General features: G+C 38.7%; 5 protein-coding genes across 5 annotated transcripts; 2 read left to right on the forward strand and 3 right to left on the reverse strand.

Moving 5' to 3' along the window:
* Nucleotides 1–9,876: 9,876 nt before the first annotated feature.
* LOC139732463 (uncharacterized) lies at nucleotides 9,877–35,286 on the reverse strand. Its single transcript, XM_071643326.1, has 7 exons — nucleotides 35,177–35,286; nucleotides 18,966–19,056; nucleotides 17,741–17,934; nucleotides 16,227–16,380; nucleotides 12,621–12,755; nucleotides 11,523–11,720; nucleotides 9,877–10,034 (listed from the first exon to the last, which is right to left on the reverse strand). Exons 2-7 carry the CDS (start codon nucleotides 19,012–19,014, stop codon nucleotides 9,877–9,879), a joined length of 888 nt encoding a protein of 295 aa, XP_071499427.1. The 5' UTR covers nucleotides 19,015–19,056; nucleotides 35,177–35,286.
* A 3,573-nt stretch (nucleotides 35,287–38,859) lies between these two features.
* On the forward strand, nucleotides 38,860–50,879 carry LOC139732429 (pre-mRNA-splicing factor 18-like). Its single transcript, XM_071643290.1, has 10 exons — nucleotides 38,860–38,994; nucleotides 42,215–42,289; nucleotides 43,124–43,231; nucleotides 44,131–44,244; nucleotides 45,056–45,271; nucleotides 45,829–45,969; nucleotides 46,839–46,910; nucleotides 48,141–48,258; nucleotides 49,475–49,512; nucleotides 50,172–50,879. Exons 1-10 carry the CDS (start codon nucleotides 38,926–38,928, stop codon nucleotides 50,259–50,261), a joined length of 1,041 nt encoding a protein of 346 aa, XP_071499391.1. The 5' UTR covers nucleotides 38,860–38,925; the 3' UTR covers nucleotides 50,262–50,879.
* Nucleotides 50,880–56,539: 5,660 nt separating this feature from the next.
* Nucleotides 56,540–73,427, reverse strand: LOC139732464 (uncharacterized). Its single transcript, XM_071643327.1, has 13 exons — nucleotides 73,368–73,427; nucleotides 71,533–71,614; nucleotides 70,336–70,468; nucleotides 69,569–69,800; nucleotides 68,484–68,847; nucleotides 67,909–68,008; nucleotides 65,999–66,107; nucleotides 64,747–64,893; nucleotides 61,887–61,947; nucleotides 60,019–60,678; nucleotides 58,503–58,636; nucleotides 57,103–57,173; nucleotides 56,540–56,690 (listed from the first exon to the last, which is right to left on the reverse strand). The coding sequence occupies exons 1-13, from the start codon at nucleotides 73,425–73,427 to the stop codon at nucleotides 56,540–56,542; spliced, it is 2,304 nt and encodes a 767-aa protein (XP_071499428.1).
* A 6,904-nt stretch (nucleotides 73,428–80,331) lies between these two features.
* Nucleotides 80,332–84,781, reverse strand: LOC139732430 (chloroquine resistance transporter-like). The gene is made up of 4 exons (XM_071643291.1): nucleotides 84,225–84,781; nucleotides 83,366–83,610; nucleotides 81,825–81,920; nucleotides 80,332–80,737 (listed from the first exon to the last, which is right to left on the reverse strand). Exons 1-4 carry the CDS (start codon nucleotides 84,751–84,753, stop codon nucleotides 80,339–80,341), a joined length of 1,269 nt encoding a protein of 422 aa, XP_071499392.1. The 5' UTR covers nucleotides 84,754–84,781; the 3' UTR covers nucleotides 80,332–80,338.
* Nucleotides 84,782–96,042: 11,261 nt separating this feature from the next.
* LOC139732465 (uncharacterized) lies at nucleotides 96,043–107,441 on the forward strand. Its single transcript, XM_071643328.1, has 5 exons — nucleotides 96,043–96,207; nucleotides 100,344–101,315; nucleotides 102,455–102,568; nucleotides 106,358–106,435; nucleotides 107,146–107,441. Exons 2-5 carry the CDS (start codon nucleotides 100,463–100,465, stop codon nucleotides 107,439–107,441), a joined length of 1,341 nt encoding a protein of 446 aa, XP_071499429.1. The 5' UTR covers nucleotides 96,043–96,207; nucleotides 100,344–100,462.
* Nucleotides 107,442–144,179: the final 36,738 nt, after the last annotated feature.

A 144,179-nucleotide genomic window follows, 5' to 3' on the forward strand; every position in this document is an offset into this window, starting at 1 on the left:
CCTGTGCACTTTCTCCCTCTTGTTATTTATCAACTTCCACTCTAATGTGAGGTGGGTTTTGAGTGCACGATGGCTTGTTTTCCTTGTGGATATTTCTCTGGTAACTTTATGATGGTGAATCATGAGGGATACGTCAAGAAATAGCATTCATGTTCAGCAGATCTTCCATTGAGAAGTGAAAAGTGACAGCCATATTGTACAGATACTGACTGGTAATTGGAAAGCATACGTACTGAATGTGAAAGAGGTTTAAATACCAAGTAAGCTAGCTTGATGGCTGGAGTAATCTTATGGAATTTGCATTTTCCAGTATATCAACCCAAAGATGAAAACATTTGAATATTCACACACCATCAGTCTTGCTCAAGGGTAAAGTGTAGGTATGATTATGGTAAATGGCTTGATGTCATATAGTTTTCTTCCATGCTGGCATAGTGGAGATGGAGAACTACATCTGTATTCATACCTGCTTAGGCCAGGGTAGTTGCAGTGCAATATTATGATTAGAAACTTGCTTTTCACGAGTCTATATATTGCCTTGACTGTTCAGGTATGAGTTGTCATCTTAACTGTACGGTTGTGAAGGAACACAACACTATGCATCAATATCATTAATACACATTGTGAATCAATCATTTGTAGTTTATTGTGGCCTAAAGTTATCATTATGATGAATATTATCAGCTAGAAAGATAAAAATGAACCATTTTTTACTGCTTTTTTTGCCAATTGATCATGATTTCCTTAAACAGGTAAACTGTCTTGTGAAGTATAGCTTGTTTCACTTTATAGATTTTCAATATTCAAAACTGAGATGACTCGTCTTGACTGATATTGACTTCTTAATAGTAATTTTACATTGTGCCATAATTGGTTCTATTCTTCTATATTTGCGGAAATATACATGTAAGGATGAAATCTACAACATTGATTGTTATCTCCTGAGTAAGTGATTGTCTTCCGGATGTATGACTGACAATATTAAAAGCAATACCTAAAGGGATGGTATACCATTGGTTGAGGTGAAAATTCAGCTTTTAAATTTTTGTAAGATACTCAGAAACCACTTTAAAAAAAGTTAAAAAGCATACAATTCTAAGAGGAATTCAAAGTGCATTTGATGAAAATCTGTTTTGAAATGGCTATTCAAGACATCCAAAACAAGGTAAAACAAAGCACTCCTGATAGAAGATGGGTCCCACCTCTTAAATTATTAGGATCATTTTATTTTGAATATCTCAGTCATTTCAAAACCAATTTTCATCAAATAAAATTTGAATTCCTCTTAGAATTATATACTCTTTTCATGTTCCAAAAGAAGTTCCTCATTATCTGAAAAATTCATCATCAAAAAATGTTGGAAACCTCAATCCCCATCTCAACCAAATCTGTACCATTATCATTTGTAGGGGCATTTTTAGTCAAGTTATCATTTGTTGACCACCTATTGCACATTAATTTGGGTTATTTCTGCCATTTTATTTGTTTTGTGGTGAAACCTACCTCATCACCTAAAAAATTGAGTATGATAGATGGGCTATGACAATGTATGATCCAAATTTGTTGTGATTCACTGAAAAATACTTAAATGTTATTTTACTGTAATGCTAGACTCGACACACTATTCTTAGATAACATTATGCATACTGTTGGAAGTCTTGGATAAATATGTTCTATTAGTTTAATGATTTCATATTGCTGTGTCTATAACATTGATGTTCAATTCTGATACACCTGTGTGGCAATTTACATATGTGCAAAGTCAAACAAATCCAAGCATCATGAGTTGTGGAATTGAAATTATGATGGGGGATGACTTCAGAAGACTTATGGAATCCATGATAGTTGAGGTTGAATGGATTTTGTGGTAGAGTCGAGCCTACAAAACAGAGTGTAGATGCCACACCAATGTCATTTATCAGTGAGATCCAGAAATTAGAATCACTTGCCTTCTCTATCCAAAATCCTACACATCCAATGCTGTGTGATTATTCACTTTTAAAAGGTATTTGATTGAGTGTGAAGAAAGTGGCAGAGACACCATTGACCACGGGTCTACAAGAATAAATTCTTTCCTTTTTCACTGTTTTTACCCTGAAAGTTTATGCTCTTTACTCTGGACCTGAATAAGTACATCGAATTCTTGATCAAATATTGTCAGTCTTGATAAAGGCCTCTGGAAAGCAGCCGTATGTCGTGGACAGTCATGCTTCAGTCATTTGTACCCCCTTTTCTCTACATGCTTTGAGTAGAAAATGACTTGTTTCCACAATATCAAAGGCCATTAATTACATTAATTGATTAATTATTTTGCAATTGTGAGGATAAAGCAGTACATATCTAATTTCTTTCTACAATTGTATTATTGAAACAAAGTATGTGATATTTATGTGTGTGTAATAGAGAATGATTTTGAACACAAATTTTGATAATTGCATCATGATTGGAGTAGATGTATTTCATATATATGTGTGTGTGTGTGTGTGTGTGTGTGTGTGTGTGTGTGTGTGTGTGTAGCCTACAAAAATGGGTCATGCACTTATTACATACTTAATACGCTCAGTACTGTGGCCAACCAATGCAGTACTGTACTCTCAAAACATACACACTTCTCCATAACTCCTCTTCACTCGTTCCACTCATCATATCTTATAATGGTATCTGTATTAAGGAAAACTGAGGACCACGTGTCATGAGTTGAACAAAATGAATTTTATTTGTAAGACAAGAAACAGTTACTGAAAAAAAGGATATTGCATTTATGATAAAATAAACAGAACATACTATTTGATATTTACTATGCCTGATTTCTATGTATCAAATCCTACAATATATTCTACTTTATGTACAGGTCAACAGTAACAATATACATGTATTGTAGAAACTGAATATTTCATGAGATTCTATTTTCACAAATTTCACAAGTAAAAAATATCTCTTATTCTGCGAATTTAACAACTCGCCAATATATCCCGCTCAGGCTACTCAAGTGCAAAGTGTGAGAGCGATGTAAACGCCATATATTTAGCGAGTCTATTTATTTATATATTTATTTTTTGTGAATCAGGACTTCCCGACGATTTCGCGAGTGGTTAAGTTCGCGATCATGGAGTACAGTACTGAGTGGAGAAATGTATGCATGCACATCGGGATCACAGTCAATATTTTCATGTGTCTTTGAATTTGAGAATAGCACCCGACTGGCAAAATTCGTGAAAATAAAAACCTTACGAAATATTCAGTGTATTCAGTAACATGGGTACAATTGTAGGTAGCAGCTGCCTGTTTTGTACATGCAGTTGTGTTCAATGCAAACAAATGAGGTTCAAATGTTTTGATCCTCAAGAATTTTATTGAACAATGACTGATAGATTATATATTAGTAACAAAACTGCCTACCCATATGAATAACCCCAACCCATACAATTTCTGTTAGCTGTTACAAAAAGTAGATATAAAAATGATTTGTAAAAGTCAAGTCTTAACACTAATCAACAGCTACTGAAATAATATGATTCCTTTGAACATGGTTGCTGTTTACTTGCATTGCTCCGTGACAATGCAATTAATTTTGAATATAGTCTGTGAACATCTGGACCCCATTTTACAAAAAGTTGCTATGATGGCAACACTTGCTGGAATGGCAATCACAGTGTCACCATGGTAACAAGAATCCAGCCTCCTGATTGGCTGTTACTATGGGAAGTTGCTATCCTAACATCTGTGATTACATGGGACCATGTTCGTGTAAAGTTGCATGCTTCTTGCAGAAAGTATATTACCTGCTGGGTTTTATTGCCATCCATTATTCTTTATGCTGAATATCACCACACTTGACTTGATTTCTGTACAGAGGAAATTGCACTACCCATATCAGAGCAAAGCTGGCTGAATTGCTTAAAAAAAACCACCTGTTTGGTTGGTTACTTATTCTATATAAAAAAAAACACACATAATTGCACATACAATTATTTGTAATTATTGACACTTTCATGAGAGTTGATTTCCACCAAATTCAAACTACTGCTACTGTAACATGGAGGAATTGTTTTGTCTAACATTATGTGGTGTTTTTGTGCTATATTTCAATGCCTGAAATAATTTTCCCAGTGTAATGGGTGAACATTTGAAGTGAACAGCACAAGGTCTTCTCAGTGGGAACAGAATATAACCTCTAATTGTAGACAACAGAACTCATGCACAAATACCAATTGATGTGGCATGCTGTTCTACGACAAAGGAGTTTACATTTAACCATCTGTGCAATGCTTAACGTGGAGCCATTATTTGTCCTCATTAGATGCTGTGCTTGTACCCTGCTGTGTGTATTAAAGATAATCCTTGTGAGCTATCTGTGGAGAATCACATGCAGAGTAGAGGGACCAGTGAAGCAGAAAATGCTTCGATCAACCCTTTGCAGACTGCTTGATAGTCTTTTTAACTCTTTGTGTGCAATGCCTCACTCAATCGACGGCTTGCCAACTTCGCATATTTTGCTCAAACACACAACTACGCACAAACCAATCAATAGATTGCAATATGCCACAGTGCAGGTACATTTGAAAGGTCATGTGCGATTCCATTCCTCAAACATATAGCTCACACTGCCAGGCAACTGAAAAGCAGTGTTCTGTACAGATTTTTCAAGTAGATTCTGATTGCATGAGGTTGTGTCCTCAAGAAGTCATGCCTCCCAGATGTACTCATGAAAGTATGCATGACCAGAATTCAATTTTGCAGTCTGTTTGGGGGCTATCTTTCTGAATACTGGCCATTTGCAAAAATCAAAAAAAAAAATATTAAATTAAAAATGAAAAATAGCTAGGCCTATAGCTTTGTCATAAAATTTACATCTCAGCAAAGCCTGCAATTTTCTTTACAAATTTGCTGTATGTACTGCACTTCCAGCTTATGTGTATCCATAAAAAGTTAAACGGCTTTGAGAAACAGAATGTTTTCTACAGTATTTGTGCGTTGCAGCCTCAGAATAATGTGGCGCACAGCGAATTTACACTGTGGCATACAAAGAATTAACAAGCTTTTTTCCATAGACACCAGCATTACTGGTGGATGTCTTGGATGCAGTCTGTAACAGGTGGCTAGTTGGTTAAATGCTTCACCAATCAACCCGACTCACATGGACCCAAGTCAACCTGGGCAAGAGGTAATCAGCCATGGCAAATCCAGATGGCATCCTGAATCAATATTGGACTTGACATTTTATGCAGAACCATGTACGTGGTCCATACGATACTTGACATCCATACACAAGGTTACCCATTCTTTGTTATGTCCTACACTTGGAGATGTCTGAAACCACAGAATTCAACTGCTACCCATGTTAGCAGCAACATCAGGACTGATAATATAATCACGGATGTGCATACATTCTGGGGATGGGGGAAAACAGACTGAAAAAGAGGGACTCCAGGCAATGATATTTTCAGTCAATGAGATAGAATGAGCAAAAGACTCTACATTGAATCTGTGGTAGCTATTTATCACAGAAACGTTCCACTACCCTCATTTGTTCACTTAAATAGTGAACCTCATTGGTGTACCACGGAACTTTATAGATACAAGATCGAGATTTCACAAGTAGAGAAACTTGTCCCTTCAGAGAACTGAATATTCCTTGTCTAATGTTACCAAAGTATTACATAAATATATGCATGTATACATGATATTAAGGTACCTACAGTCCCAGTGATAAAGATGCACTATGAACAATTCATAGTTATTTCACCTACAACACATCTAGTAAATGATATACCTGTATACATGTCCAATGAAGATAGGTACTTATGAAACAGAATTTTCATGCTGAGCACAACATGCATGATATAGCAATGATACATATTGTTAATAATGGAACATCTGCTCGTTGTAATGACGATGACACGACAAATACACAAATATGGGTTGTCCGCTTGACTCATGAGATGATCTATGCAAAATTTCATAGGCACTAAATGTAGCAAATATTGAAACAAAAAAAAAAGAAAGTTTGATCATACAATATGGCATGTGCTCAATTTCTACTACCAGTAGTACCAAACAGCCTGTCGACAGAGAAAAGATGAAGTACTTAAATTCTTTGAGGTGACTGAGTTTTCACTGCTCTAGCCTTTTGTGCTTCTTGGAATGGCTTTGCACACTTTTGCAACTGTTGTGCGTAGATCGGGATATTTCTGACAAGCCTCTGTTGGTTTTAAATTGTCAGACTGAACACTTTTTAGTACATTAGAAACTGTTTACATACGTTCAGCCACTATCTATTCATGCAAATGTCAGGTTCCATTCATGCAAAGCTATGAACGCCAAATTCTGTTGAAATTAAGTCACTCATTGTTACCCTCTTTACACACTGATGAAATTCGATGCAAATCACATAAATGCGAGAAACAGATCACTCAGGGCAAGCATCTGGCGGGTTATACGTCTGTCAAGAATAGTTCCATTCCAGATAAATACATGGAAGAATTTATGCAGTACCAAGGAATTTATCCACCAGTTTTCATGTAACAACACCAGCATACTTGCCTGAGTTAACAGACCAGAGTTTTACATACAATGTACATGTAGTATCGATCTTAAAACAGATATTCTTTCCCTTTCCTCCAGCTACAAAATTTGTGCGTTTGACAATACCGTAACATGAAAATTGATGAATGTTTTGTGACACCTACGACAATTCTTTTTTTGTGCGAACAGCTTTGCAGGAATGTATATGCATATTAAAGATACCTCCAAAAGAGATATTGAACCTATGCTACTTATAAGAGTTGTGCAGATATAACAAGGTGTGACATATGGCATAATACATGAACTCCAAAATGGATTCAGTGTGCCTGTTTTTACCAAGTCCATAATGAAGTCAATACAAAATACAAGCACATTTTACTATGATAAATGTACAGATGATATACAGGTATTAATGAAATGTACATAAATTTACTATGAAACAAAAATAACTATGTGTTATGGCTTACCAATATTATGATGACTGGCATGGGTGTGCATTTACAAGATAATCTATCTGAAGATTTTGAAATGCTTCTGAATAATGTCATATGTTTAAACTTATGGCTTCCTAGAAATAGCATTTCTTACAAGAAGGTCTGAACATTATTATGTATATATTCCCCACAACAAAAGTCACCAAATGTTACATACTTATTGAATTATTACAATACCTTGCTTGCTCGAATTTAATATTACTGCACTTTATACCATTTTCTGTCAGTTGTGCGGTTCATGAAATACTGCATATAACTCCATAAGATCATATGACAAAATTCAATACAACTAGCAATGTGAGTTGAGCAAATTGGCATAATGCCAATGTGAAGCATTTAATTTCATCAATTTTCGTAAAAACCAGTGAAATAACAACTGCTGCCATTCCCTTGGCACGACATATTGAAATAAAAGGCACTGCTTATAAAGATTGATCAGGCACTATGCACACACACACACTCTATATTCAAAAGACATAGGCAGAGTGAAAGACTTGTGTGCTAGTAAGACAGTGTGCCTATCACAATATGTCGACTCCTATCTTTTTTCTCTTCGATGGTACTTAGCTACATTTCTATCCATGTATCAAATCCATGTGCGTTTCAGCTGCATTATCCAAGGTGCCATCGATTCAAGAGCAAAAGACATTTCTCATTACACTAAAATCTGCCTACAATATACCCACATTAAGTTGGAAGATTGGTCAAATGACACCTAGAAGTTGTTTCTTTTTTTATACATATATTCACACCCTGTTGACTATTGAGTACTGCAGGTCATGCATAGAAGACACAAACACTAAAGAGATACAAAATTCAGTCTTCAGTCAGTTCGCTGTGGCATTTACAACATACATTTTTGTCATATTCATGATCCATTTTACTACACTACAGAAAGTCACTGAGAATGATAGTATTTCAAAAGCATCAACGGACCAAAGTCTCGAGGGTGAGAATGAGAGAGGAAATTTTTTACCATCTTTTACTTTTTTGATCATTCTCATTTCAGATTCAAAATGTATCGTCTATACCCAACTAAGAGACTGCTGTGAGGAACGCATGTAAGGATGCATTTATGCCTAATTCTTTAGGCCATAATCAGCATTTTGAAATGTGATATGTGCAAAACATGGTTCCATCCCGACTCACTTTGACATTAATGTCATTTTCAAAACGCTGATTAAATAAGCACAAAAGGGTGTCTTTACAATCAGCGATTCTCTCTAGTAAATCACCTTTACAGGGGAAATATAAAAGCAAAATCAGGTGTGCTGATCAACAGCCCGCCACAATGGGGGTTTCTAGTTTTTCAACAATGCGTAGTGCATGGTGGTGAAATCAGCTCTTTCTCGTGCTCAAAAAATTGAGCATTAACAATATCCCAGTGAAGCGCATTTTGGATCAGAGTTTCAAACGCTGATTCTGGCTTCGCAAACCTGAAATGATGTACATGTACATAAATTGTCAGAAATCCTAACTAATCATCCAAAGAAAGCATGACTCAGCTGCTTTTCTTCCTAATTCTCTACAAAAATGATTTGTATATCTCACTGGCACATGATTTACCATGCAAGCAGAATACTGGCACAGATTTTGAGTTGCTTTAAAGTAAGACTTGTCACACACATTAAAATATTGACGAACTGGAAGACCAAAAAAAAAAAAAAAAAAAATCCAGTGCCAGAGCCTTACTGTAAAAGTGGAAATTTTCATACATTTTGTGCGACACGAAACTCGCGCGAAAATAAAAACACAGGATTTATTTTTGTTTGCTGGATGTAATACTACTTTATGGTTTGATTCCACAGACTTCAAATCACACAGAATACACTTTCATCTTCAATACTCGACAGAGTGTGAAAAATTATTCAGGCGAATATTTCCAATTTTACAGTATATTATGTTGGAGCCTTTTTCAAAGACCCTGATGCTGTTGTTAGTGCCAGCGATCACAAGCACATAGAGCCAAAGCTGAGCACATCAGAGCAAGGGCCTTCTTGAGATCTACAAATGTGAGCATTACATCAACGGGTCCTCCACTTGTCTACACTGAATTATTCTGTCACTGCACAAGTCAGTTAGTCACTTCGACCAACGGAGTCACTGGATTAGTATATCTGCCCTTGGTGTGAAATTTATATGCACAAGCTTTTTCAAAAAGAACTCTACTGATTGGTGATGATCTTCACTACCAAACAATACTAACAAACATGTCAAAGGCTTGTCTTAGGGAATTCAGATGGGTCTCCACAGGTGCTCTTGCTACGACTTGGCTCTCGCTGGCTAGCTTCTCTTGAATTTAATGCAACTAGAAAGCATTTGAAAAATGGTATATATATGCTCCAAAATCGGCAGAAAGACACGAGTGTTGGTCCAATCCTCTCAACTAAAATAATATTTGGCAAGCGAGTGGAGCTTCTTTCGTGAGCAGACAGCTTCCTCTAATGATTAGTGTCCTGATTCTTTTTAAGGTGGAACACTCATTACATTGTGTAACGGAAAAAAAAATGGACGGGCTATCAAGGTGTAATTCATGGATAACTTTTTTTGTCGGCATACTCAAGTTGAACATTTACGCAAAATTAGCGGAGAAAAAACAGTAAGTTTTACAGAGCTGAGCATGATCAATGGAAAAATACATTTTACCTCTTCATAATTGCAGATTAGCAGCTGTGCTATGGCACAGTAAACTGAATGTTTGTTCACTTTGTGGCGGTTCTCTTGTAAAAGTCGTAAAGCAACTGGTATCAGCCCAGTTTTGTGTTTCAAGGGCTGTCACAGCAGCAGTCATTACCAGACACAGTCCCCTACGGCTCAGGGTAGTGTCACCCAGTGGCAAACCTGAGTTGGTAGAAATTCACAAACTGCCGTCTGAAGGGACTTTCTCCGTGTACATGATGAATTCTTGCAACGGCTGAGGAATTTCCAGCTGCTTGATATGGCTTTCTCGCACCGACCGACCGAGACTGGCACGAATCTGATTCCTGCATAGGCTTGTCAAGCTCTCCGGATTGGCTGTACAGACAGTAAAGCATGCGTACGAATTGGTGTAGATATGACAGGGTAATTTTGCGACACGATATGTACATATGGTCATTGAGATTAGACATACATTAGGTTACACATGTGTGCCAGTGAGACAAACCACAGTGACTGCGTTATTATCATCCTGCAAGGATAAATCTTGACTCTGTCATGTTTTCGAAATCAATCCCGCATAAAAATGATACACATAACATGAAGTTTTGCTGTATCAGGAATCTCCCGCCCCCCCCCCCCCAACCCAAACAATTCAAGGTGTTTATGATACCTACTGTAAAATTGGTTTCTTTCGCGGTGGTTTTATTTTCGCGCTTTGAGGTTGAACCGCGAATTTAACATCACGCGAAAATGTTTTGAACTCGTCGCTTGTTACAATGCTATCATTACCGACCGCGAATTTAAACACACGCGAAAAAGTCGGCACCGATGGAAACCGCGAAAGTTTCTGTACGCGAAAGAAACCACTTTTACAGTACTCATTCCTTCCTTATGATCCTTGAGCATACAGATGCAAATATTGTCTCCATAGCCCATTCAGAGAGTGGTGTTGTTTGGGCCAATATCTTTTGAAAAATCAATCAAAATTGAAGTCACATGGCCAGAGCTTCAGGTAAACTTTGACAGATTTCTGAGCTAATAGTGAAAACTGAATAGATGAAATAGCACCAAAATTAGTGTCCAGACCAAAATGAGTCTGACCTTTTCTCACATAGTACTTTGTCTTCTAAGGGTTTCATGAAACCAACTAGTACTAAACCCCTCAAAAAAAGTCCTGCAATTCCAATTTGATGTCTCATATTTCTCTTAAAACTACAATATTTTATTCAAACATGACATCATAAGAAAGCCTGATTAATTTTCTTTACAATGACAACTCACTTGTTTGTATTATGCATTCCTGGAATGCACAGTACGACTGAGTATGAGGAAAGGTCAAATGTGAAATGTTGCAAAATAGAGCAATTGTGTTATGTCAAACAGTATTCAATTCCCATTTGCTTTATCATTTCAGGGAAGGAATGTGCTTGAAAAGAATGCATTGTGAGATTATCATTAGATCCCAGGCTTCATCCATGAATTAAAAACTGCAGTAGTATCTGCAGATTAAAATTAAACATAAGGGTTGACCAAACAGTCATCTAATGTCTAGGAAATGGGAGTTTTTGAAAGTGCTCTCATTCCAGCATTGCTTAATCAAGTGGCCTTTTTTTCATCAAAACTGTACATTATCAATAGCAGAATTGTTGCGACTTTTCACTTTTGATCTGTCCCTATACTCAGCTGTTTTGCACATTCCAGGAACACCCAATCATAGCAATAGATGTGTCATTTTAAAGATAATTAATCAGGCTTTCTTATGTCATATTTAATGGAGATAATGCGAATATGAGAGAAATATGATACATCAAACTTTAATTGCAGAACTTATTTTGAGGAGTTTAGTAAGTCATGAAAACTTACTCATAAAAGTTAGGAGCAGACCATGGGTGATAGAGTCCCCTGGAGCCAGGTCAACAGGCTTCCTGCCCTGCTTGTCCCGGGCATGGATGTCGGCCCCATTACACACCAGTAGCTGGACAAGGCCTTCACTGTTCACCTCGGCGGCCACATGCAGTGGGGTTTGAAGGTCTCTCCTCCGCACACTCCTCACGTCTGCTCCTGCATTGACATCGACAAGACGGACGGAAGGAATACTACAGTAGTATCAAATGTGCAACAGTGTGATATGAAAGAATGCACAAAAATGGGTTAGCATGCAAGACAGCCAAAGATCCCTTGTCTATGGGTAGAATTGACACATTGTCTTTTGTGTAATTTGAGCAGAATGTCTTGTGTAAAAACATTCTTGTAAACAAATTTAGCAGACAACACACACACTGAAGTGTTGATATTTTGTTTTCATGATCAGAAGTCAGTGAATACCCTTTGAAATTTCATGGACTCGGATACTTGATTATGTTTCGATTCCAGTGAATGATGGAAAATAAATGAACAATGTCAACTGTCACTGTCTTTACAGGAGTGAAGTTAAATAACAGGAAAAAAGCAATTACATGATTAGAGAAAAGGAAGTATATGGGCAGAAATGGACCTTCACCCACTGGAAGGTCTGAAAGTATTTTCAATGGGCCAAGAAAAGATACAAATTACTGACTGCAATGAAATGAGCAAACTTCTTTTTCATAAAAACACTACTCTGTATACAAACACACCTTCACAAAAAGCACAGAACTATACGCTTTGATTCAATAGAGAAAACCATCTTTGCAGCAAAACTTTTAAATCCATCAAACGAGTGACATTGAACATTTGATACTAGATTAGTCCGTTGCTTGAAGAAACCTTTTGAAGAATTTCTGCCATCCTAAGCAATTTTGAGGAAACAGCCCTTTAAAGAAATACAACCTGCAATTTGTCATAAAGACTACCACTGATAAGCTATAGAAGAAAGCAGAAATCATATTAAAGATTACCATCAAATTAAAGGTCAAAACTTGCGTGAGTTCAAGAGTGTTTTTAGTTCACATAGCTACTGTCCCCTGATCCTCTTCCACTGACCTGAGGAAATCAAGAGTGAGGCACACTCGACGCTAGGCCCACCACAAGCCGCGTGAAGTGGAGTACCGTAGTAGGGATTTGTGCTGTCCAGACTTCCATCAGATGCAAGCAGTAACTCCAGACACTCAGTGCGACCTGATGAACAATTGTTGGAAGTGGAAGTATGCATTCAGACGGCTTCTCCTTTTTCATACAAAAACAAAATACACTATACACACCTGTTTATAACATAGCTAAGATATGATTGGTAGCACATATCTGTGCAGCAAGTATTGGACGTCACTGTGCCTCTCTCCCTCAGATAGACTTGGTCTCATTGCAATCCAGAAGGTATGCACCACGCAATCATTTGATCACTTCCAAAGCTCCATCACAGCATATGTTCGTGCAAGCTTTGATTTAGTTCTTTTTTGTTTCGTTTTGTTTCTCTTCCTTTTTTGGCAGGGGGATGAACAGAAATCAAGACTATAAAAATTGAGCAAGGAAAAACGATACTGTCAATTGACTGGGCGATCTGTCTCATCAATTCCTGCCAGCTCTAAAGCAATACTGTGAACATTATAAAAACTAATATCAACTATCAAAATAGTAAAATGATCCACTATTCAAATCAATTGCCCTAGTGCTTTCCACTTTATTCCCTGTGTTGCACAGTGTATGTAATTCCACTGCTTGTTCCTGGCACAGTGCCTAGTTGTGAATCCTGACTCAGTGACCGATTAACAAAGAAAAGAAAATATGAAAGAAGTCTCACTTTCAGACTTGACTGCAAACATGCAAACTACATCCATTTCAGCACTTCACAGACATCACTTTTATCACTTTAATACATTATGTAGCTATGGTATATGAGATTGATATGCTGAGTGAATAAGCCTGTCCTGTTGAGGTCAAATGGAAAGCAGCCAATACAGTAAAAGTTCCACTAGTAAACTTGTGAAAATTGTCTACAATCACTTCAGCACAGGTAATAGCAAACTAAGCTAAACTAAAGGCAACATGCTCTTGCATTCATAGATCATTAGGACAGGGCATTTGTATAAGTTTTTGTTTTTGTTTTGTTTTGTTTTTTTCATTAACATATGACAGGATGATATCAATAATCCAGCTTGGTTTGTTGCCAATTTGTAAAGGAACAACCCAATGAATTGATATTTTCCTGTAGAGGGTAAATATTGCAAAGAGCATAACTTTTCTACTAAGGAATCAAAACATCCACAGGTAATAAGGTACAACAAGATGAATACAGTTTGTTTGTTTTTACACTATGCATGGGCAACAGGTTAAATGGAAACTCCCACATCCCACTTCAGGAGAAAAGCCTCTACAATCTAGAGACACAAAGCATGTGCAGATGAAATTCATTACCCTCTTTTCATTTCCAACCCTGTATGCCATATACCACACTATCTCCATCCAGGGCATGCAATTATACACCATAAAAAGAATTACCATAAAACTGCAGGCTGCTGCAGGCTACAGAGATTATACTGGTACGTCCATACAAGTTCTAATCTCACTATATCTCTTCAGTGTACATAAATATGGTGCATTAAACTGCACAAACCACACACTTCAGAAGCATAATATGCAGCAAGTCGGGATGTGTAAAAGAATTTTGCCAGAGGTTGGGATATATGTGTATGGTATGTTCAACAATTTTGCCCAAGGTCAAATTCACATCGAAGAACAATGAGATGACGGATTGAGAAATAGAGCCCATTATTTCAAGGAGAAAAGTTAACAATTTCTCACCTTGGAGATGATACATAGCAATTAAATGTGTTACAGAAGGCACTGCAGTGTTGGTGGTTGTTGTGTTTTTTATCTAATGATAATTTGCTTCTCTTAATTTCTCAAATGTCAAACAACTCTTGAAATTCAACAACAATAATAAAACTATCTAAACAAGAGACCCGCGGGTCTAGCGCTCACCTGAGTATCGCAAGTTCACCTTTCACGCAGTCACTAATATAAATTATTCACAGCTCTACCAAAATTTGACCAGGCATTCTCAAGTAGAAGATAAAAATGTACAATAAGGGCCCAATTTTTTTAAGATTCCTTAATTTGGGGGGATTGGGGCCCCCTGGGGCCCTCTGGGTGGGGCATGGTGCCCATTTTGATAAATTGAGATCCTGACCCCCTAGGGATGCTACCTGCCAAGTTTGACAAAAATCCATCATGAGGTTTTCAGGAAGAAGATGAAAATGTACAATTCAGGCCCCCATTTGGACCCTTCCAACCACCCCCCCCCCCCCTACCCAAGAGGGGCACCCCTGGATCTCCTATGAACAAACTTGAAACTACAGTCATTAATGTACTCACTCATAATATTATCTCAGCTCTACAACTTCTGATTCTAGAGAAGATTTATAAAGATTCCTTCATTTGGGGGGTTTGGGACCCCTGGGGGCCCCCTGGGTTGGGCATGGTGCCCATTTTAACAAATTGAGATCCTAACCCCCTAGGGATGCTACCTGCCAAGTTTGGTGAAAATGGGTCATGGGGTTTTCAAGAAGAAGATAAAAATGTACAATTTAGGCCCCATTAGGACCCCTCCTCACCCCCTCCCCTGGGTCCCAAGGGGGGCACCCCTGATTCTGCCATGAACAAACTTGAAACTACAGTCATGAATGTACTAACTCATAGTATTAACTTAGCTCTATCACTTCTGGTTCTAGAGAAGAAGATTTTTGCGGATTCCTTAATTTGGGGGGGTTTGGGCCCCCTGGGGGCCCCCTAGGTGGGGCATGGTGCCCATTTTAAGAAATTGAGTTCCTAACCCCCTAGGGATGCTACCTGCCAAGTTTGGTGAAAATGGGTCATGGGGTTTTCAAGAAGAAGATGAAAATGTACAATTTAGGCCCCATTAGAACCCTTCCCCACCCCCCTCCCCTGGGTCCCAAGGGGGGCACCCCTGATTCTGCCATGAACAAACTTGAAACTACAGTCATCAATGTACTAACTCATAGTATTAACTTAGCTCTATCACTTCTGGTTCTAGAGAAGAAGATTTTTACAGATTCCTTAATTTTGGGGGGTTTGGGCCCCCCTGGGGGCCCCCTGGGTGGGGCATGGTGCCCAATTTAAGAAATTGAGTTCCTAACCCCCTAGGGATGCTACCTGCCAAGTTTGATGAAAATCGGTCTTGGGGTTTTCAAGAAGAAGATGAAAATGTAAAAAGTTTACGCACGACGCACGACGCACGACGGACGACGGACGACGCACGACGCACGACGCACGACGGACGCCGGACGAAGGGCGATCGCAATAGCTCACTTGAGCCTTTGGCTCAGGTGAGCTAAAAATAGATAGCACAAACATTAATCAGAAATGCTGACTGCTACATTTCTTGCAGTATTTTGTACTGTTTTTCTTTGCCAAAATACTAAAGGTTTCATGGAAACTACTGTTTTTCTGCAAATTGTATTACTACACATGTTTATTGATGGTAAAGCAAAAATGTTCACTTGTTTTTCAACAGCAACAACAAAAATGTGTCTATCATCCCTCGAATTACTGCAATGCTTTTCACAAGGTCTGCATCCCTGATTAATAAGGTCATAAATCCTACCCAGACCTGTTCGGATGCTCGCAGCTCACCTGCTACTGCTGCAGCGTGCACCGGGGACGAGCAAGAGTCATCCTCAACGTTGACCTCTGCCCCCAGGTCCAGCAGCAACTTCACGCAGTCCTTACTCCCAACACTACTCGCCAATGCCAGCGGTGTATGCCCATCCGTGCTCATTGCATTTATCTTGAGTACAGGGTCAAAGACATTGATTTAAAATCAGTTGCTTACAGCAACAAGACGTCACATGTAAACATGCCATCTGAAAATTTTGTACATAATATGGAAGCAGCTCTGTAAATATTAAACAACGAGGGTATGAGTTTCCAGGGTATCGGGAGCTATCGTATTACCGGTAGTACCTCCATACTCTAATTCTGACCACAGTATAGGTCACCGCTGCGTGGTCAGTCCATTGCTATCCCTTTCAGTATCAGGATATTGATATTGCATAATCAATAATTGCAACCTGATTTTTTCCCCTTTATATCACTTCTTAATATGCCCAATTCTGATTTGAAATGCTGTTGTCTTTTCTCTTATTCTATTCTACTTTTTCCCCCGCCAAAGCAACACCTCTGGGCTGTGTGAGACACAATAGTGTCTAAAAAACTTTAAAAGGCAAGACAACATGCCATGTGATATCTAAGAATTAGACTCACAAGTATCTGGACCCCTCTCTTCCTACACTATACATATTACGTGTTACAAAAAAAAAAACATTTCCCACTTTTGATCCTAAATTGTTCAAAAACTATATAGCAGATAACACTGACATTTGTATGAGCAATAGCTGAATAGTGTACAATTTTGTTGGCGGTGATTTGAAAATGAAAGCATTTGTTTAATTTAATTTGAGATTTATTAAAGGTTTCAGATTTTGCTCGATTTTCAACCCACTATACAAAACTTTTATTTTGCACAGGAGTCAATTGTTATGTATGGGAGTGTGTGTTTAACACCCAGACAATGGTCCTGAACAATGGCCAGGATTAGAATGGTCTACTACACACGTTCATGAGAAATTCCACTGTCACATCTAGTCTTTATTCCAGTCAGTCTGAAATGTAGTGTATGCAAGCACATGAAAATATGTGCTTACTTTCTTCATGTGCATGCATTTCACCCTTTACCATGAATTCAGACAAGTAGTGCCCAGGGCAATCCATCATGAATTATTTATAAAGAATTTTTCATGGTATTCATATCTATTGTTCAGGGTTATTGTAAGCACACACTCATATACACATCATCGGTTCCTGTGTAAAGTTCAATTTTGTACAGAGGGTTCAAATTTGACCAAAATCTGGAACATAACTTTAAAATTAATCACGGATATAATGAAACTGATTCATGCTCTCATATTCAAATCGCCTCCAACTAAATTGTACACTAGTGTTATCTGATATATAGTTTTCAAACTATTAAGGATCAAAGGTGGGAAATGTTTTTTGTAACACCTAGTACAATTGATACAAGTCAAGGGCAAATCCATGGGTATAGATTTGTTTTTCCCTGCAATCCAAAGAATGACTTGTGTTTTTACCTCTGCCCCTGCCCTGATCAGATGGTTTGCACAGTAGGGGTGATTGGTCCAGCACGCGTCGTGAAGGGGCGTGTACCCCATGCTTGTGCAGGCATTGACTGGGGCCTTCTCTCGGATGAGGCTGTGCAGTACCATCAGCTGGCCCCTGCTGGCAGCAAAGTGCATGGAAGACCTCTCCCTTGCCACATACCTGTCTGAGGGACCGGGAAAGAGCAAACAAGTTTTGATTGTGAGATTTGGATTTCTCTGACGTGGCTGCTACGGAAGCAATCCAATGCTGATCAGCAAGCAACCACAGGACCAATGGCTCCCATCCCCTCCGAAACACTAGCCAACGAGGACAAGGCACCTCGAGCATGGGCACAACCACGGCTGCCCATGGATTTGAATAAAGGACCACAAGGTGACAATCTGTGGTCTTCACCCCTGGTTAACAACTCCTCAAGTAAAATATTATCAACCACAAAACTTTGACTTGGCAGCAGGTCTTAGAAGATTTAGATCAATGTTTTTGTCTCAAGTAGGATAACTTATCATGTCATTTTTTCTGATTTTGTGCAGACTTAACAACCACAACAAGTTGAAATCTTTCTCCGATATTGGAGAATTGCAAGTTTACTGAGAACACGGTGATAATTTCTGCAGCAGAATTATTCCCGGGACAGTCATAGCATTGACAAGCAACATTAGCAGCTTAACAAGATGCCATACACTGATGCCTCATCTGCAAGGGATGTGCATTTTCCATTTCAAATATACAACCCAGCCATTACATAATAGTTACCATCTCAAGATGAATATGATGGATTAAATGCATAAAGCATGACACTGACAATCCCGCAATGTAAAATCCATGGGTACCTGCAACCTTGCATTAGGGAAAACTTGCCTTCCAGTACTGGGGAAAGTTCCACTTGAACACTAGGATATAAACTTGAACTGCCATGGTGAAATCCATGGTTCAAAAGTCAAATACAAATGTAGATCCAGGCCAAACAACATTTACACACACACACACACACACACACAAAATCTAATGCAATGAATCACATATTATATATGTAAGAATATTTCCATTTCAAAGGGTAATTCAAGTTTAAATTCATCACGGAATATCAAATTTTACCATCCTTTACAACAACAACAAAATCACACACACACATTCATACATGTACGTACAAAATAACAAAGAAAACACGAGAAACAAAATATCTTTCAAGCTTACCACTGCACTTCTCATCCAGCCCAGAGTAGGTAACTTTGTACATAGCCATTGTGCATGTGATATGTCATTCCAGAATGCCAGCTATGGTGGTCTGGTAGGAGAGAGAAAAATCAATTTGTTGTGACATATGAATGTCATGACATATAATGATATCAATGAAGCAATAACACATAAACCCACAACTATGTTGCCTCCTCTATCCCCTTTCATTTCCAGTATTTGAGCAACAAAATTGAAATCACAAATCAAAATAATTTAATAAAGCAAATGTGCTCATTCATGCTACAATGTATGGTTTACCACACAAGGTGCCTGGCCAGAGCAAACAGCACTTACAGTTACAGTATAAATACAGCATTACTGTAAATTTGCAATTTTAAGATTGACAGTCAAAATAACACAACAATCATACATGATGTGGTGTACTCATACTAAACAAAATGAAGCATTCTACATGTCTTTTTACACTGTAAAACACAATATTTTTGCGGCATGAAATTTTCACAAATTTAAAATGCACGCACAAACATTCCTAGTTTTACAGTATGTCCCAGTTTACAGTGAACCGTACATGCAGGCAGATCTATATAAAGAAGATGACTGACATAAAGGTCATAACAGGTTATACCAATCGAAGACAACCAAAAAAAAAAAAGTTGTGCACTTGAAATAGGAAATTGAAATTCCAGCTTTACCCTAGATAATGCTTCTAGACTTCCTACCACAGCTACAGTTATTTTCATGCTAGTCAAAACAGACCTGCCAGGGAGTATACAATTCATGTGTTATCTCTGGTATGCTCTTTTAAGAATCACTTGCTATTGTTGGAATCGCTTTATCATAGCAATGTTTCAGACTCCACAGGTAGTGTCCCTTTGTCTGAGCAAGACAGAAAGGAAACCAAACATGCCATCAACTACTCTGGAAGCATTGGTTTTTATTTGTAGGAAATGACACACAGCAAAACAAAACAAGAACAAAAAATACAGGTAACTTTCTTATTCTTTCTATTGAATTTTCAAAGACCCATTGTTCTTAAAGTTTTGCTTTATTGAGAAATAGCTCACTGACAACAAAAACATCTGATGGATCCAAGCTTTTCAGAGCATGATGCCAGGACTTTTCTTTTTTCTTAAAATCTACATTTTGAAATTATGGCACAGAATTTAACTGGATGGTAATTTATCACAGTCTTTCCTAAAACCATTTACCTTTATCAGTTTTTGTTATGTCATTAGCCTTTGGTTCAAGCCCTGACGTAAAATGAAACCATGCCATGTTTAAAAAAAGATAGTCTTTACTCTCTGGCAAATGGGTCATAGTAGATGTCTAACAAACAGTTAGTATGAGTACTATGTTGGAGCTGGGCTGACATTAGTGGCCAGGTGATTAGTTTTACAACATATTAACTAACTCATTCTGATCAGAGAGGATCACATGGTAAACTTATAAGAGACAATACTGAGACATGAAAATTTCTGCAACAATGATGCAGAAGCAGGGTGTAATTACTCATACAAAAGATGCAATAACGAAAAGAAGGAGATGTGGGTAACAGTGGTGATGAACCTACGTCAGATACAAAGATCACACACAGAGATTTTATGGTGTCAAGCTTCTTGAACTGTGAGCATCCATTCACTTGACACTTAGACCATACATTGTAGAAGAGCATGATTTTTACTACTTATAAGTAATAAAGACTGCATGAATACATCAGTTAAACATACAGAAATATGAACATGACATACAACCTACTCATATGAATTTTAACACTTTTCTGTGGGTCTAACCATGTTCATGATTGCATCATTATGACAGTAAAAGTGCAGCATGCATAGTAGCAGGCCAGCGCAGACAAATCGAACAGAAATAATCATTTTAAAGGCTTTCTGACAGATGGCATGATACAACTACATTAGAACGATGCAGCTGGCTGTAAAACATTTTCTTTTTTTCCTTGCGTTTGATTAATCTTGAGTGTATATTTTTGGGAACTCTCAAAACAAAATGTTCATTCTTTTTTTTAATTCTTGGAGCATTCCACTGAGAAAGGTCTCCTGCAAAACAAATAATGCATGATACACGCGTGTACTACCCATTCTCTGAAAGACCACGTGTTATATAGTCTTCCAAGCCACCATTACAAATTTTTATACCGAAAATGAAAATTCTTCCACCTCCCTGGTCCTACAGCAAGCAGGGCAAGTGGCAGTCAATAAAAATTATCATCACCCAAGGTCAACTCTTTTTAACGAGTCAAACCTCGCTTGCTCTGTGGCAAATGCACGGTTCCTAATAAAGCCTGATGCACGGTTCCCTTGTTTGCTGCTTCAGATTCAGTAGCGCTACACTGCAAAGCTGCACCAGAGCGGACAGACAAAAGAGCAGAATTAGATCTATAAAAGATTCAAAACAGAAGCCATCCAATGCCAGAAGAGATAACAATCAGCCTGATACATTTTTAATTAAAAAAGATTCAGATGACCTTGGACAAAGGTCCAAGTCATCTACGTTTTCATACTGCGCAAGACTTTCTACAAGGTAATACATGGATTTAAAGGCAGGTGAGGCATGATTAATTGATAACATATCATGGAAATGAGGACACAGGGTCTAGAATAGTAAACTACTCACTTGAATTTCCTGTAAACAAGCATCCCCTCCCATTTCAATGACACTGGACAGGTTATTGCTAATTTTCCTGTGAATAGCTACATCTTATCTATAATTAATTGCCCTCCAGGGAGTGAAGTGCCTCTGAAAAGGGTCAATTTCGATATCAGTATGTATATATCCTACCTATCATTGATCATTATCCTATCTATCATCATTTCAAGTAGTATAAATGTGATGGAAGTCAACATATCTCAGCCAGATCTGACAGAAAAGAATTTGCTCATACAGAGAAAGCAATCACATAACTTCTTCATGGAAAATCCACTTGATGTTCTTGTTGATTTTGATGGAAACCACACAAACAGAACTATGAGATTTTCATAGAAATTGCACAAAATATAAGAAAGTCTTAGAATTTCAAAATTTTGCTGCTTATTCAAGGGGAATGATGCTCAATTGTAGGTGAAGTTTGGAGAAGATAGAACAGTCCCTTCAAAAGTTATGAATGATTACATTTTCTATGATGTCCCCCTCCATAGGTCAGTTTACCACTTGTACCTCAGAACAATATAATCCTGTTCTTCTCCTAGGACCTTGTAATGAGCAGTATATTCAACTGTTCCTATAGTGACAATTACATTTTATCTTATTCTAAAGTAGTAGTCTATGAAAACACTGTTTTGGGAATGCCATGGAATTGTGTGACTTACAATGTACACATTAGTAGATAAACACATTAAAGTTTTATGGATAGAACAATGTAAAAGCGGGCTATACAAACTCAAAGTTGTGAAATCTGTAACTTGTATACAAATGTATGGAAAAGTAACATACAGCTACAGCTACACGGTATGCATCTAGACTGTATCTCTCATTTTCACAATCCATAACCACAGTCACACTGGCAAAAGACTGAGAATTAAGATTGCTATCTTAAAGATCCTTAAGTTTTGCCGGTGTGATTGCAAACTTTCCATGAAACTTCTCACAAACCTTTCTGCTAAACTTCCCACTGAAACCAGGGATATTTCGACACCCCCGCCAAACTTCTTCTAGTGTAAACCCTAAAAGCTGAAACTTTGAAAACTTTGTCATGTGACCAGTCCACTAACTGTTTCCGGACATGGCCTCAGAAGCAAATGATACGTTCTGTCTTCTTTCTTGCGCACACGCACGCACTGATGACCCAAACTTCTTGCTCCAAAGATCAAGAAGTTTCACTGCCAGTTTGAACGGATGATCAAAGATCACAAAGACTTGATCTTTTGCCAGTCTGACCACGCCTATTTACTACTGTACAAACATGTACAATGTATGTGTGACAAGAAAGACAGAAATTGAGAATATGCATAGTATACTCATATGGATGCTGTGGAACGTAAATATGTTCATAAGTCTGTGACTCTGACCTTGAATTTAACACCTGTGTGTAGCAAAGTATTCTACATTATCACATTGCCAATACCCTAAAATCAATTAGTGTGTGAATCACTTTGATTAAGGTTATACAATGTTGACTATTTGTACTGGTGGCATGGGCACAAGGAGAAACCATGACTGACACAAAACCTAAATCAATGGGTTTTTTTTTGGGGGGGGGGATGGTAGGGGAGGAGGGGGGGGGGGGCTTAAAGACTGGACTTTTATTTCTTCATCGTCTCGGTGCATTATTTCTGAACTGGCATGAACAAGGAATTTTTGAGCAAACAATCCTTGGCAAGCAAACAAATTTTGAATAATGAGAACAACCCTGTGCATAGCGTATTCATGATTGTCCTGAGAGCACCATATTCCCCACTATAATTATGTGACCTTGCACCATAAAACTAACAAAAAGTTGCCAGACATGGATTTTTAGTTAAGGACAGAATAATTTTGAAAGAGTAGACCTTAAGCTTTAAAATGAAGTGTAACTCAATTCAAGTGAACTCTCCTCATCTATCTAAATGCGAGTAGTGAAAAGAAAACATATGCTCTGGAAAAGTGTATTACTGAGAAAGAAGCTCCAAAGTACAATTGCATAAACTCGTATTGGACCCTGCATCACAATAGTCAAAACCAACAAAGAGTCGCCAGACACTGACACCTAGTAAAGAGCAGTTTCTGAAAGAGCAGACTTTAAAGGGATGGTACTGTATTGATGGAGATGAGAATTGGGCTTTTAACTTTTTTGCGAGACACCAAGAAAACACTTATAAATGAAATAGTACAGAGCATACCATTTTAAGAGGAATTCGAAGTTTATTTGATGAAAATCGGGTTTGGAATGACTGAAACATTCAAAAACAAAGTAAAACAAAGCGATCATAATAAAAGGTGGGTCCTACACTTTATTTGAATCGCTCTGTTTTGGATATCTCAGCCAATCTAAACTAAATATCATCAAATAAACGTTGAATTCCTCATGGAATTACAAATGCTCTTTCATATTTCATAAGAGGTTTCTCATTATCTCACAATAAATTAATGAGAAACCAGAAATTAGGTCTAAACCCAAACCATAAATGATGTATAACTTAATTCAAATGGACTCTCCTAACCTTTCGTAATATTGTAAAATTTCTAAAAAAAGCACACACTCCAGAAAAGTGTGAACTGAGAAAAGAGGCTCTGAAGTACAGGGACAGGATGTAAAATGCTGAAGCAACAACGATGAAGGGACTACAGTGTATCCGATTAAGCTTAAATTGAGCATGCTTCATTAACACGTTCTGTCCATGATTAAAGGGATGGTACAGTATTGGTGGAGATGAGAATTGTGACTGGGCTTTTAACTTTTTGCGAGATACCAAGAAAACACTTATGAAATAGTACAGAGCATACCATTTTAAGAGGAATTCAAAGTTTATTTGATGAAATTCGGGTTTGGAATCACTGAAACATCCAAAAACAAAGCAAAACAAAGCGATCGTAATAAAGTGTGGGTCCCACACTTTATCAGAATTGCTCTTTTTTGGATATCTCAGCTGTTTCAAAACCAATTTTCATCAAATAAACATTGAATTCCTCATAGAATTACACGTTCTTTCATATTTCATACGAGGTTTCACATTATCTCACCAAAAAATGTTGGAAACCTGAAATTATGTCTCAACCCAAAACTATACAATCCCTTTAATGCCAACTTTTAAAACTCAGTAGTATCATTGTTTCTAAAGTTATTAAAGTTGAAAGTGAAGAGTTTATATACAGGGTTTTTAAGAAATGAAAATGGGATTCTGTACAGCACACCAAATCACCCTATTCTTTTAAATAAATATGTTCAAGAAAAACTGCTAAAAACCTAATTTTCTGTTCGTTTTATGATCCCATAATTTAGCATAATGTAGAAGAAGACTTGCTCAATATTTCAGAAAATATAAAAAAACTCAAGATTGGATGGGTTGACCCATTTCACCTAATTTGAGTCATGACACAAAATCAGTGCACGTGACTTTTTGTTGGTTTTGTGGTGCACGGACTAGGTCACATTTATTTAAACCTGCTAAAAATAGAACAATGATAAAAACAAAACTGCATAGTGCTGTTGTCAACGAATGAAAATGATACACATTTACTGCATAATGCACATCATATACAGTACACACAAAAGACAAATCTAGAAACTGGCGTGCAGGCATTTGATAGTAACTTGGGTTTTGATTCTCTTTTCCGAATTAAATTTCACATCAGATCTTCTCTTAAGATTTCAATTTTTTTTCTTTGTAGTCTATTTGTTACTTTATATCTCAGGACGAATCTTGAATTTAAACTTTAACTGCCACTGCAATGAATAATATGCTTGTATACCGCTACACTGTAAATGGTAAATCTGACATGGTATTCTGATAAGAGGCTGAACATGAAAGTGAGACTAAAGTAACACCTACAGTTAGTGCAAGAAAGGCAAGTTGAACACAATACATTGTACATGAAATTGTTTTATATATTATTAGTTAAGATCAATGCACTTCTAATCTCTTGCGAACAGTGCTACATAAGCTTAATAGGAGCATTTTTTCATAAGTCTGCCATGTCAGAGCAATAATTCTGCTTTTAAACCCATTTGCAACTGAAATGCCCGAAGCTGCCTGTCCGTTTTGTTTTATAAATGTTTTATGCTCTACCATTTTTGTTTTCATATTTTATAGAATGAATAATTTTCTAATTCTAAAGAGGTCAAATGTCAACAAAAGTACTGTATGTCATGATTATTCTGTGAAACACGTACCATTCTCTTGGTAAAGTCTCAATAAGCTTTCAAATAAACATATCTTTATAATAGACAAAAATAAACTTGCACTGAGCTATTTTACATCATTTTGAAAGTTGATGAAATAAGAGCAATATTGCTATTACCTTCCAGGGAACCCCAGGCCATTATATACAAAATCTTCAGTTGCTAATGGGTTAAATGTGAAGATATGTGTGCAGTTAGTTTTGTGAGGCCATGACAATGTCATCATTGACACTTCCTGGGTTGGGTTCAACATCACTGCTCAGTAATAGACCATGCGACATTCTGTGATTCTGTACCTCTCTTACTTTTCATGCAATTTTGTGTTACTTGTACTATTTGAATATCCTTTCATATCTCATTTATTTACAGCTATTTTAACTTGAAAAAAAAATGGCATGGATTGCCACTTCTAACAAATTCCATGTGGAATGAAAAAGAAAATAGCATGATTGCACTTCGAGTATCGTAGGGGAAAAAAAATCAATTTTCGATCTGCGCAACAGTCCTACCCTTAGAGAGAGAAAAAAAAAACAAACAAAACTAGTACAAACAGATTGTTGAAAGTGCTATTTTATCTAATAATGGCAGTTCCTCCCCAAAGAGGGAAAAAGCTACTAAGGTAGAATACCCTTAAATCTCCCAAGAAGATTATTGTTATATAATAGGTTTAAGAGGATTGACTCTCAAAGTCAGAGCCAGCTGGTAAATAAAAGAAGCAGACTTATCTATAGATAGACAAACTTGTTTTGATCAAAGTGCAGTTTAATGCCAGAATGGGGAGAAACGTATTGTTTAAATTGCAAGCTTTACCCATTTTCCAACAGAGTTTACTCAAAAAACAACCTTTCACGCAAAATCAGGTATTCCTACGCCCCTGGAAATTGCTACAATTAGCATCAGACATATATACATTAACATCATTTTGAGCATGGAAATTTCCTTTTCATGCCACAAATGCCTTTTTTTAAGCTTTCAAAATAGAATTTGTGGATTTGAATGGGATGGTTGAGTAGGAAACCCCCCCCCCTAAAAAAAAAAAAAGATAAATAAATCATTTGAAATCTACTAGCAGCATGCAGGATTGATATTGAACTTAATCAAATCCTAGCACAGACTAGTGTCTTGGAATCTTAAGTTAGAATCTAACTGCCACGTTACAAACTAGGGAAGCACTCTGAGAGCTGTGCCAAGCAGCTCATCTCCACCCATACACGCATGCTGAAAACTGGCCAATTTCCCTTCCCAAGAAGCCTCTCGTTTATCATCAGCTTCCAGCTGCGCGGTGCTTCGCCCAAGCAGAGCACATGCTTTAGTGTGCATAGGTGCATGCAAACCTCATGCAGCTTGAACATCCAATTTCATTGATCTTTTTTGCCAAATGATAAACAAATTTTCAAAAATTCACAAAAATTCCTGGATTACTACCAAAATCTAATTATCTGCTCCTTACAAGTGTCATTATCAACTTTTCCTGCAAGTTTCGTACAAATCTGTACACAACTTGAGTTATTTTGCACACAAACAAACCAATGCCAACAAAAAGATAACCTCCTTTCCTGACAAAGGTAATAATTTCAAGCTTTACAGAGCTAATATTTGTGAGAGATTGCTCTACAAAAGCATATTTACAATGGCAGCAAGATGCTTCAGTTTTTAATAGGCATTTACCAAATACAGTGGCCAATGCAGGCGGGGGCGCACTGGGCGTGCAACCCCTCCCATTTTTTGTTAAAATAAAAGAACTAAAAAGAAAAAAAATGGAGGGGGTGTGTGCACTCCCCTTTAATTTTGTAAAGATGCCCCCCCCCCCCCCCATTTTACAGAATTCCTGGATCTGCCCCTGAAATACCCTGTGAAATACCCTGTGAAATACCCACACAAAAATCCACCTCCGAAAGCATTTTTTTTATAACCTCTGTCTTTTATTACCCGATTTGGGGGGTTTTATCATCTTTGTCTTGGGGGGGGGGGGGAGGGGAGGGGAGGGAGGGACAATGCAATGCTCGTTCTCTACTCATCATTATCTGGCCATGTGACTTTCCCCACCCCAGTATTATGCAGGCACAAAGGCTATGACTAGCCTTCATTTCTTCAACCATGGACCTACAAGGATTCTACCTGCCCCACAATACGGAACAGAACAGGCAGACTGCTTTTCAAATGACTTTATCATGTTAAAGGGATGGCACAGTTTCAGTTGAGGTGCAGCTTTAGGTTTCCTACGTTTTTTGATGGTGGTTTGGTTTTTTTTTTAGACAATGAGAAACCTCTCATGAAATATGAAATAGCATATAATTCTAAGAGGAATTCAAAGTTTATTTGATGAAAATTGGTTTTGAAATGGCTGAGATATCCAAAACAAAGCAATCCTAATAAAATGTGAAACCCACCTTTTATTCGGATCACTTCGTTTTACTTTGTTTTTGGATATCTCAGCTATTTCAAAACCAAGTTTCATCAAATAAACATTGAATTCCTCGTAGAATTATACATGTGCATGCTCTGGAGAACATTTCATAAAGTGGTTTCAAGTATCTCGCAAAAAGTTAAAAGCTGAATCCTCACCGCCACCGATACTATACCATCCCTTTGATGAATAACATGCCAGCTACGCTATGCGTTGTTGTTGTTGTTATTGTTGTTTTCTGCCATTGTAAAGGGTAGCTCAAACTACCTATAGGGCTTCTGTTGTTGTCGTTGTTTTACAAAGTAGAATTTTCTTTGTTGCCCATGCATGTATGAAAAAAAAAAACAACTCAAACAGTCACTGAATGAAAAATACCAATGGAGGATTTCAAATTTCCTCATAAATCTGAACAACAAAATTGAATACAACCTTTTCACTCTTTTGACAAGGAAACGGTGTTTCTAGCCTGTCCTGTTGTGTTGCACTTCTCATTAAATCCAAAACATGGAATATTACACTTTTGCAGGATCAATTCTTTTCACTGCATTTTCCCTTATGAATCAACTTCATATAAATGCTTTCAAAACGAGTGAAGTGCTGTAAACCGTTAGGAACTTCCCTCATTTTGACAGTAAGCCAACTGAGAAAAAAAGAAAGGTTATTTGTACTATGTGCATGAGTTAACTCCAAACTGGCTCAGAGTAAATTCCTCGTGCTTGCTACCGGTACTCTATGCCAGCTTATTAGACAATGCAACAACACAATGAATGCATATCACGTACACTCCTTGCATTCAAACTTCCTAAACTCCAACAAAGAAACAAACCCAGCACCATGTCTCAGACAGAATAGCATATTACTGAATAGGGTGGTCTCTCTCCCCCTCTCCCTTTCTGTCTAGCAATGCTCTGTGCAAGCAATCCTCTGTAAAGCTGATATTGTCTAACAACCTTTAAAGGGATGGTAGTTTCAGTTGAGATGGGGGCTTCAGGTTTCTAACGTTTTTTGATGATTTTTTTTTTTTTTGGAGATAGCAAGAAACCTCATACGAAATATGGAAGAGCATAATTATAATTCTGAAAGGAATTCAAAGTTTATTTGATGAAAATTGGTTTTGAAATAGCTGAGATATAAAAAAAAATTCTAATAAAAGGTGGGACCCACCTTATGTTAAGATCACTTTGTTTTACTTTGTTTTTTGGATATCTCAGCCATTTCTAAATCAATTTTCATCAAATAAACCTTGAATTCCCCTTTGTATGCTCATTACCATTACATGAAGCGGTTTCTAAGAATCTCACAAAAAAGTCAAAAGCTGAATCCTCACCTCAACCAATACCATACAACCCCTTTAACCCATTGAGGAAGGACTGATTTTGCCACTACACACATTTCCCATAGACACCTGGCCGAGTATACTCGGGACTCATCCTCAATGGGTTAATAGTTCAGAGTACCTCAGTTAAGTGTGACAAGTGTTAGATTTCATGGAGAGGGACAGTCAAAACAACTTGAGCAATGTGACTGTTACATACAGTCAACTAGGATATCTCCACTTTTCATGCAATCACTGAATATGCCGCAAGAACACGGTCCTCAGCGTGGGGATATGGAGTGGTAAGGCTGGCCTGGCTCATATATTCAATAATCCCTGTAACGAATTGTGTACAGCTTTATCAATAATCTCTGTGTGAGTACACATATACAGCCAAAGAATCTCTATGGGAGTCTTCTATTAGCGATGAGCGCACACCTATGTACATGGGCACTATTCATGGCTTTTTGAATGTACCCTGGTGGGCAGCCAATGAAGGCCAATTCAATTGGGCCACACATGTTTTCCCATGCCACTGTGACAGATCTTTAACCTTCTGCACAAAGGAAATGTAATGCTGTAAACATGGATATTTTTGCCTGATTAGTTTTTTGTCTTTTTGTTTTTTGTGCTGAGTGGCTCAAAAACATATTTGCGGATTCTTGAATTCACAGTGCGCAACTGTCAACCCATTCAGCAAAATGTACAGAGAAAATTGTGAAGATATTTTCAAAGGTTTTAGAATTTGTAATAAAGCAGAAGTATCCCAAAATACACAAAAATTCAACTATCGGAAAATTTCTGCATTTACAAATTATTTCTTTTCATCATAGTAAATACCCTGGTACCATACATTAACTCAGAAGACTCAGAAGACTCAACCTTACCACTCTGGAAGTCAGAAGGAAGAGGGGCGACCTCATTCAAGCGTACCGCATCATAACACAGTTAGACAACATCGACCCAAATTCCATCTTCCAGAAAACAATATATCAAGGTACCCGAGGACATTCCCAGAAACTTGCAAAGACACGTCCTAGACTGGACGTAAGAAAACACTTCTACAGCCAACGAGTGGTAGACAGCTGGAATAAACTCCCAGAAGATGTCATCCAGTCACAGACACTCCTCACCTTCAAAATGAAATTGTCTAAATTGGGTTATTAATGGGCTAAAAAGCTCCCTAAACCCTGCCACATTTGCAATCTATCTACGTGAAGATGGACGTGTGGCATTTCAAGGTAAATTCAAGGTAACCACACAACATTTCCAGCACAAGTTACGGCTGGATTCTGTGTGCTTGTTTGTTTGTTTGTTTGTTTTATAATAAGTACAGTGACCTTTGACCTTAACCTTCTACCTCCTGTGCGACCACCATTGTAAACATCATTGTCCATTTTTTCTACCTTGATTGTCCACAACCTTTACCACCACTGGTCATTCCACACAGTCCAGCTGGTACATTACGCCTAGACTTTCCTATAGATGAACATAATGAAGTTTATTTGATTGAGAACTACAAACTTTGGCTATTTTAGTCAAATTGCAGTCTAACCTTTGACCTTTGAACCCAAGAGATTCTTTCCCCCTAAAATAATAATCAGCTCATCCACAAGTTCTGCAGAAAATCCACAGAACTTTTTGGGGTAACCTCAGTGACTAGATGTGGAACAGATGGACAGACAGAAAAACCAGCCACGAGCACTCTTCATTCAGATAGGCAGAGGCATGAAAACATTACTTACTATTTAAAGGGTACATTCTTTTTTAACAAGTTTCTGGCTTTCTCAGAATTGTACCTGCTACATTTTGTAAACATTCTATATATATCCAAACAATTTTTATTACTGAATAAATGTATGAATTGAATTGAATTGAATTGAATTGAATTGAATTGAATTGAATTGAATTGAATTGAATTGAATTGAATTGAAATGAATTGAATTGAATTGAAATGAATTGAACTGAACTGAATTGAATTGAATTGAATTGAATTGAATTGAATTGAACTGAATTGAATTGAATTGAATTGAATTGAATTGAATTGAATTGAACTGAATTACTTAGCTTAGTTCATGGCTTGCTTATCTTGTGAAAAAGAGAACAGACCTTCCACTTACCATGGACCTACAGTAGGTCCATGCACTTACCATGCAATCCAATCCCCCAGTATTCAACATTGACTAGACAACACAAGACCTTGTTTGTTGTGTAAACAAATTACAGTGTCCATTCCCACTATCTGTCTGCTGATAAAGTCCCAATGCATGCAACAGGTACCTGGGGATATATGGTGTGTATGTGTTTAAGCTGCATTCCCACTATCACGATTGGCACCACAACTGAAATCATGGACTTCAATGTGAAACAATCGTGGTGATCTTATAAATTCAGATCATATTAGATCTTGGGGTCAATTGTGGTAACTGCACTAAAGGTAAACAATTTTAGGACCATGCAATTTCTTCTCTTTTTTTTTCTACCATCAACACAATAGTACAGTGTAGTCATCAATCGTGATCTTCACATCAGATCGTCTTGGATTGCAACAAAATGCAACGAATCCCATCTAATATCATGCTTCTTAATCACGTTGCTCGGGATCAACCTAAATGTTTCACCCTCCTTCCGCTTATTCTTTGCACGTTTGCCTTTATCATTAAACTCAAGGACTATATAATACATTTTCTTTTCCCCAAGGCAGTCACCTGCATCTTTAGTGAGGTACATTTGTATATAGTGTTTATCATTTCATGAAATCATCTTGTATCATACCATCATTACATTGTAATTATACATGCACGTATACATACACACACACATACACAAAGTAACTCCCCTCTTCTCAAAATGACATAAGTTTTAAAAAGAATGTTTTGGGCAAAAATTTGCCAGTGGCATTTCTATACTACTGTAAAAGTGGATATTTTCGCGCGACTAATTTTTCACGCTTGGCCGGGTCAGAGGAGTTTCACGCATTTTTAATTCTGCGGAATCAAGACATCATGCACAGGAACATATGGCAGGCAAAAATATTCACGTGCTTTTATTTTCGCACTAGATTCTGGTAGCACGAAATGCGCGAAAATTTCAACACTGCGAAAATTTCCACTTTTACAGTAAATGACAAACTCCTGTGTGAAAATGAAAATCACTCGTTGAGTCATGCACGGGTAAGAGCACATCAAAGGCAAATAATCACTTTTCAAAATTTACAAAACATTCTGTTTCTTGTTATAATTTGTTGATATCAAACAATCCAGCATATCTCTTTCTTTTTTTAAACGTCTGATAGTCTTTTTTTTTTCTTTAATGAAGCGCTTTGTACTCATTGGAAAAGGCACTATTGGTATTTACAAATGTCTTCTATGCTATTGCTGCATGTTCTCAAGCCTTGTATTACTATTATACGAAGGACCTGTCCTTCCCTATATCATTGACCTATAAATTTTACACTCATTTAGACTGCTAGAAGAGCAATGTTACTTTGAGTACACACACATTCAGTAAACTTCTGCACTGCTCAGCATTTCAAGGTATTTAATTCTACCAAATAGATAATTAAACATTGGTTTTTCTCAGTAAGAAGGAAAACCTTGAAATGTAAAGTTAAACTGGATGAAAATGCCCTCTTTCTCATTTCTACACAAATCCCCATAGCTATGATCAGTCACCTCTTTCACTCTGAAGAAGCGCTATGATGACCTTGGTCCTGATAAGTTTTTACACTTTTCCAAGGTTTTCACTGAACCTTTTAACTTAAAAAGGGCTATTTCTAGGGCCAAATAATAAAATCCACTAGCTCTATTAGTAATACATTGACCTGACATTTCAACCGTTACAGGATTGCAGAGACTCCAACCCCAAGCACCTTCTGATCTGGAGATTCTCCCGCCCGAGACCCCTAGCAAACGGGAGGCTCCAAGTTGATGTGTACGAAGTGCGAAGTTCCTGGGGTTCTAGATGCTCTCTGGTGCTATCTAAGGCTTATTTTTTCAACATACGATAGTAATAACTAAGAAATCCTTTCCAACGGGAGACACAGAGCCAGGGCGGGAGAAATCAAATTTCAAACGGGAGAACGGGAGATTTTGCAAAAAATGGGTTTTCGGCGGGAGATCTCCCGTCGAAAACGGGAGAGTTGGAGTCTCTGGGATTGAAACTGGCCAAGCATTACTGATCATGCATGTTCCATGTCAATATGATTAAAACAACAACTGACTAGAGTCTAGCCCTACAGAAAAAGTCCTGCACAAAATGTAAGTTTATAGATTCACTGTCCTTTTCAATTCTTTTTTTCCCTTCTAGCGGTTATTAAAGGAAGATATTTGAGCTCTCCCACTTCTCTTGTAAGTTGTGGTCTTAGTCAACAGCTGCTCAGTCTTACACCGACTAGAATCTATAAGAAGATTTTTTTTTTTTTATATAGTCAAACACAAAGAAACACAAAGGCACAGATGTCACACCACTCACCTACACACCCACAAGTTTAGACAGAAAGATCCGTCTGTCCGGAGGACTCTTTTATATTTTGCCATTAACGCTGTCCTCCGTAGACAGACGGAAGGTTGCAGTACCCATTGCTGTGTGGATGTTCTTAACCACTGTCTCTATGGAAAATTGGGTGAGGTACCTCACCCTTCTCGATTGCGTCTAATTCACGGCCCTAGGTCGGCAAATTTAAGCTTGAATAGTTAAATCAACTATTCAAGAATAGACTACACTCACCAGATTAATGAATAATCCAATATTTCGGTAGAATTTTCAACGCAAAACACATATCAACCAGCCCGTCGCGTCGTCACGTTCAAACTGTAGAAACATACAGTATGAATCTATTAGCCAATCACATGCGAGGTAGTTTCTACGTATTTTTTTTACTAAAACACGTACCTCGCATGTGATTGGTTTACAGATTCAAAATGGCGACCTACAGCTAGCGAACGGCGATGTTGCGATATGGATAAAATTTCTGCATCATAACCGAGTTACTGTGAGTATTTCGATTGCACAATGTGAGAAATTAACCCCAAATATTGCTGCATAATGTGTCATGTCATGTCAAACTTGTTTGAATGTAAAAAAGCTGTCAGCAATTTGGTTTATCGTAACGTTTGATCTGTGCGCGTTGCTCCACACAGGAGCTGGGATCATTGACTTCGGTCTGTATACGGAGGGGATCCGTGAAGCCAGACGAAGTCTCCGCGGAACATTCTCCGACGGACAGATACAGACCGATCTTTCGGTCAACCACAAGTTCTAAATGAGGGAAGTTTTGTTGCCCTGCCTCGATCAATCAGAAGTCAATGTCGAGTTACTAAAGCGGAACGTACCGTTATCAATCCGTAACTCGTTAGAACGTGCATAGCCAGAGCTTGCGGCTTTAGAAACTGAAGTATAAACGGAAACAGCAAAGCACACAATAGTATACTAAAAAAGAGCCAAGGGGCCTGTGTGAGATAATGCCACAAGGGTCACAGCAATATTTCACGACTACGATACCCCGTGCCTTGGGATACTACTCTTGCTCAGCAACCTGTAGCTGGAGGTGGGGGAAAATGGAAAATAAAAACTTTCGTTGCATTTCATTGTTAATGCTAAACTACTGACATTATATAGACAAAAATCACCGTGCATTAAGAATAACTCACAATTTTTTGGTGCAAACAGATCGTTTGTCTGCTAGTTGCTCCCACGACCCACGCCGGAGTGAGGAGAGGAAGGAGTTTCTCGCTTGTTTTGTCGATCCCGCGACGGGAAATGGATGGTTCGTGTACAAGCTAGCAGAATTAGAAATTCACTGATTAGATCTAGAGCTATCTCACGCACGCGACCAAAGCGCGCGCCCGGCCAAATGCGTGTAAACAGCTGATGTGGGATGTGTCCTGAGAAAAATTTCCCCTTTGGTTGTGTACACTCTGATCAAGTTTCACCGTCCAGCCGACGATGGGGGGAGCTATGCCACTACCGCTGCTGACCGCTGCATCACAACACAGAAAGAGTTTACCCATATTGAAAGATTTTGCTGTCTGGTAATCTATTGTAAAGTGTTTTCGTTCAGTGGTGTAAAATGTCGGGAAACATGATATTTTTGCAAGAAAAATTTAGTACAGCAGACACTGAGGACAGTGAGAAGGCTGACAGGGATACTGAGTAGGTCACATGTTTTGTAGTCAGGGGAGTAGAGGAGTATATTGTAATGTTAATTCAAGGTGTTACTTTTTTGAAGGAAAAAGTTTTAAATTTGATGAAAGGGGTGGATATATGTTATGAAGAAAGAAAGATGCCAAGTTGTAAAGATTATACATTGTACCAATGAAGTGTGAATAATGGGATAATGAAAATATGCAATGCCATTTCAGTGGCAGATCCGGAGGGGGAGCACCGGGCGCGCGGTCCCTCTTTATTTTTTGGTTAAAACAAAAGAAATAAAAAGAAAAATGGGGGGGGGGGCTCTTGTGCCCCCTCCCCTTTAATTTTGTTAAGGCGACTCCCCTGTAAGGAAATCCTGAATCTGCCCCTGCATTTTTGTTTTATTTGGATAGAATATTATCTTCAGCGTTGATGATTATAATATGATTTGGATTATGGGTTAAAGTACGTATTTTTTTTTTAAGTAAATGAAAACATTTATTGAAAGATTTCCTTGGTAAGTTTGATTTGACTGATGTTTGGCCTAAGCGTCATTTGAAAGAATTTTGGGTCAGAAGCAGTTTAATAACTAATGTTATTACTCTGAACTAATGTTCAGAGTAGATTAGATTAGATTTTCATTTCTTCAAATCCTCTATTATACCTGATCATGATGGAGTTAGAGTAGAGTTTAGTATTATGATAGATAGTTTTAATTACAGGAATTGGACATTTATAACAGTAATTTATGTAATTATAAAGATTCTGTAAATCTGGTTTAAAAAAATTGGAAATAGAAAAAAATGGCGGGGTCAAGTAAATAATCAAATTAAATTTTGGGAATTCATGAAAATGAAATTACAAAAATATATAATGCAGTTTCCCCATGGAAAAAAACAACAACTAAAGTCAGAAGAATCAATATTAGAAAATTGGAAAATGAGATTTAAGATTTCAATTAGTATGATCAATTTGCATATCAACATTCAGGATGAAATCGATTAAAAAATGGAATTGGTTATTTTATTATATTGATTATTCACAAAGTTTAAAGGTGCATTCAAGAAAAGAATGGTCTGAAAAAGGAGAAAAATCATGATTTTTAGTTTTTTAACAGTTATTACACTCGAATAAAAGGAAATGTGCATGTGATTTATGAGATTGAGATGTATTTGTCAGTTTTCAATTATTGTTTTCTTTGTACACATGCATTATTTTTGTCACTGAAGAAAGTATGATATTTTATGTTCATATATGTGAAAAACTGAATAGATTTGAACTGAACTGAACTTGTTCGTGATGGTAAAGAGATTCAGAAGATTATGAGGAAGTACATTGTATTATGAAATTGTACATGGATGTAAAGATGAAAAAAATTATATGGGATATTGAAGATAATTATGATTTTTAATGAATTGCCCAGATTAAGTGAAGAAGATAAAGAATTTTGAAAAAGGCAAGTTTCATTAGAAGAATGTTATCCAATTCACAGGGATAACGAAATTATTACATTTATTGAGAAAGATATGGAAAGGATCTTTTTATACATGTATATCACAAGTTATATATAGACCAACAACTTGATAAAATATCATCAAAAAAGTAGTTGAAAGGGCAAGGGAGGTGTTAGGGAATGTTATTCTTTATGATTAGGTGAGCAATGTTACAGACAGAAAAATATTGGTGAAGTATTGCGATTTATGAATGATACCTGAATAGGTTTTTTTTTTCAATATTTGCATTTTTCTGAAGGTTTTTTTTATTGCAGTGGATTTTAAAAAAGCATGCGATTTTATTTCACATATCTTTCATTTTTTTATTCCAATCATCAGAATTATTTGAATTTGGTAAAGACTTATGTTGATGTTCTTTAGGAATGTTAGTAGTGCAGTAAATGTGATGTGATGGATGAGAAATATTTAACGGTATATTTTGAGGGTAAAAGAGGAGTATAAGACAAGGTGTAACCCATTGTCGCTGTATTTATTTATGTTAACCATGATTACTGTCATATTACATTAGGAAGGATATGAGAGAATATAGAATTTGGGAGTAGAGGAATAGAATACTGGGACAGGAATACTGGGATTTGCCTCTGCACGGACATAAGAATTTTAGGGGTTTGTTTTCACGAAATTTTGAGATAAGATAATGATTTGAATTATAAGGAAATTCTGAGTAAAATTAGAAGATTAATGGCTGTTGGAGGCAACGAGACTCTAGAATGTTTGGAATATCAAATGGTGGAAACTGTTTTCAAAGTTGAATTATGTGTTTCGTCTCTCATGATATTTTTCATACATGGTATTTTACCAAGAAAAAAAAAAACAGCTTTTAATTTCATTTGAGGAGGGAAGACAGTGAATAAAACGGTAAATATTATATAATATAAAGATTGTGTTGGGGGAATGAGAGTACTAAATTTTGAAGTGTGTATTAGACTCGGAGAATAATGTGGATGAAACAGTTCATTATGGTGAAAAATATTGAGGTCGGAAGGTAACTTTTGATTACTTTTTAAGGTTCTTTGGTGGTCAATTTATATTTCTATCCTAATTACGATGTTAAAAAAATGGACATGAAAGGTATAGGGCCTATCGATGTTTTATATAGAAATGCTTCAAGTATGGGAAGAATTAGTGCATATATTTTGTTGATAACAAGATGAACCCAGTTATTTTCAATATTAGGGGTATTTGTATTGGAAGTAAAATGATTTTTTTTTTTTTGGTATTGAATTATTTCAGAGAATTATATTTCAAATATATATATATATTTTTTAATAGGTCGTCAGTTAAAATCATTTTCATATCTTTATGATATGGATTTTACTACTGAAAATCAAAAATTAGGGGGGAAAAGTTATAACGTAGGACTGGATACAAAGTGATTTTATGGCTCTGGATATTAGACATAGAAATGATGATATTTGGACGATTACAGAAATTGTGCGAGTTGAAGTCTAGATGATTATAAAACAAGATTAGGCCTACTTCATTCAACAATTTCAAGAGGAATATAAATTGTGCATATTGCAGACAGACAATCGTCATTATAAACCCAGGTGGAACTGAAATAAATAACCCCCCCCCCCCCCCCCCCCCCCCTCCCCCAAACACGAACACACACACGCACCCGCCGCTCACACGTAGTGAGTAGGATCTTTGGCGACACACACACAGCACACGTACGTTACACAAAATTTATACTCATCAGCTAGCTGGCTTACTGGTATAACATCGACTAAAAAGCTTTTGTTAGGATCAAGATGGATTTCCTCAAGGCAGAGATAGCGAGGAAGAAGAAGCAATTGGAGCAGACAAATCTTGTTGGCGGCGTAAGTACCTAGTATTCTTAGTGGAACCACAATAGAAAGTCAACTCAGTTTTCTAACCTGTTTTTGTGTATAATCCCAGTGTTTATGGCGAAAGTGCGATGCTGTTTCGTAGTCCCTAACGTGTCTTTTCGTGTAAGCGGAAAACAATGTACTTTGTAGGCAAAAAGCTAAGCTTGTTTTAGTCTCTTTAGTCTTAGCTTTAGTGAAGTGTCGTTAGCACGTTAGGTCCATTGCATTGAATGAGAATGTGTGAGCACGTTTCATAGGCTTTCGTAGTTGAATGCTGTGATGTTATATCCTTATGAACTAGTAAACTTGCATTGTATAGACTCTACAGTAGGTGCGGCAGTTGACCGAAAGATCGGTCTGTATCTGTCCGTCGGGGAATGTTCCGCGGAGACTGCGTCTGGCTTCACGGATCCCCTCCGTATACAGACCGAAGTCAATGATCCCAGCTCCTGTGTGGAGCAACGCGCACAGATCAAACGTTACGATAAACCAAATTTCAGACAGCTTTTTTACATTCAAACAAGTTTGACATGACATGACACATTATGCAGCAATATTTGGGGTTAATTTCTCACATTTTGCAATCGAAATACTCACAGTAACGCAGTTATAATGCAGAAATTTTATCCATATCGCAACATCACCGTTTGATAGCTGTAGGTCGCCATTTTGAATCTGTAAACCAATCACATGCGAGGTACTTTTTTTAGTAAAAAAAACACGTAGAAACTACCTCGCATGTGATTGGCTAATAGATTCATACTGTATGTTTCCGCAGTTTAAACGTGACGACGCGACGGGCTGGTTGATGTGTGTTTTGAGTTGAAAATTCTACCGAAATATTGGATTATTCATTAATCTGGTGAGTGTAGTCTATTCTTGAATAGTTGATTTAACTATTCAAGCTTAAATTTGCCGACCTAGGGCCGTGAATTAGACGCAATCAAGAAGGGTGAGGTACCTCACCCAATTTTCCATAGAGACAGTGGTTAAGAACATCCACACAGCAATGGGTACTACAACCTTCCGTCTGTCTACGGAGGACAGCGTTAATGGCAAAATACAAAAGAGTCCTCCGGACAGACGGATCTTTCTGTCTAGTGCGGCAGCTAATTATCAGGTTTGTTTGCATGCATGCAACAGCAACATTCAGTGTCCATCAGCGGCATCAGACTAGTCAACGGTGCTTTTGTTGAATGAAAGTGTTATAATTTAACTAGTTCTATTTACGATAAAGATATTAAAATGGCATGTGTGAGTGTAAAGCAAGTTACCCACTTTTCGACCGCCTAAATTGCGGAAGCAAAATAGCGTGCATGATTCGAACGCCTGCGCTGCGATCATCGTTTGAACGCCTGTGGCTGTGCTCTTTGTTCGACCCCATATGTCTGTGCTTCGACATTCCCGATGTACTTACCGCGCCCTGCCTATATGAATGGATTAGCGTGCATGCGAAACTGTATACATCGCACTATGAGCGAGTGGTACTCCATGTACTCCACGCTGTGCGAGATGCGAGAGATTCAATGCATACATACACTGTAACATGTTGCGATCGAACCATGTTGATGGAGATACTGCAAATTCTGACACGGGTGGCATGCAAAATGTGAATATCGCATAAACGCTCAAGTTATCTCAGAAACTGCTGCCATCATGGCTGTAAGTGTACTTGCTGTATAGATTCAATGCAGATAAACAGACTAATAACTTCAAAACTTGGAATGAAACGAGTCTATGTGTTGCTATGCAACTTTACTTACCTGTTACTTACCCGTTGAACTGCTTATGCAAGCTGACCCAGGAGGGTTGCGACAATGATTTCGGGGGTCTGGCGACGTGGCCCAACGTTGTGCTCTTCGGAACACGTGTGGAGGTAGTTGCATGGTTTGAATTTCTCACTTGATTTGCGCCATTTTTTATTCATGAATTCAGGGAATTTTTATTCGTAAGAGTGGTCTATTCATGGAAACGATCGAATCAAGGGTAACTTGCTTTAGAGGAAAAACAGGCTGTCAGGCTTACAGCATTTTGGACCCTATAGGAGGCTGCATCCTTGTGATGATTGGTAGGGCAGCCTTCTGGAAGGTATCAACAGTAGGTGCAGTGACAGCATTGCTTGGAAGGTTGTTCCAGATACATTAATACAGTATGTGGATAGAAGGAATATTTGTATGGGTCAAGTGAAGCTTCTGGTATCATGTATTTGAGCTTGTGGTCATGTCTGTTGATATAAGGGGCTGGAGAGATGGAGGGCAGAAGTGAGATGTTGACAAGGTTATAGTGGACTTTGTAGAACATGGTGCATTGTGCAGCAAGGCGTCGTGTGTGTGTGCAGTGTGTCCCATCCCAGTTTGGTTACAAGGGCTGTAGAGGAAGTACCCCATCTGTAATCATGGTGAACAAAGCGAGCAGCTGCTTTTTGGACTCCTTCAAGGCCTTGTACTGTGTTGGTGTAGTATGGATTCCATGCCTCTGATTCATATACTCTAGCTGTGGATGAACAAGCATTTGATATGCCCTGTTTTTGACAACTTTGGAGCATGGGGATAATGTTCATTGAAGGAGACCGAGAGTTCTGTTTGCTTTTTGACGAATGGCCTGGCAGTGTGTAGTCCAGTGAAGATCTTTTGAGACAGTGACCCCCAAATACTTGTATTCTTGGACTCTGAGTATGATCTCCTCAAGGAGCTTGTATTCGCAGAGCGAAGGTTTCTGTGCTATTGAAAAGTAGCATGTGCTCTTCTACATACACGTAATATGCTATACAGTAGAACCTCGTTTATGATATACAAATAATTCAAGGAGGTCAGATTTAGGGAGGTACCTGATCTAACGAGTAAGTTTGCCCACCCCATCCCTTTTATATTCTTTTGTTTTTAGCCCTGATATAGCAAGGAAATTTCTGTGGTCCCAAGCAGCTCATTTTAATGAGATTCCTCTTTACCAGAGAATTTTTCTCTACATTACATCCAGATCCATGATCCCATAATTTACTTTGTACTCCCTACATAGATAATGACTTTTTGATGATAAACAATCTGCTGTAGCATGTCTGTATTATGTGTCCCATTTTGCTGCATGATGCTCCATGTGTTGATATTTGTAACAGATTCGATCAGAATTGAAAATTGACCTTTTGAATTCTTTTATTGTATGACTTGCAGCAGGATACATGTACCATATTTTCCTATCTTTGTCCTGATTGCAGGATACAGGTAAAAAGACCTTTAAGCGGGGTGATCTCATGGCCAAGCAGGAAGAAGAGTACTGGAAGAAACATAAAGTAGGTGGAAATGCAGAAAAACAAGAATACCATATGTCTGTATGCTCTCTTTGTTTGACACTGCAACATGGACATCACATGATTATCCAGCTCCATGAGTTTAGTGATTTTTTTTTTTGATTTTTAAAAAAATCAGAGTTGTCAAGTGTATATTTAGTACAGTGTGGGAAGGGTGGTCCCATTTTTTTTTTCTACAAACATTGTGCAATCCTTTTTCAATTCGAATCACATTGATCTAAATCCAGAAGAATGAGTAGAAAATTTCTATATTAATAAAAATTCCTGCATGTATATATGTATATTGTAGATATATCTATCATATTTTTCTATCTTCTTTATTATTGTTGTCATAATTTTAGCCAACATAAAGTTCATACCAATCATAGATAATGTTCTAATCAATATCTCAAACTTTGTATTAATATGTTTGGGAGTCATGTATTTTTTTCTTTTCTTTTCTGCCCAGTCACATACAGTAGTTACGAGTGGAATGTGTGAAGGCATCACAATATATGTAAAAGAGTATTTTGCCTACTTATGTAAAGAATCAAAGTAATTTGAAACAATCCATTAGAGTTACTGACTTGTTATGTTGTGAGTTCAAATATTGCTGTTACTTTGTTATTGTTGTTACATGTCAAGGGCTTGAAGGGGGGGGGGGGACTGGGGGACTGCCCCCCCCCCTTCTAGCTGGTTAAAAAAAAAAAAAACTGAAAAATGTTCCAAGTCCCCCTGCATATGTGCATATAAAGGAAATGAGAACTTAAGTTTCTCAGGTAGCACAGAATGAAGTGAAATGACTCAAATTCTCCCTTGTACTGTTTTTCAAAACAGATAGAGACTGCGGATGAGGAGGCAGAGAGAAAGAGGTCCCGCAAGGAGCGACTATCCAGCGATGCCATGAATGATGACCCTAACCTCGTTACTTTGTCCAGACAGGAGGTTAGTCTGTTAACACGTTTGATATCTTTGTACCGCAATACATTTGGTCCTGCTTAGTAAATAGGCTCTAATACAGCCAACATGTTGTTAGCTTGGCTTATTATCTTTTCAATGCCTAACAAAATGAGATGACATGTAGTTTCTGAGATCAGAAAGAGTAGGATGCCATCATGTGACACCAAACTGTGATGGTTTTAAGAGTGAAAATAGCGAGCTTTATATCTGCAAGACCAACATTAAAGATGACACTACTAGGCTAAAAATGGTGTTCTGCACATGCATGATACAGCTGTTTCCATTGTTCAGCCAGGGAGGCTGCGTCATCCTAGCGTTTGCAGCGCAGATCTAAAGCTTGCTAGTTTCAAAGAGCAGAGGATTTTCTTGCAAGTGATAGCTACTGGTCAATATGTTATATTCATGATATTCACACTCAAAAAAAAAAAAAGAAGAAGCAAGAAAGCACAGTTTTATTGCTTATTTCCTTCCTTTGAGTGTGAGAAATGGGTAAGGGTTTGCACCCATGCTTCTTTTATCAAGTTTTTTTGGACATGTCTCTGAGTGCCCCTACTGCAGACAGCAGTTTGACAGGGTGATGCTCTTTAATATCTAATGGGAAGGTCTATATTTTTCTTATGAAATTCATGAGTGTTGGTACACTTTCTAAATTTGCATAGATTTTCTTACCCTGTTTCCAAACACTTGAAGCAGCATTTGTGCAGTATGCAATATTTTAAGTAAGCTAGCCAAAGCTAAAATGGCAGCAACATTCAGCCAGTCTATCACAATGCACTGCTAATGTTTTTGGAGTCAATTATGAAGGGTCCTTTTATGTGGCTCAGCATGTGCTGGAAGTGTATTATGCATTTTACTGCACGGGTTCAACATTTGTCTTCTTGCAGGTAATAAGGCGACTGAGAGAACGAGGAGAACCGATCAGACTCTTTGGTGAGACCGACACAGAAGCGTTCTTCAGGCTTCGGAAAATTGAAATGTTAGCTCCAGAGATTAATAAGGTAATCAAAGATACACGCTGTAATATTGGTGCACATTGCAGCTTCTTCAGACAAAGTACTTGCTTTGTTAGCAAAATTTATTATTTTGTTTTATGTGTTTGTATGTTTTGTTTGTTTGTTTGTTTGTTCATTTTCCTCCCTTGTCCATTTATAGATTGTTAAGGCTTCATTATCCATCCCTTCATATTGTGTTTCATAGGATGTGTGGCCTTTGATACCTTTACTGAAGTTTGCATTAACCTGTTGAGGACGAGTCTCGAGTATACTCGGGCAGGGATCTATGGAAAATGCGTGTTGTAGCAAAATCAGTCCATCCTCAATGGGTTAAAGACAGAGAGATTGTATAAAAGACCCGTAGTGTGGGGATTCATGGATGGCCCAATTCATTCACTGCCCACTGGGATACTGTACATTAGAAACCACAGATAGCACCAGTTAGCAAATATATGCATTGAATATGCATGTCGGTAATCATCGACTCCAGTCAAGATTCTTTGGCTGTGTGTCTACTTACACAGATAATTGTGATAAAGCTGTGCACAATTCATTAGGAGAATTTTTGGATATATCCATATATCCAAGCAAAACCAGCCTCTCATTCCATGGTATCCCACCGCTACCAGGTTTTTAACATGGACACATGAGCAAGTTAGCTGTTTGAAATGCATTGAAATCTGGCAGTGCTTTTATTTCAGTGCAGTGGGAGGAGCTTTCTGTGGGAACTTGTTTGGAAAAAGTAGCTCTCTTTGTTGCCTCCCCCCCCCCCCCCAAAGATTTATATATTTATCACCCTTTTGCGTTCCATTTCCAGGGTCTGAGGAATGACTTCAAGGAGGCCATGGACAAGGTGGACCAGCAGTACCTGGAGGAATTGGTGAAGGCGCAGGGAGGAGATGTTCCAACCAGCGCCTACGACATCAAGTACGACGATGATGGCAACACCATAGACACCATCCTCCAAATGGCAGAAGGCATGGGCAAGGGTGACGAAGAGGTGGACAATAAACTTGTCCTGGTCTATCTGAAGGTAAGGATGAGATGATGTTCGGCTTAACCAAGTACTCAGTATGCTCAGAGTTGTAATCTTCAGTTTTCTTGTTGTGCTATGGAGTCGTTCAAAAGAGAAACCCTTAAATTTTTGTAAGTGGAAACTTCATTGTCAGTTGCCAGAATGTCTGTGTTAGTTTAAATCCAATCTCATTCTGAAGCTCGATCACAGCTATGTACCTAATGTTGCACATAATATGTGTCATAATAGAGCAATATGTGAATCATCTGTGTGTGCAACTAATGTAGAGGAGCTGACATCATCTTTTGCTGTAAATTTTGTGTGTCAGCACAAATTGCAGTTGCTGTGTGCTCTGTACTGTGTCTTACAGTTGAGTTGATTATGTTCCAAGTGGTATTAACTCTATTTTGAAAACTTTGAAAAAATAAGAAATACTGAATTCAAACAAGGGCTTTAACTTGTGAGTATTTTCTAAACTCTATTGTTTTGTTTGTGATTGCGATAGTGTTGATTTGGGTTGGTTGTTAGAAGAAATATGATAATTTTGTATTCACCTTTCTGCTCGTTTATTCTAGTTTTTGTTGAAAGGATGGGCACAGGAACTAAACTCCAGACCTGAAGATCTCAAGCGGAGTACAAAAGGCAGACTGCAAAGTGCTACATACAGCCAGACCTCAGCATATCTCAGACCACTTCTCAACAAACTCAAGAAAAAGGTATAGTGTGTTGATAGAGTTGGTTGATGCCTTCATCTCATCAAAGTTAATTTTTTGCATGAGGCATCCTGACTTTTATATATATTCAATACATGTTTACAAATTTGTACTGCGATATATGTAAAGGATGCAAAATTTTCTTGGAAATGTTTGATGGACTAAAAGTGTCATAAGGTTCTTATTAATTATATAACTGATATGTAATTAATAAATTAACCTGACTTTGAAAGAACCTTTAGAGGTAATAGCTCTTCTAAAATCTGACCAAATCTTCCATTGCCCCTTGTCATAAATGAATGAAGGTGTTATTCTCTAAATTTCCTTCATCTTACAAGAACATGTGTGACATTTTCTGTGCACCATATGTTTAAGCATCTTTGTTGTGTGAGATTTTATTCAGAGGTATTGCCAAGACGTTTCTGTTGGGAGAACTTGCTTTAAAACTCCTCCTCAACAGAGTTGACCATATACAGAAGAACCTCATTGTAACAAAGACTTCACAACCATGACAAATGCTTGTTTCAAGTTTCCTACTACTAATATCAGTGTACAAAAGCCAAGAAATACAAAGAGTTGGGACCTGTGAAATCACCTTGTTTTATTTAATAGGGCTTTGTTATATCTGACCTCTGAACCCGTTGAGGACGGACTGATTTTGCTGCAACATGCATTTCCCATAGACACCTGCCCAAGTATACTTGGGACTCATCCTCAATGGGTTAACAGTGCAGTTTCCACAGTATCTCTTTATCAGTGCACTAAGACTTAACCCCTGTAGGTCATGTAATGTGAGTCTAGATCCAGCATGGAAGTTATCTTTTTCTCTGTTTTTTTTTAATGTAATTGATTCTTCGTTTCTCCACATTCAGACTCTTTCAGCAGACATCTTGGACAGCCTTGTTGCCATTGTGAGATTTATGCTGCAGCGAGAGTATGTCAAGGTAAGGAAAAAATTTTAGCTACTTGTTTCACATCATCAATGAATCATGCTCCCTCACCAACACTTTGTTGTCCTTTGCATACACCAGTATGTGTTTTCATTTCCATGCAGTACTTCATCTAACATGGCCACATGCTGTATTGACTAGAGTTTGGATTCTATGTGGCCATGACTAAGGAAGCAGAAGATCTGCTTGTAGATCCCACTTTTCAACATCCAGTGTAAACACTTTGCAAGAGGAGTTAAAACAATCATCTAAAGTGATGTAGATCATAAAAGATTTTAGATGTTGATGATGTAATTCTCTGTTGGCAATTTTTGATGTTGTTGTTGTTGTTGTTGTTGTTGTTGTTGTTGTTGTCGTCGTCGTCGTCGTCATCGTCATCGTCGTCGTCGTCATCGTCATCGTCGTCGTTGTTGTGTTATATAAAGGATAGGACAAACTACTACTTACACTATTATGGAAGACAAGTTTACATTGAATGGGAGTGTAGGGGTACTACATGGTGCTGGACACAGGTACAGAGTCAGTCTTGTAGCCTTGAAGTCCTGAGGTGCACTGATTTGTCCTGAGGCTGTTTGCCCTCAGCAAAGTTCACCACAATGAACATAATATACATAGAATACATTTGCATCTTTGCATATTCAAATTAACTAAGAGAACCAAAAGAGGTAAAGATGTGGAGGAGGCCAGTTAAAATACAAGAGCCAAGTTCACCTTAGAATCTAATGAAAGCAATTAGGATAAAGATGTCGACTAGCTAGGGAGAATACCTCACACAGAATATTGAACAAAAGAGTCTGATGTGGGGATGCAGTGAGTGAACACATCTGAATAGGAAAGGAATAAAAGTGACAAGAGGAATAAAGGAGAGACCTATGGGAATGGGTGACAACCCAAGGAGCTATACAAACTGAACTAAGTAGTAAACTGAAACTGGAAAGAAGTTGACCTTCAACCCAGCTGTCTTACAGGAGTTCGAAATTTTGATAGAAAAGTTAATAGGAGCCTGTCATCCCATCAGGTCTTGTACCAAACCACAGCAATGTAGTTTCCTGTTCTTGATGGTGAATGTGACATTAGTTATGAAAAATATTTGAAGGTTGTCTCTGTTTATTCACTCATATTCTGTTTCACACAGGCGCGTAATGCATACCTGCAGATGGCCATTGGCATATAAAATATTTGAAAGTTGTCCCTGTTTATTCACTCATATATTTTTTCCCACAGGCAAATGATGCATACCTGCAGATGGCCATCGGTAATGCCCCCTGGCCCATTGGAGTGACCATGGTGGGAATCCACGTCAGGACGGGGCGTGAAAAGATCTTCTCCAAGAATGTAGCTCGTATCCTTTGTCATTCAGTACTGGTGCTTTCTATTATTGTATGCCTGTTTGATTCTCTCTGTGTCACTTCATTGCTCTTTCTATTCTTCGTTGCCAACAAATACTACAATCTTGATCATTATCTACGTGTATATAGGGCAGTTTAACAGCACATTAAAAACACAGACTCAATACAACACACTGGCTACTGTAGTAAAGTGCCTGTGCAACAATACACCATGTTTTGTCTAGTCTGTTGCACTAACACACATACGCTTGTGACATTTGTGAACTCTGGCTACAAGCGCACAAACTCTTTCTACAAGTGCAAGTCACAACTTAGTGCAGAGTCTACTTCAAATTCTGGTAACTGCTTTTTTCATCTGTTTACGCCTTCTCTATATAAGCATTATACATTGATAATAATCATGTTGGATGGTTTCATTTCATGGACTACCAGACAATGTTGCACTGGCTAGAGCATAGGCTAGAGCATTCCTGGGTATTCCATGCATTGCCATCTAATATAATATGAATTCATATCATATCTGTGTTTTGTGTGCCACAACCTGATTGATCAGGGACTTTGTCCCCTCCCTACAAACTTAAAGGGATGGTTTAGTTTTGGTTGAGATGGGGTCTCAGCTTTCAACTTTTTTCGAGATAAGTACGAACCACTTATGAAGTATTGAAGAGCATAAAGAGGAATTCAAAGTTTATTTAATGGAAATCGATTCTGAAAGGCTGAGGTAACCAAAAACAAAGTAAAACAAAGTGATCCCAATAAAATGTGGGTCCCACCTTATATTAGGATTGCTTTGTCTTGGATGTCTCAGCCAATTGAAAAAACAGTTTTCATCAAATGAACTTTGAATTCCTTGTAGAATTGTGTGCTCTTTCATATTCCTTGAGAGGTTTCTCATTACCTCACAAAAAGTTGGAAACCTGAAGCCCCATCTCAACCAAAACTATATCATCCCTTTAGCATATATACATTTTGTATCCAGGAGATATGAACAGACAGGTGATTAGTGTTTGCATAGAGTAGATTGCAGTTACAAGAATGTCTGCATGTTCACTTTGATGTGAAATATTATAACAACACACATCATCTGTACCTGATTTTAGAATTCTGTGCAGTTTTATTCAGGTTCATATGTAACAAACGTGTCTACATTATCAACTCATTCATTTTATAGCAGAACCTGGTTGAGAGTCCTTAACATGATGTGTTCAGATGTATTGAATGATGAAACTCAGAGGAAATACATCCAGGTAAATATTAAGTTTCTAGTGTCATGAATATTGTACAATCCCACATCTTGTCTTTGTTGTAGTGTGATAATGCCAGTCAATGAATTAGAATGTGTAGCAAGAATTTTGAATCTCTGTGCTTCCACCAAGGGAGTCAGTGGGATTATGTACTCTTCTTATTTATCTTTCATTCCATCAATCTGTCTAAATTTTCATCCTTGTAATTCCATTTACAAGATATTTAAAGAACCATCTCAGCAGACTATATCTGATTGATTGCAAAAAAAAAAAACAACAACAACAGGGAAGCTGCTTACATGTTAATTGTGAACTTTCTGCCCCACATGAGTTTGTTTTTTTTTTCTCACTAACATTGTTCACACTTCCAGTCACATCCCCATGACACAAGGCAATCAACTAATATCTAATGTCAATATTTAGGAAGTCAATATTTGAGTCATGTTAACAGGATGAAAGCAGTTAATAAATGGAAGGCCACAAGTGCATGGTTCAGCAAGGTCAAATGCACTCTATTGTTAGAAGCTCTTGTAGATGTGTTTGGCAAATTATTAAGTATGTAATGAAGAAGAGTATTGCTGGTAATTGTTAAGGAGGGTGGAGGAGGTGCAATTATAGAACACTGGTGTAGTAAAGTTTGTTTTTTTGTTCTTTCTTCCCAGGCATTGAAGCGACTCATGACATTATGTCAGCGGCACTACCCGACAGATCCATCCAAGAGTGTGGAATATCTTGGCGTCAACCTGTTCTAAGCGGCAATCACCCAAGGGACATTGTAAAGCTCAGAACTTTTGTGAGACTTGGTATAACATGTGACCAAGAGACGTGAATTAGTGTAAATGAATCTGATGCACTGATAGCGAAAGGCACTGTTATGATGCCGATATATGCTTGATAGCTGATGTGGCCTGTCAGGTATAGACCAGCTTTTGAAGAAGAGAATGTGAAGCCCAATCTCATTGGTCCTGACAGAAATTTTGCGAAAGACATTTTTACTCAAGCAGCCTGAAGGAATGCCAGACAAACATTTATAAGAGAACAACAATGTGGAGTGATCATTCCTCGTAAAACTGGACTTGCCTTTCATCAGAAAGCTTCATGCAGGGACCAAGTTATGATTGATTGACAGAAGGAAACCTGACGAGACTACCAGAATGTCCATTTGTTGAAATCATGTACTAAAAGTTTAGATTGTTATGCCTCTCACTACAGTGGAATTTTGTACAGTGGACTCCTGTTATAACGAAGTCCTTGGGACCGGCAGTTTTCTTTCGTTATATCGAAATTTCATTATAACTGAATGAATAAACTATAAAAAAACACAGCAGATAATGTTGCGGCCTGAATTTTTTATCTTTGTTGTAACCGGAATTTCGTTATAAACATGTTCGTTATAATGGGAGTGCACTGTGTAACAAGGTCGGATATAGTGAGATACCCTATGTGACAAGACAATTTTGCAGATACCATTCCTTTTATATTCTTTTGTTTTTATCCTTGATGTATCGAGATATCATCGGTTGAACCAGAAGGGCTTAATCACAATTTTGGGGGTACTGATTTATTGATAACATGTTGTAGAGCTCAATCTACTCTATATTAGGGTGTCAGTTTCAATTTTTCTTTTTTTCATTTTCAGTAAATTGTTAAAAATAAAAAATGAAACCATGAGGGCACTATTTTACCCTATGTATGGAACAATGCTCATAAATCTACCCACTTTTGAGTAAATATACATTCAAAAAATTAAAAAAAATTTTCAACGTTTCATGAAAATTGATTGTTTCATTTGTATTTACGCTCAAATCTTAGAGCGCGATAGTGCCCTTCTGGTTCTCAGCTGACGATATGCGAAATAAAACAAGGAAATTCCAGTGGTCCCAATGTTAAAAGGCTCCCCTGTACTACATGTGGCCAAGTCATTATGTTCCCTGATATCAGTCTTTACTTATATGCAACGGGGTCCTGAATAATTTACGATGCTCCCCTTGTTAATGAGATGGTCTCTTTTGTTTTTCACTGTGCATCAGACACCTCTGTGGGCATTGACATTTCTCGTCTAGTGAGGGACTGCAGTGCCATCAATGATCGCAAATCATTGGCATTGTTCATGCAGAAAAAGAGCTGCAGCTGCAAATTGTGTGCCTCTGTAGAGAGATGTAAACTTTGATCTGAAAAAAATAACATCTACATTGGATCATTGTTGTATTTTATACAATTTTTGTATGATCTTAGTTACACAAATTAGAAAAGCAGAAACACAGTGCATGTACAGGGAAACCAAGGGAAACCCTGTAATAATGAGGTTGCAGGGACCACTGATTTATAATACATGTACTTGTTATAACTGGTACCCTGTTGAGGAGTACTCAATTTGAGAAACTTGACATCAAATCAGCAAACAACCATCTGTATTCTTTGACAAGAGACAGTAATAATAGTGGTTGAGTTTGTAGGCAGTATCAATTTGCCTATGCACTTGTCGTCGAGATATGATGGAAAAACACTAAGAACAAATAAACAATTGACTGATGCTACAATCCCAGGTTGTTACATAGAAGTAAACCAGAGCTGTTTGTGCAGTAAATTGAGTCAGAGGTGAAAGATATACATGTATGAATGTTCAATATGAAGTTTATATCAGTGAAAGAGATTGACAGTTATACAAACTGTAGTTCATCCAAAACAATAAAAATAAAGTCATTTATTTACTCTGTGTTCACCAGAAGTTTTGCCCAGCCAGGAATAAAAAAGAACCCCCCCCCCAAAAAAAAAAAACAAAACAAAAAAAAAACAACAACAACATAAAATATCTAATCCCTTTTGAGGCTGCTTGCTCATTAAACTTTTGAATGTGTATGTCTTGTGAACAGATGTTGTCCCACCCCAAGTTGATTTGTATTGTATACAATTTTTACTTCCCCTCCCCCATTACATCTTTTTAAAAAAATGAATGAATAAAAAAAAATCTAATGCATGTACTTGAGTTTATTTCTATATTAGAGTACAACTTGATGTAAGTTTCATTTTTTTTTGCCCAGATGGGTTAAGACTGTAATGCAGATATGTTGGTTCACACTACAGAGTAATACATTTTAGTGCATCAAATACAGAAATATTTTGCCAATATTATGTATTTATTGTAAATAAACTTGATGAAAATATGAATTCTGTCCCTGAACGAAATTCAATCATTGAGTGTCAATGAAGCAGAAAGATACAATCTTTAAGTGTCTACACAATTTACGTACCATGTATAATTCATGTCCACGAGTAGCAATACGATAGTAAACCTCCCACCCAACATCATCGACAACTAGCTCACGCGAGCATACTCGCTACACCCATGGCAACGATTCAAACGGATCTGTTTGTGCCGGATGATGAGGCTCCCTCTTTCACTGAATGGTCCACTTTGGGAAAATGGAGACAACAACAACTCGTCATTTGCTCAGCAGAAGGACTGATCCCTGCATCATTATTTTGACTCCTATATCAAATTACGGTCTGTGACATACATGTAATTTAATAGAGTTTTGAAAACTTTCATATAATGATGTAACATCATTTTTTTGTGATTTTTTGAGCTCACAAGAGTTATTAGGCCCTTCTGCCGGGCAGGCGACGAACTATGGCCTATTCAGGATGGTACCAAAGATCATGATCTACAACCTCTCAAATAAAATTTTTAGATACAGATTATCAGACAGGCTTGAAACTATGCAGTAAATTACTACATAAAATATGTTTGCAAAGTCAAAGCATGATCTCCAATGCAAAAAGAAACATTGCATTAGAAGAAAAGATGGTTTACACCTGTACGTATTCAGTTGACCTTTCTTGTTCAACAGACATTATCTCATCAACATTATGTTTCCCATTTCACCCCCTTGCATTGAGACTGGTATGACATTATATGATTTTGAGAGATTTATGACAAATGTCACAGGGAAGAATTTCATGGCAATTAAAACACCTTTGCATCTATGGAATACCACTACCAATTCATCTGTGATCATGATCTGAAAGTTTGAATTAATCATGAATTGATAATAAAAATTCCTGTCACAATCTGGAGTTACTGTACCTTCCTAGCATCATCCACTCCCCAAATAGGTGAAAGTATGTTCTTATGAGCAATTTTTAAAAAAATACATTTGATGCTAAATGCTGTAAGATACATGCACACCAAGTGTGATTTAAAGAGCACCTTTATCCATACATAATGCACTTAGCTAGCCACTTCGCATTTGATCTCTTGTCAATCTTCTGACAAAATATGTTGACTTAAGTGTGGCGTCTTGTCAGCGGTATTCACTACAACTTCAGACATCAAGTGATGCAACCAGAGCAAAAAATAAACACATAAACATGCTGAAGCCAGAACTTTTATAAATGCAGGTTTTTCTCAAACATCAAAATGGCTCTAAGACGAGATTTATGCCATCTGAGATGGTACTTTTCAACTAAGTCTTGCAAATTTTTTTCAGTATTACTTGTCAACATGTTCAATAATACATCCATGGGCATTAAGTATACAACCATCTATTAGGTCTAGCCACTTTCTCTTGAAATAGATTTCATTAAACAGAACAGAGTGCCGGGAGTCTAGCACTCACCTGAGTATTGCAAGTTTATCTTCCACACCTTCTTCAAGACTATTACCTCAGTAAGATGAACATCTGTGGGAGCTTTAGGGGCCTCCTGGGAGCATGGTGTCCAATTGTATATTCTATCTAGTATTGAGTAACTCAAGAGAGAAGTATTGTTGCTACACACACTCGCCTACTTCAACCCTCGGAAACACTAAACGATTCAGGTTGATGCTGCCACCCAAGGTATGGAAGCAAACTCGTGCAAGAAGGAAAACCTGTAGGCCCAGCCTTTGCTAACAAGGCGCTCACATACACTGAAAGGAGGTATGCCAACACTGAAGGGGAAATGCTAGTGGCTGTATTTGGATGCACAAGATTCCATACATATGTCTATGGCTCAAAGTTTACTGTGGAATCAGACCATAAGCCTCTGGAAAGCATCCATTAAAAGAATCTAGCTGGCATGCCTCCAAGATTACAGCAGATGCTTCTATGCCTCCAGCCATATGATTTCGATCTGGTATACAGACCAGGCTCAAAAGATACTTTTACCAACGCCTGTCCCTGAGATAACCCAGAAGAACAGCCAAGCATTGAGTTTGATGAGACGATCCACGTGATCTACGTAGCACCAGAAAGACTGGGACAGCTACAAGAAGAAACACAGATTAAGTCCTGAACTTTCAACGCCCAAAGAGGCGATACAAAAAGGCTGGCAAGAAGAAGCCAAGAAGGCCCCCAAGGAAGTACGACAGTACTGGTCATGCAGAGATTTGCTCACTGCAGAAGATGGTGTCATCCTGAAGGGTGAAAGGATTGTCATACCCAAGCCAATACAGCAGGATATACTACACTCAACTCCATGAAGGACACTAAGGGATGACACGGACCCAGCTCAGAGCAAGAAGCTGCATATATTGGGAAGGAATCTCGAAAGACATTGAAGGCATAATACGCCCATGCCCAACCTGCATTGGGTTTCAGCATGTACAACCCAAAGAACCTCCAACATGATCTACCATACCACCCTTGGGAATTGTTGATCGATGGCATGGTGCCCACTTGAACAAATTGAGATCCTATCACCCTAGGACTAACCTGCCACGTTTGGTGAAAATCTGTCATGAGGTTTTCTAGAAGAAGCGGAAAATGTAAAAAGGTCACAGACGATGCACACCAGACGTCGATTGATGAATGATCACAATGGCTCACCTGAGCCAGAGGCTCAGTTGAGCTAAAAATAAATAAGAAGTAAATAATGGGACTTGACAAATGCTTGAAAATAATCATTGATGAGAAATGCAAGCACATCCCAATCAGTAAACTGTCTATCAAAGACATAATGAAGAAAGTACTTGAACAGGAAACACTCTAGCACTTCCCATAAGGTGAAGCAGGCTAATAGAATTTAATTTTCACTACAATGAATATGAGTCAAATCACATGGCAAATCTACAATAGCAAATCATAATTACCAAAAATAAGTAGAAAATACTGCAAAGCAGGCAGTAACAACAATGCAGCTTTTTCTGTGATGGTTAAAAGACAAAAATGATGGCACGGTGTTGCAGTTTAACTTACTGCAGAGAAGCACCATGGGCTTACTGGACTTGATGTAATATTCTGCACTGGACTCATGGACTGGACTCAAGGACAAGTTCATCTTCATATACATGTGGACTGAGTGAAGGCAATAATATTAGTAGAACACATCAGTGAAAGTTTGGGGAAAATCGGACAATCCGTTCAAAAGTTATGAATTTCTAAAGTATCTGCGCAGTCACTGCTGGATGAGAAGACTACTACAGTGTGTGATGTCACATGCGTACAACAATATAAGGAAAATAAAAAGAGAATTTCACAAAACTTTACTTTTTGAATACAGTGCACATTTCTTCGACTTGTTACTGACATATGTTAAGGGTAATATTATTCCCCCTGCCTTCTGAAAGAGAGAAGTCGAGTGTTCTTTTGTTATGCGAGAAAAATGGAAATATGTTTAATTTTCTTTATTCTTTCTTTATATCGTTGTACACATGTGACATCATAAGCTATAGTATTCTTCTCAGCTAGCCATGACTGAGCAGAAACTTTAAAAATTCATAACTTTTGAATGGATTGTCCGATTTTCCTCAAACTCTCACTGATGTGTTCTACTAATATTGCTGCATTCACTCAACCCACATGTTAATGAAGGTGAACTGGTCCTTTAAACCAACTCAGACATGGAGCCAAGCTTGTTTACTTGCCCAAATTGATCAAACTGACCGAATGCTTAGAGTCATATAGCAAGAGGTACTGATGTCTTGTTGCCATGACAACATGATGCTGAAAACGTTCAATTCCGCCATACATATAAGATGATGACTCCAAAGTACAGCATCATGGACGAATCTTCGGTCCCAATGTCCCAAAATACTGACATGTGTCAAGCCTCAGTCTGGTGATGTCTTCCCTCGTTTGCGAGATCTCGTCTCTCTCTTGCCGTCGCTGCCACTCCCCTCATCATCCTCTGCCGCTCCGTCAGGTTTTCGCTTCCTGCGACTCAGACGTTTCGGCCTCTTGTCCTCTCTACGGAACTCGGGGCTGAGGGAATAAAACAATGCAGTTTTCAGATTTCATTTGCAACTTGCACCATCGATTTCAAAAGCCAGACTATGCTTATATTGGCAACATCTCATGGACTAAGAAAAAGTTGGATTTTTAATTTCAGCACTGTGTACTGCAAAAATCAACCTTAACTGCTATATTTACATCATTACATCAGCTCGCATCTCAACAAATCGTGGGGTATCAATAACTTCCTCAAGGCAAAGGAGAATAAATATCGTTACTATACCAGAGCTTTGATACACTGAAAGCTAAGAATCCACAGTCTACAGTCCATTTCAAAGGTCCAACCAAGGAATTCATTTTAAAAGCTAACACCATTTCAAATTTCTACCCATGTCAGTGCTTACATTGCTAGTTTTTATCAGATTTCCAAGTCAATACAAACCTTTCTGGGATGACATCAAGATTACCAGGTGAAGGATTATCACCATGGCTACCAGAAGTTTCACTGAATGTCTGCAAAGAGAGCACAACATGATTATGACTTGATATTTTCTGCAAGGCTCATGATAATTTTTCTACGGTTGTAATACTTATATATCTCTTCTTCTGATGTAACTTGGTGCCATATTCATAAACATATTCTGTTTTCTCTTTATTAAGAAACACATATATTACCTTGATGAACATGGCACAGTGGTAAACACATTCTTGATTGAGCGATGACATCCTACCAAAAACTCACACATGGTCAAGGTAACAAAGAAGAGCAGTGTGCATGAATTGTCTTCAAAGAGAAAGATAGGCAGCTGGACACAAGAACCACAAATAATGTGAGACTAGGGTATATAGCTCCCAAGAGGAAATGCAGAACATGATTTTAAAGGCATAATTAACCATTTGCAGATGAAACAAAAACCCAGCATTAGTGCTTCAAAATAGTTTTAAAATGTGAGTTATGGATAGAAACAACCAATATGAAAATTTGAACCAGTATAATTGATTTCAAGTATTGTTAAATATACAAAATGTGAACAATAGTTATAACAAAAATGCTTCCAGACTAAACCATCTACAGTTATGATTTAATGAGAAAAATAGTGATATTTACCTCCGCCAAGGGAGGAGGTTATGTTTTCGTTACCACTGGTTCATGTGCTTGTTCGTTAGTTTGTCCATGTGCAAAATAACTCAAAAAGTAGTTAACGGATTGGGATGAAACTTGCAGGAAAGGTTGAGAATGACAAAAGTAACAAACGATTAACTTTTGGTGGTGATCCAAGAATTTTGGGGGAATTTATGAAGGATTTTTCATATTTTGGCAGGTAGGGTCAATGAACTTGGGAGTTCAGGCTGCGCATATTTGAAATTGCATGCGTGCACTAAAGTGCGTGCTCTAGTTTCTGCTAGGGCGAGGCGCGAAGTGCAGCTGAGGGTTTATGACGTAACAAAGGCTTCTATATTGGGAAATCGGGCGACTTTCAGCACACAATGCTATAAGTACATATGGGTGGAAATCACTGATATCTCTATGGAAGAACAAGATCAGTGGTGGAAATGAGGTGCATGCTTGGCGGAGGTCTGCGCTCTCAGAGTGCTTTTCTAGTTCCTTATATTTTAGGCTTTATTGCAAAAATTTTATATGGTAGGATGTTTTGTGATACAACTGACCTACACATATGCATCAAAATTGATATCTTGAACATTTTTTAGATCACTGCTCCCAAAGGTAAATAGGACCTTTATAGAGAAGAAGCACTGGTAGTAAGTTCCATACAGAGCCAAACATAATCAGACAGTAACGTCTCAAAATATAAAACTATCAAAGTCTGGCATGAAGACTACCTCTGGAGTGACTGCACTGCTACCCTCGGAAATGGAATCTATGTCGTTCAGGAGAAGTAAGTTTGGCGGAGGTGGAACGGGGAGTGAGGTAGAGGCTTGTTCTGCAGATTCCAAAGTTTCTGAGTTCACAACACCTGAGAAAATGATACACAAGAAAATAAGAAGACAGTAGAACTACACCATGGCAAATTTTGAATACCATTACATTTTTTATACAGTGTTGGTGCCAATACATCAGTTTAAAAAAAAATGAAAAAAATAAATAAATAATATATTTAGAATAATTACATTTGCAATAAATAACATATTTCTTTCATGGCTGAAACAATGGAATACAAACTGTAATCATGGAATCATGCTCTGAAGAGAGCATCTAAGGAGTTCTAGTAATAACCTGTTTCTATCTGCAATGATATGAATTACGTCCCTGCAGAAATCTCCAAAAATAACCACTGTCTTTACCCCATTTTCAAACTCACAAAAACCAAGATTAAACATGTTGCTAAACACTGAAGATATTTTAGTGAAACTTCATTCAGCCAAAATTTAGTCTGTACCTCTTCTTTTGCTATTTAGAACTTCTTATCAATTTTAAATCAATGTAATACCCTGCTCACGATGAGTAGATGAAAATTAGCATTTACCTTTTTTCATAAAAACTTGGAAGCAATATTCCATGCAAATGACTACATCCATGGACAAGCACTCACTTATTCTTAACCCTAACTTACCTGGGCTATATAGCGAGCTTGAATTCCTGGGGGGGGGGGGGGGGGGGGGGGGGGCATTATGGCCCCCCTTCAGATCTCGGCCGTTGATCGCGCGATTGCCGCAAAATTTTGCATGAATATACAGCCGGATGTAATCTACAAGACTGTCAAGTTAAATTTTCAAAAAATTTGCATTTTCTATTTTAAATTAATTAATTATGCAAATATATGCAAAAACCTAATTTTCGTCTGTAATTGGCTTATAAAAGCCTACGGAATGCTGATTTTTGGTGTAAATATTCCCAGTGACATTCCCAACATTTGTGCTAAAAAAAAATCCAGTATCAAAATTAATTTCTTATGTTTTTTATTGTTTTATCAATTTTTATGTATTTCTTTGTTTTGTCAAACTTTTGTTTTTGTTGTTTTTTCAGCAGAATTTGTCATACACATTTTTTGAAGCATAATTACACTAAAATAAATTGATTTCAGCCATTGAAATTAAAAATATGAATCTTGATATGAATTAATTGAAAAAAAACAATTTGTATTGACTTTGTACACAAAATCACGTTTTTGAGCAATTTTGGGGTTGACGAAAATTTTTTGAAGGGGCGTGGCTTCAGAACGGTATGTCAGGGCGCGACAAATTTGATCTCAAAAGTTGCGCGAGACTTGAAAGTAAAAAGTCAGCGAGTGGCGCAGTCAAAAATTTTTGCGTGCCGGAATGGTCGGAGAATTCGTTGGGGGGGGGGCATTATGCCACCCCCCAGGTAAGTTAGGGTTAAAGACTGTATTGCTCTTACCTTCCTTTGTCCAGTTGCTCTCTAACGGCTGCTGATCTGAGATGGGTCTCCTGTCTGAACGCCCTACTGAGCAGCGACCAAAGACTGGACTCACTTTTTCATCTTCATCCATGTCCATGGGCTCCTCTGGGCCTTCCACTCCAGTAACCATGGTAGCATGATGGTCTTCCACTTCATCCACTGCGGCAACATCCAGGCAGCTCCCAGCAGCAGCACTCCCGTGCGCTGGTAGCACCATGTCACTCTCGAATCTCTTCCCTGCATCTTCGTTCCCTCCGATACCATCTTCCTGCTGTTGTATCAATCTATCAGAAACCACATTAGCCTGTGCCCGTACATTCCCATCAATACCACGTTCCATCCACATCCTCTTTCCTTCCGCATCACCACCAACATTACCATGGTTTGTCTCTGTCGGTGCGGTTACTACCTTAACAGAATTAGTTCTCTTGGTGTCAAGGTCTACTTGTACAGAGTCCTGGGCCTGGAAGCTCCCATCGTCCGAGGCTGCAGAGGAGTTGGTATCGGCGGAAGGGGAGGGAAGTCGTGGCTCCGGTCCTTCTCTCGGTGCTGCTGCTGCTGCTGACTTCTTGGACTTGAGGTTTAACCTCTGTCTTGTGTTCTTGATGAGTTCATGGAATTGTGAGCCGTGAGACTTCACTGGCATGAAATGAGAAACAAGACATAAAATAATAATCGTATGGAGGAGCAACATTCTGATCAATCCGTGAACTCTGTGGTGAGACTGTATAATCAATTTATGTGCATGCCAGAAGAATATATCACTAATCCTAAAATCAAACCTGCTCCTGTTAACATTAGCAGGTGCGATAAAATGAGCAATATCCTGCAGTGCCAATTGTACAATGTAGGATGTGATGCTACAAAGATCAGTGTATGAACATGAACATGAAAATCATTGCTGTCCATGCCAATTCCCCTCTGTTTTCTGGAATTATTTCCCTTATTCTCAAGTTCACCACATTGATCTGTAACAGGTTTCTGATATACAAGTTGCCCTGAATGACTTCACACAACTCTTAGTTGTCAGTTTTTCATTTTTGTTTGTTTGGTTTTATTTTTTGTTTTGTTTGAATGACTTAAGACAATTCTTAGTTGTCAGTTTTTTTTTGGTTTTTTTTTCCCGTTTTTTTTTTTTTTTCCTTTGGGGGGGGGGGGGGGTGGGGGTGGTGGGGGAGGTACATACTCTACAATCCGTGAACTTCCTTAATTTAATTTATGAAATAGTAAGATGCAAACCTTATAAAAGCAGACATGCTTTGTACTAAACATCACAGCACTTAAAAGCAGTTCAGAAAGACAAAAATCTTCAGTATGAACAGTTTTTAGCCTTACACCTTTAAATCTACATCCATTAAACCCAAAGACCTTGCAAGAATGTTAACACATTTTACCTCCACCAAGGAAGGTTATGTTTTCATCGGCGTTTGTTTGTTTTTCTCTTTGTCTGTGTGCAAAATAACTCAAAAAGTTGGGGACGGATTTCGATGAAACTTGCAAGAAAAGTTGATGATACAGGGAACAGATGATTAAATTTTTGTAGTAATGCAGGAATTTTTATGGTTTTTTTAAGGATTGTTAAAAATGTTTTTGCAGATAGGGTCAATGAACTTGGGAGATAAAGCTGCACGTATTTGAGGTTTGCATAATATATGCACTCTAAAGCACATGCTCTGCTACGGCAAGGCGCCACACAGCTGGAAGTTGATGACGTAAACAAAAGACTTCTATATTGGGAAATTGGACGATTTTCAGTATGTGAGTATGGGCGGAAATAAGCTGCTTGGCATAGGTCTGCGCTCTCAGAGAGCTTTTCTAGTTTAAAATGCAAGCATTGGAATACTTACAGTAATCTTGTTGAGATCTCGTGACCTCCTCTTCAGACTGTGATCTGGAAACTTTTAGTCTCTGTTGAAGAAAACATGGAGTGTTTTGTGAGTTGATGTTCAACCATCACACAATTGTACATGCCACACATTTTGCAGTGTCTTCATTTTCATGAACCTTGTGAGTCATTAGGTATTCACAAAATTGAAAACTCGTGTCATTATTGTTTCTTATGACAGAAATACATTGTACAATGTTAATTGTCTCCAACGAAGAAAATCACTACTTCAGAAAGGACACCATTGTTCAGATTATGAATTCAACCACTCGTGAAATTGTCTAAAAAGTCACAATTAATTAAGTACCATGATTACATTATATTTGACAAATACATTACAAAAATCCCTTGAAAGATCACATTATTTTGATGTAAATGATTCAAACCAAAATCATGTTGTACGCAATATGATCATGTCAATGATTTACTGGGGGGAAATGCAAGTAATTTTTTCCTAGATTCGGAATATATGACATCCAATTTTGTAGTTATTCACTTTTCAAAGTTTGTGTCTCACACATGATACTGAATTATCCCATTTCCCAACAATCAGGACTGGGGTTGCAAACAAAGCTGTCTATTATTTCAAATAATCATGGTACTTAAAATGTGGCAGACTTCCAAGGATAGATCAGGACTTGATCTACTACTACCATCCCCATACAAACAATTATTTGAATTATGATTGTTTTAAGTGGCTACTAGGGAAGAAAGGAATGCTTAGAAGAAAGCAACCACAGGACCAACGTCCCGAAGTTCCCTTCGAGGGACAAGGCAACGAGGATGAAGTTCCTTGCCTAAGTACACAGATGCTGTAGCCAGGGGACTTGAACCAGCAACCTCATAATTGAAAGTCCATGGCCTTATCCATTCGGCCACAAGGGCATATTCAAAGAGTTGATGGATAAATCAGTAAATTAACCTACTGATACTATTAACACAACAGTAATTAATTACCTCCATTAATGGAGGAGGTTATGTTTTCATCAGCGTTGGTTTGTTTGTTAGATGGTTTGTTTGTCTGTGTGCAAAATAACTCAAAAACGAATTTGGATGAAACTTATAGGAAAGGTTGAGAATGACACAAGAAACAGACGATTAAATTTTGGTAGTGATGCGGGAATATTTTACGGATTTTATGAAGGATTTTTGATATTTTGGCATGTAGGGTCAATGAACTTGGGGAGTTCAAGCTGCGCATTTTTTGAAGTGTGCATACGCCCACTAAAGTGCCTGTTCTAGTTTCTGCTAGGGCGAGGGGTGCCACGCAGCTAGAGGTTGATGACAAAATATCACTGAAGGTGATTAATACCCCCGCCCCGTGACCACAGTCTTACCCAAGGAATGATCTTTCCTTGATCTTCTGCCATTTAAATGCCGTTACCATGGCAACGCAGCTTCCGACACGTCCGAAAAATATGTCTTGCACATCTTCCCACCAAGACTATTGTGTGTGCCACATTTCATAAGCTTTTGTCAAAAACTGAGGAAGTAGTTCAATCCACAAGATCTTTCCTTGATCTTCCGCCATTAATATGCCATTACCATGGCAACGCAGCTTCCGACACGTCCAAAAAATATGTCTTGCACATCTTCCCACCAAGACCAATGTGTGTGCCACATTTCATGAGCTTCAGTCGAATACAGAGGAAGTAGTTCAATCCGCAAGATCTTTCCTTGATCTTCTGCCATTTACATGTATATGCCATTACCATGGCAACGCAGCTTCCGACACGTCCGAAAAATATGTCTTCCACATCTTCCCACCAAGATCAAGGTGTGTGCCACATTTCATAAGCTTTGGTAAAAAAACTGAGGAAGTAGTTAAATCCGCAAGATCTTTCCTTGATCTTCTGCCATTAATATGCCGTTACCATGGCAACGTACTTTCGGGTACTGTCAAAAAATGCGTTTTGCACATCTACAACCAAAGGCACACATCTGTACCAAGTTTCATGGAAATTGGGCAAAAACTGAGGAAGTAGTTTGCAACACAAAATTTTCCATCATTTTGGCTCATAATATGTGAGCTGTTACCATGGCAACATACTTTTTGTCACTGTCAAGAAATGTGTCATGCTGACCTATATCCTAAGACAAACATTCAATATGAATTCCATGAGAATTGGAAGAACACTGATGAAGCAGTTTTGCCATGAAGCATTTTGCCCTATATTTTACCAATAGCATGCCGTTACCATGGCAACGCACTTTTTGCCACTGCGGAAATATGTGTCTTGCACATTAACATATTCAGATGAACATCTGTACCTAATTTCATAAAAATTGATCAAAAACTGTGGGAGGAGTTCGCGACGCAAGATTTGTACCCATTTTTGCCCATAATATGCCGTTACCATGGCAACGTACTTTTGGGTACTGTCAAAAAATACGTCTTGCACATCTACAACCCAAGGCACACATCTGTGCCAAGTTTTATGGGAATCGGTTGAAAACTGAGGAAGTAGTTCGCGACACAAGATTTGCAACGGACCGACCGCCCGACCGCCCGACCGTCCGCTGATTCCTATATACCCCCTTCAAACTTTGTTTGGCGGGGGTATAATAACAAAAGGCTTCTATATATAATTGGGAAATTGGGTGCTATTCAGCATGCATACGTATGGCTGGAAATCACTGATCTCTATGGAAAAACAGGATCAGTGGTGGAAATGAGCTGCTTGGCGGAGGTCTGTGCTCTCAGAGTGCCTCTCTAATTTTCACTGTTTTCACCATCTTTCCCTTTAAGCATAAAAGCAATGAGCAAAGCTCCACCCCAGAAACGGTAACGGTTTGAAGGAATAATCCTCCATCTGTCACACCTGGTCAGCCTGAGTTGTGGTGGGTTGTGACTTGAGCTTATCCATCCTGTTGAAATCCTTCACTATGGCCTCCACTGGCATTGGGTTTTCTGCATCGCACTGAGCATTGTACATCAGTGTGAATTCTTGCAACCTCCTTCCCAGCACCTGGATCAAATAAAACAAAACAAGTATTCAAAATGAAGACACATATGTAGAGAAGTTCTCCTAGATACTCTAATTTTGGCTTCAGAAAATGGGCATAAGAGAAAAAAATTGGGTCTTCCACTGTCTGCAGATATGTGCAAGCAGAACAATTACTGGATAGTGGAAAAAGTGAAAACACAAGGAAGCTATTGTTTCTCAAAAAGTGTAAATGTGACCCTGCACCTCAAAACAAACAAAAAGTCGCCAGACATGAATTTTTAGTTAAGACCATATTCTAAAAGAACAGACTTTAAGCTTTAAAATGATGTATAACTAAAATCAAATGGACTCTCCTAACCTATCTAAATATTGGAAAGAAAGCACAAACTCGGGAAAAGTGTGAACTGAGAAGAGGCTCTGAAGTACAGTGTCTATTCAAGCGCTTAATCTTTACCACTCCGTGCTGGCTGTGCGATGAATGGGACAAAAAACAGGAAGTAAACCACCAGAGTAATAACAATGAAGGGATTATCAGATTAAATTGAAATTAAATATGCCTCATTAACACATTCTGTCCATAATTAATGCCAACTTTCAAAGCAGTAGCCCTATCCTTTCAAAAGTTATTAGAGTTGAAAGTGAAGAGTGTGGACAAGGTTTTTCAGAAATGAAAAAGGGATTCTAAAGACACACCTAATCACACTATTCTACCAAAAATGTTCGAGATAAACTGCCAAAAAAACACACTTTCCTGCCCATTTTATGATACCAAATTTTAGCATAATGTAAAAGAAGACCGGCTCTTTCTGAAAATATGAAAAAGTCAAGTTCGGCTAGGTTGACCAATTTCACTTATTTCAGTCCTCACGCAAAATCAGTGTGTGCGACTTTATGTTCGTTTTGAGGTGCACGGTCACAAATATTCTATTACATACATCACAGTGAACAAAATCATTAATAGTGTTACATGTTTGAAGAAATCGCTTCACAGACAGACATACATGTTGCACAATGATGACAAACGATGAAAGGAAAACCCTGCAAAGAATTTGGACACTTGTTTGCACCTAAAAGGCACAACAAAACACTTATATTATATCAATATCTTCGACAGTCTGGTACCTACCGGCTTGTTGCCCTGTGTATTTAGGCCATGTTCTTTCAGTTTCTTCCTCAGCTCCCGCTCAGACATCACACTGGACACAATTTTGGGCAGAGGTTTTCGCTTTGGAGCACTGCCATCAAGAAAGATGGGATTCATGAGTTCAAACGGGAGATGTAATATCTCTCTGCACTAGTTTTTGCCTACCTGATCAAGGATAGTGCCATAACATCTTTGTTTGACAGAATGTATGCTCTATAGGAAGTCACTTGCCTTTTATTACCATTATCATCCTTACTATGTTTGCGCAATTATTGCTAATAATACGAATAGTAGGCATTATTATGGCATCACAATGGTGCTGGCTGCAGAAGGAGACAGTTTTAAAATGCTCCAGTGAAATGTTTACAGGTGTCAGAGGAGCATGAGTACTTTTGAAAGAGGAGGGTCTCAAACAATGAATGCAACTGGGCAAAATGACCTTTTTTTTTATTGTATTAGTTGAACAGGTTGCATTTATTGTTCAAAAACCCACTAAGAAGATAAACAGGGTTCTGGGTTTGTTTGTTTTTTCCATATTACAAAAGACGTATCAAAGAGTTGGTAGGCTCTCAAGGTAGGCTCTCATATTTATCTCTATTCCACTGCAGTCAGAGTTTTGGTAAACACTATTGTGGAACATCCTCCCTAAGTACGGCTGCGGTGCTGGATGTTGTCTCATACATTATAGCCATTGTCAGATAACTGCAGATGGACAGATAGCTGGACACATCCCTGGGGCAAATAAAGATGTTCTCCACTACTGCATAACTTAGCTTCAATCACTGAATCAAAGCTATAAAAAAAAAACCAAAACAAAACTAGAAATGTAGCTATGGCGACTGGTATGCCTCCACCATAATACATGATTCTCTTAATAGGTCTATAGTACATGTGGACAATGTGTGATTACAATTTCATAAAACTAGCAAAATATTAAAATGACATGTTTGTAACAAATTTGCTGAATGTTCACCTTCCTTGACCTAGGTTTAACTGGATGACTGGGAGAGCATGTATTTGGGGATTTTATGACTTTTACTTGACCTTTGCCTCTAAAATTCATAAGAGAATCACTGTCAGGCAGAACATGGATGAATATGTAATAAGTTTCAAGATAACTTGAACCACTTCCAGCATATGGAGGAAGAAGTAAAGTTCAGCACTTTTACTTGATCTTTGACCTTTTGACCTTTAAAAAAAAAAAAAAAAACACTTCCCAGAGAATCTCTATTGGGTAATACAGACATACACCAAGCAAAAAAATTGCATAAATACTCGGGAAATAGTAAAATGTTGAATTATTGCCCTTGACCTTTGACCCTGACCTTTGACCCCATGAACCCAAAATTCCTTAGATAATCACTGCCAGTTAGTGCATGCATATATACTATGTTCCACGAAGATACCTTGAACCATTTCCAAGATATGGAGAAAAAAAGTGAAATTTTAACATTTCTACTTGACTTTTGACCTCACGACCCCAAACTTTCACCAGAAAATTTTAATTGGGTAATACATGTATACACTAAGTTTCAAGAAAATATCTTCAGGCATTGCATAGATATGGGGGAAATAGTGATATTTTGAGCATTTGACCTTGACCTTTTGACCTTTGACTTTAAGCATGTGCACCCAAAAGTTGATAGGCACAACTTTACCCCCTAATACACATACATGCCAAGTTTCATTGGGATATCTTAAAAGGTTTTTTAGTTACGCCGTCCACAAAATTTGATTACGGACAGACAGAAGGACGGATAATCTGAAAACATAATGCCTCCGGCACCACTTCGTGGCGGAGGCATAACAAACTAAACAAACAAACAAACAAACAAACAAATAAAAAAACAATTAAAAAAAAATCTCACAAGAGGCGAGAGGTGTCTCCTTACCTCTTCTTGACCTCATCCTCTGTACTTTTCTTCAGGCAGAAGTCAAGATGTGTGTTGACATGCTTTTCAAGGATGGGAACCCCACAAACTGGGCACTCAACTAGAGATATAATAATAATAATAATAGCTGGTTTTTATATAGCGCATTTCACACGCTTCAGGGTTTCAATGCGCTTTACAGACTATTGTTACCCCGGTCACTGGATACATTATTTCCAACCAGCACTAACAGTGCTCATTCTCCACTCCCTGGGGAGCATTCCAGCCAGTCGCAGATATAAAAGGAGTAAAAAAAAAAATACAACAACTAACTGAAATGCTTTGATAAATTACACAATTTTGCTGCTCCTGATGCTAAAACGTTTAACCATTTGTTTATGAACTTGGAACAATTTGAAAGGTTATTTCGCTGACATAAAATGAATTGTTAAAAAAAAACTACAAGAGTGAAATGCAAAGGATCATGTAAGTGATATTTACTGATAGTTACTCTCGTAACATCTGTCTGAACTGGTGATAGAGGAGCACCACTGGCTTTGATATGAAAAAAAAAATGAAATAATCACCCCTCTCACTATGAGCCCCAGAAGCACTCTTCTTGGCAGAGGGAGGTTCCCTTGCATAGTTTCTGCTGGTGGATGGAGATGATTTGGCTGGTGTTGCCATGGTAACAGCATCATCACGCTCAACATCGTCATTACTGTCATCAGCATCAGGCGGAGGCTGGTAGCTTGGGTCAATGTTCTCTTCATTGGAACGATTCAAGGCCGATGTGGAGGAAGAGGATGATGAGGAGTGGACTCCAGTAAAACTGGAATCAGATGCATCACCAACATCCTGGGGGCGATCTCCAAGAGCTTTGGGTCTCTCTGGGGAGGACATGGAGTCCGATGCATAAGATGCGATCTTGTTCCTGGTGCTCTGGTAGTTTGACCTCTTCTGAACAGAAGACACAAGAAAATACGTTCTTTCATCTCTTTTATCTTAAATTCAGCTTTTTCTCAATAGTTGACTCTTTTTTCCCCTCTGACAGATGTTTTATCATGGTTCAAAATTTTCATGAGCTTTACCATAATCATACTTCATTTTTGTTCTGCTTATTAAGAATGAATATCAAAATGACAGTAGATCATATGTATTCAAGTAATTCAAGCATCTATCAACAACAACAACAACAACAAAATCTATCCAAAAAAAACAAAAATTAGGCTCACATTCAATAACTGTATCATACTCTAGAAACAAAAAAGAAAATCTACATTTTCTTAGGAACCTCAAACAACAGCAACACATTAATCACCAGTTACCTATTGGTCTTTATTGGTCAGGCATACAATTACAACAATACTTGAAGGATTTAAACTTCACAACATGAAAAATGGCCTTTTGCCTAATGTCAGTCAGTAAGTGAAGTGAACCAGTCATATCTGATGTACAGCTTACAAACCATATTTCTTTAATAAATGAGGCTCCACAAATATCTCATAAATGAAAACTGAATAGAGCATGGTTTCACATCTTGATGTTTGAAGACACAAACTAGGTATGACAATGCAACCATGGACTGTGTTGTGGACATTCTTATAGCATGCACACCCAGGCAAACTGATGTGTTATAAACACTGAGTGAAGATCGATGACGTACTGTACCTGAACTCACCTGCAACTTTCGCTTCGGAGTCTGTGACTCATCTGGCCTCTGTCGAAAGTCTGATACAAAATCTCCATCTTCACCTTCAACTGCTTGCTGGAGGATCTGGGGACTGTACTTGGCCCTTTTCTTACCACCCTTCTTGCTTGCTTTATCCTGGTCCTTAGTGGGACTTCCATCGCTAGTCTCTTTGCTGTTTTGCCTCTTAGCATCCTCTTGGCAAAGTTTCAGAATGTGCTGTCTGAAAATGAAATATCGACATGTATGATCTTACTGCCCTTACAAAAGCATGGAGGTGTCGACCTAATATGGATCCTTTGTACCACTTTTCTCTGGCATTTTTTTCATAGCTGTGGAGAAATGCCGAGCATGTCTTCTGTCTCTCCTCTGAAAAATAATGCTTCAACAGGATCCCTAGTTGTTTGTCCTCACTCTCAAGCAACTTGAAAGGATTGTTAGAAATGGCTTCAGCATTTCAGTATAAATGACCGGTACTTGTTAATCGCAGACTACAGTTACTACTCTTGTTACCGAGTTATACTGATGTAACGACTACCAGTATTATTCTGAAGTGTGTTGTTATTGTCTCCTACCACCAGTCTAGACAGAGCTATACAATGACTTCTCCAGGAACAAGAACTGATCTAATTCTACATTAATGCATTACCCGAGCCATGTCCAATACAGTACCATTTCTATTGTCTTTCCTGCATTGACTTAACAGCACTGTGATCCAGACTAGCTGATCCAAACCAGATGTGGTACCATAAAATTACCTGACAGCCTTGAAATTGGACACTAGCTCATCCAGACTTCTGTTGTTGCAGAGCGCAGCTGCCTCAACAGGAGTGTTGCATGTTGGACACAGGTTCTTGTAATTCAAGTAGCGGCGGATGCATATCGAGCAATCTAGAGAAATATGCATTGCATGTATATTACATACATTGTAATATCATTTTTCTTTTCTCCTGGGCTTTTACACAAACTTGCATTCCAGATATTTCTATATCAATGAACAGATCAACATGGAGTGTGTAATAATTATGACAGGTGGTAGAATTTTGCATGAATGTGTGGTACCAGAAATCTTACTTATGCAGAACTCTCTGGACAGAATTCTTTGCATTGCCATTTGCCTTCATCATTATATTCTTTACTGCACCAGAATGTTATCTGGGATGAGTTTTAATCATACTAATAATTAGAATTAATAGTATCAAAATGTTTTCCTGAACCAGACAAGCAAAAAGGAAGTTACAGTGATGATCGATACAGAAGAGAAATTGACACAAGATTGTAGCCTTGAACATTGCAAATTCTTTAGAGGGCATTTCTCCTGTTAGAATGAAGATTATATTACAGACAGATCAACATGGAGTGTGTAATAATCATGACAGGTGGTAGAATTTTGCATGAATGTGTGGTACCAGAAATCTTACTTATGCAGAACTCTCTGGACAGAATTCTTTGCATTGCCATTTGCCTTCATCATTATATTCTTTACTGCACCAGAATGTTATCTGGGATGAGTTTTAATCATACTAATAATTAGAATTAATAGTATCAAAATGTTTTCCTGAACCAGACAAGCAAAAAGGAAGTTACAGTGATGATCGATACAGAAGAGAAATTGACACAAGATTGTAGCCTTGAACATTGCAAATTCTTTAGAGGGCATTTCTCCTGTTAGAATGAAGATTATATTACAGACTGTATATGTTTTCAGTCACTTCCATTGAGTATTCACCATTTGTCTGGTGATTTTATTGCACAAATCATCTAGTAGTCTTTTTTAAACTTTGTAATGAAACATCAAACTTTTGGAAGTGCACAGCAACATGTTTTGCCAACTGCAGATTGCTCTCCTCTACATCATATCTCTTTCTAACACATTTCATTCATCTTGTACTTGTATGCACTCAGAAAATTGTTCAGATATGGTGCTTTTTGTTAAGATTTTCTCTCATGCTTACAGTTGTGAGAACACTTTGGGATCATCATGGCGATGTCAAAGTACTCATAACAGATTCCACATCGCAGCAAGGTGTCGATAGTCTGAAGAAATAGGAGAAAAGTTTGAGATGACCTTGAATTTGTACAGAATGACATCAGAATCTGGAGTCAAAATTCACTGAATTACCTACAGTAGGATGGAGGGTTGGGTGTCCGGACACTGAAGACTCTCGCATACTGACTTGCTTATTTTACTTTGAATACGCATTTACGCACAGCTCCTCACTGACTAACAACTGTTTACGTAGGCGCGTCATTGTCAAACCAGACGCACTTTACAGTAGGCGTCCGGTCCCACAACCTGTCCGGACACCCAATGACTGGGTATACAGACCTTAGGACCTATATATAGCTGAACAAAACTAAGTCTAAGATTAAGAATTTGCATATCCTTGGTTTGCCCCACATGTCCATAGCTTGGAATAGCAGCACCCCAGTATGAAACAAACAAAACCACAAAAGTACTGTAAACGTCAATATTTTCGCGCGATTAATTTTTCGCGCTGAGCGGCGCGAAAACGTATTCGCGGGTTCTTAAATTCGCGCTCCGCAGCAGGTTACTTTACTGTAGTACACATTCACTGCTTTCATCCAAAGCCTCTGCTACATAGCTTGCTATGCCAGCGTACGACAAGGGACGTAGCGAGCGGCTCGACTGCGAGTACAAGCACTCAAATACGTAGTACAGCTGTGACTCTAGTACCGTAGTCACGGGGGACTGTAGCATCGATGCGTGCGGTGCACACATGCATGCTACAGTACACAGCAATCTAGGGTATCGTCTCTTCGCACAGTACTAGTAGTAGCGTAAACATGCCTGTACATTGTACTACGTAGCAGTATCATCGATGAAGCGCACACAATTCATCCCGTTCAAAATGTGCGTAGAAAATTGTAACGATATATTCGCGCGTTTTTGAATTCGTGCTAGCCGAGCGTAGCGCGAAATCCGCGAAAATTAATGTACCGCGAAAATTTCCACGTTTACAGTACATTTGCTTACATAATAACAGATAAAGTGAGTGACAAGATTATTTGCATATAAAATATCGATAATGATTACAAAAAAAAAAAAAATGTTGATTCATTTGTTGAGGGTTTAGGGTTAGACTTAGGTAAGGGGCCCTGTTTTTAATATATGCCAACCAATGGCAATGCAATGCTTACAATTCAAGTTATTTATGCATTGACATAGCAATAGCAATGTAACCTGGCTCATTGAGCTCAGCCTCAGTGCTCTTCTTTTGGAAGCCCCCATTTGCATACACTGGCCCCAGTTTGTTATGGCCACCATAAGTTAAAGCCATAAAGGGACCCTGAAATCTAAATGCATGTTGACTTGTGGTGATTTATGATACCATCATCATCTCATCTCATGATGTCATCACTTTTGCGGTGAAACGAATAGATTATCTAGATTAAATTACACCAGAGTTCTACATACTAGAAACATTCCATAGGCATAGACTAGTCTATATTTTTTTAACGATTTTTTTTTCTTCTATTTTTCTTCAGATTACGAGGGAACGCCCACAAAAAAAAATCCTTCCAAACCAGTATTCCTCGGTTGACCTCATCTGTCAATCATTGCTTAAGTACTGAAATGTTTAACAAAAGACAATGAATGCACCTTCCCCTCGACTCAGCATAAACTTGCATGTTTCTGTGATTATTAATCAATAATGGAATGACAATGTGACTAACAAAAGTCGAACATGGCGACATGTTGTTCTTCATACTAAAAAACGAAACGTTACAGAAAATATCACTCTCAAAGTACATGTAGATTACTAACCTTGAGTCCTGGCACACTGGCAGGCCAGTCAGATGGGTCGGTTATGCTGAAAAATTCCATGGATTGAATACCAGTATGATCGACATGGGTATTCACATCCCCACTGCGATCTCTATATAGTGGGACTACGTATGTAGGTCTGTACTGTTATCACGTGTGGCTCCCACCTCCCTATGTATGGAGATAGAAGCAACACGTCTCTACTTGACTCTATGTTGTTACGCGGGAACGTCAAACTCCGCGCGCAATGCATAGTGGTGATAATTTTACGTGACCTTTGAACTCGATGCCTAGATTCGCGATCACTGTTCGTGCTAGTCAGCTGGGGCCTGTCTCATTAAAAGACTTGTGATAGAAATCAATCACAATATTTCTTGTGAGCTGCCATGCAAGTTGCGATTCATTTGGGGATTTGTGATCGATTTGAAGTCTTTATAAGACGGGGCCCTGCAGGTCTTCGCCAAAATAATGCCCCCTTCATTATTTCACCCTGAATTATTGTATAATTCAGTATTCTAGTGACAAGAATGAAATAGTTCAAAATCAATGATCTGACACTTTTGAAAATAGGGCTACACTGAATCTTTGCAAGACTTGGTGCGTGCAGGGAGGTGGGCCACCTCCCTGGTGCGTGTCAGCTAATAAGGTGATGATTACCTTTGTGTGTTTCAAGTTATTATTTTTTTTTTACCTCATCGTATCTTTAATCGGGTCATCAAGTTTATCAAATGTCACTTTTCCACAACTTCACATTCTGAGAATCATTAGGCCTAATGTATTTGGCTTTTGATACAGGCCTAGAATGTTTGTTTGTGTTAATAGCCAATTTAATTACCTTTCTATGGTATATAATACATTAACTTTTAGCCATATATCATATTCATTCATTCGTTCATTCATTTATTTTTTCATCTCCAACAGAACTTGTAAATACTTTTTTTTTCACACAAAACGTAAGTAGGCTACATATGTGTCAACATTACAAAATATGACAAATTATATTTATGGAAAAACAGACGATAGGGTGAAAAAAAGAGCTCAAAGAACATCTGAAGTTTAGAAAATGCAGGAGATGAGGAAGAATGCTGAAGAAGCAATGCTTGTAGCGTACATTTCCCCCCAATATAGTAAAACAATTATAAATAGTGTATCATTGATCTTCTGCTTTGTACACGAAATTAGATTTGCAAAATGAGTTACTCGAGTTATATGAGTTATATATGAGCAATATAGAGTTAAATGAGAAATATGAACTTGAAAAAGTTTTTACTTTCTTTCTTTTCTTTTTTTGCTGAGTGTATTTTCACCTGTCTTTGAGATTGAGCGTAATCGTGTCCACGGACCTCTCCCATTTTTCTCCTTTTTCTTTTTCTTTCTCCATGCATTCTTTTCTTTGCTCCTCTTTCCTCGTTCTGCCAGTGTCTGCGTTGTCCAGTAACTGTATGCGTGCCGTCTTTTTATTTCTGTGTTTTGATGTTGTTGTTGTTGTTGTTGTTGTTGTTTTGATTGACTGCATACTGTCTTCTCTTTTGGTCACATTTCCTGTTATACATGGCCAAATGAATAGTGTCTGGGACTCTGTGCCAAAACATGCACTATATATGTTGCAATATTTTATTATAAAACAAGTACTCTTGATCGTATAATTATGCTTGTATTATCAGCATCTTACATTGCTAATTTGGTGTTGCTGTTTGTTCTCTTTTGATTTCCACGTTCTACAAGCTTGGCTTTTTAGTGGAACACTCTTATCCATCGTTATGATTACTTCTCTTGTTACAATGACGTGTGCATTGTTCCCTTTTTCTTTTTTGTTACAGTAGGAACCTATACCATTCGTGCATTATATCTATATTGTGTTCAATGAACTGTCCTTCCCAACTGGATTGAAGTCGCAAATGTATGCAGCAGTACTTTGTGGTATACAAGTATACTTTTTAATGTAAATAGATAAAACTAATGAATGAAAAAAAGTGTATCGTCGATGGTTTTAATCTCATATACAGCGTTATGCCCAAAAGATAGTCATGATTATCATGAAATAAATGTATTTTTTTCTATTTTTTTTTCTGTCAGATATACGTGTTGTCATTTTCATGTAGACCTATATGATTTCCGTGAAAAAAAAAACGCAGAAAAAAAAATCAAAGTGAAACTGACACTGATGGAAACCGTGGGTCATTGTATACTCTCTTAATCCTTTCTCTGTGCACCGCTTTAAAATTCCCTTATAAGTGCAAAGTTTGACCAAGCATTTCAAGATATATCCAAATAATCATTTTGCAGCAGCAACACATGAAAATGCATATTGCATATATGTGGCAAAGCAGGTCATAAATATCGTATCTCATCCTTTAACGGTATGACAACTCGACTCACTCTTACAACTTGCCTTTTGTTCATCATACATTTTCATTATTATGGAGAATGAAATAGATTTCCCGAATCGAGGGTATAAGTAGGCTATTGTATACAACAGTATCAAAATATATAGCAGAACACATCAAGAAAGATTCATGAAAATCGGGCACTACATCGAACAGTTACCTTATTTCAAATTTTCAGTGCCGTCATCACTGCATGCATGAGAAGACTGCAAAAAATGTTTGACGTCAAGTATACCCTACAAGTAATATATACCCATATACCCTACAAGGCAGCTTTGCTTTTTAATTGGACCCTCCGTTTCCATTCCAATCCTTGTACTGCATGTTATGTATATATCTTAGAAAATTAATTTATGTTGTTAATCATGATCACATGTACATTTTTGAAATTGTTACAAAATATGTTCTGTTACTGATTGTATATAATTTTTTCCTGTTTATTTAATGGAAATGAAAAATAAAGTTGAAGAAAGTTGGGTTTTATAGCACACATTGAAATATAACATAAGATAAAACAATGTAAACAACATCAAGAACAAAATGTTAACTTTTCTATATCCTAATGAAAAAAAAAGCGCTCTTTCAGAAAGCAGGGTATTACAAGGTTTAATGTCACAGCAAATGAAGGAATGTGTACTTTTAATCAAAATGAAATTTTGTGAAATTCTCTTTACATTTTCTCTTACTGTCTAGTATATTGTTGTCCTTCAGTGACGTCATGAACTGTATTATTTTTTTTGTATGTTCAAGGTGTATACATTATGTATTATCATTTTTTATAGTGAATTTTGCATCGAGAAATACGAAAATGAAATTGAACTGAAAAGTGTCCTTGTTTCATTTTGGAAATTCCCCAGACTGTGATCGAGACTGCCATTTGATTATAGTCATTCTTTTGTTTCCTGACCCATTTCCGACATTCTCTAAAAATTATGTCGAAATACTTTCACATTAAAGGCCACTAACAGACCAACAAACACAAAATTTGCAACGAAAACATAACGACCTTCATTATACGGATATAACAGAAATAAGTATTATTATAGATAGGGAAATTACTAAAAATACCCCCCCCCCCCCAAAAAAAAAAAAAATGTAAGAACGAAAAAAAGACTCGGCATGCATGATTTAATGTACGTTGTAAAATAAGTTGAACCCAGCATTCTTTCTGCAGTAAGTATGGATATTAATTTTACAGGCATAATTCACCATTTGCAGATGAAACAAAAAACAGCATTAGTGCTTCAAAACAGCTCTAAAACGTGAGTTAGGGATAGAAACAACCAATGTAAAAGTTTGAACAGGTATTGTTTGAATAAGTATTAAGTATTGTTTATTAATAACAAAACTTTTTCCATCCTAAAGCGTCTACAGCTATGGTTTGAAGCAAAAATAGTGATATCTCCGTACATTTTAGGCTTTATTGCAAAAATTTTACATGGTATACATGTGTTGTGATGCAACTGACCTACACATATTATGCATCAAAAAGTGATATCTTGAACATTTTGAAATCACTGCTCCCAAAGGTAATTATAAAATGGGTTCAAGAATGTAGCCAATAGGAAGCGCTGAAATGAGACACACCTCCTTCCTTTACTTCAGTACAACTGCACTGCCTGTAATCCTATGGTAGATTGCCGATCGTCTGTGCGCGCGGCGGCTCCTTTGATGAATTGCATGCATACGCGTACGCGCTGTCAATCCTGTAAACAACTTCTAGTTCGGGCTGCCGGCCGGCCGGCCTGTCTTCCCTTGTGCATAACATATGTGGCGTACGTACGTATACTGTACTATACGTACACTTTGTACAGTACAGTAGACCAAGCGTTATGGGACCGGACGCGTACATGGAGTCACTTTGAAGAGCAAATCCAACGATTTAGCAGGTCAATTCTCACGCCGTTTTCAGAGTATGTTGTCTAGTAGGCCTATATGAGGAGTCTATATCAAGTCTTTAAGGTAAAGGGTGCATATCCTATGTAAAATAAGTAAGTTTTCATGCGGGTGTCCGGAAACCCAACCCCCCATTAGAGTCTATACTTATACTGTATGTGCGGGACTTCCGCGAGTGCGACGTGCGTAAAAGTTTGGGACGAACATCTTCGGACGTCTTGACCCACAAAGGTACGTGAAAAACGCTGAAAAATGATGTTAGTTTTCGAATTTTCGACCCATTTTATAAAACAAATGATGCACAGGATTATTTCGTGGCGTTAGTGTAGGCGTAGCTCACTCTCGGGTATTTACAATGTAGTGCAACATGCACTCGGCTTCGCCTCGTGCATGTTTCACAATTGTAAATACCCTCGAGTGCACTACGCCTACACTAACGCACTCTATCCTGTGCATCATTTGTATAACAGTACCTTTAAATCATGCACTGCTGTCAAAGGTAAACAATACCTTTAAAGGGATCGTATAGTTTTGGTTGAGACCTAATTTCAGGTTTCTAACATTTTTTGGTGAGATCTGCAGAGAAACCTCTTATGAAAAGAGCATGTAATTCCATGAGGAATTTTTCTTTGATGACAATTGGTTTTGAAATGGCCGAGATATCCAAAACAGAGTAATTCTGATAAGTGTGGGACCAACACTTTATTACAATTACTTTGTTTTACTTTGTTTTTGGATGTTTCAGTCATTCCAAACCCAATATTCATCGAATAAACTTTGAATTCCTCTTAAAATGGTATGTTCTGTACTATTTCATAAGTGTCTTCTTGGTATTTCGCAAAAAGTTGAAAGCCCAATTCTCATCTCCACCAATACTGTACCATCCCTTTAAATGCGCTAAGAATACTGATGTGCGGTATTATAGTAGTTATTCTTTGGTTGCTCGCTTGTTTTTTTGGTGGGTTTGGGTTTTTTTAGGGATGTGATGTATGATCATAATGTTTGTAGCTGCTTGAAATCATGTTATTGTTCGCCTTCTGAATTCAAGAAGGCCTCTCTTGGTTGTCGATTCACTAAAAGACTGTATCAAAGGTCATTCAAGCAATGCAAAGCAATCAGAATTTTTAGTGACATTCTTTATTTTTCTGAGGGATAAACCTTCGAATACAATACGATTTTATAGATGCAGTATATTGTGTGAATTCTTTGTTCACTGTTATTCAGACAATACGCACCACACACACACACCCACACACAACGGCAGTCTCCTTCAATAGAGCAGTTTTCTATTTAGGGTATTCAATACACTGAATGTATGGTGTGTGTGTTTTTTTTAACTATAAAAACCTGTCATATAATATAGTGCTGATTTATCACATCCATGCATTCGCAATGCATTTAAGTTCTTGACATTTTTTTGCGAGTATTAGTTGGTGCTATGTCGGGCAAGCCTTGGCAAGTTTTATTTTTGTTGTTGTTGACAGGAACAATCTATGTTGGAAAGGGGTGTACAAAATTAGATATGTCGTAATTGAACAGGCTTATTCTGCACGACAGATCTCATAACGTTGTCCAATAGAAGTTAACATCTATTGATAACGGAAGGAAGATGCTATACACTACTGACACACCAACACAAGTGAAGTTTGTGCGCTGTATTTCACGTCTCTTTGAAGCATTATAATACAGAGTGTACAACGATATGCATTATTTCAATTTCTCATTTCCATATTTAAGCGGGAATTCATTTTTTTATACTTTTCTTGAAAGTAACATCTGCATAGTTTTCACAAGATATAAATCAAAGTCCAGCAGGGCCCCATTTCACAAAAGATGTTATGATAGCAACCCTTGCTGGAGTGACAACTTCTCATAGCAACAGCCAATCAGGAAGATGGATTCTTGTCGCTACCATGACAATTGCCATTCCAGCAAGAGTGCTATCATCTATCAACTTTTTATGAAATGGGGCCCAGATGCAACAATTATACTGTCACACAGAACCATATCATCCATACTTAACAAAAATAACAATATTCTGAAAACCTCTACTGACATTGGTGACCCTATCTAAGAACTAAAAGGTAGAATATCATAAATTTACGGGCCCAGCGAATGATGCACAGGCCTATTTCGTAGCATGAAAATGGGATGCTCTCGTTTAACTTTGGGAACAGTCTAAAACCAACTCGCTGCGCTCGTGGGTAAACTCGCGCATCCAATTCTCACGACCGATCCACTTGACTCTGTCCTGGGCATCATACTAGTATACTAACTGGCATGGAAAGTATAAAAGGAGAATATTTTGTACAGATCTGCACAATAGCTATATATTTCCGCATAATGAACAATACACAAGAGAGAGTCGATTCATAGGAACCACATCAACGAAATAAAATTTCTTTGGAAGCATTCATAAGAAAGGCAAACATTCCATAGATACAATATTGCTTATAGTTATGAACTGAATGACCAACTGCCCCAAATTTAAAAACAGAATCATTCTTATACATATACCTATCAAAAACTTTACCCACTGTCCAAAGTAGGCTCACGTATTATCAAAGCTCAATTTGCATGGATGTATATATACTAAAACAAACAACAGTTCGTGAATTGTTCGGACTATACATTTCAAATCCACAAGTAAACAGCCATCCTGATTTTGTGACTGTCTAGATGAACCATTTAGTCGTCGGATGCGCTTGCTTGCGCGCGTTGCTCCTCCGCTTTACGCTCTTGTGCCCCAAAATAGTTATACATTACTACCGCGGGCACCATTATTAGAAGTCCCGCCAGTACGAAGCCCGTAGCGAGATTGAAAACGGGATGCCAGTGGAACGACGGGTCGGACGAGAACAGCGTCCAAAACAGCGCCCCTAGCGGGGTGACGAGCGCCTGGACGACCACGAGGTACACAGCACCCTCGGCGAATCGGACGAGTAGGAAGATGAAGAGGTTGGCGAGGCAGTACGCGATGATGAAGAGAGCTGAATAGAGCACGGCGTCGCTGCACTCTGGATCTTGTCCGTACATGCACCGCGCTCCGTGCGACAGGTTATCCCAGAACTCCCGAGGACTGCTCGCCTGTAGATCATTACAAATTCAAATTCTAATATTATTTCATTTTTCAACAAAAAAAAATGTATACATATCACTTTCTTTCGTAACGTAGAATAAGCTAAGGAAAACTATGTGAAATAGAAAGTTATATATACAATAATAAAATGTGATACCTTATAGCAATCATAGACCTATATGCGGCATTGTCATGAAAAACTGAAGTAATCAAAGTAAAGTAAACAAGTGCGAAAAATGGAGGGACCCACTAAAAAGACAAAGCTTGTAGAATATGGGCCCCTCTGGAAGAGAACATCGATAGAAAAATAGGTTGAAGAACACAAATAAAAAAAAAAAAAGGTCTAGAAGCCAACTGAAAAGACAGAGTAACAAACAGTGACACGAGGTATGCACACACGCGAATGGGTATGAAACGAGACTGGGACAACAAAAAATAACACTAAAGGGAAGACTATTTTGTCCCCTTTTGTCTCGTAACTTTTGTCTTGTCTCATACATGAGACAAGACAATATGAGTTACGAGACGAAAGGAAACAAAATTAATTACGCCACTCAGACATTCGAGCTTTACAGATTCAAAACCCCGAATTTCAACTGGTGTTCACTGTTGTACTCTTGATACATGACAATAGTATTATGTGTCATATCAAGGTTAATGATCTCAAGTCAGCACAGTCGTGTGTTGCTTGCACACTTTGGAATACCTTGTATATTGATTGCCTTTTTATAATGATTTTATTTCTCTGTTCTAGTTATCGTTACAAGTATTAGAATCATTTCTTTTGTTCAAGAGCGGAAGTCTGCCCTGATTCACAAACAACTGACATGAAATAGAGTAGGCCTATATCCATTTGTAGCAACGGCAAAGCACAGGACCCTTAGATTGATAATGAAATTGAAAATTATATTGTTCGGCCCTCTTGGTTTTATTCTAAGTAGAAGGACAGAATGAAATGACAATCGGGGCATCCCAGAAAGACGGTCAGAAAAGAGTTGATGAAGAATACTGAGGTGGAGAAAGGAAAAGAAAATGGAAAGAGAGAAGAAGGAAAATCAGTATTTTTTTTTAAATCAAAACAAAAGTTTGTCTTACCGCCCCAAATCCTGGAATGAAATCTGTCCAGAAGAGCCCCCAGATAATGATAGTACTGTATAACTGGACGAATGCTTGGAAGATTAATGATTCCGTCTGTGAGAGTATCGACAAAATGAAAATGGATTCATGAAGTATGATCAATAAAATGAATGACATCTTCTAGATCTCCTAACTCCTCAGCACCCAACTCATCCTGTTTGTTACTCTCATCTCTTTTTCTCTCTCAACGCTTCTCTCAACTTTTGTCTTTCTTTTCTTCGTCTTAACCCTATAACTAGCTATTTAGCGAGCTTGAATTCCTAGGGGGGGCATTATGCCCCCCCCCCCTTCAGATCTCGGCGGTTGATCGCGCGATCGCCGCAAAATTTTGCATGAACATAAAGCCGGATGTAATCTACAAGATTGTTAAGTTAAATTTTCAAAAAATTTGCATTTTCTATTTTAAATTAATTAATTATTCAAATATATGCAAAAACCCTCATTTTCGTCTGTAATTGGCTTATTAAAGCTTATGGAATGCTGATTTTTGGTGTTAATATTTCTAGTGACATTCCGACCATTTGTGCGTTAAAAAAATTCAGAATCAAAATTAATTTCTTATGTTTTTTATTGTTTTATCAATTTTTATATTTCACTGTTTTTTCGAACTTTTGTTTTTGTTGTTTTTTCCAGCAGAATTTGTCATATGCATTTTTTGAAGCATAATTATACTAAAATAAATTGATTTCAGCCATTAAAATTAAAATTATGAATCTTTATATGAATCAATTGAAAAAAACACAATTTGTATTGGCTTTGTACACAAAATCACGTTTTTGAGCAATTTTGGGGTTGACGAAAATTTTTTGATGGGGCGTGGCTTCGGAACGGTATGCCCGGGCGCAACAAATTTGGTCTCAAAAGTTGCGCGAGACTTGAAAGTAAAAAGTCAGCGAGCGGCGCGGTCAAAAATGTTTGCGCGCCGGAATGGTCGCGGAATTCGTCGAGGGGGGGGGGGTCATTATGCCCCCCCCCCCCCCCCCCCCGGGTAAGTTAGGGTTAAGGATTTCGTGAAAATATATCGAAGCTGATAAAGATGAATAAAGTCACTGTTGGTGACACACAAAGTCACCGTTTGCATTGTGTAAATACAACTCCATTGTGTTGTCATCCACTTTCGGTGTGATTTTTTTTTTCGTAAGACTCTTGATAGTGATCGTAAGTCTGTCTATAATTTTTATTAGCCAGCTGTTAGCGTTAAAAACACAGCTATACAATAGTCTACATTCTCAACAAAAATGCCAAAGTTCGTATGATAGAACATCGTGCATAACTGTAGGCCTATATACAGGATCATGAAATTGTCGAATAAGCTTGCATCAATTAAAAAAAAAGCAATGCGCTGTATTATCGTGATTTGTTTATGTCATGTATAGTCATTGAACAGTGACAAGGCAGCTGTTATCTTTGAGTTTGTACCATTACAACAGAACAGTCAGAAATTCTGAATATTGAATTGAGGTATGGGTTTGGTCCTGTTGCGGACCATCCCTACTTACCTCATCTTGTTTGAGTTCTCTTTCCAAAATGGAGTTGAGGATGCCAAGAGGGAGAAATCCAAGGGTGAAGACGAAAGGCCAAAGGACATGGGAAATCCCCGACGAACCTTCCACAGACGGTGACGAGTTGCTGCCCACATCCCCATCCGCCTTCGGCTGGTCGACGCTGAATATGACCGGCTCGAGCGAGATGAAAAGCCCGATGAGAACCACACCAGTGCATACCAGACGAGCTCGACTCACCCCTGCAGTTGATAATGGTTTATCTTATCTTCTATTTTCAACGCAAAATTACACATTCCAGTAGCTATTTCCTTCACATCAGAAACAATTTCGCTAAAAGCAATAAAGTATTATCGGGTTGGCTCTGCTGCTGAAGTGCTATTCCAGTGATTATAACATTCAAATTGATTTCTTCCGACGGATTGGAATCTCTGCGTACTTCTGACATTATACCTTTGACATGATGTACATTAACTTGTATTTGGGTGCACGCTAAGAGACACCACGAGTCACACAGCGCACGAGTTTTATACAATAGGCAAACAGGGCCTTCTGGGCAAAAAAAAAAAAGGCTTTACGAGCCGGATATTACGGGGCTAATGTATGCGCAGTATCGGTCGTGGTGGGCCACAGGACTCATGGGCCTTATTTGCCTTAACTCTTAATTACGGTATACAAATGGTTTGTCAGACAGTCAACGAGTAGAATTAAGCTTTCCCTCTGATTCTGGTGCCAAGCTACGTATAATCATTATTAAAATGTTTATATTTTCGTATGTGATACAATATCTTTTTGCTAGCTGAGAAAAAAGAAATAATTGGGATGTCGACCGTAAGAACGCTCACAGCTTGGTTACCTTTTCTGAGAATGATAAAGCGGCAGATGACAGTGAAGGGAATGATGGAAGTGCTGAGTATGGACTGGAGTTGAGGACTGGTCCGTGAGGGGTCGCTGGCATAGACCACCAGGAGACCGTTCATGGAGTTCAGTGCCCCAACCAGGATCATGGTGCGATGGCTTACGGTTGGTCGTAGGGGCATGGTGGGCTCGATGTACTTGTTGATGCCCACGAGGAGGAAAAAGAAGAGTGGGAACCAGAGTGAACTAAAGAAGAGAACGGGGTACTCGTCTGTGGAGTTTGCCGTCGTCATGGACTGGGAGAGAAGTGGGAGTGTCACCACCATCATGAGGTTGCCTAGGATGGTCATTATGGTGAGAAACACGTTGAAGATAGGAAGTGGGATGTGAAGAACGTCTTTCCCGCGAAACGAAAATACGAACTCTTTACTCGAGGGGCCGCTCGGAGTGCTGCTGGGCTCCGCGTTCTCTCCTTGGATTTGGCCGAGTTTCTGCTCTTCCGGGAGGAACGGCGTAGTCGCATCCATGTTGTCGCCAAAGTAAGGACAGGCGTCGTGATCCATTGTATGCGTCATTTTTAAGAACTTCCGTTGCTCGTATAGTCGTGTGGAGATATCACTGAACTGCGATTCTCATGCTGGACCTTATGGCCCTAATGAAACTACTACAAGAAACAAAAAGAAAGTGAACAAAAAGAATCAACAATTATCCTTACTCAACTCCTTGTCCTTGCAATAAACACGCGTAAAATGTCACTGCACACGGTGTTGTCAACGAATCTCACTATCATTAACGTCCAGTGCCAGTGACAGAGAATTAAGTGTTCCATCATTCCTGCATAAACTAACACATTTATGGTTGAATATTGATCGACAGTGTGGGAATGAACTTGTCAGATAAAAATGAGATAAGGCACCGGTAAAAAAAAAAAAACAGCAATATTTGCTTTCTAGACAGCAACCAGTCAAGCAAGTCCCACATGTTTTACTCTGTAATAGTAGTCCTTGTACGCCTATATCCATCACTACTCATAATGTGAAACTACACATTAAAGGGATAGTATAGTTTTGGTTGAGACCTAATTTCAGGTTTCTAACATTTTTTGATGAGATAATGAGAGACTTCTTATGAAATATGAAAGAGCATGCAATTCTATGAGGAATTCAACATTTATTTGATGAAAATTGGTTTTGAAATGGCTGAGATATCCAAAAAGAGCGATTCTGATAAAGTGTGGGACCCACACTTTATTGCGATCGCTTTGTTTTACTTTGTTTTTGGATGTTTCAGTCATTCCAAACCCAATTTTCATCAAATAAACTTTGAATTCCTCTTAAAATGGTATGCTCTGTACTATATCATAAGTGTTTTCTCGGTATCTCACAAAAAGTTAAAAACTCAATTCTCATATCCACCAATACTGTACCATCCCTTTAAAGGGGATGGCTAGTAACCGATCAGTGGGAATCAGTGGGAATGCTGAGGGATGATTGTTCCAATCCTTGTGGGATTCATTTAAGAGTACCTTATATATCTACTGTTGTGTGAAAATTATTTGCTTCAGAACGGTCTCATATTCAAGTAATGTGCAGATTAATGCCCCGTCACTGACCAGGCACGCTAACCTGGAAACATTAAATTGCACATTACGTGAATATGAGACCATTCTGAAGCAAATAATATTCACACAACAACAGATGTTGTAACGTACCTGGTACTCGTAAACGAATCCCACAAGGATTGGAACAATCATCCTCCAGCATTCCCACTGATTCCCACTGATCAGTTACTAGTCATCCCCTTTAAAGGGCAAGTCAAACCCAGTATTGTGTTACTTCGTATCAAAGCAGAATGATCAGAGAAGCAGATGAGTCAATGACTGAGAAAAATCGCACGCACAATAAAAAGCTGTGTTGATTTTTGGGTGGTAACAATTTGTTTTGTAGACAAAATTTCACTTATTTCATTCTCTCAGATACTTGGGCACGGAGGAATATCATCCGCTGTCATGTAGGGGGGACATGCATGAATATATATAACATACTTTATTTCCTTTGCAAATTAAAACATGTGATGAATATTCCTAGGATACTACCTGCCCACAGGCAGGTAAGTACAAGGAAAGAAATACAGTGGACTCGGTCCATCACACCACGATTGACAGTTACACAAATATATACATGTATACAAGTACATTTACACACAAACATGATACATGAACAGCTGTTTCAGGACGAAAAGAGAAAAAAAACACTAAAATGAACTTATATCAGCATACATTTATTAACCTAAGAAACACACACACACACACACACACACACAAAATAACTCTAATCTTTCGTTCAATTATACGAATCTACCGAAATTCACTACCATTAATCCACCCAACATAATCATAATTATTTCACATCCAATATAATAGAAAAAACAGAAAAATATACATAATGATAAATACATATGCAAAACTATAAATCCTATAAATATACATAATTAACAATACAAAGGGGGAAAATCAAAATGGACATAACCGGCCCGTAAATAATTACTGTATATAAACGTATGATTATATGATTATGATTATAAACATAATAATTATTATGAATCTTATTGTATACCAAGAACAGGTATGAAGAGAATGAAAATTGGTGACTGTTTGAACAAATCAAAATGGAGAGCTGCTCAATACCGAGATCACACAGAGTCCAAAATTTGTCTCTTTCTCTAAAGCCTTTACAAAATCATAAGATTGGTAGTTACACATATCTAAATTGACACTTACAAAGAAACAGTTGTTTTGTTTTTGTTTTTGTTTAAATGTATGCCAGTTAATGAAAATTGACTGTTTTGGGTGCACCAGGTGGGTTGGGGAGGATGGCCTGAGGGCCCAAGTCATTTAGTTGGCTCTTTCCAGACCCGGGCTGCCCAACCTGGTGCACCCTTACCACTCCAGCGTATGTTCTGATTTCGAAATATGTACTATGAAATTTGTGAATGAAAGCCGAATAAATAATAATAATAATAATAATAACTTTTTGTGTGTCACCAAATTTTCATTGATCTATAGTACTTCTCTGATCTTTCTGTTTTCATTATATGAAGCAACATAATATTAGGATGTACTTCCCTTTACACGACAGAATACATGGTAATGCAATTAGTGGTAGGCATAATAGATGACGAAGACGTGATATAGAATTTCACTGTCATACGAAACAGAACTGCTATGACTGCATGGCGACGTTTGGCATTTTCCTTTTAGTTTCAGTTTACATGTGCACTCATGGAGCACATGCATATGGTCTCAATTCATCATACTTCCGTCAACGATGCCATAATAATGTTATTATGATAACCCGTTATTATTATTGAAAACGCTTTAGACGAATATAATATTCATGGAATATAACACAGCAAGAGAGAGAGACAGAGAGAGAGAGAGAGAGAGGGAGGGGGTGGGGGGGGGGGGGTGGAAGGTGCATGGAAAAAGGGAGAGTCGAGGGGAAGAGTGATCATGGGTCCTTAGAAGAGACACACCCGCGTAGTATTATTCAGCATCAGATTCGTTACAGTCGACAGCTGCATACACCCCTGTGTATTGCTTTGTATATAGTGATCTTTATAAAACCAACGAACAAACACACAAACAACAAATCAACCAGGAACTAAAATAGGCTTAAGACGTTGAGACATAGATGGCCACTCTTATACTCAAGAAACCGTCGAGTATTTCAGAGTGACACTATCACATTATGCCGATGTGATTATGTAATCTAGACTGGCATTATGAGGGCTGTGAAATACTAGTACTCATTCCCCGTGAGCAAATCAGAGTAACGAAGATCTTTCTATTATATTTCTAGGTACTGATTATCGAGTAAAATATATAATCATGTAACCTGCCGTAGTATACGTACCGAGAAGTGTGAGTTAGTGTCAACAATGTCTCCTGCGATGTTTCATGCTGCCGACGTGACAATCTTTCAGTAAAGTTTAGGTACTGCACGAGCGGAACTTGCGATTTCTTGATCCTGTCGGTTGGAAGAGAAGAGCGTTGGCAAAATGGGTGTTGATCGCTCAGCGTCGTCCCGATGAAATGCAAAGAAAGGTTCTCTGGCTCACAGCTCGCTGAACTAAATGCATGTTAATCACTATTGTTATTGGTTATAGCTCGAATTATGATATTGAACATCAAACGGGACGTTATATTTAGAAGTCACGAGCTTTATTGACCTTTGAAACTACGACAGCATATACTGCATGTATACACACACGCACACACACATGCACACACACACACACATCAAATGAAGCTCTGATTTACTTCCTGTAGTATCACTGTCAGTTTAGAAGGATCTTACCGCGTGTTTTTATTTTTCTACATAATTCTGAGTCAATCGACTGAAAAGATTCGTACATTTCCATTCATTCTGGAGGCTGCTGCGAAATGTGTTGATTGTGCAGAACACAATGACTCTTCAAACCCTACCCCATAATCACTTGCACATCAATGCACATTTTAAAAGGTGTCGATTTTGTTTTCTAAAATTCGTTATGCGAATTGTCCTACATTCGAGCTGAATCGCAAGGCCCATGTTTCACACACAGGAGCTATCGCAACTGATTAACAAACTGCCCTACACTCTTAAAGCATCCGAGTCAGAACTGACCCGGAACTGGGTCCGTTGGGGTCATACACCGTTCCGGGTCAAAAATGACTTGGAATTTGGTTATGAAGACCCCGAATGGGGTCACCCTGACCAAATTCAGCACTCTGAATGGGTCATAATTATGTGACCCCATTCCTTGTCTTATCTGACCCGGAACGGTGTATGACCCCAACGGACCCAGTTCCGGGTCAGTTCTGACTCGGATGTTTTAAGAGTGTATACTTCGACATGAATAAACACTGATTGATCAGTGTTTTAGTAGTAGCCGTAACATACAAATCATGGGCATAGGCCTATGTACACTCGGACAGGATACTACTCAAACACTGATCAATTTTCTAATCGCTTCCGAAAATCCGTAAAATTCATGTGTGTGTGTGTGTGTGTGTGTGTGTGTGTGTGTGTGAATGGGGCTGTATGCAGACTCTGGAAATAGACACACAGTATACATACAGAACAAATTGGGTTATTTGAAGGGGAAAAGAGAATAATTTCCCCAGAATATGATCAAAACGGCGCTATAGAACATTTAGGACCCTAATGCGTGGGTATAGACCTATCTGTACGTGTGAAAGCATGTGCATTAATAAAAACAATTGCAGAATTCATATATCACTTTCTCCTTCAAGGGAAATTTTCTTTATCAGCAGCATATATACATTAAATGGATTCAGCAAGCGCAGAATGATTATTGAAACCCCCCTGAAATTTTGCCGAATGTCAGACCATGGACCCTAGTCAGACAAACCGTTCAAAAGTTATGAATCTCTAAAGCTTAGTTTGTACTGCCCACGAAACTTTATAACAATACGAGTCGTGATGTCACAGGATTTATAGATAGAAGGTAACATACAGTTAGCAATGAATTTATCGCAACACACACAAATCTCACACACACCATCGTGTTTGTGAATATTGACAGCTCGAACTGCCTGTTCACTGAATGGCCAATGGTAAAACTTTTCCTCTTCACGATTCATATCGTTCTTATTATTTTTAATTGGACTTTCTCAAGTTCGTTACAACTAACAATCAATGATTAATCTGTGAAATAGACTGGTGAGGTTCCCTTCTAATGTGATGCTTATTCATTGAAATTAACAACATTTGATCACAGTGTTTCACTGAACTATATACCATTCTCCGAGATCGGAATTAGCTTCACCTTTGACGACACTGCAGTCTGCCGACAGTGACGCTTAGTACGGTCAGGGAGGTCTCACCTCCCTGGTACGGTCGTATAACTGGCATGCAATGAAGTGTAGGTAATCGACTGCCATAATCTTTAAAGAGCTGACAAAGATAACCAGACTTTTATTACCTTCACATGACTACGATTATTATATTTTCTTCAATAAAACTGATTGAAAAATATAGGGCGTTCTACCTAGAGATGGTTGATTACATGGACTTTGGAGTGAACTTTATCTCAAGTTAATGGTGGGCTTCCCGCGTTTTATGAAGCACGCTGTGAACAAAAAGCAAGTCATAAAAGAACTTCGCTATCGTTCACGAGGTCTCGCATAATTCATAAAATCTCCTCATGTCGGCGTATCTTCTTGCATTTTCTTCAATTTGTAGTGTCTTCTGCTTGCTAGTTCATTTCAAACAAAATGACAACTTACATAACAATTCAAGACCCGCCAAGGCCATAGCCATAGTTGCAGTATACAAGAATGGAGATTTTTTTCCTTCATTACAATGATTTTTGGCATTTATGATCACCGTTATCACAGTCTTGTTTCATCGTTTTAATTCATTGCTATCGGGCTATTTAGCATGCATCTAGATATCAAGGTATGTTACCGGGTAGGAAGCCCCGGTGAGAGCTTTAAGTTTCCTCACATCCATATTTCAGGCAGATCATCTTGTTGCACGTCGACCCGACGTCGAATACCTGCACGTGCCAGACTCTTCCCGATCGTCAGGCGAATTCAAAAGGTCTGTGAAGGCAGACTGTACATTTAAGTTATTCTCTTCAGTGCACATGTAAATTGATTTTCGCACAATGCATTACTTCATTTTGATTATTCCGTAATCATTACAATGTGTCGTTAGTTATTAGGTTTCAATATCAATTGCTGAATGGGAGATGCATGTTATGTTATTGCCAGAAAGTGGAAATAAACTTGAACTGTAACTAAATTAAACTTCAAAGATGTTCTATTGTACAAAAAAAAAAACAACAACAACAACAACAAAACGTGGAATTGTCGGTTACAGTTCGTTATTCCGAAGGTTCGTAATTCTCAAAATGAAATACGATAGTTATTCCGCAGGTTCGTTAATCTGAAAACGAAATATATAGACCTACACAAGAGGTCCGTAATTCCGAAGGTTTAATATATTAGTACGCACCTTCTTTTCATTTTCGCAAAAACGAACATTTTCGAATTAACGAAACTTTGGAATAAGAAACTTTCTTTCATTTTCGGATTAACGAAGCTTCTAGGCCGTTTACACCTTTCTGGGCAAGCTATACGCAGGCTTGTTGCGAGTATGGATTTTTCAGCACGCAGGATAATTTTCTGCGGGCGTACAAGAATGTTGGCGAGTTTGGCACTTGCATCTTACCTGCTAGGCGCGTGCTTCTTACCTTCTACTTGTGTGTATTCCATACGTGAGAGCTTCGAAGCCGATCCGTTTTCAGTTGCCTCAGAAATCTGATGTGCTGCCGCTCAGTAGGGCCTCCTGCTGGTGTTCTGCGGGGACCTCTGCGGGCAAAACCCCGCGACTCACCCGGAACAGGTTTTGTTCTTGTTACACCTTGTCTGGGGAAGCGTTGCGGGGAACATTTTTCTTTTCGTCTTCTTTTAGTACTTCTTCCCTGAGCGCCCAGCAGATGACCTGCACCTGACATACCTATAGCACGTATCTCGCCCATACCTATAGTTTCCCGCAGGAGCGCAAGCAAGTTCGGTTTACCCTCAGCCAAGTTTTGAGCATGCTCGAAACTTGTTCCGGGTGAGTCGCGGGGATTGCCCTCAGAGGTCCGCGCAGAACACCAGTAGGAGGTTCGTATAGCTGCCGTAGGTCACAGGCAGTTATCCGACCGCTTGAAGTAGGCACGAGCCGGACACGCACGTGATCATTATTCTGCGGGCATTCTAACGAGCATAATACGGGTGTTTAACTGGCAAGGAATCGTGTCGATCCTGGAAACATCCGCGTAGCTAGTCAGTTCTGAGGGCTATACGAGCAAATTGCGTGCATAATGAGGGTCAGTGACTGCCTTTCTACTGGTTAGTTGAGAGTCGGCTGCTGCCAGTTCCAAGATAACGTCATTCTGTGGGACCTCTGGGATTCCTTCACCGAGTTGTCAGCCCTCACGCATCACTCATGCGCCTTACACGCAGGTCACACGGAATACACGTAAATTCAACGTAAGTAGCACGGGTCTAGCGGGTAGGACGCATGCAAAACTCCCCCAAATCTTTGTCCGCCCTCAAAAATAATGCCCTGTATGCTGGAAAATCCCCACACGCAACAAGCTTGTCCGGAAAGGTGCGACAGGGCCTGAAGGTTGTGTCACATCATTCCGGGCAAACTACGCGGGCTTGTGGCGAGGAGGTAGTTTCCAGCACGTAGAAGATTTTCAGCGGGCGAACAAGGATGTTTGCAATGTTCATTCATGCCTTGTGATACCGTACGGGGGAACTTCTGCGGCTTGACTTGCGGGGAAATAAATTTACTCCCCGGAGCTCTCCGCAGTTAGTCCGCACCTGACAGTATCTGGCGCGTAGTTGCCCGGAGGTGCTCACGCAAGTCCGATTTAACCGCAGCCAAGTTTTGAGCATGACCAAAACTTTTTCCGGGTAAGCCGCGGGAATGCCCGTATAAGAGGTCCACGCAGAACGCCAGTAGGAGACCCTTAGCGGCAGTACTTCCCAGGCAATTCCCACGCAGGTACTTCGCAGTCCGGTATGCAGCCCAGATAATGAAATTCTGTGAGATTTCAGCCATTCCATTAGAGGAATTCCTTCACTGAGTTGTCAGCCCCCACGCGACTGGTACAAAGGTCACACAGTATACTCGCAAGTTAAACGCGTCCACCAAGTAAGACACATGCGCTGACTCGCACAAATCCTTTTCCGCCCTCAGGAATGTCCGATATGCTAGAAAATCCCTACACGTAACAAGCCCGAGTAGCTTGCCCGGAAAGGTGTGACAGGGCCTAAACACGGTTGCGGGTAAAAAAAATATGCGTGCGCACCTCCGGGCGACTACTTTTGAGATACATGCTAGGTACTGTCATGTGCGGATCATCTACGGGGACCTCCGGGTAGTCAAAATTGTTCTTTGCAAGTCGCACGCAAGGCTGGTGTGACACGTCCTTGAAACTTGGCTGCGGGTCAACAGGACTTGCGTGCAACTACGGGCGAGATAAGTGCTAGGTACTGTAATGTGCGGGCCATCTACGGGGACCTCCGGTTAGCAAAAATTGTTCTTCGCAAGTCACACGCAAGGTTTGCCCGGAAAGACGTGACAAGGCCTTTAAGGCCGTGTCACACCAGCCTTGCGTGCGACTTGCAAAGAACAATTTTGACTACCCGGAGGTCCCCGTAGATATCCGCACATGACAGTACCTAGCATGTATCTCATAAGTAGTCGCCCGGAGGTGCGCACGCATATTTTTTTACCCGCAACCGTGTTTAGGCCCTGTCACACCTTTCCGGGCAAGCTACTCGGGCTTGTTACGTGTAGGGATTTTCTAGCATACCGGACATTCCTGAGGGCGGAAAAGGATTTGTGCGAGTCAGCGCATGTGTCTTACTTGCTGGACGCGTTATACTTGCGAGTATACTGTGTGACCTTTGTACCAGTCGCGTGGGGGCTGACAACTTAGTGAAGGAATTCCTCTAATGGAATGGCTGAAATCTCACAGAATTTCATCATCTTGGCTGCATCACGGGACTGCGAAGTACCTGCGTGGGAATTGCCTGGGAAGTACTGCCGCTAAGGGTCTCCTACTGGCGTTCTGCGTGGACCTCTACGGGCATTCCCGCGACTCACCCGGAAAAAGTTTTGGTCATGCTCAAAACTTGGCTGCGGTTAAATCGGACTTGCGTGAGCACCTCCGGGCAACTACGCGCTAGATACTGTCAGGTGCGGACCAACTGCGGAGAGCTCCTTGGAGTAAATTTGTTTCCCCGCAAGTCAAGCCGCAGAAGTTCCCCCGTACGGTATGACAAGGCATGAATGAAAATTGCAAACATTCTTGTTCGCCCGCTGAAAATCTTCTACGTGCTGGAAACTACCTCCTCGCCACAAGCCCGCGTTATGGTGTGACACGGCCTTTAGGAACAACAAACCTCATTTCGATTTGGGAATACGAACCTTCGGAATAACGAACCAACCCTTACGGAATAATGCGTGCGTGTGAGTGTGTGTGTGTGTTTGGTTTGGTTTGGCATATTAATGTCTGCATTGACTCTCTCCATCAAGTACAATATAATTACAAATCAATACAAGTTGATAACAGTTTGTACGCAAAAAAGTAGAGCTTGACGAGGATGAGACCCTGATACATACAATTACATGAAAACACCAATAAACTTGTGACACAATTAAATCAACTGTCGTACAGTACACATATTCCTAAAGAATAGAGGCTGCGTGCTTGTTAAAAGAAAGACACAGCATCATTGACCACATAATAATTCATGAAAGTGTGCAAGTGACAGTGCAAGACAGTGTGAATTCTAATGCGCATTATTATCTTATAGCTGTAACTTATATGCGCATGAGTGGATGATAGAATAAATGCAAACGATAAGATGCCCTTGTATAATCATTGACAAAGAGAAGGAAGGAAGAGAATGGGTGAAATCAAATAACATTTTGTGTGGTTAAGGGCTGACCAAGACTCGAAGAAAGAGTGTTAAACTGGCTAGACCTACATAAGAAATATTTTGATGACAGATACTTTCTGAGATGTGCCTTAAAAGAAAAAAATGAAGTACACTGCTTTATAGTTGACCGGGTAGGTTGTTCCAGACGTTGGGTCTGTATGTCTGATTGATTTCTGGGCTAAAACAGGTTTAAGGTTCACAAGGAGACTAGTCTGTCGAATTGAGAGTTGGATATGTGTGGACATTCGAGTTTTTAAAGTAAAATATATTGAGGAATAACGAGGGAATTAAGTCAGAGACTCCAACTCTCCCGTTTTCGACGGGAGATCTCCCGCCGAGAGCCCATTTTTGCAGAATCTCCCGTTCTCCCGTTTGAGATTTAATTTCTCCCGCCCTGGCTCTGTGTCTCCCGGTGGAAAGGATTTCTTACTTATTGCTATCGTATGTTGAAAAAATTAGCCTTAGATAGCACCAGAGAACATCTACAACCCTAGGAAATTCGCGCTTCGCACACATCAACTTGGAGTCTCCCGTTTGCTCGGGTTCGGGCGGGAGAATCTCCAGATCAGAAGGTGCTTGGGGTTGGAGTCTCTGTTAAGTTGATTTGCTGTACGTGTACGGTACATGAATATGCTGGTTTGTAGAATCTTTGCGTATGTTTGTGCGTGTGTGTGTGCATGTGTAGGTATGTGTGTAGACTGTGTATGTCCACACACTCGAATTAACGGTTCTCCTTATCAATGCAACAAAAATGAAACAAAACAAAACAAAACTTTTTTTCCTTACAACATATTTCGAGGGTGCTGAATCCGAATCTGGATGATTCAACTATTGTATGGCCGCCTAAATGGCTGAACTGGTCATCTCTTGGTTTTTTTTTAAATTGTGTGTGCTAATTTGCTTGTCTGTTTGTTGATGGTGTTCTTTTTAAATGTTTGATTAAACTTCTTCTTTTTTTTTGTGGGGGGGGGGGGGGGGCAAGACCAAAGCGTTATCGACGGACCAAAGATTTTCCGAATACTGGTACCGCCGTGAAAGATCTTTGACCCCTAGAGAACGTGAACAACACTAGCAGTAGGGGGCGCGCTATAGCTTTAGATCGAGCGAGCGATTGGCTTGGGGTGCTGAGGTACTATTATAGGCGAGTGAATAGTGGGTGGTTGCGTGTTGTGTACCCGTGTATCAACGGTATAGTACGGTACAGTACAGTAAACAAAAACCTCTCTTTCATTATTAGTACAGTTGATTTGTAGTACGGTCTTCACGTGTGCATCGGGCGAACACATTGATATCTCGTTGGTGATAGTTGGACACACACATACTGTACACAAAACTCCACAGTACAGTGCATGCAGTCATACATTCCGCGTCCTCATCTCGCTCGGTCAGATCGGGGTGGTTTCCGCTTATGTTCTGATGTTGCGGGGGGAAATCAATATGGGAGACGAGCTGAGCTAAAAAGGTGAGTCGTTCAACTGATTGTACCTTTGGCGCTATAAGATAGACATCTATCTCAAACTGTAGCGAGGAGTGTGGGATCTTTGTCTGTAGACTAGCATGTTAAAGTTCTTTGTCTTTGACCATGAACAAATTTTCCGGTAAGAAGAAATTTATCTTGCGAGCAGGGCCAACGTTTGTGGCACTCGTGTCGTAGCGTAGAAAGCCATGTGATTTATAGATGTGTAATTAAGGGGGCGCCGGGGCACAGGGGTGGTATAAGAGCGAGCACGCTGCTACTGCCTACCTAGCGCTGTGGCTGTGCTAACCGCTAAGTTCATCACAATCTAACGTTAGTATCAGATCAGTAAAACCTTGTTAGGCCTACCCGGTCGAGGGCCGGCGGGGCCGGGCGGCGTTGTTGAGGAAGAACTCGAGTCAAAGACATCGAACTAGGTTCTAACCTAGTTAAGTTAGGCTTACCATGCCATGATGACTATGACTACAAGTTATGACACGGATCGTGCAGCTCCACAGTCCAGTCTGACAAATATCGACCGAGTGTAAGTCAGAACCTAACATAACTTAACAAGACCTATCTGACGGCATTATCGTGATATAGTACCCACCTAGATCCCCACCACAGTGCGCATCTATCTGACTTGGTCGTAGGATCTGACAAGGTCAGACTGAATTTATGAATTAGATCGGCATAATCGCATAGAAGTTGTCTACTTGCAAACATTTTGAAATCCTGAAGAGGTAGATTTTGCGAGGGAGCGAAGCGACCAAGCCCGAGCGTGCTTGCGCGCGAGGGGGGGGGGGGGGGGGGGTGTGGGAGGGGGGAATGTCCCCCCTCCCACGGTGTGGACTTTTTTTGTTTTTCAGTATCAAAATATGAGATTTGGTGCATGCTTTTTAACCTTTTTAAAGGGTTCTTGGTATTGTCAATTGATAAAAAGAACATATAATCCATGTAAATCTATGAACTATTTTGTAGAATATGCATATAAAAATCAAATCAGACATAGGCTCTATTGGTAAATAATTTTTGTAGGCTAAGCATATGTGAAAAAGTAATCAAACATATTGGCAAATAATTTATCCCCTTATAGTATACTTTCTATTGTGGAGCTAGTTTTGTGTGGATGGTTTCTGTTTTTCAATATCAAAATATGAGATTTGGTGCATGCTTTTTAATCTTTTTAAAAGGTTCTTGGTATTGATAAAAAAACATATAATCCATGTAAATCTATGAAGTATTTTGTAGAATATGCATACATAAAATCAGACATAGTGGTATTAAAGTAATTTTTGTAGGCTAAGCATATGTGAAAAAGTAATCAAACATATTGGCAAATAATTAGTATCCCCTTACGTGTACATGTATAGTGTACTTTCTATTGTGGAGCTAGTTTGATGAATAAGACATAATGTTGCCCTCACCAAATCTAAATTAATTAGCAGATGACCTGGCTGTGAGATTCCTGTACATGGCAGATTTTGCTCTCTTCTGCAGTGTTTGGGAGGGTTTCCATTTGTAGCATTCTCTCTTGCAGAACGTGAGCTACCAAAACATTACTATTATGCGTGGTTCTAGCTGTACACGTGTACAGTAAGTCTGGCACGCATGTAGATATGATAGAGACTAGTGCGCCACTGCAGTGTGCATACATGTGTGCATATTAGAAAGCTGAATACGGCGTTTTTGAGGAACGAGTTCCTTGAAATTATTATTAGTAACTTATCTACTAGCTTACTTTTAGGGAATCAACGCACAATGAAGGGAAAATATGACTTCCATTTCATTTTATGGTAGGTTTGCTACAAAATTGGTAGATCAGAAGAGAAAATCGGTAGCCGGTCAAAACCTCTAAAAAGCTGTAGTCTACCGCCCAAAGCGGTAGAGTTGGCAAGTATGTAATCGTGATATAGGCCCCAACACAGTGCGCGTGCACCCGCGGACTAGGGTTAGGGTATAGGGTTAGGTAGGGTTGTATTTAGTACGGACACGCAGAAGTGGGGACTATATCACGATTATGCCATTAGATCTATGTTTATAGGGTCTAAACATTCGCTTTCTTAGCACTGCACTTTCAGAATGTTCGTCTATCTGAAAATGAAATGGGGTCTAACTAAGTTAGGATCACAGACTGCATGCATTGATGTCACAACTTTAATACCTAACAATCGATTTCGACGCCATATTTTACGGGCAAACAGTCTTGACAATACACTCAAGTGTGTATTATAATAATGTGCGACCACAACATTTGATTCACTTGATTATGACCTTAAATAGAATGACACGTATGGATATTTACCTCCGCCAAGGGAGGAGGTTATGTTTTCGTCATCGTTGGTTTGTTTGTTAGTTTCGTTCATTTGTCCGTGTGCAAAATAACTCAAAAAGTAGTTAACGGATTGGGATGAAACTTGCAGGAAAGGTTGAGAATGACACAAGTACCAAACGATTAACTTTTGGTAGTGATCCGAGAATTTTGGGGGAATTTATGAAGGATTTTTGACATTTTGGCAGGTAGGGTCAATGAACTTAAAGAGTTCAGGCTGCGCGTATTTGAGGTTTGCATGCGTGCACTAAAGTGCGTGCTCTAGTTTCTACTAGTGGGAGGCGCACCGTGCAGCTGAGGATTTATGACGTAACAAAGGCTTCTACATTGGGAAATCGGGCGACTTTTCATGCACACAATGTTATAAGTACGTAGGGCCTATGGATGGAAATCACTGATATCTCTATAGAAGAACAAGATCAGTGATGGAAATGAGCTGCATGCTTGGCGGAGGTCTGCGCTCTCAGAGTGCTTTTCTAGTTTAATTTATGCTACAGACATTTACCCTACAAATCTACATGTTTCCAGCTTCTCAGCGATGTCATTGTGAGTGAACTACAGGCTACAGCCATCAAAAAAACAAAAGATTATTGCTACAAAAGCTGCCAGATTATTTGCAAGATCACGCACTACTATTTCCAAGTTGCTTCTCCCTCGCTAGGAAAGTACTACTAAATCTACATATGTACTCCCCAGCTGCTGCGTTGTGTTGGCCGGCCATGGACGGGTACAGGATCATACACCAGTAATGGATCTATGTATCCATACTAGATCTACATGTACTAGGCTTGCACAACTTGCGGAATCATAGCTGCAGCTCTTTATGCCAGCCTCAATACAATTGTGAAAACTTGTCAGTGGGCGATCCGCATCCAAAACGTTCATAAATTGTGAGATGTCAGACGAACTCAAATTATTTTTCCGCGAAGTCTTTCGATGGAAAATTTGCTACGTTCTGTAGAGCAGTTCAACGAAGCTTGGGGCACGGTCGCCGCTCAGCAAATCAGTCCGCGCCAGCCAAAGCTCTGACCAGTGTAAAAAAGTGGGATTGTGCTTGAGGCGGCCTAAAATTATGCTAGATTGCCATGAAATTACAATGTTGTATGTCACATCATCATGTCAACCACTTATACCTAATCAGCTGAAGTAACTATGTAACTAAGTTCATCATTTACCTACACCCAGAAAATAATCCCGTAAGATCTTGAAATTAAAGTAAACTGATGTCGCAAAAGCCGACCTTGTATAAATATGTGTACTTTGCGGTGCTAATAAAGCATCGCTTGCCCTCGAGTTGATGGCGCTCTTCGTCTTCTAAGGCTGTGGGATGTCATATGCTAAGGTCTGTAACATTACAGTCCACTCCCGTTATAACAAACACGGTTGTAACAAAATGCCAGTTACAACGAAGCAAAAATTCAGGTCACATCATTATCTGCTCTAAGTCTTACAATGTTTTTTATTGTTTATTTGTTCGGTGATAACAAAATTTCAGTGTAACGCAAAGAAAACTGCTGGTCCTGAGGACTTCGTTTAATGGGAGTCTACTGTATTCCAAAGGTTTGTCCAGTGGAATAAGGTTTGTTCTGAAGGTGCATTAATCTGGAAGTGAAATAAGGGTGGTAATACTCCAAAGGTTTGTTCATCTGAAAATATTAATGTGGAAATGAAATAAGGAAGTTCAATACATGAAAATGTATAGCATTAGTTTATCATCTTAAAATGAAATAAGGTTTGTTGATCCAACAATGAAATGAGGTTTGTCATCCTCACTATTGTTTTTGTAATGATTTAAATGTTTTTCATGTAGGTGTTCTTTCTCGGACCTGCATCTAACATCTGTATTTCCTGCATTCAGACCTGCTGCATGGTGATATACTAAAGACAGAATTCACCAAGGATTGAACTGACGACATTGACAGGAGCACCATGGATGACTCTGAGAGATTTCCATGTTTGTATCGGAACACAGAAATCAATGGCAACGAACCTACGTCGGGTCGACACGAGTTTGTTGACGATAACTTCCAGGAGTCGCCTGGCTTTGACGACACAGACAGCTCATCCCCAAAAGCCCTCTCACCTGTTCCGGACATCATTGACCGCATTGCCATGGTTTCAAGTCAGAATGACAATGATGATGATGGCTACTATTCTCAGGATCCGAAGGAGATGCCCTCCGTATATTCTGAGCTTACTAATGCAAGCAGAAATCAGCAATCTATTTTGAATAACAATCTAAGACCACAGAACTACAGAGGGTCAGTTTCTTCTGGAAAGGTGTATGGTGTAAGCATGCCACCTAATTACATAGTGAATTCAAACAGTAGAAGGACTTCATTTGGCCCAAGCAGCGATAAGAATTCATCAGATGTAGTGAACTCTCAGAGAGTCAAAGAAATAGTTCTCCGGAAAATTCCCTCTCCGACGTCCCCCGAGAGAGGTCAGAATGAAAATGGGAGTTTTCGGCAGGAATTGTCACCCAGGAACAATCAAATCTCCGCCAAGCGAAAGCTGGAATATATTGAGAGTGAATGTCAAAGCAGTCAGTCCTCAGGAGCACAGAGTGCGACAGGGAGCTTCGCCAAACAAACTTGTGATAATGATAAACCCTCCAGTGAGGATGCAACAAGTGGAGCCAAAAAGAGGAAAAGGAGAGATGGCGATGATGAATACGATGGTAATGCTGATTCCTCATCTGACATGGTTGAGCCAGACAATAAGAGGATGCGAGGAGCAGAGCTGTTGCCACGGCAACCTTCACATCCTCCAGCTCCTCAAGGTAGAGTATCAAGGATTCAGGAAGATTTGAAAGAAAACCAAAGCCCTTGATAAATGTGAATTGAATAATTGAATTGAATAATATTGCCCTTAACGTATGTCAGTAACAAGTCAATGGAATGTGTACTTTTTGATAGATATGAAATTTTGTGGAATTTTATTTTTATTTTCTTCATATAGTTGTCCAGAATGATGTCATGAAGTGTATTAGTCCCCTTATAAATCCAGTGATGACAGCACAAAAATTTAAGAATTGAAAATGTCATTTGATGGCCACAAAGTCTGTGAGGTATTAGTACAATGTTATTCCTCGTTTTGGATAGTTCTAAATAAACTGGAAAAAAGTTCCCCTACTAATTGCAAAGAGGGTTAAAGGGATAGTACAGTATTGGTGGAGATCAGAATTGGGCTTCTAACTTTTTGCGAGATACCAAGAAAACACTTATGATATAGTACAGAGCATACCATTTTAAGAGGAATTCAAAGTTTATTTGATGAAAATCAGATTTTGAATGACTGAACCATCCAAAAACAAAGTAAAACAAAGCAATCGTAATAAAGTGTGGGTCCCACACTTTATTAGAATCGCTCTTTTTTGGATATCTCAGCCATTTCAAAACCAACTTTCATCAAATAAATGTTGAATTCCTCGTAGAATTACATGCTCTTTCTCGTTTCATAAAAGGTTTCTCATTTTCTCACCAAAAAATTTTAGAAACCTGAAATTAGGTCTCAACCAAAACTATACGATCCCTTGAAAGGTCAATCTGTAGTCGATGGTCAAGACCACTTAACTTTGACATCTAAATGTACATGCAGGGCAACGCTCTGAGGGCATACAATGATGTACGTTTGTACAGCTACAAAGTGATTGTATGTATGTATATGGAGCAGAGGCATCTCTATTTTCTGCACAAAAGTGAAATTGCTAGTTCCATTAATTATCTATAATTCAATCATCTTCTCAGTTCTAGAAGTGCACTTTAGATACTGGAACAGTACCTAATACCTGTTTTTTTCCTTATGCTATTTTGTCTTTTGCCACTAAATATCTTTTTGTTGTAGGCCTAATCATCATTTGTCAGGAAGTTGGTACACAGTGAATGTAATTGTGGGAATTATGTAATTGATGTATTACAGGTTGCATGGTGCAGGGCCCAGCGAGAAGTAGGCCCAATGGTTCAAACAACCAGTATGAAATCCAAGGACAGAACAACTGGGTGGTTGAGAGTCCTCAAAACTGTACATTCCACAGTAAGTATCATTTCATGTTGGCTTTCTTCTCTTACATTGAATTTATAAAGTATGCTTTCTCATAAATAATAAACTTGTTTATCATTTGTAAAGTTTTCAAATATAATGATTGCATATTCATGTATCATTGAAGGTCTGTACTTGTTTTACAGTACTCTGGACTGAGATAATGCTCTGATGAACATTCATAGTACACTAAAAATGTATTTGTAGGTTGTTGTCAAACATTCTTCAATATGACGTTATGATTATGAATTACTTCAGATCCTCTTAAAATTCTCTGACTGCACATCAGGCATGGTTGTTTGTTATTGTTATCATCAAGCTGGTTCCTTTGAAGGTTACTATTTTTTGGCACCTGTCCAAATACAACTCCCGAGCTCTCGTCTGGACTCTCGTGCCCTTTGGCTCACAGCCTATCGCTACATACAGGAAGTGCCTAGTTTTTTACTCATTGCCAATCGACGGCCCACAGTGCAGTCCATCACTCCAATAGGGCATAATGCCATCCTGTTTATCACTACTCTCTCCTGTTATGATGTCATATCTTTCCACTCTTGAGTCCTTGCACTCCGCTCCATTACTCCTTTGCATTTTTTTTTTTTTCGTTTCCTCAGCTTTATCTTAAGCTGTTGAAGATTGGCTGATTTTGCTACAACACACATTTCCCATAGACACCTGCCCAAGTAAAATACTTCAGACTCATTCTCAGCGGGTTCTCCCCTTCCCTTCTCTTGAGGATATCTTATTGCTCCATAATAAAAAAAAGAGAAAAATTGTGTGATATATCTGTAATGACTTTATTTTAGCCACAAGGATTGATGCTTTGCAAGCACACTTTTGCAGAAAATGGAGATAGCTACATTGGTATAGTGATGGCATCTACAATGTATGTTAGTATGTCAATGCCGGTAAATTTCAAGGTGTGCAAAGTGCAGTGACCCAAAATATTGTCTGATCAGCACATGTGACAATTGAGACAGTGACAAAAAAAAAAAAGAACAAAAGAAGCAAATACTATGTAGCTGTTCAAAGCACTGTATCATTTCCATAGTTTAATCTGCTGGTCAGATATGTCTAATAGATTTTTTCATTCCGCTAAAATTGTCCCAAACAGATGTACAACTTGTATACCTATCACAGAATGAGTTTGCTTTGTAAATATGCTGCAGTACCATCATATTGCACCAATCAACTTTGTACTTGTAAAGAAAAAAAAACACAATTAGCCAGGGGAGTGTTTCTCCACCTTGTCCTTGTTCTGTTATTTCTTCAGTGAGAATGATTTCATGGAATTGGAAAAGTGCTGGTGTAATATCAGGAAACGAATTTGATGTGTCTTGTTATGAATAGGAAAAAGTCGATTTGTGTGTACGTGCGTTCTATGAACAAGCAGAGTTCCGTTCAACCTGATGTACATGTAGAGTCTATGAAATTACCTTGGGCTGAACTCTTGTAGTAGATCACTAGTACAGCTGTGTCAACAAGGACGGGAGTAGTGAACTTTTTTTTTTTTTTTTTTTTTTTTTTTTGGGGGGGGGGGGGACCTGCTTGTTGGATGGACTGAGTGTAGGATTGTTATTGTCCTTTGCCATTGGGGTAATGTCAGACACATTACTAGAATGATGTACCTGGCTGTTGTGGTGAAGTCTGTAGTTGTCGTTGTCACTAACATGGGTACTGTAGCCATGATGCCATGGTAACCATGAATGCTGCCAAGGAAGTGCCAATTTACGTGATAGCTCTTGAAGAGGATAAGTTGGACGTGACATGTGGGATTATCAGCTTTTTTCTTATAGTAATCCAGAGTGATGTCAACAGCTTTTCCCCACTTCTTCAATGTCTTGTTTTTGTCTCAAGCCCATGTCACATTCAATATCTGCAGAGACAAGGCTCCTAAGTGTATAAGTTTCTTCAGAGACTTGAGAAAAAATAAAACAGTAATGTGTGTACCGGTATGTTAGTGTGTTTGGTGGGATTGAAATCATGAAGGGTGCTCATGAATAGACAGACAAATAACATTTAGTCATACATTTATACTATAAGCAGCTTGGGAAGAGGTGGGAATAGTGAGACATGCTGTATGGTTTTCTTGTTATTATTATAATGTTTCTCGTTTGTGTGTTGGTACTCTATGTTTTTACTTTGTTCATCATCTGTGTTCAGAGTAAGAACAGTCTGCATTTGTAGTATACATTGTAACTGCAGTGCCAAAAGCTCAAACTCAAATCTAGTCTGTGCTTTCGCGTACCCTGTGTATCTTTTATATTCATATATTTTGTTTTAAAAGACCTTCTGAATCAAGAATTTGGCATGCTACCTATTACAATGTACCTCTGCCAAGGGTTTTTTTTTTCTGCGTTGGTTTGTGTGCTCGTTTGTTTGCTTGTCTGTCTGTTTGCAAAATAAGTCAAAAAGTTGTGAACAGATTTAGATGAAACTTACAGGAAAAGTTGATAATGGCACAAGCAATAGATGATTAAATTTTGGTAGCGTTCCAGAAAACTACTGGACCCGGATACTGTCATTTCTTTTTAGGGTTATCATTGGCAAATAGGGCCAACAAATGAGGGACTTCAAGGTGTGCATAGTACGTGCACCGAGTGCACGCTCGGGCTGCAGGGTGTAGCTACCTGCTGATGAGATGGACTCTGTATCTGAGACATAACAGGAAGCTTACGGCTTCTTTATCATTGGGAATAAGGGCACTTATCAGCACGCCTGTATGGGCAGAAATGAGCTGCTTGGTGGAGGGCTGCAATCTTGAGTGCTTTTGTAGCTCTATTAAAGTAATCTGTTTGAGGATTAGATGCTATTTATATGCTAGAAAAAAAAGAAAACATTATTTATGGCAGAGGCAGATGTAAATTAGGGGACACATGTAGAAAGAAAATGCTTTAGCAATATTTTGATATAGTTTGTTCAAACATCAAGTCCATCAATCTATTTGAAATGAAAGTAACAAATATTGTACTCAAGTTGAAATTCAGACTTTGAAATGCCATTGTCTCATATTGCTCAAATATAAGAAAATATATTGCTTGAGTATTTTCTTTTCTAAAATCTTATTTGATTAGCATGTTAGCATGGGAAATTTTCCCCCATTTTTGATAAAATATGATTTTTGTCTTCAACATATTTTTTTTTCTTTTAGCTGTACACATTAAATGTTTTTTTGATCTGCAGAGATTGACAACACTATAAATCTTTAGAATGACATTTAAGTAATATTTTAAGTTCACTTCCTCTGCAAGGTTTTTAGTGAGGGTTGCTACATTCAACAATGTTGATCTCTTAAAGACAATTTGTAGCCAGGCATAATGTATGTGAACACTTTGAAAACCTACTACTGTAAAAGTTGAAATTTTTGCGGTATTGAAATTTTTGCGCATTTCACGCAACCAAAAGCTAGTGCAAAAAATGAAATCATGCAAATATTTTTGCTTGCCATATGTTCCAGTAGTTGATGTCTTGATTCCGCAGAATTAAAAACATGCGAAACTCCTCATAACCGGCCAAGCGCAAAAAAATTAGTTGCACAAAAATATCCACTTTTACAGTACATCTGGGATTGGTTATTTCCCATGCTCAATGTTTCAGTGGATGGTATACACCTAGTAGTATGTGTCAATGACATCACGAGTCGTGTTGCATTGTGTGAAAGGGACATGGTAGTTCATGAGATTGTAATTAATGTGCGACAAGCTTTATAAAAGGCAGTTTGTATGTCAAAAAGTGTGAAGATGTTTTGATAATCGTGTTTTGGTTGTATACTTTTTTTTCCCGCAGTCTACCAGTCACAGGGGAGTGAGGCGAAAGGTCAACACCCAGTGGAGTGGGCAGGAATAAGCATTCATCAAGTTAATGGTAAGATATCATTCTAACTCAAACTGTGTGGACAGTGACAACAAACAAACACGCAGACTTGCCATTAATATGGTATAAACTTTGGTCAACTCTGACAAATACAAGTCCCATAACAGATTTTCAGGCTGTCCATTGTGTCTGTCAAAGTTGTGTGTATGTATTTCATACATTTTTGTCTCCTGTTAAAGATGATTGTAAAATGAAGAAAAGAGATTGTGTAATAGTTTGTAATAAGCTTCCAGAATTGAACACATGCTTCAGTGTGTAGCAGCATGTGGAGCAGTCAAAGAAATAGAAAAGCTTTCATAGAGCATCGCTCTTATCTTACTTCAAACCGAGAGGCATGTATTGATCTTCATATCCTCTCGATCGATTGGGCTTGCCGGTGACCTTGTGAATAAGTGCCATGTGCACTGCTATCGAGAGCAATTAGTGATCTGCCAGAGAGTAACAATTGTGCTTTTTTGCTCGCACACTTTCTGTCCTCCCGTGCATTAGCGAGAAAATGAAAGCACACGTAACTCATTTCAGCGCTTCTGATGGCTACATTCTTCAAACCCATGTCACTATTTTTTTCCTCATGAAATCATATCTCCGTGATATGAGTGTCAATGCCGTGAGATCTTGTTCCAGGAACCCAGATAGTTTGTAGGGACAGCAGTGTAGAGAAATAATGTCAGTGCAATCATGTTATCTTCTTGTAATGACAGATGCAGCGCTGAAGAATGCTCTGCAGGAAGTTGCGAAGGTCATCTCCCAGGCTGGCAACTGGAAGAGGTTCGCCCGCATCCTGCCAGTGACCCGGAGCCCCTCCCTGGAGCAGGAGCTGCGGGGTCTGGAGGCGTGTCCGGCGAGCCCCCGTGACAAGGCCCTGACGGTTCTCCTGCGATGGTGGCGTGAGGAGTGCGGGTGCAGCCTGGGCGGTGAGGTCAAGGAGAAACTGAGAGGAGCTCTGGAGGACTGTAGACTGGTCAGGATGGCTCGCAGTCTGGACAAACTCCTCTAGACCACACCCCTCTAGGCCACACCCCTCTTGGCCACACCCCTCTAGACCACACCTTGATGCTGCAGGAGGACCAGTATAGTAAGTCCCCATGCATCTGCACTTCCCGTACGGGAGTGTAGTTCAGCAGGGGTCACAGATCACGAGGATGATCCAGGAGTCCACCTTACAAGGAGTCCTGACAAGTGGATAACACAAAAGAATCCAGTATTAGCACCTCTATTCATCTGTGAATCCTAAGCTTTGATGCACAGTGGTATCAAAGTGCTTCTTAGGGGTTGTTGGAAAAAAGGAAAAAAAAAAAGATTTTTGAAAAATGGGCATGGAAGGTTGGATAGAAATGTATATGAACCCCTGTAAGGAGGTCTGTGATATTACACAGTCCCTGTGTAATATGCATAGGTTGACTGTAAAAGGGAACCCACTGATGGGAATTGATGTATGGTTAAGACAAGACAGAGAATGTTGTAGTGTTAGACTAGATAGACTGGATGCAGGGATATTCTGCATGGACAATTTTGTGCAGCTTTCTGTAGACAGTCTGTCAGTTTGTAAGAATTTATTAAGATACGTCACCTTAGATTGTCCTCTGAAATAAGACCCGTATACAGTGTGCTTTTTGCCCTATTTTGCAAGAAATTACACTTCTCATTTTCAGTAATGCCAAGTGAGAATTTCAAAGACTTAGCAAGCTCTGAAAATTATTTTTCCTTCCTCAGTCTTTTGTCTGTATTTCTGTCTCTGTCTCTCTTGCTCTCGTATGAATTTAGGATGATATTGACAGCATTGGGGGAGGGGAGGGGGGAAGAGTTGTAATGGATATATATGACTGCCTTGTGCTCGGCGAGAAAGTGCAATATGGGATATCACATCTAGAGTTCTTACATACGGAGAGATGTTATGACAACAAAGCATAGGAAACCTTTTTTGGTCCATCGTGCGCTTCTCAGCAGCAAAACTGGCACGAAGCGATGTGCATGTAGCCACATCCTCACACAATGTCCAGCTAAGTTGTAGAGGCTGTCACGTTTAGCTCCTCACTATTATTTTTGATGGCCCAAAGGCAAACATCCGACCTTTTTTGGTGGCCCGATCAGGCCACCAAATACTTCATTTCTGAAATTTTGGTGGCCCAACATGCGTTTTTGGTGGCCCCGGGCCACAGGGCCGCCGTTAGTGTCAAGCCCTGTCTATACCCTTTCCCCATCCTCTTCAAAGTGAAGGCTCTCAAGTTGAGGCTTGGCTTGGTTGGAATGCGTTCATCCTTTCCAAGAAATTCTGCAAGAATTTCGCCATCATGATCCTGATAGCTCCAGTGCATTTTAGTGAGGAAGAAAAGTGCAGTGCTAATCAGCTTAACTTGTACGTATTGTTTCAGATTTATCTAGCTATACGCAGCCTAGTCGCTGTGGTTTTCCAGCGACTGGGCTGTGTATGGTTAGATTTATCAAGATAGCTTCTCCCCACATTTTAACACATGTACATGATTCATCTGATCAATATCATCACAGAGTAGTCTCAATTCCCGACTGTTGTTTAGTATGTTGCAGTTCCATGTGTTCCTCCTCCCCCAGGCTTCCCTCTCTGCATGGCAGGTCCATCTCAGCCAAGGGTAATTTGCAACTCGTCTACTTTTCCTCTCACTCTCTTCTTTCTACCCCACTGGCATCACCACACCCAAACATTAACCAATCAGAAGCTGCAATTAGCTCACCAGACTAGGATGGAAAAAAAAACTTGCAAATGCTAACTCAAAGAAGCTGAAAAATTTGTATTACTTTCTTTGTGAGCCTGCCACTTCAACCACAGGTACTCATTTCAATACCAACAACTCAAAACCACTTTCTCTGCAAGCTTGCAATTTGGGATATACATGTAAAGAAAGTGCTTGAATGTTTACAGGGCCTTTTGTCCATCAGGTGCAACATTCCCTTGTTTACCTGCACCTGCACTTACTTTTAACACTTAAATCTTTCTAAATTTCCATGGCGACAGCAATGCTATACAGCTTCAGATGAAGTACTATCAATCAAACTCCAAACAAGACCCTGCCATGCCCCCTCCCCCACTTCTCTGTCTTTTCAGATCATTGGATTGTCACGTGGCATAGCCCAACACAGGTTGCTCTCACTGTTTCACAATCTCGCTCAGCAGTGACTGTCAGTCTCAATCTGTGTTTTAGAGACAATGTGGGGAATAAGTAGAGCATTCAAACCAGCAAACAGCATAAGGCAGAGATGATTTCATGCATTATAAATCAAAATTATCTGCAGACTGAGAGTAAATTAATCTCATTTTTAGCTCAGACTCTTCATAGACATTGACTTAAATGTTCTTGAGACACAGCCAAAGGTGCATACACACTGATGGTACTGGTGTGTACTCATAGTGCAAAATCTGAATGACAGAGATACCTTCTAACCCACATGGCTTACTTTATTCTCCCAGATTTTCTGTCTGTGGGGATCAGCAGAGAATCTTGACATCTATGAAAGGCATATTTGATGCACAAACTTGAAGCATTTAAGAATTATACCATTAGTGGTTTCTGTCTTCTTCTTGCTTATGAGGCAGCAGCATCTAAGTAATGTCCTTCAGTTGTTGTAGCCAAATTACGACACAGGCTGTTCACAAAAGAGTGGCAAAAATTTTGATGCTCAAAAAGGCTCTGTTCATCACATAACCTGATTGCTTGTTTGTTTGTTTTTTGTCCCCGCCGAACGAGTTCGAGCAGGGGACTATGAAACGGGCTCCGTACGTGTGTGTGTCCGTGTGTCCGTCCGTCCGTCCGTCCGTCCGTCCGTCCGTGTGTGCGTCCGTGTGTGCGTCCGTGTGTGATCAAAATCTTCAATTTGCTACTTCTCTGTCATTTATGAGCCAATTTTGATTCTGTTTGCTTTATATGATAGCACTACATGGGAGCTTTGAAACTTCTACACAGAATTTCAGTCGTGACCTTTGACCTTGACCTTTGACCTATATTGTACATTTTGCTACAAAATGCTACTCCTTCGCCATTTCTCACCCGATTTCGATTCCGTTTGCTTTATGTGATGGCACTAGGTGAGGGCTTCAAAACTTCTACACAGAATTTTGACCTTTGACTTCTTTGACCTTTGACCTTGATTTTTGACCTGTATTGTACATTTGGCTACAAAATGCTACTCCTTCGCCATTTCTAACCCGATTTCGATTCCGTTTGCTTTATGTGATGGCACTAGGTGAGGGCTTCAAAACTGCTACACAGAATTTTGACCTCTGACTTCTTTGACCTTTGACCTTGATTTTTGACCTGTATTGTACATTTGGCTACAAAATGCTACTCCTTCGCCATTTCTAACCCGATTTCGATTCCGTTTGCTTTATGTGATGGCACTAGGTGAGGGCTTCAAAACTTCTACACAGAATTTTGACCTTTGACTTCTTTGACCTTGACCTTTGACCTATATTGTACATTTTGCTACAAATGCTACTCCTTCGCCATTTCTAACCCGATTTCGATTCCGTTTGCTTTATGTGATGGCACTAGGTGAGGGCTTCAAAACTTCTACACAGAATTTTGACCTTTGACTTCTTTGACCTTTGACCTTGATTTTTGACCTGTATTGTACATTTGGCTACAAAATGCTACTCCTTCGCCATTTCTAACCCGATTTCGATTCCGTTTGCTTTATGTGATGGCACTAGGTGAGGGCTTCAAAACTTCTACACAGAATTTTGACCTTTGACTTCTTTGACCTTTGACCTTGATTTTTGACCTGTATTGTACATTTGGCTACAAAATGCTACTCCTTCGCCATTTCTAACCCGATTTCGATTCCGTTTGCTTTATGTGATGGCACTAGGTGAGGGCTTCAAAACTTCTACACAGAATTTTGACCTTTGACTTCTTTGACCTTTGACCTTGATTTTTTGACCTATATTGTACATTTTGCTACAAAATGCTACTCCTTCGCCATTTCTAACCCGATTTCGATTCCGTTTGCTTTATGTGATGGCACTAGGTGAGGGCTTCAAAACTTCTACACAGAATTTTGACCTTTGACTTCTTTGACCTTTGACCTTGATTTTTGACCTGTATTGTACATTTTGTTACAAAATGCTACTTCCGGCGGGGACATATATTACGCACCGCGTAATTTCTACTTTTCCTTGTTTAATCTTACATGTCATACTCTCTCCGTATGTAGGGACACAGTTACACAAACATGTAACAAAGGAGTATAATATATCATTTTGTGGCAAACTGAGTTGGCCAAACTCTGTTCATTGATGGCTCTGATATATCTAGAGTACCTACATAAGGAGAGTAGCGACAACTGCGCATTGACGCCATTTTGTTTCACTCGCCCGGTCTGCCGCAAGTGTGCACAGAGCATGTTTAAACTTTCAAGGTGCATATAATGTGTTATCAGAATTGCAAAATAATTAGGATAGCACTATTAAAGCCGCTCAATGGTCACAGGTGATTTGCTGCTCAGCAGAAAAGCATGACACGCTGCTCCCCTTGTTTCTGTACCCCTGGTCCATACCAAATGCCGAACACGACGCTACACAACTTACCAGGGAACACCCAGTTAGACTCAAGAGCTGTCCGCCCTAATTTCAACATGGAAGCCCAAATACCTGCCGAATGGGTGCACGCACAAAACCGCACTTCAGCCATGCGCATGAAAATCACTCCTACGGGCTCCGGTCTGTTTATTAGCACCGTGGTGCCAATTTGAGCAATCTTAGCAATAATATTTTAAAATCTCTAAAAATTACCCAACACAACATTGTAAATTATTTGAATGATATTTAATTGAAAACTTAGTTTTAAAAATATGGTTACATGAAGAAATATTAAAACTCTGAGCTTCATATAAATAGCAAGTTGCAATGCATGCAGCAGGTTGTTTTGGTGTTGATATAGATCTCCTTACAGAAGATGATGAAACAATGTACCGGTTAGTGTATGCCCCCCCCCCCCCCCTTAGGTACACTGTGTAGTACAACTGTGGCTGTTGGCCGTGCACGGACACAGGCGCTTCTCTGACTTGTATTTACAAATGCCTGAACAAGTACATGAGACAGGGTCTCCTGTCCAATCGTCCATGTTCAAAATGGAAAGTTCAGCGGTCATGTCCGCAATCCACAATGTGTTATCGTCCATGGCCATCTTCAAACTTATCACAATTATCACATGCACACGTATACTGTCTGACGATGAGGCTGACCAAGGCAAGGCGCTAAATTTAATGATACCAATGTCAAAGCTAAGCCTAAAGCAGACAAAGCTCAGTTAGCGTTATTTACTTCACAGTGCACCCCCATTGTACCACATAATTCCGTATACTAAATATACAAACGTAAACAGAACATACATATGCATGGCCGGCGATATTGCGATCGCTACCAAATATAAATGCATGCAATGCACACGTATGTACACAGCTTGGCGCTCAGTGAGGAATAGACATACTATAGCATTTTTGTAATTCATGTTCGTGCAAAATAACATTTCAATCATTACAAGAATTAAATTCTCATAGACCTATCATATAAAAAAGTATACAGTGAAGACATTTCTTTCTGAATATAGGCAGAATTATTACTGAAATACATACCTCACACTTAAAGGGGTCATTTGTTGTTACGCACAGAACCTCGCCCCGCTCTCCATCTACCGTCAAGGCATGCACGATATCTCCTGCTTGCAATAGTGCTGGTGCCAAACCTGGCCACAAGTCCATGTTGTACTTGGCTTGCCGTTTAAGGCAAGGCACCCTGACATCAGCAGTGTTGACACGAGATGGTTGGCCTCGATAATTTGTCCATCTGGTGATCAAAAAGAGTTAAACAAAGGAAGGATATACATTACTGACATGATGGATGTATACTGACAAGGAACCCGTACGGGAGAGATGCCTTCATCATGCTGCCGAGTGACACGTCTTCCAACAGTGATCTCATTCACTGCCCAAACCCAACAGCTCTTTTTGTTCTGTTCACAAACTGTACACGTTACTTCTTGGATGATTTTCGCACCTGCTTTCTCGGTCCTTCGTCACCCTTTCGTGAAGCTTTGTTTTCTTCTTTTTTGTTGGAGTTCACATACAGCCGGACAAAATGGGTGATTCGGATCTTTACATAGTAGTTGATGACATGTGAACAAGTCATCAGCACTGTCTTGTGTGAGCTGATCACAGACCAGTTTTTCCCAACCAGCCTGAACTGAGGGATGTGAGTGTATTGCTTCAAACAGGGTGTCTCTTGGTGAATGATCACTCTTCACCGTCTTCTACATTTCATCCCATGTCTTACAACCTTCTCTACAGTTCTAAAAAAAACAACATACACTGTCTGACACTTGAACAGGCCTCCTCTGTTCTGCAGTGTTAGCCACACCGATGTGTAACTTGAAAAAAAAAAAGACATGCTTATTTTTAGTGCCTTGTCAAAACTCAGATATTCTGGTGACAAAAAATAATGTCTCAAATATAACCAAAGTCCACTGTACATATATTCATATATCAGTCCACTCAAATCTTGTGGGACTGAAAAAAAATAGCTTCAACTTATAGAAAATTCAACTTCGAGTTAAAAACCAATATAATAGAGAATAAAGAATCCAAAGATCAATTTCAGCAGATTCAATTTCAGCAGATTCAACTGTATTTTATAAAAGCATAACTTTAAATATTGTACGGGTACTCTGGTTTACTGTAATATTTTAGCCCCATGAAGCACAAGTTATACACATTGTTTTTTTTTTGGGGGGGGGGGAGGGAAAGCATGTTCATGGAAACTTAATGTAGCATGCATGTATTGATATTAGAAAATACAGTCAATTCTGCTTTCAAAAATTGAATCATTTGGAAATTTGAACTGAAAACATAGCTTCAACTTCGAAAAAATTCAACTTTTGAGGGGTTGAAAATAGAAAAGAGAAGAGGACATGAGAAGGACTTGGACTTAGGCAAATTATTCAACCGTAATGCAAATTCAGCAGAGTTGACTGGATCTGATGGAACAAAATTCTTCAGTTTTAATGATCTGTGATGTGACAGCATATTACTTTTTCCCTTTCAGTTTTTTCCTAAGGCTCTTTTCTCCTTTGTGCACTTGTGTTTCTTTCTTCTTTTTTTTTCAAGGAACATTTTCCCTACAGCTCTCAATCGAATGTTTACCCACTAACGGATGATAGTCTTGAATAATTGTTCATCATTCACTAGTTTTTCCCACATTGTGAGAATATTTTTCCTTTCAACCACATCCTGATACAACCTACTGTATCCTTGATGGATGCATCTCTACCATCTATGAGCAGATTGTCACTGAGCCTTGTCCTGGTAATCACTTCCATGACTCGGAAGAACTTATATGCGCCATCATGTAGACAAATAAATAGACAAATAGACCACCCCTATTTTGTAAGTTTGTCCAAACAGAAAGCGTAGTCTATGAATGAGTCGGCATGGACTTGGTCATCTCCTCTAGCCCTTAGCTTTTCAAGAAAATCCACATACTGCTTTGCAGTGTCTGATGACATCTGCTGATACCTCTTCTTTAATGCAAAAGGGATGTACCCTGCCACAAGCCTAAGGATCTGTTCATCATGGATGATCAGTTCTACGACAGGCTGAGTGGTAGCTGTTTCTGCTTGTGACTTGTTCCTGAACTTCAAAATGGTGCGTAGTAACAATGTCAAGACTTCTTGGAAAACTAGATTTGAGATGATACTAAAAACTTTCATCGGCTGGGGATGATGAATAATTAAATGACTGAGCTTCAACCAACCTTGAATTGTAGAGGGCAAGCTTTCGTCCTCTCCTGAGGACTTTCTCAAGCCTTATGCAGTGGAGTGTTGTCTTGCTGCCGTTGCCTGTCTTTATTAATCACTGGACCATAGATTGGTGAAAGGGTATAGCCCGAGTCTCTGTTGAGAGCTGGATTGACCCTTCTGATCCAAAGTGCTTCCTTTATTTTTCTTTTTAACCAGTTGCTTTCAAAGTCAATGATACGCGCCTCATCCCATTCAGTGTTGTGTCCTGTGTTGTAAGAGTGCTCAGCTATCGCCGAGTGTGATGGATTGTTTAGTCTCAGTGCCCTTTTGTGTTCCTTGAGTCTCTCATTCAAGGTTCTGCTGGTTTATCGATATAACAATCATGGCAATCAGCACAAGTGATCTTATATACAATGCCTGACCTTAATTGCCTTGGGACTTTGTCTTTAGCATGGACTAGTCTACTTCTCAGGGTATTAGAGCTCTTGAATGCAATATCAACGTTGATATTGTCGGACAGCAGGACATTTTTGAACAGACCTGTTTCCACCTTCCCCACTTTAACAGCTGTCACGACATACCGGTCAGAATACGAACGAACAAATTCCTGGGCTAAATCACCCAGTGCCACAGACAAATCGATTTTCCGAATAATATTAAATAAAATCTTCGAACCGGACTTGCCGGTCGCCAACACGCTGTACTGCGCGGCCATTTTCCGACACCAGCTGTTGTTGTTGTTGTTATTTCTGATAATTCGCAAACCCGTATCGCCCTCTCTCGGTAAAAATGATGTATTTCCTTTTTTTTTTTTTTTTTTAAGTTCAGGGTTGGGTTTTTTTTTAGGGTCGGGCGGGTTACGCCAATACAATGATTTTTTTTTTTTTGCCTAACTGAGGTGTCCAAACTGTGTTTATTGATGGCTCTGGTCACATCTAGAGTACCCTCATAAGGAGAGTAGTGACAACTTGCCCATTGGCGCCATTTTGTTTCACTCCCCTGGTCTGCTGCATGCGCACGCAGTGCATGTATAAACTTAAAGGTGCATATAATGTGTTATCAGAATTGCAAAATGATCAGGATAGCACTAATAAAAGAGCATTCTTTTCACATCAGAATGTCATTTTTCAACACTCCTTGAAATACAGTGTCAGGAATTCTCTTACAGTAATTATAATGCAAAAAAAAAAATTTAACAATATAGTAAAATGATTTAGCTTACTTGCTTGGACGATGCTCTATGTCTCCTCGTTGCACTTGACTGCCGCGTTTTACCACCAGGTCGACTATGCAAAAATATAGTTGGCACTGCATCCTCGCGCAGTCTTCGGCGTGGCTCCTTGTCGAGGAGCTCGGCCTCAAGGTCTGGCTTGAAGCACGCTGCCTCGAAGTGGTCGCTGCAGACAACGTTGCAGCAGTTATATTTGTAGGTATTAATGTTGAATTTCATGGATTTGAGGGCAGCGATCCATTGTCCACATAAGCCACGTTTCTTCTTCGGATCAGGAATTGAAAAAAAGCTCCTCCCTCGGGATTTACGGGTGGAGTTCGTGCACCCAATCGCCTGGCAATACAGCATGATGGTAGTACTCACCGTATGAAATGTACGCACAGTGCGGTAAGCCTTGATGTGGCTCGCCAGCTCTCCCTCTCGCCAGTTGTACGCATGTGACGTCACTATTATCGATACTATTCGCTTTCGGCCCTTGGACCACCATTACGAGGCGGAGCGGAGTGTGATGATGTGTTTGAAGCCCATCTTTCAGACTTACCAGTGTCCTCTCTAACATGTTGCATATTTCATTCTCTTCACAAAAGTAGACCGATTTAGACTAAATAAAGTTATTTGGATGGTGAACTTGTCCTTTAAAGGTACAGAGTTACATCAGGGAGATGGTCACATACATGCTGACTTCTGTTATTTTAGCAGCAATGCATCATGACCCATAACAAGGGAAAATTTAAGAACACAAAATGGAAGTTCCATACAGATTGATACAACCTTTGTTCTGTTCACAGACTGTAGACGTTACTTCTTGCATGATTTTTCCTAACTGCTTTCTCAGTCCTTTGTCCCCCTTTTGTAAAGCTTTGTTTTCTTTTTTTTTTCTTGAAGTTCCATTACAGCTGGACAATTTGGATCTTTACATAGTAGTTGATGACACATGTGAACAAATCATCAGCACCGTCTCGTGTGAGATGATCACAGACCAGTTTTTCCCAACCAGCCTGAACCGAGGGATGTGAGTGTATTGCCACCCTCTTGTGAATCTTTGTTTCCTTCTTTTTTCTTCAAGTTCAGATACAGCTGGACAAAATGGGTAATTCGGATCTGTACATAGTAGTTGATGACACGTGTGGACAAATCATTAGCATTGTCTTGTGTGAGGTGATCACAGTCCAGTTTTTCCCGATCTTGCCTGAACCGAGGGATGTGAGTGTATTGCCACCAACAGGGTGTCTCTTGGTCAATGATCACTCTTCACCATCCTCAATATTTTCAGCTCATGTCTTACAACCTTCTCTACAGTTCTAAAAAGAAAAACAGTATACACTGTGTGACACCTTGAACAGGCATCCTCTGTTCTGCAGTGTTAGCCACACAGACATACAACTAAAAAAAAAGAATCGGCCTCCATGCTGTCGTCATCTGCTGCTTTCCAGGACTGAAGAATATCATGAAACTCTTTGGAGAGAGGAGATTTGAGTTTTGCATATCTCTTCTACAGAGCAAAGGGTATGTACCCCACCACTTGTCTCAAGACAGCTTCCTCTTCTGGTGTCATGCTGGATTGGGCATCACCCTCGTCTTGTGGTTCAGGGCTGCCATGGTACAAGTGTAATAGTTTTGCCAACATCAGACGCGATACAGTCTGAAGAACCCTCCTCCTAATCTTACTATCTCCAGCAATATCTTGCGAGTCCAGATATTGCTCCCTTGCTGACTCGTAATCTTAGCATGTCCATCAATATTTTGTGAGTCCAGATATTCCTCCCGTGCTGACAGCGTCTCCTCTCCACTTCTGCGCTTCTGAAATTCCCTCATAATTCGGTTGTTAGCTGTCAGCCCTGCTGTGACCCCTACCCTGCAGGTATGCAGTCACATACCATGGTTACAATCTTTACAGAAATGTCCCTGAACGGCTGGCAAGTAGCTCCATCTCGAACTGCCATGCTTGCAAACGACGAGATGTCAACTTCCCTTGTAGAAATGATCATCATCGATGCTCCGCAGAACATCTGCAAGCAGGCTGCTTCCTTGTGCATTCACATTGTCAAACTCGTGAGAAAACTTAGAAATAAGGCTTTATCCACAGCAAAACTTTTCTTGTGTTACCAGATATATTCCACAATCTGTTTTCATTGACAAAACATTGCACTGACTGCCATACCATGCAACAGGATAAATTGTTCATATGCATGAATAGTGTCAATACACCAAGACAACCAAAAAAAAGTTATTTAAATGACCTTTCAAATCTAACCTTTTGGTTTTGTCTTTTTTTCTTGCCCATTGGAATCGCTGGTCTTGCTGGTGCTGGCCATGGCTTGACCCTCACTAGATCCATTCCCCTTCCCTGCAATGAAAGGGGACAAAGGAGCACACACACATAATTTAGATGGGGGGGGGGGGGGGGCAGTCATATGATTACTTGTGAAAACATTGCATCGAGTCGGTGTGGAGCATGAGTACAAAGGGGATCTCGGAGATTCCACTCCTCTTCCCACCTCCCTGGTAATCAGATAATCAGAGTGATATCTATGACTTGTGTCACAATTTTTTTGCATACTTATTAAAAAAAAAGAGTTGGGAAAGCACATCTGCATCTGTCTAAAGGTGGGGGGTGGGGGGCTGTTTTCTTACTCAAGCGTGGTTTACCAGGTTTTTTGGGGGGTTTCCGGTCCAATTCTTTCTTTGGCTGAGCCGGCGAACTCTTAGGTTCATGATGCGTGGCAACTATTGTAACCATGACAGACTTAGCTGTATGATGTGTGGGGTAGGTGGAATTTACATCCTGCAACCGTGATGTGGAAAAACTTGACAAAACACTAGATAATAGTCTTCTTCAGAAACAAAATTCAGCTCTACTGATCTACGATATCTAATCATCCAGAATTAGAGAATATGGTACGATGATGCACGGTTCAAAAGAAGAATTACACTTGGATTTTTGACTGCATGGAAGGAACTTATTCCCTCGTATAACGTGCGAAGAAGCAATATATGACTGTGCGCATGTTGAGTGGGCTCTCACTGTTAGTTCTTGCGTAAGCTCACGAAATAAAATTACTTATTGCAAGCTAGATTCATTTCACTTCACTTTTGCTGCTAGCTTCCTCATTGCCATGCCTTTGCTACCCAATTTATTAAACTTCTTTGATGATTCTTTCTTATGATTACCGGTTTGCTTTTGTCAGAAGAACATGTACTATCATTACATGATAGTCCATGTAATGATGAGAAAAGGAATGATAATAATTTGGGCATTAATAATATTGATTATATATAGTGCGAAATGAAAAAAAAAATACGTAAAGCACTCTGAATCATTCTGTCTTGAGCATAAACATGAAAATAATTCAAATGAATAGCAATAACTCTTACCTGTCTCCGCTGAGCTCTACGAGATGCTTGAAGGTTGCGCAGATCATCCCTGCTACCCCTTTCTTCTTGCACTCTTGCATCATCATTTTTGCGAGTCCGGCTTCGTCCAGCGCTGCCCGGGTTTCGCTCCTAACGTTCTGATGGGTGGCGGAGTATGTTGCTCATTGGAATTCATGTTCTCCTGACCAACTGGCTTCTGGATCTGCTCCACAGGCTGTGCAATCTGCAATGGATGTGAGCTCATGGATGAAATATCATGATGTGAAATATCATGATGTGATAGACTTTGGAAAAAGTTTCCTTTTGATGTTATGACTGTCTGCGAACTTCTCATCTTCAGTTGCCTTTGTGCTTGCTCTAGAAGCACACTTTTCACATTTTTTTCATCCGTGAACTCGTATTCAGCCTCGCAGAACATCGCTTCCACAGTCAGTATCTGTATCATCTTGAATGTCTTGTCTGACACACAAAGAAGGCATCCAGTTTTAAACTCTTTCAGCATGGTGAGCTGTGCATCAGGATACAGGTGTCTTCTGTGTCTTCAGCTGTCACCTCACTCATGCAAGTTTTGCAAGTATGATGGTCTGCACCCCTGCTTTCTTTTGTTTGCAATGTAGAGGAGGCCACTGCTCACATTATAGCTGATCATATGCATTCCTTACCTGTACCCACTGACTGTTTGGGGAAGAGACGCCCCCGTCCTTATCCCAGCTAAAGGCCAGGCACTCCAGCAACATGTACCACACCCACATCAGCCTACACGATGCATACACAAAAGTGCACACTGTTCTTCAGTTTGGTTGTTATCTTATCATTCGATAGAATGCCTCTAGCTTTCACAATGTCATCAGGGCTGAATTCCCTTGCAACACATTCAGTTATCTTTTTCCCTGATTGAATGTTTTAGGTGAGTTTGGATGAAACATAGCAGTTCGTTCATAATGACTGGTTCAGATGTATTCTGGCCTTTATCAGCGTCTAGAGGAGTGTCAGCATCATTCACAATGACAGCCTCTTCACCATCTGCCATAGACATATCCATGGCATAAGACCTCCAACATAAGTCGAAGTACGTGGGGCAAACAGTTTGTCACTCACTGCAAAACTTTGATATAGCACTCACTTTACTGTGACACTTCTCCCGTTTTTCAGTCTCTGAACTCCAACAGTAAGTTGCCTTGAAGGTTCGGGGATTCAAATAGATGACGTGATCAATAAGCCAGTCCACAGTTAGCTCATGGGCACATCGGTATAATGATCTTTCTTTTTCTCAATTGGTTAGCCACTTCACTTGTTTTCAAAGCAGCATGATGCATAAGCATGCCCACAATTTATGGAATTCATGATCAAACAGAGAATGAACTTCCACAGAGCAGGTGACAAGAATGTTCTGTCAATTGAAACTTCAGCAGGCATTCATTTCATCGTTTTGGGTTGAATGCATGTACAAACTTTTTCTACCAACATTGCTAAATACCAGGCTTGCTGTCAGGTGGATATGCTATAATAGTAAGCACTATTTGGGTTATTAGTTTTACATGAATAATCATTACATCAAGGATGCTTATCTCAGTGACTTAAAAAACCAACAAGCCTGATTGTACAAATAACTTTTTTCTGCTTATGGGCAAAGTGGAACTGTAAACTGGCTTATTCTCATAGAATGTCAAAATAACTGAATTTTCTGTAGATTTTCTTACCCAACCAGATAGATATCAACTTTCCAACGATGAGGGTGCAATATGCAGCTGTTTTTAAGTGTAACAAATATTTTTAGAAAATACAATAAAGCATCCCCCCCCCCCATGATGTAAGGCAAATAAATTTGCACATGTATTTATACAGCCCCTGTGAGACCTACAAGATATACAACTTCTTGTAAGTAGTAGTATCTAGTCTTGTTGTAAACTTACAAATGCATGATAATCAACAGTGACAGTCAGTGATCATGCATGAGGCATGCATGCATGGCAAATTGTGCAGCGGTGTGGTGCCCTCGCCCGGGCCCGGGGCCCAGCACGGCCTGTATACAGTAGGTACGACTTACTACGGGCTTGTACTTGTGTACTCGAGTCGAGTCTTGCGAGTGTTGAACTTAGCGCCGCGCCAGCACGGGAATTCCCAGTTTAATGATGTTTCATGACGTCAGCACTCATGATTATTCATGAACCGTCCAGCCTTGCAGCTTAGTATGCTACCGAATGATAGTGCGGCGGAGTGAAACAAAATGGCGCCAGGAGTCACGTGACCATCAAATTCTGGTCCCCCTATGTTGCTACTCTCATTATGTAGGTACTCTAGTTACATCTGTGTTACCAGGGAGGTGGGAAGAGATTCCCACCTCCCTGGTGTTACAGTGCCACCTAGTGTCAAAATGTGGCAAGGTATTGTGATGTACACATTGTATGTTGCATTGAGCCTGTCAGATCTGTGTCTTCAATGTTATGTAGGCATAATTTGTGTGGGAATAAGGAATAATGATTATGAGGACTAATATTGGAAGAATTAAATGAAAATAGAACGGATTACACCATACTGGATCTTGACAGAATGAGGGTATACTATAGTTTACTGCAATTGAATCAGGAGTTACATTGTACTTGCATTACCATGGTTTTAAAATTGCACACTTGCATTCATTCCGTGGCATAATTCATCATCATTAGATCCATCTTGAAGCCTAGAGCTCTTTCTGTCCGAGCTTTGGACCACATCTGTAACAAGTTTCGAACTAAGCTCACTTTGGACCAATTGTGATAGAAACAATTGCAATGTCTTTTATTGCTACATTTGCCCATTGGTATGTTTTGTCTTCTGTATTTGTAAATCTAAACTGGAATACCGGTAATCCAAAATTGCAATGGACGTAGTCAAATGTTTGAGTGGCTACTTTATATTGTTTGCCCACAGTAGGTGACTACATGTAAGAACAGCTTGTGATAAACCATGTGCTAGATTGTTTACTTAGTTGGATGATGTTCTGTGAGGCATTCAGGTAGAAATAAAAAGGTACTATAATAACAACAATACATCAATTTTTTTTAGAACTAAGTAGTATGACTTTTGTACGGGCATGTTTAGGAAATTAGGTTTTGAGAAGGTACAGTCCAAAAGTTAAGGTACTAATGAGGATTTGACTTATTTACATGACATCAGTACTTGAATTTCATAGAGGCAAAATAACACAACTTGTATTCTACCAATATGATATCCCCAAATGCAGAATTGATATTTATTTAAAACTAGCTAGTCCAGCTTCAACATTTATATTTCCTATAGATTCCCAAGCAACATGCATTAGGCACGAGATCATTATTGGGTGGTATAAACGGAATATGCTGTTTGGGGAAATCCAAAATTATCACTTAAATTGTTTCATGGGGATAATGAGGGCAGTTTTAAAGGGAAAGTTTCCCCAAACATGTAAATGGATTGAGACTATATGCAGAAAGATTTGTGAGATGCCCTTTGAAAGTTAAAAAAAAAACAAACCAGGCAATATAAAGTTATAAATTTTGAAAGTTTTGGTGAATTCCAGGTGAATTCCCTCGCTATTTTAAAAATTTGCAGCAATTGCAATATGACAGACACATGAGAATGAAACGAAGAAAATATGCAAGGAATTCATCACAAAACTGTATATCCTGTGAAACAAACATTATTTTCTTCCAACACTGAGATTTGTTAAGGCATGTGTTATTAGCCTGTTATTGTTCTGGAGGAGCTAGGTCAAGTGCTGTTTGAATGTCCTAGTAAAATCAAAATAACATTTAAATGGATCTTCCAATGTTCTTCAAACTTTCACTGCACATCGAAGAATCTTTTGCATTCACTATATCCTAATTTACACTGTTTGTTTGGGGTAACTTCCCCCTCAAGTCAAAATAGATGTCTAAAGTAAAGATAGCTAGCATTGTTTCTATGATTTCAGAATTCAAATTGTTTGTTTACTCATCTGATAAATCTGTTGGACATCTTTCTCTCTATTTGTATTTGAGAAGGAGAGATGATGATTGTAGTTGCAAAATGAGAAAGCTGAATTCACCTTCAGCTTCAACCAATTCATCTCTCACAAGTGGATCTTCTAAACTGGTTCAAATCGTATATATTGTTCAATTGGTGCTTTGGGGTCCACATTCAGAGAGTTTTCCTGACGACGTGCATTCAGGCCATCGTGAACCAAAGCATTAATGAATTTCACGGTACTGCTAGTATTTTAAATTGTAAATCATGGTCAGTGTAGGTTTTGTAAATACCGTTCAGATGTTTTTTAAGACTTGTACATATGTACATACATTTGGTAGCCTGTTTTATATTAGAAAAGTTTTAATGTTTGTATTAAGTATATTTAAATAAATTTTGTGATGACATTAAATCATTGAGGTTTTGTATGTGGTCGATGTTACACTCTTGTGGGAGATTTAGGTCAACAACTTTGGAAAGACTCTGTTCCAGAAAGTGTAGGAAGCCACCATTCGGTTCACCCTGGTTTGGATATGAAAATTAGTGTGCTAACTTGACTCAGATGACAGACTTACACTTTAGTGGATGTGATATACATGTATGTAAGTGGGTAGCTTGTGATGAGGAAACAAAAATCTAAACAAAACAATTCTACGTTTTTGAACACCAGATAATGCCATGGCATGTGTGATTTGTCACCATTTTGTGCATTGTGATAGGGACTGCCTTTTTGAGATGTGTATAAGGCTAATCAGCTGATATTATTTTCATCATTCTTGGGGACATTATACCCATGCTACCTCATCGAGAAATCGTGTAGAAACTAAATGCTTTTTAATTTCATTGTCGAGACTTGTGTAGATACTCATCACCGATGTGACTACCTTGTTACTCACAAATTGTTTATTTTCATTACTTTCACAATGCCACGGTGGGAGTATAGAAATAGGAGCGAGAAATGATTCGGCTTTACTTTTTGAAGTGAATGTGGTTATTAGCTGCTAATTGCAAGGGATACGTTTTGCTATACACTTTGTGTGTTATGTCACAGAATAATGGTAATGTTAAGCTGACTAAATGGCAAGATTAACCATTTGAAATGGCAAAATAAGGAGTGTGGTATTCGATAGATTCATTATGAATTTGATGTTTTCATGTGGCTGTGTCAATATTTAATTTCATTTATAGTTTTTTTACTAGACTCCCACATTTCTTTTGTTTGCCCTGTATAGCAGCTGTGATGTGTTATTGACTTCTTCTTTTTTTACTTAAAGATTGTGTGTGCAGTATATAATTTGGTCTGTGGAGATGGATGAATGTAAATTTTCAGGCCAGTACTCCATTTATGAAGTTGTCAGGAAGTGGTAAATGGGTACAAAATTGGTACAACAAGAACAAAGTGACTGGGATAGTTTTTGTCAATTATTTATTTTATAATGATGAAAGCTAATGCCCAGGAACTGGTCAACCAAAGTCCTAGTAGACTGCCAAACCAGCCCAAAGTTTGGAGATTTTTATTTAAGGCTGGTATGTTTGGCCATCATCGTTACATGTGAATGATATCATGGAGCGAAACTTTGTCCTAACATTTTTGCATGAGTGTGCAAAATTGGATAACATTTATGTGTGTTTTTTTTTTCATGTAAGTAAGTAAGTCACAAGCACCTGTATTCATTAGATCTTATGTCCCTATTTGCAATATTTTTGGAATCTTTATGTTGCCAAGAACTTTTTCCAGCGTTGTGTCATCATTTGATTTTATGTTATCACTGCCATTTCATGTTTGACATGCATTTTGTTTTCTTTTCTGGATTCAGTTTCGATCAATCACTTTTCGTTTAGGTGTATTCTTCACATTTTTGGCAAGTCCAGCATGATGTGAGAGTATTTAGTTGCTCCTCAAATTAGATTGATGTCCAGTTTGACAGTTATTATTAAACCATTAAACAGTATTTTGCACATCTTATTTGGTTTCTTGCAAGTACAAGTATGCCATGTGATAATAAGTTGCCATTAAATGACATGTAACTTATGTTTTATTTCTTTCGATTTGTAAGGAACTTGAGGAATCTCATTATGTTTTCCATTTTTTTTTTTTTTTTTGGGGGGGGGGGGGGGGGGGGGGTATCCACAAATGGAATGAGTTGAACAAAGGTATTTAACCAGTGTGCAGGAATGCAGTTATGAAGTTGGGACTTTAACAGTAACTGTCGACAGCCAGTTTGAGTCTCGGTCACACATGACAGTGTTTGGCTATGATGAATTGTTGAGTATGGTGCTGCAACATCGCATGTTGTACAAGTTGTACATTCGACCAATTTCATGTTCACATTATCGACAAGGTGCTCAGGAGTCCAAGTTTGGAAATCATGGTCTACAATTGGAACAGAAATGCAGAATAATTGTACTAGCATTGTGTGAGGATTTGCCCCGAATCAGATGATTTGTATGATGATGCGATTAAACTCTGAATTGCAACCTTCACAGCAATCCACGATGTCCAACACATTGTGCAAGTTGTATGTGATTGAAAGAATTGTGTGACATACACACAACCCTCACATCATTTTTAGGATTAGGGAGTTTTACCAGCTGCCTCGAGAACCCTTCTGGAAGGCCATGTGACCTATAGGTTTGAGGACATGCTTCAGTTCCTAGGTATGCTAGAAATATGCATTGCTTTGGGCCACCCTTACCTTTGTTCTCAGTATGTGCTAGAAGACCTGCTACATTCATTTCACCAGAGAATTAGGACCTCTCACTAATTTATGTACAATTACCTATAATTGATCAGTTTCAGTAGTTTGGGAGACTAGCCTTGTATTTTCAGGCAGGTGTTTTGAGAGATGGCAGTTGTGAGTTTGCACAAATCCTGCTTAATCATTGCATTGGTATTAATACCTGTGCCATGTGTCTACAAATGATTGCAGTGCTTTTTTATCCTTATGAAGCGCTTTTTCAGTCATGAATTAGACAAAATCTTTGTTTTGGCAAAAGTCCACTCTGTGTTTGTCTTTTCTTGAAAAAGAAAACAATAGTAAGATCATACAGAATGATGGAGTTTACATTGAAATAGGCTCAGGAAGTTATGAAATTTCAAGCTATGTGGTTTTTTGTTTTCAACTCTGTAATGATTTCATGCCAAGGATATAATTTGTTTATGTTTACTTCATGTAAAACACAAGCGACAGAAATAAGACATGTGAAGTGCTGTCATCTAGTTTGAGTGTGTGATTATAGGTTTTTCTTATTTTTTTTCTTTTGTATGAGACTGACTGCACATGTGTGTGACAAGTATTATTGTTAGGTTAATTTGAAAGAGTTATTGTGTTTTATGATAATTCATATTTAACATGAGCGAATGAGGCAGTGATATGACATGAAATATGATGGCATTGCACAAATTGTTGTAGTGGTGTTTTTTTTTAAAATCTGCATTGCCTGTATGGACAAGAAAAGTTTGTTTGAAATAAGGTTTGATGGAGTTCTTTTTTACATGAAGTCAGTCATAGTGGTATGCAGAAATCTTCATTTTTAATTTAACACATTTCTTCCCAAAGTGTATGTAAATTTCAGTTGACTTCATACTTTGAAATTAATTAAGTTTTTGAATTATGCTGCTGTATGTATTTTTTAAAGTGGTACAAATATGCAGTGCTTTGCATACATTACATTAGTACTGAAAGTCATTGATATAGATTTCTAAGAATGAAATGGGCATTTTCCTATCTGTATGATTTCTTTTGATGGATGATGTGGTCAAGAAAGTGTTTGCAAACCAGCTGAATGGTGCCTTTTTGTAGAAAGATGCCTCCAGAATGTATTTCAAGAATTTCTGATGCCAATACATTTTTTAATGTATTACAACCTTATTCATTTCCTGTTCTCTTATGTTATTTTTTGTTTCTTCTGGTGTATGAGCAGAGTACAGAAACCACCAGGTAGTTATGCACACACACACACCACACACACACACACACACACACACACACACACACACACACACACACACACACACACACAAAACACACATTATAATTATGCTGTATTAGGAAAGTATGTTTAGTGTTAGCAAGTAATTTTCAATGTGATTGATTGTATGCATTCCTATTTCAGTTCATCCAATCCACTACTAGGTAGATTTGTTGATACAGTTATCAGTACATTCATTCAGACATTATTGTGACGAGGGAATTTAAGGAAAAGAAAGAAGACGGAAAACAGAGAGAAAGAAGGATGAGAGAGAGAGAGGGGGAGGGAGAGGGTGGGAGAGGGAGATAGACAAGGAACAGGAAAGGCAGTGGGAGGGTCTGAATGAAAGACTAGTACTAGACTTTGTGATCTGACACTTCGGGAAGTGAACAGTTTCTCCAAGACAAAAGTCAAACGCTGGTTCTGGCGAAGTAACGTTCAGTCATCCGTCAGTCGTGAGTTTCGTCGCCTGTTGTCTGAAGATGCCAGTACATTTTGTCGCAATTGCTGCTGCAAATATATCCATCTATGACTGATGAATATTACTATAATTATTACAGTGTATGTATCATAGTTACCAAATTATTAATAATAATAATGAATATCATTTATAAAGCACTTATTACAATGTTTCTGAGCGTCTCGAAGAAAAAATGAGAAAAGTGAAATTCAGTCATGGAGTAGATACAAATTGTAATACAATGAAACACAATACAAATACATACATTGTGATCTCGGTCACCAAAAATCACAAATACTTTAATGGGGACTTCTGAAAGTCTTCCTGAGAAATATCATCCAAATTATCATCAAAAAAGAATACACGTTCAGTTGCGTTTTTGTCCCTTTCCAAAGCGTTTCACTGTAGCAGTATAGGCTACTCAATTAATCACATCATTCTCATCTTTATCAGGGTCGTCTATCCCAGCAAGCAATCTTGAAGTTTGAATGAGAAACATGACGGCAAATTATCAATTAGCAGAATTTGGTGATCCAAATAGGTACTTCAGTGATTTCATTCCCTCCCCCATCACAGCACGATCTAGACCATTAGTTATTCCAGTTATGTCTAAAGCACCGGACGGAACTTTGTCGATAATATTTGTTATAAACAGTCCGTGCTATTTATCAGGGTGTTGAGTGTCTATTCTTCTAGTTCGTGCTCACCTACTAACCTCCAACATGGTTTGTACCTTCAACTTGATGGTCGCGGGGACGTATTATGTATTTCAGTTTTGAATCTTGATGTATACTTCAGCTCTTTCTCGCAATCTGTGCTTCTGTCGAAATCATGCCCAGTACGAACAGTCCACATCATGTCTTTCATGAATTCAGTGGTCATGTTTGCCGCTAATAATAATAATAATAATAATGAATCACAGAAAATCAGAAGAAGGAAAAAACCTTTATCTGTGGAAGTGATAATCACTGAAATATCGATATATTTGATTATTTTTATTTTTATAATCATTCTAGGCGGGACGATGAATTGTAAGGCATTAGTGTAATAGTGGGGAAGGGTAGTCCAACCTAAGTGCAAATCTACCTCAAACATCTACAGACAAGTTCCGTATACATTGCACCAAGATGTTCGTTAATCCGGAAATGAACAAAGGGCTTGTTAATCATTATTGTGTGGCTTTAAGCCTAATTACGGTTCCTTAATATTTCGAAGAGTCCGTATAATATCCGAAAATGAAATAAGGTTCGTTATTCCGAAGGTTCGAATGTGTAATAAGGTTCGTTATTCCAAAGGTTTGAATGTGGAAGATCCGTTATTGCGAAATTTCGTTTATCCGAAAATTAACAAAGATTCTTATTTCAAAGGTTTGTTAAATCCGAAAATGAAAAGAAAGCGGGTATTAACAAACCTTCGGATTGACGAACCTTACACGTGTTTTCGAATTATTGAACCTTCAGAACAACGGACTTTTTTCCAATTTTGGACTAACGAACCGTCGGAATAACCAACCTTGTTTCATTTTCGGAATTAGAGATCTTTGGAATGAGGAGACTTATTTTTCATTTTTCGAATTAACGAACCTTCGGGATAACGAATTCAACTTTAGGGTTAACGAACTGTTAACCTTGGTAAACTATCGAACTATTTCTCTGATTTTTCCCATGAAAGGGATCGTATAGTATTGGTTGAGATGAGGATTGAGCTTTTTACTTGTTGTGAGATACTAAGAAACTGTTAATGAAATGTTACAGACGATGCAATTTTAAGAGGAATTTAAAGTTTATCTTATGAAAATTGGTTTTGAAATGGCCGAGATATCCAAAACAGGGCAAAACAAAGCAAAACAAAGCAAAACAAAGCAAACCAAATAAAAGATGGGTCCCAGCCTTAGGATTGCTTTGTTTCACTTTGTTTTGGTCATCTCAACCATTTAAAAACCAATTTTCATCAAATAAACTTTTAATTCCTCTTAGAATTACTTACTCTTTCATATAGGGCCTATTATTCATGAGGTTTCTCATTATCTCACAAAAGAGATGAAAACCTGAAGCCCAATCTCAATCAAAAATATGTCTACAAAAGAGTTAGAGCAGAACCCCGCCGAGCAAAACGTAAAAACTTCATTGTGTGCTTTACGAAACAAAACAAAACAAAACAAAACAAAATTCCTCCATTCCATCCTAGCTAACCTCATATTAGCATCATCTTCCTCTACCCCCCCCCCCCCTCCCACCTCATAAGACATCCGCCGAAAATCTCGCGTGCAGCACAACTCTGCGATGATTCAGAGCGACCACATCACCCAGTCACTTTCCCCCCTCCGCGGAGGGGGGTCCGTCGAAGTGTCACGATGATGAGGGCTGATTGAACCCGCCATTAAGACAAGAGACATCATGACCCACTGCAGTAATCCTGTATTAATTCTTGCCCAAAAGCCTCCATTCCATTTTAAGTTGGTTTTTCGTGTCATTTGATTGACAGTGAATTAGTCCTCGTTTTCCGCTGAGAGTATAATAAGCTTCACGTTAAATCATTGCTGTTCGATGCGTGCCAAAATTAAGGAGCAACTCACATGAACAAGGGGGGGGGGTGTTTAAGAGAGAGGAGATCCAAGCCATTTCCCTTCATCCCCCACCCCCCCCCCCCCGTTTAAGAGATGAACTAAAATGTTAAATCCAAAACAATAGCTATCTTATACTCGTAATAACGATAATGATAGCAATAGCAGTAGGTCCATTGTAGTTTTATGGGCTAGTATAGAGCGTGTTATATCAAATTGATGTTTCCTGCACGCTTTACAATAAATCATCAAGTTTGTACACTTGCACACACACATGCGCACCCGCGCATTTTTTCACAAACCTTTATCTGATTTCCATAATTTTACATAACAAAACATTCATCTCGAATGATATTCAATCAACATTGATGAATCAAACGAAAAACAATCAATTAATACATAACCCGAGAATTGTAACATACATCTCAAATTTATATACAAACTTACTCGTACGCAAACCTAAAAGAAAAAGAAGAGAAAAAATGAAAGAAAAGTGCATACACACACTCACACTTAACATATTAACAAATCACATTCAAAGTAACAATAAAGTTAACGTACTAAACATATTATAACACACAAGATACATTGATATGACCAGTAAAAAAAGTTTACTTTTACCTAGATGACTAAAATGCTAATGATAACAACTGAACAGCAATGTCCAAATTCTGAGAGATAACATGATTATTATTATCATTGTTATCATCATCATTAATCATTCTTGCTAGTGTTGTCGTCGTCATTATCATCATCTACCTCACCATCATACGCTCATATATCTGAATATAATAAGAAGGATAAAACTGTCATAGGGAGGGGTAAAGGACAGGGGCACAGGGGGGTGCTGAACTCCAATGATTGGACAGTGAACTCCTATTGATACGTCATCATTTCCTATCCGGCAGAGGAACCCACAACACGTCAGCACTGCTTCCACCCCATGTTTCCATGGCGTATTTCTCCAGATGCCGTTGCTATAGTACTCTAACAGGGATGATTAAAACTCCCAACAGCAGCCCCTCAGTATATACTGGTAATCCGTTCATTCTTTTAAAAAAGATATCAGATAAACTTAATCTCTCTAGATTCATGTTGTTGTTGTTGTTGTTGTTGTTGTTGTTGTTGTTGTTGTTGTTGTTGTTGTTGTTGTTAATCCTCCCCAATTCAGAGATATGGCACACTTTATGACTTCCGTTACGCTTTCACGGGTTTTCGTCACTCAACTTACGAGAGGTCCCTGGTTCGGATCGGCTTTCAGCAGCGGTAATTGATTGATTGATTAAAAGGTCTTTATTCAAAAAAAATCTCAGTGGGCGACTAAAAGTCGAATTACACAGATATACAAATATTATACATTAATACAAACAGAATGTCATAACCATAGTTACAAAGAAAATCACATTCAAACATATTGTATATACAATTGATACAATTTTAACACTACAAATTATCTTGAGTACAAAAAAACGGAAAGAAAAATACATGTATATATCAAGGGTACAAGCCTACGTAAAGTTTTACAGAAAAAAGAAAGAAAGAAGAAGAAAAAAAAAATATAGGCAATGCTCTTTATCTTGTCGGGTGATGTTCGTTTTTCCGAAGGTTCATTAATCCTAAAGCTAAAATGAAGTAACCTCCGTTATTCCAAAGGTTCGTTATTCCGAAACAAAGAAAATCCGTATTAGGTACCCAGATGTTCTTTAGTCATACGATGAAATAGGGTCGTTCATTCGAACATTTTTGTGGCATTGTTCCGAAGGTATGTTATTCCGAAAATGGAAAAAAAAAGAATAAAAAAAAAAAAAAACAGAGAGAAAAAAGTGCGTGTTAAACGAATGAAATTGCGAATCTTATTTCGTTTCGGATTCACGAACCTTCGGAATAACGAATCTTTTTCATTTTTCGGATGAATGAACCTTTGGAATAACAAACCTTATTTCAAGTTTGGACTAACGAGCATTCGAAATTACGAACCTCCGGAATAACGACATGTAGCCTTCTAGTCCTTAGGATTGGACTCAGTGGTTGATTTCGTGGCGTAGCTAGTTGCTCATACAAAGGCAAACTCATGACCACCTCTATATAGTGGCCATGTGCAATGTTAAAATGTCGAATCGTGAGGGCACCATAGTGGATACTTTAGAACTATCGTGACTATATAGTGATGATTTCTGAAATGTGCATTATATAACTATACATGGTTACAAAACCGTACTTCAGTCATTCCAAGAGAGGTGTTTTGTAGTAGTTGTTGTTGTTTTTTATTATTATTATCCCAGGACAGTAAGCTGGTACAGGTATTCGGGCGAATTCATACTTTGACTGCTTCTCTCCTTTTCACACAGTAATAAGCCATCCGATTGAGTGGATGTGAACACTTCTCAGGCGATTGTAAGCGAAGGTTGGGTTGTAATGTAGATTAGGCCTACATTATTGCTCAAGGCTTGCTATGTTGGTTAAGCCAAGGAGCTTCAAACACATGGAGATACAACGCCGGAGCAGGAAAAAATGCACAGCATGCCAGCGGATTAGTGCGCGAGGAGAAAGTAAAGATATTTCACTGATAACACGGTCCCCTTGGTCCCCTGGGTCCCATTTCCCCTTCCTTTATCCGAGAGGTATGATGCCGCTCGGTGCTGTAGTGTTTGCTCACTCGACCGTGTTAGCATGATGTGGGCTGGGGAGCTGTAGCATGTCGATGCTTGCGCAGTGTGTAGGGGTATCCCATGCGCATGCGCATTTATGTTCAATCGACTCTGCTGGCTTTTCTCTTCGTTCTCCAAAAAAAATCACGAAAATCGGACAAAAAATGGGTGAGTTATGATGTTATCATGTGTTTTTATGAATATCTAATTAGCTAAGTTATGATTATGATAAGTAAAATTCCGCAAATATCCACATGATGCGCAATATATGAATTTGAAGATCGAAGTCTCGTCTTTACAAACGCTTTCATCTGCACTGCGGCCAGCAGCGGCCAACTTCAGGAAAGCCGAGTTTCGAATGCTTGTTGGCCGAGATTTTCAGCTTTTTTTTCCACTCTTGTGTTTCGTATTCCTCGAGTTATGGAAAATTATCCGTAGTTCATACATTTTTTTCATGTTTTATGTTGTTGCAATTGAAAATAATCGTTGAAGAAGTGATATTTGTGAGTCATTTTGGTGTGATGTTTACGTAGCGTCTATTTGAAAGTAGCTTTTTTTATCACTCAAAGTCTTATATATGGGACTGTACAAAAGTGTCACTGAGATGACATCGGTAGTTGAATCCTCCAGCCTGCCTATGTGGCGCATGGTCTGGAATTTACATGTTCATAGCTTCCATTCAGAACATTAAAAACAAAGTACAAGCAGGCGTACTGTAGTCCGACAAGGTTCTCGATCTTAATCTTCTTGTGGATGTACAAATGACTGCATGTTTACCCGAATCGACGCTCTAACTTTGTAAATTTAATGCCAATGGCTATCCCGTGCGCTGATCCCATGCTTAATTTCAGTCAATATCCTGTGAGCTACATCATGTTTCACTTGAACCAGTATTTTGTTGCTTGTTTTGCTTTAGATTATTGAAAAATAATTGAATAGTGACCAAAGTGTAAATGTGAAATTTTATATGTTCATTTCATTCAGTTATTTTTCTTATTATATTAGGTTTACTTTATCATGTGAATTCATTAAATACTATTAAACAACATGACACATAAAAGATTTTTTTTAAACAAATATATGTGATTTTGTTGTGTACATTATATTCAGCTTCATAGAGCTTTAGAAAACTGATGTGATTAAGTATCACCGAATTATTATAGAATTTTTTTTTAAAATTATTATTACTGTTATTATTATCGTTGTTGTTATTGTTATTATTGTTTTTTAGACGACAAGGACAGACACAAGGAAAAACTTCAGGACATCTGTAGATTGTGTGGTAGCGATGGTATCACATTGCCAAATAAGCGACACCAAGCAAAGTCAACATGGTCTGCTGTTATCAAAAGGGCTCTTGACATCGATGTTTCTCTCGACATTGATGATATTCATCCTCCTTCGGTTTGTGGGCTTTGCTCGAAGAAGTTATCGAGATGGCGTGAGAAGCAACGAAAGAGGCAAACTGCAAGTATCAGCATTGTTGTTCCTGATTTTGAGCCTCATGCACCGGACTGCAAATATTGTGTTTCGCATGAAGAGGAAGATGGTGGCATTCTAGATGCAGTGATGAATGCGCAGGATGTGCTCCAAGGAAAGATGGTGTTCAATCAGAGAGAGGGGAAGGTGATCATTGTCGAGTTGGATGATGAAGGCATGTCGGAGAAATGCTGCATCATTAAATGTGACGGAAGTTGGAGGGTTCGCCACTATGGCAAGGTAATAGATCCGGGAATTGACATTCTCAAAGATTTTCCGTCCAATTTGTCTCCATCGCAGATTCTAGAGTTTTTAGAAGCAATCATGAAGTCACATGTCTGCCCAGGCAATGAAGACTTTGGTGATATTAGCCCAGAAGATGTCATGAACCGTCCTGTATACCATCATCCGAGTAAATATGACTCTCTGAATGTGTCATTGAGACACAATAGTTGCCCCATCCTCAAAGGTGATGTCGGACGGTGCCGTACCTGTACCATCTACAGGACGGATCTGGGCATTCTTCGCAAAAGGTTAAAGAAGGAGAAAGAAACAGCGAGTACGTCAAGCTTCAAGCCACATGCTCACTTGTCAAAAACGGAGATGCGTAATCGCTTGGAAAAAATGAGTAAGGAAAGGAAGGCCATGGGGGAGAACTTAGTGCGGCTACGCAAGTCCTTGCACAAGATGATCCGAAAGGAAGGGGAAATCATCGATAAGAAAGTGAGCAAGTCATTCAAGGATATTTTTCAAGCCCACAATGCCGATTTCCCAGAAGGGTCACCTGCAAAGCTTCTGTGGGAGGAACAACAGAAGTTTTTCACAAAGCCACCCCGCCAGATGCGTTGGCATCCTTCAATTCTCCGCCTCTGCATTGCAATTCACTCCAAAAGCCCTGCTGCATATGACCTTCTTCGGTCTTCCGGGTATCTCCACCTTCCTCATAAAAACACACTCTTCAACTACACACACTGCTTTGACATCAACCCTGGATACTCTTCAGACTTCCTTTCCAAGATTGCGAAGGACATAAACATTGAGTCTCTGCCACCCCATCAGAAAAATGTATCGGTCGTCTTTGATGAAATGAAGGTGAAATCAGGCCTTGTCTACACGTCAAGAGGTAAACTGGTCGGATTTACAGACCTTGGAGACATTAACAATGAACTTTTGAAGTATCGAAAAGAGGCAGAAGACAACACTACGCAGAACATTGCAACACATGCACTTACCATCATGATCCGAGGGATCTTTCATAATCTTCACACTCCAGTTGGTTTTTTTCCATGTGATGCCATGACAGCCGATCAGTTGTACCACATTATCTGGGAGGGGGTGGAGCGACTGCATTTTGCAGGATTCCATGTTCGTGCATTTGTGTCAGATGGGGCCACCACAAACAGGAAATTCTACAAATTGTGCAGTTCAGAGCACTTCACAATAAACCCCTTCAACCCTGACCACAAGATATATTTTATCTCTGATGTCCCTCACCTGATCAAAACAACAAGAAACAACTTCGAAAACTCTGGCAGCCATAACAACACCAGAAATATGATGGTAAATAGTTTTGGAATTATCGAATTGATTCATCCTCTAAGTACAAAATAGTAATGATGCTGTGTCAGTAGAAAAGTTATTCAGATTATCATGTACACGTAGGTAATGTCTCTAAAGTACTTCTTGGTCTTACATTTCTTACTTTTGATATTCATGTAGATTTAAGAATTCTTGTATATCATATATATATGTTTGTTTTTTTTCATATATATATGTTTGTTTGTTTTTTATTAAAAAAAATGTTTCAGACTTCAATTCACCAAGTAGCCTCTTATTAGTCCTTAATTATAGTGCTAAATCATTTCCTTTGACAATTTCTGTTAGTGTAGCATTATGTTTCTTGTGTAAGATCATTTGATGGTAATTCTAAATATTACTTGTTATTCTCTGTAGCTTAGAGGTGCTCCAATTTCCTGGAGACATATCCTTGATGTCAACGCTTGGGACACTGGGCACATCAATCCAGATGGTACAGCACAAGGACTGCGAATGCTCAACAAAATCACCGCAGAACATCTTAACCTGACTCCTTCATCACGCATGCGAGTTTCCCTTGCTGCGCAGGTAAGAATATTATGTAATTGCTGTAAACATCATATAGCAGCAAAGCAAGGTTGTCACTACATCCATTAACCCACAGAGGAGACACTTTTGCAGTTTCTCTTAAAGGGGAAGTCCACCCCAGCAAAAAGTTGATTTGAATAAAAAAATAAAAAAATAAAAAAAGCATAATGCTGAAAATCTCATCAAAATTGGATTTCAAGTAAAAAAGCTGATTGATTTATACCCGTGCAAAGCCATGTACCTCTATGGGTTAATAGCAAAATTCAGAAATGTCAAGGAGTTTCAAACAAGCTCCTTGTTAATGTGGATTAGTTTTCTCTTGAAGCATTTAAAAATATGTGTACTTATAATAACTTAAATTGTGCATGTAATCTAATTTCATTGATTTCTGTGTTTTTGTCCTATTTATGTGAAATCATAGCTTTATTTTGAGTGCTTTTTTATTTTTCCAAAGTATTCAATTATAGAACATGCATTTATGTTCAAACAGTAGTCGTCTGTTTTAAGCTCCTTGGTTCAGATAATCTACAATTAAGCTCCTTGGTTCAAATAATCTACCATTAATAGTACATGTAAGACTCTTATCCTTAGATAATCGATATCAAAACACATACACCTGCACACATACACCCCACACCAATTGTTTCACACAGGGTCTGTAGAAATAGTGGAATGTTCATGAATGTATCTGAACTTTTTTTTTCTATTTACAGGTTCTCAGCACATCTATGGCTAGTGCTCTGAAGATGCAACAACAGCAAAGCAGTAAACCATTGGAGACATCCAGCACCATCACATTCATAGAATATTTCAACCAGTTCTTTGACTGCATGAATGTGTCGAACATCTCCCAGCACATCAAATCCCGAAATCCAGCTCTTGCCCCTTACAAATCTGTGGATGACTGGAGATTGTTGGTATGTTCAAGGAGCTTAAAACAGTTTTAAGCTCTGTGGTATGTTGTGATGTACTTGTAGATGAACAATGAAGAAGTTAAAATTGGGAGATTTAGACACATTTGTTGTTAACCCTTCAAGACAAAAGGGAGTCTGGTATACATGTGCAAGTACACATTTTAATTGACCTCAGCAGATGAAACTAGACCTCAGTGTTCCATTAGGCCAACATTAAGCTACAAGAAAAATTTCTGCTGCACCCCCCCCCCCTTTTTAAAATAAGGGGGAAAGGCTTTTGCATAAATTATTATTTTTTTTTTAATATGAGTATTATCAAGGAGCTTCAGACTGTGTTAATTCCTAATAATCTGATTTCCTTCTAATTTATTTCCTTTTAGTGGCTAGAGGAAGACTTCCTTGGCTTACTGGATGAGTGGGAGTCTGAAGGCATGCTTGTCCCCGGTCTTAAGGCAGCTGATCGCCAGAAGCTGTGTCTCAGTAAAGCAACTCTTGATGGCCTGAGATTAACGGGTGATTATAACGTAGTTCTAAACATGATTTCCTATTTCTTGTTTATTCCTTATTTCATAAAAAAATGAAAAGAAAAGGAAAAAGTATGGATAAGAGACATTGCATTTTTCTAATGTTAGGTGCAATAAAGAACTCACATGTTTTGTTTTATTCCCATTTCTTCTCTACCTGCACTTAATATTCGCGTGGTTATTTAAATTCTGGAGATTTTTCATGGTTTGTATATTGATTCGTATTATCTTTCATGCATGAACCAAGGAACTTAAAAAAGAAGCTCATTGCATGAACTTATCAAGATATTTTGTACTTTGTGTGTGTTTTTTTTATTTTTTTTACAGGTTTATTACTCTTAGTCAATACAACATCCATGATCATATGCTCTTTCTTCCCTTTTATTTTGCCATAAACATTTCTTTCAGAGTGTTTTCACATTTTTTTTTTTGTGTGTGTGTCTTGTTAATACCACAGTGCGCTCATTTGTTCAACTTGCCAAGGAGCTTCTCTTGGAGGATGGTGTGGAGTTTGTTCTTTCAGAAAAATTCAGCCAAGATCCTTTGGAAGAGTACTTCAGTCGTCAGCGAGGAGTTGGAGGACGGTTTGACAACCCTGATGTTCATCAGTTTGGCTCAAACATTCTGCCACTGCATGTAGCAGGTTCAAGCATTGCAGTCTCAGCAAAAGCTAATGTGAAGTCACAAAAACGAAAAACTGCTGTGGATTCTACTCCTTTGCAGAGTAGAAAGAGAAAGCGATGAATGTTTGCAATCTTGACATTTGCCTGTGATTCTCATTTGTTTTCACGACATGTGAAATAACGTTTTGATTTATTTCTTGAATAAGAAGCCAGATTTACACGAGCACATGGCATGCACAATAATCAGCAATAAGCATGTTAAGTCTAAGATTTGAACTCCTCTAACCTGTTTTTGGTTGGTTTGCTTAATGAAGTCTTATTCCTTTGACTAAACAAATGTTGGAGAAAAAAACTGATAATACTTCAACTGATGTTTCTATGGAGTATGCAGCAGTAATTATTTTTCAACAAATGATATTATACGAGTAACTCCACGCCTCGATCCATTTCTTGGGATCACAGAAATCTATTCAATTTAAAGAGAAGATTTGACTTTTTCTGTACGAGGAAATGACACATCGTACATAATGTCTATTGCATTGACTTACATGCAGACCTATTGGACCTGATTTGAAGGTCACCTTGTGCAACGTTTACTGTATTTCACGAGTGAAATTAGTCAATTGTAAATGGAAGCATGCATCTCTTTTGTATATTCTAAGAGTTCTTTAAATTTTCCATTTTATTTGAAAGTCAGTGTGAAATCGGAACAAAAGTGCAATTCAATACAATGGGCAAAAAAATTGAGCTCGGTTATTGACCTTTCTGATGCATTTCTTTTGCAAGGATGATTAACCCTACTTTAACTAGGCTTTTTTGAAATCAGCTTTTAAGTTGTTAAATTGCCCCCCTTCAGATCTTGGTCATATCTCTGATGTGAAATTTTGCTGATTTGCACATAGGTTGAGGTTATTAGACCACATTTTCAGTCTTCAGAATGTCCATTCCTGTCATCACGTCGAGTATGCTATAGACTTCTATTTGCACGCTCCTCATGGAAACAGAATTGAACTATCACTGTAGTCATTTGCTTTATGATAAACCTACATTGAACATGCGAAGTTTCAAATCATAATAGTTTATTAGATGATAGGGGAGAGCGGGGTGAGTTGGGACGCGGGTCAAGTGGGACACGTTCTCTGAATCAAAAACTGTTCAACCAATCAGCGATTGGCTAATATCTACAATAAGTCCCTAGCAACCATACATCACATTAAGAAAGCCATGCAGTTCGGCAAATTCTAAGTGTGCATAAATTGCTATTGAAAATTTTCCCCCAAATATGATTTTTTTTTTAAAATCAGGTTAATTACCCTGTTGTCTTTGTATTCATGATTTCAAGGGCACAATTGAAGCTGGTGGTGAGCCTTATTGATATGCAACTAATATAACTTGTTTTTGACAAATGCCTGCATGGTTACTGAGCAGTTGTACATATCTATGTATATGCCATGTGAGGGACAGTTGGGACAACGTGTCCCATTTGTCCCTCATAATAGCATTACATGTAAAACAGTTCAGATTTTCAAACATGTTGTTCAAACTTGTTTTGTTGAAATAAAGATCATTTTAAAGCATGTTTGACTGTTTTCATTACCAATGTTTCATTACGCCTTCAAACTTTGACTTTTCCGACATGTTTATAGGATGTCACACTTTACCCCACTTTACCAACACCGTCCCATTTCTCCCTTGCCGTTGTCATTTTACCCACGGGTGGGTCAACTTCTCCCCCAAAATAAGGTTTTTTCTTTTCATTAACTGCAGAAAATTGAGAACAGTGCCACCCCCAGTTTATAGCTCTTTATGTAACCTACCATATGAACCTTCATGCAAGCCCGCAAGGAAATGTAATCATCTCTTTTATAAAAAGATATCAGAAGAAAATCGGCGAACTTGAAATAATGTCCCACTTCTCCCCGCTCTCCCCTAATGATCAACAGTCAAACATACATGTACCTCAGCTTCGAGACCGAAACTGTGCAGCTTCAGGTAGGAGGCTGCTGTAACCAAGGAGCTTTGTTTGAAGGTCCTTACTGTCACCTTATTGCTCCTTAGTCCTATACCTAGCACCCTGCCCCGCTAGCTCCGGCTAACTAGAGACCCATTGCACCGCTGTTAGTGCTGAATAAACAGCTACAACTGCTGCACTGAATGTGCAATGTTCATGTACTTACAGTTCATTTATGAGGCCAATATCACTGGATCTATGCCCCTTCACAGAATTCAAAGATGTTGAAATCCCTATCCTGAATGTTTTCACTTCATATTTTACTATATTGACTTAGATGAAATGGATGAAAATTGACTCGTGTGTATGATCACCAAGCTAAGCTCCTTGGTCCCTCATGTACAGATTTGTGTAAGTTCTCCACGCAAGAAACCTAACAAAACTGTACACAATACATTGCAGTCTGAATGCAAGTAAACATGGGTGGGGCGGGGCCACCACTTGCTCTCAAGTATTTTATTTTTTTAAATAACTTTCTCATACTGTATACAGCTGTATTTATTTGTTTTCAACTTTTATTAGTGTTGTTTTAAAGGTAATCGTCAGTAACGCTTTTTCGATCAACAACAAATCTATAATTTTTATTTTTACTCCAAGAAAATAATTCTTTATGAATTCTGAAAACAGAAATTGCATTGGATTTGTAGGTGAAAGCTCTTTTTTTTTTTTTTTTTTTTGGTTTGTTTTGTTTGTTTTAAATTTGGGGCTTGATATGCACTTGTTAAATGTTGCATGACTCTCGAATTGCATATCTGGGTATACGGTCATGAAATATCGCGTTGCATGCTATTAAAGTAACAAATTTATCACCAAAAAAAATTGACTTGTGCTGCTTTTCATCATGATTGAGGAGGTGTTACAGGGATCTAGAGTTGTAAAATAATCATACACTGTATCACATTTCATATGAATATTAGTATGGTCAAGGAGCTTCTGAATCTCCTTGATATGGTTTTATGTGAGAAGAACTAATGTTAAAGAGGTGGGAGGGGGAGAGATAGAGAATATAAGAGAAAGAGCAAAAGAGAGTCAGCGATAGAGCTAGAAAGGCAGAAGAGAGAGAGGAAGAGAGAGAGAGAGGTACAGGGAGAGAGAAAGAAAGAAAGAGGGGAGATATACAGGAGAAGATAGAGATTTCCTACTTTCTTTGGATTTATGTTCATGCACTGGTCAGGAGAAAAGCATTTGAAAAAATGAAAATTACAATTCACATAGACAAACATATGTTTAGTAGATGTGTCAATGGGGTGTTTTGAAACATTTTTTTTTTTTTTTTGCTAAAAAAAAAGGTGTTTTAAGACATGTTTTAAAACATGTGTCAAAACACGCTATGTTTTTTCACCGACCCTGATTACTTGTTACTTTTTGTTGGGAAAGAAAATCCTAATTTTTCTCTTTTAATTTCATGTCCTGTCATTTTGATACTTTTTCTCTATCCTGCCCTCATTCCCTCCTCTTCCTTTCTTTCTCTCTCTCTCTCTCTTTCTCTCCATTATTCAGGCTCCTTGTCGAGAGCAAATAAAGGTCGTGATATGCTATGCATTTGTATATTTCATAATTGATTTCATATCATAAATAACAACTTGAATGTTGCTTCTTGCTCTTTCAATGTGACTTTCATACCAAAAAAAAAAAAAAAAAAAATCATGATCAATATAAACACTGTACAGTCCTGATATCACCATGTGCACATTTTATTTATTTTTTCCAGATGAACAGGAATGGTGCAAAAATTTGCTGATAAAGATGCATTTACTTTGTCTTCGAATTATATCAGCTTACACATTCATGTCACTGTCTATTTAGCTACCTGTGTGATAATTGCAAATCGTGTTTGAAGGAGGTTTAAGAATTTTTTTTTTCAAGTATTTTTTTTTTTAATAGTACAGTGGACTCCCGTTATAACGAAGTCCTCGGGACCGGCAGTTTTCTTTCGTTATTATCGGAATTTCATTATAACCGAAAATAAACAATAGAAATACATGCAGTGGATGACATTGCAGCCCAAATTTTTACGTCGTTATGACCGGAATATTATAACCGTGTTCGTTATAACGGGAGTGCACTGTATTATCTATGGCAATTTTCACTTGCAAAATGAAAATGTATCTTGTCAACATTTAGTACATACTGGCAAGGTCTAGCAATACAACTGCAAAGCTGTTACTTGAGACCTGCATTGTGACTGGACAAGCTGTCAAATATATCTTTGTTACATCTAAAATTGATGCATCTTTATCAGAGCTGTTATCATCATTATTTTAGTGGTCATATTCTGTTTCGTTTGTAGATAATTTATATAACATTGTAAGCTATAACACTATTTCATTTCATTTCATTTCATTTTATTGTTTCTGCATGGTACAACATAATCAACTCTGATCACTTTCAGATGTAAACACATGATTTATAATAATTTATGGCTGATTTTGCACATGACAGGTAATCAAATCATAGTGATAAAGAACGAACACATAATGATAACAAACAAAAAAGTCAAGGTACCATACAGGAGGATCCCCAGTAAGCCGAACTTGATATTGGGGCCTCATACAAAGATAAATAAATTAAGAGTTTTTACAACAAGACAACCTAATTTTACACAACAAAAACAGTTACACAACAAAACATACACGGCCAGGAACGCAGGTGATGCTAAGAAAGAAAAACAAAGAAGAAGGGGGCAGCGATTATGAAAGATGGTGAGAAAGAACAGGAGAGAGAGAAATAGAGAGACTCCTCGTTCACTGTACAATAACACACTATGCAAATACAACATTATTGCAGGTGCATTCACCCTGTTGCCAGGTAACTGCTGGGTGGTATCAGCGTACGGACCAAGCCAGATCGGGGATATCTCATGTGCACATGGGTACAAACGACCTTTCATTTTTCTCCGTTGGTTAGGCACTTTAACTCAATTCAAAGCGATATAATGCAGCAGCTTGCCCAACATAGCAATTTATGAAACTCGTATTCTAGCAAAGAATGGACCTGTAGATGAAGTGACCAGAATGGTTAATCAATGAACACTTAGGGATCTATTTCATTGTGCTAGCTGTTTTTAATGTATACATTAACAAACT

The sequence above is a fragment of the Diadema antillarum genome, unplaced genomic scaffold, assembly GCF_040938485.1.
Source record: "Diadema antillarum isolate AM-2024a unplaced genomic scaffold, OU_Dant_1.0 seq00000423_RagTag, whole genome shotgun sequence".
NCBI classification, from domain to species: domain Eukaryota; kingdom Metazoa; phylum Echinodermata; class Echinoidea; order Diadematoida; family Diadematidae; genus Diadema; species Diadema antillarum.

Coding starts and splice junctions, on each gene's coding strand:
- LOC139732463 (XM_071643326.1), bottom strand. CDS start 19,014: ATGGCTATGTACAAAGTTACCTACTCTGGGCTGGATGAGAAGTGCAGT. Junction 17,935..18,965: donor GCTGGATGAGAAGTGCAGTG/GTAAGCTTGAAA, acceptor CCGGTCCCTCAG/ACAGGTATGTGGCAAGGGAG. Junction 16,381..17,740: donor TGATCAGGGCAGGGGCAGAG/GTAAAAACACAA, acceptor CCTGTACTCAAG/ATAAATGCAATGAGCACGGA.
- LOC139732429 (XM_071643290.1), top strand. CDS start 38,926: ATGGATTTCCTCAAGGCAGAGATAGCGAGGAAGAAGAAGCAATTGGAG. Junction 45,272..45,828: donor TTGTCCTGGTCTATCTGAAG/GTAAGGATGAGA, acceptor CGTTTATTCTAG/TTTTTGTTGAAAGGATGGGC. Junction 49,513..50,171: donor CTCAGAGGAAATACATCCAG/GTAAATATTAAG, acceptor CTTTCTTCCCAG/GCATTGAAGCGACTCATGAC.
- LOC139732464 (XM_071643327.1), bottom strand. CDS start 73,427: ATGGAATTTTTCAGCATAACCGACCCATCTGACTGGCCTGCCAGTGTG. Junction 69,801..70,335: donor TCCAATTTCAAGGCTGTCAG/GTAATTTTATGG, acceptor TTTCATTTTCAG/ACAGCACATTCTGAAACTTT. Junction 58,637..60,018: donor GAGCAACTGGACAAAGGAAG/GTAAGAGCAATA, acceptor TCATTTTCTCAG/GTGTTGTGAACTCAGAAACT.
- LOC139732430 (XM_071643291.1), bottom strand. CDS start 84,753: ATGGATGCGACTACGCCGTTCCTCCCGGAAGAGCAGAAACTCGGCCAA. Junction 81,921..83,365: donor GAGAACTCAAACAAGATGAG/GTAAGTAGGGAT, acceptor ATACTCTCACAG/ACGGAATCATTAATCTTCCA. Junction 80,738..81,824: donor TCATTCCAGGATTTGGGGCG/GTAAGACAAACT, acceptor AATGATCTACAG/GCGAGCAGTCCTCGGGAGTT.
- LOC139732465 (XM_071643328.1), top strand. CDS start 100,463: ATGGATGACTCTGAGAGATTTCCATGTTTGTATCGGAACACAGAAATC. Junction 102,569..106,357: donor TCAAAACTGTACATTCCACA/GTAAGTATCATT, acceptor TTTTTCCCGCAG/TCTACCAGTCACAGGGGAGT. Junction 106,436..107,145: donor AAGCATTCATCAAGTTAATG/GTAAGATATCAT, acceptor TTGTAATGACAG/ATGCAGCGCTGAAGAATGCT.